Source organism: Nothobranchius furzeri, chromosome 1 (assembly GCF_043380555.1).
Source record: "Nothobranchius furzeri strain GRZ-AD chromosome 1, NfurGRZ-RIMD1, whole genome shotgun sequence".
NCBI classification, from domain to species: Eukaryota; Metazoa; Chordata; class Actinopteri; order Cyprinodontiformes; family Nothobranchiidae; genus Nothobranchius; species Nothobranchius furzeri.
In genome coordinates, this window is record NC_091741.1 from 109,332,339 (window position 1) to 109,437,895 (window position 105,557).

The following is a 105,557-nucleotide window of genomic DNA, read 5'->3' on the forward strand; positions in this document are numbered from 1 at the left end:
GCCCAGAAACGGAGATTCTAGCCGCTCAGTAATGTGTTCACGACTTAAAGAGGAAGTTTTCCTACTAACTTCCAGACAGAGCCGATATAACTCCAGCGAGCAGCGACACGCTCAAACCAGCACGGCTCTGTGGCTGCTGACGTTGTGTTTCCTCCCGGACACACAACAACGTGGTCAAGCTGCTCAGACATGTTCATCAGCACAAAACTATGTGAGCACCTGTTGTCATCTAATGTTGTCATTATTATGATGAAGATGAACAAAACAACAGGAGTCTCCTCCTCAGCTCAGATCAACCCCATGATGCAGGTATCTGGCTGGAACAGGTGAGCATCACAGTAAACCAGTGGAGCAAACTGAGCTTTAAATATGTTGGTTTTCTGCTCTTTTTCTGCTCCAAAACATGAAAGTTAACAGGTGAGATGTTGCATTTTCATTTAAGATAAAATGATATTTTTATTTTGTTGTTGGCCCGTGAGAAAAGATTTAACCTACAGTAAACAGGAAGTGGAAAGGCTGCAGATAGATGAATAGAATAGAAAATCCCTTTATTGTTCCTCAGTGGGGAAAGCTAGACGTCACAGCAGCGATGACACTTATTACAGGAGAAAAAAGGAGAATTAAAATAAGAAAAATGAATAAACAAGAAAACAAATCCTGAATAGATTTTAAAAATGCTGATTATACCACAAGTAATGAATACCACTGATGTGTTTTATTTGTAACTGACTTGCTCGTGTGTCATTTGGTTATTCCACATTCAGTGTTAATGCAGAAATATGTTTGTTTCCAAATTTAAATGTTCAAAATTGCATACATGTTGATAAAGAAAACGTGCAAATTTACCGTCACTTTTTCAAAAAATATTAAGTTTGGCCCTCGACTCCGTCCCAGAGTTTCATTTCGCCCCCTTGTGAGTTTGAGTTTGACACCCCTGATCTACAGGCTGGCTTGGCAGGCTAGTGTTGGACCTATGTTTGCAGAAAATCGTGAATTGAACCGAAATTGCAATTCCTGCTAGAAAAATTGCTATTGAATCTTTTCCTAAAATCATTCAGCTCTACTCCACGCTACAATTATTTCCTGCTGCCATCAGATACTCTCTCAGGTTATCGTTTAAGTAACGACTGAGTCCAAGATGGCAGACCCAGTGGGCGTCTCACGGCTAACAGCAGAACTTGCTAAGCTCTCTGGTGTGGTGGACCACAGACAGACCTGCATTGAAGTGGTAGACCTCTCAGAAGTGGTACCACTGAGCCGCCAGTCCTGAAAGGCAGCGCCAAGGAGAATTAGGGGGCATCGTGCCCGGTGTTTCCTCACCACCATCCCTTGTCCAGACACTTCCTCAGAATCAACTGCCTTTTGCATGACACCCTATCAAGGGCTCTGTGGTCCTGGGTACAGGAGAGGTTTATAACTTCGTGGACCATGAGCTGGCGACTCAACTGTAACCATTCCCCATCAAGGAACCGACTCCACCCATCACCATATTTATTGGGAACTATCAACAACTATCCAATACCTCATCATAGTTGCTCTGGCCATGTCTCTCACTTTGGACAGCCCCTGGTTTCAGCTCCACAATCCACAAGTCTCATGGGTTACTGGACTGGAAATGAACACCTGTTCAACTTTTCCTTAATGTAATTATGTAATCAACCAATCACATGGCAGTTGCTTCAATGCATTTAGAGGTGTGGTCTTGGTCAAGACGATCTCCTGAACTCCAAACTGAATGTCAGAATGGGAAAGAAAGGTCATTTAAGCAAGTTTGAGCGTGACATGGTTGTTGGTGCCAGACGGGTCTGAGTTTCTCACAATCTGCTCAGTTACTGGGATTTTTACCCACAACCATTTCTTGGGTTTACAAAGAATGGTGCGAAAAGTGAAAAACATCCAGTATGCTGCAGTCCTGCGGTCAAAAATGCCTTGTTGATGCTAGAGGTCAGAAGAGAATGGGCCAACTGATTCAAGCTGACAGAAGAGCAACTTTGACTGAAATAACCACTCGTTACAACCGAGGAATGCAGCAAAGCATTTGTGAAGCCACAACACACAACCTTGAGGTGGATGGACTACAACAGCAGAAGACCCCACAGAGTACCACTTATCTCCACTACAAATAGGAAAAAGAGGCTAAAATTTGCACCAGCTCACCAAAACTGGACAGTTGAAGACTGGAAAAATGTTGCCTGGTCTGATGACTCTCGATTTCTGTTGAGACACTCAAATGGTAGTCAGAATATGGCGTTGACAGAATGAGAACATGGATAAAAAATAAGCTTTGACAAACTAGAACTGCTTCTTTCTCAGCATTAATTGAGGAGAATAAGCATAATCCTAACTTTCTTTTCAGTACAGTTGCTAAACTACACAGAATCATAGCTCTGAGCCATCTATTCCTTTAGCCCTCAGCAGCAATGACTTCATGGGATTTTTTACAAGTAAAATTAATTCTATTAGAAACAAAATCTTTAGCATCCTCCCTAATGCGATTTCTTCTTCCTCAGTAAGTGAGGCAGCATTAGAGGTGACTGTAGAACCTCATCTGTGCTTGAACCGTTTTGATCCAGTTGAGCTTTCAGAGTTATCAAAAATATTAGCTTCATCTAAACCTTCAACTTGCATTTTAGATCCAATCCCAACCAAATTATTTAAAGAAGCATTTCCTTTGGTTACTGCCCCCATTCTAAATATAATCAATCTATCCTTAGTAAATGGATGTGTACCACAGGATTTTAAGGTTGCTGTAATCAAACCTTCACTTAAGAAGCCTTCTCTAGATCCAGATGACCCAATGAATTATAGACCAATATCTAACCTTCCATTTTTATCCAAAGTCCTGGAGAAAATAGTGGCCATCCAAGTATGTGAACATTTAAACACTAATGCTCTGTTTGAGGAATTTCAGTCTGGTTTTAGAGAGTATCACAGCACTGAAACTGCATTAGTGAGAGTTACAAATGATATTCTTATGGCCTCAGATAAGAATCTTGTGTCTGTTCTAGTCTTGTTAGATCTCAGTGCTGCCTTTGACACAGTTGATCACAATGTTCTTTTAGAAAGACTTGAACATGTTGTAGGGATCAAAGGAACAGCGCTAGGCTGGTTTAAATCCTACCTGTCTGACAGATTTCATTTTGTAAACGTACATGACAAATCATCTTCATACTCCAGGGTTTCGTGTGGAGTACCACAGGGTTCAGTGCTTGGACAAATTCTTTTTACTATGTATATGCTCCCAATTGGTAAAATCATTAGACAGCATGGGATAAACTTCCACTGTTATGCTGACGATACTCAGTTGTATTTATCCATTAACCCTGATGAACCTAATCAGTTAGGTAGATTACAGGCTTGTCTTGAGGACATAAAAAAATTGGATGACTCTAAACTTTTTGCTTTTAAATCAAGACAAGACGGAAGTTCTCATCTTTGGACCAGAAATCCAGAAAAGGAAATTGCTTAGTCAATCACCTGACCTGAATGGCATTAAATTAGTCTCCGAGAACAAAGTAAGGAACCTTGGTGTTTTTTTGACCAGGACATGTCATTCAAATCCCAGGTTAAACAGGTTTGTAGGATTTCCTTTTTCCACCTTCGCAATATTGCTAAGATTAGAAGCATACTTTCCAGGAGTGATGCTGAAAAACTAGTTCATGCATTTATTACATCAAGACTGGATTACTGTAATTCATTACTCTCAGGAAGTCCACAGAATGTAGTTAAAAGTCTTCAGCTTGTCCAAAATGCTGCAGCTAGAGTTCTGATGAGAATTAAAAAGAGAGATCATATCTCTCCTGTCTTAGCTTCCCTACATTGGCTACCTGTTAAATTCAGAATAGATTTTAAGATCCTCCTTCTCACATATAAAACTCTTAATAATCAAGCTCCATCACACATTAGGAATCTGATTGTTCCATACGTTCCTAACCGAGCACTTCGCTCTCATACTGCAGGTCTTTTGGTGGTTCCCAGAATATCTAAAATTAGGATGGGAGGCAGATCTTTTAGTTATCAGGCTCCTCTCCTGTGGAACCAGCTCCCAGCTTTAGTCCGTGAGGCAGACACCTTGTCTACTTTTAAGACTGGGTTTAAAACATTTTTATTTGATAGGGCCTATGGTTAAAATCTTATGTTAGCCTAGATCTGGACAAGTGGGGGAGTAGAGGGAGGTGGAGTGTACAGTCGGTAAAGACGGCTCTCCCTTGCCCTGCCTCCAACATGCCTCCATCTAAATAGTATAGATTATCCTGAGTTATCTCTGTAGTTATGCTGCTATAGGCTTAGACTGCTGGAGGATACACTGACCACTTTTCACACTCTACTACTTTCTTCTACAATCTGCTCTTTAACTGTATTATTTTCTGCAATTACAGCTGTTAACTTTATTTTCTCTCTAAGTGTTTTTCTCCCCAGAAGAAGCTACAACGATGTTCTGCTGAGCTGTGGTGGCCTCATGGAGGGGGCCATCGACTAGCACACTGCTAGTCTCCCTCTCCTGATAACTTTTTGCTTTCCTTGATGTTGGATGTGCTACTACTAGTTTACCCGTTTAATTATAGATTCACTAGGATAAATACAATAAAGTTTATCTCTCACCAAATAGAATATTTACTAAGAAATCACAATATAACTATAGACACATTACTTTGTCTTGTGTGTGTGTGTGTGTGTGTGTGTGTGTGTGTGTGTGTGTGTGTGTGTGTGTGTGTGTGTGTGTGTGTGTGTGTGTGTGTGTGTGTGTGTGTGTGTGTGTGTGTGTGTGTGTCTGCTCTGTCTTCTCGATCCCCAGTGAGTCGTGGAGGATGGCTGCTTATACTGAGCCAGGATTCTCTGGAGGTTTCTTCCTGTTAAAAGGAAGTTTTCCTCTCCACTGTCACTTTATGCTTGCTTAGTATGAGGATTGCTGTATATTCACTGACACTAGTCAGTGACTTGATGCAATTTGCTGGGTTCCTTATATAGGAAACATTATTTCTGATTGGCTTAATGAACTGATCTGAATTGGAATGTTTATAATGTGAAGTGCCTTGAGATGACTCTTGTCGTGATTTGGCGCTATATAAATAAAATTGAATTCAATAAAATTGAATTGAACTGAATTGAATTGATTCCATCTTGTCTTGTTACCACTGTGCAGGCTGCTGGTGGTGGTGTAATGGTGTGGGGGATGTTTTCCTGGCACACTTTAGGCCCCTTAGTGCCAATTGGGCATGGTTTAAATACCACGTGCTACCTGAGCATTGTTTCTGACCATGTCCATCCCTTCATGACCACCCTGTACCCATCCTCTAATGGCTACTTCCAGCAGGATAATGCACCATGTCATAACACTCCAATCAGTTCAAACTGATTTCTTGAACATGACAATGAGTTCGCTGTACTACAACGGCCCCCACAGTCACCAGATCTCAACCCGATAGAGCATCTTTGGGATGTGGTGGAACAGGAGCTTCGTGCCCTGGATGTGCATCCCACAATTGTCCATCAACTGCAAGATGCTATCCTGTCAATATGGGCCAACATTTCTAAAGAATGCTTTCAGCACCTTGTTGAATCAACGCCACATAGAATTAAGGCAGTTCTGAAGGTGAGAGGGAGTCAAACACCGTATTAGAATGGTGTTCCTAATAATCCTTTAGGTGAGTGTATAGCTGACGTCACCACGCAAGGGCTGGACAAAGAAAAACAAAACAAATCATAAGGTCATAAAATCCTTCAAATCAGGAAAATAAAGTCATGAAATTACTAAATGATCATAAATATCATGAAACAAATGAAAGATGGTTATAAATTTGAGTTAAAAATAAGAAAAAAAAGTATTTAGGTAAAGGCAGCTTTAAATAAAAGGGTCTTTAGCATCCAGACTGTTAATGCTACGTAAAGATAAAGGAAGAGCATTCCAAAGTCAGGATGCAACAGTCTGGTAGAAGCGATCACCTCGACTTTTATATCTGCTCTTTGGAACTTCTAGAAGGTTCTGGTGTGTGGACCTGAGGGCTCGGGTTGGAGCATAAGGCTTTAAAAGTTCAGTAATATAGGGAGGAGCTTGACCATGTAGAGCTCTGAAAGTTATAGTCAGGATTCTAAAATGAACTCTAAAGTTAACGGGTAACCAGTGCAGAGACATTAGAATAGGAGTGATGTGTATTCCTCTGTTTGCTCCAGTTAGGAGCCTCGCTGCAGAGTTCTGGACCAACTGAAGGAGGTCAAGGGCTTTTTGTTAAAACATGTGAAGAGTGTGTTACAGTAATCTAGACGGGAGGAGATAAAGGCATGGAGAACCATTTCAAGTTCATGTGTTGACACCAACCTTCGCAGTTTGGAGATATTTCTTTAGTGATAAAAACAGTTTTGTTTCCTCAAGTTTGACTTGACGGCAGAAGCTAAATGACCAAGTTGTTAACTACTCAGCATGTTCTCAGAGCAAACACTTTTTAGAGTTTAACTGAAGGAAGTTCTTGCTAGCTAGTTGGGTCTGACCTTTGGCACGTCACAATACTCATATTGTTCCAGGTACACTACTCGGCCAAAAACGGCTCTGCGCAGCGTGGTTCGAGTCAGCCCATTTGATTGTAGCTTTGTTCCCATGCCAGCTCCATGACAGAAAGTGGGTGGGCCCCTCATAGGGGAGGGGGGAGGAGGGGGGTGACGCGGAAAATGCGGGAGTGGGGTGGGGGTGCACGGTTTTTACTGGAGAACTAGTCTGGTTACTCACAAGCAGAGAGGCACATGAGGAGCGGCACTAGTCAGCTCAAAAATAACCAATCACCTTTCTCAGTGGCCTGGTGGTAGAGTGTCCGCCCTGAGACTGGGAGATCAGGGTTTGATTCCTGGTCGGGTCATACCAAAGACTTAAAAAAATGGGACCCAATGCCTCCCTGCTTGACACTCAGCATTAAGGGGTTGGATTGGGGGGTTAAACCACCAAATAGTTCCCGAGCGCGGCTTGCAGCTCACCGCTCCCCCAGGGGATGGGTCAAATGCGAAGAATAAATTTCGCACACACACCTGTGTGTGTGACAACTAATGGGGCTTTAACTTTTTAACTTTAACAATCAGAAAAAAGGTGGAAATGCCGACTGTACTACTTAACGCAGTCGTTTTTTTAGCTGTAGTCAAAAATTGCGTCTTTCTTTAGAAGAAAGGATTTTAGCACTTCTACCTGTTGTGGTTTTAAAGACACGTTCAAGTCATTTAGAACAGAGGGAAGAACTTTGCTTCAGATGCCATCTTTGTTTTTTATTAGAAACTCAGCGTTCCGGTGTGTGCGCGTATACGCTGCTCAATGCTGATTGGCTCAGTTAAAATTCTCAGGGGGTGGCGTTATTTGAATAAGTGAGTTCCTTATGAGAAGCATGGGGCTGCCTGGTCGGGCAGCCCCATGCCCGACCAGGCATTTCGTTGAATGGCTTTTTGTCAGACTCTGAACCAGGAAATGGCTGCAGGCTGTGAAACAGAAAGCAAAAAACTCTGGCGCAACCAGTTACCCCTCCCCCTAGCCAATCAGTGGCCAGAATCACGATGCCAGCCCGACTCAGCCTTGCCAGGTACCTCAACGGAGCGTGGACTAAAATAGGGGAGAAAGTAGAGGGATAATACCAAACCGTGCCCTTGGGAACTGTGGTCAGGCTGAGCTGCATCGATCTGAGTTGCTCTGAGTATTGTTCCTAGAAAACCACCTCTACAGGTAACTAGTTATCCTACCTTCCACTCCATGAAACACGTGTTAATACTCAGAAGTCATCATATGGCTCTTCAAGTTATCTGAATTGTGCTATGATGCATTGATTTTCAATGGGCATATAAGCAGCTAACCCAGTGTTTGTCAAATATTTCAAAATTACCGTTTTACAAAACATTATTGTCGTTATTTCCTTTAACACAAAGTTTGTATTGGTGGGGCGTGTGGTGGTGCTGTGGTATGTCTTAAGCTTTTGTTATTAAAAGTGTTGTTCACTGAAAAAAAACTTTTGTAATTAGGAATGCTCCGATCAGGTATTTCGCCGCCGATCACCGATACCGATCACGTGGATTGGCCATAAACTTTCTATGAAGTTATGATGAGTGCTACAGGCTACATGATCTGGGAATAGAGGAACTGTAACATCACCTTAAATGGCCTGTATTCATTTAGACAGAAAATATTTGTATTTTTTAACCCTCCCACTGTCCTAATGGATGGGACCCCATGAGGAAAGTTGACCATTGAGCTGGGCTGATGGTTTATCCCTTGAGGTCCACGTGGCAGGGGTGAGGAGTGAGCACCACCTCACCCCTGCCACCTGGACCTCAAGGGATAAACCATCAATCCTGCTCAATGGTCAACTTTCCTGGCGGGGTCACCCATGAAGACAGTGGGAGGGTTAAAGAGTGAAAAACAGACTTGCAGCACATTTAGTGTGTCTGTTTTTGACCACAAGGTCTAAGCCTCCTGCTCACAACCCAAGGTTTAGAGCTGAAGACGTCTCTTGGATGAGAGGTAACGACCAGAAAAGTCCAGATGTTTTCATCTTAAGATGGTCATGTACAGGATGACTGAGAATCTACACCTGCATGCTGACGCACAAAGCTTCACAATGATTCAAGAGGAAAACTGAAACATTTAAATGTTGCTGCTATCAATAACAGATTTAAAACATCACAGATCTAAACACTCTAAATTATGCAAGAAAGCAAAAAAACTAAATCTAACAACTTTGTGTGTTTTGAGATTTATTATCATTAACATTATTATTAATGTTAGTTTTATTGTAACAGCTTTAAGAGGTAACACTACGAGAGTACTGTTGTGTGTTAGAGTTTTATTTTGAAGGGCAGTTCAGTGGGTTGTTTCCGGTTCTGGTCTGCTAGGAACGCCGCTCTGTTTTGAACTGTTCTGTGGATAAATGGTGACGTTGTAAAGCTTGGTTTATGCTTGACGCATTCACTTTCCGCGCGGTGATGCGGCTCGCGGATGGAACGCGCTTCACAACTCACAGCGTTTATGGTTGGTGCGGCTCGTCTCTGCGGTGAGCCAATATTCTCCCAAACTGTAGGGGGCAGCATGGAGCTCTACGGCATGCATCCAACACTACACCACAGTAGAAGTAAACATTACTGTTTACAACATGGCATTTCAGCATTTTTAACAGCGTCCTCGTCTTTTCTGACAGTGCGAGCTATTTCCCTCCAAGAATTATTAACAACATGTTGATCACGGTGATCTCTGAGAGCTGAATCATACAAATGTCTGTATTTACGAACCTCTGCCATACTAGTTCTTGCCGGTCCGCCATGTTTTTCCGCGTCTGACCGTCCGCGTGGTTAGAAAATTTCCGAGGTGCGCGTTGCGGAAATTCTGGGCCGTGCGGAGGCGCGGTGGAGGGGCGTGGTTGTTAAAATGACGCAACTTTTCCGCGTGGAGCCATGCGGACCTCGCGGACGCGTCAAGCATAAACCAACCTTAAGGCGTGGGTTATTGCCGACGGTAGTCTGAATAAAAGACCCTAAACAAGTAACCCCAAATAGTCTGAGTCGTCCCGTTAATAGTGTTATTTATTTATTTATGACTCGTAGCGGATGCTAGCAGGTTGAACGCGGTGTCGTCCACCACAGAAAGGCATCCTGCATGATGACTTTTGCAGGTTAGTTGGTCTGGTTTCTGATGGTCACGCTCGTGCAGATGAATGTTGGTCAGTGTAGCTGCGTCTGACTGTTGACTGCTCCAACTGTCTTTTTTTATTTCTGCCGGTTAGTAACAAAAACGCTCCTCTCTCCAAGCAGAGTTTGTTCTTTCATAGTCCTGTTAAATCTGCTGTGTTGACACATTTTAACGAGCGTGTTTACGTCACTCTCAGGCGAAGTAAAATGAACACTTTTGCCGCTGCACGCATGCGGGTGAGGGAGACGGGATGCTGCAGCAAAACACAGGGTCTCTGGCAGCTGCAGTGACGTGTGATCGATTGGTATGATTGGCAGTAAAAGGATTAGGTAGATCGGAAATCGGCCGACTTTGATGAATCGGAACATCCCTATTTGTAATTATTATTTCTGATTCTTCTAATGGGTCACTCTGAGTGTTTCATGCAGGTTGAACATGAAACTACAGATGGGCCATTTTTATGGACACACCTTAATAAAACGGGAATGGTTGGTGATATTAGCGTCCTGTTTGTGGCACATTAATATATGTGAGGGGCAAACTTTTCAAGATGGCTGGTGACCATGGTGGCCATTTTGAAGTTGGCCATCTTGGATCCAACTTTTGTTTTTTCAATAGGAAGAGGGTCATGTGACACATCAAACTTATTGAGAATTTCACAAGAAAAACAATGGTGTGCTTGGTTTGAACGTAACTTTATTCTTTCATGAGTTATTTATAAGTTTCTCTTTGTTCACACCCTGTAGTACACCTATCTCCTGCATTTGCTTCTGATAGAAAACAAATGGTGAAACTCTAGGATTAGAAAATCCTGACAGATCTACGTCACACTGTCACTAACATTCATGGACTCACCCATCTTGACTCACGACGGGGAAGGCCGTTGTTGGTTTAGCGTCCAGGAAACAGCAGAGAACGTCTCGGCTTGTAGAAGCTACATAGGCAGCCCCCCTCCTGGACCGGACCTTTAAAAACAAGGAGACTGCCCTACTGCAAGCCCCAATTACTCCAAAAGCACCCCCCACCCTCATCCCACCCACTCCCCAGACCAGCCCTCAACGTCATGGGATGTTGATCGAAATCAGCAAGATGAAAGCTTCTTCATTCTTTTACCGCATCCTGAAGATTGTCTAAGTTCTAGGATTCAACATTAAAGATCTTCTGACACATTTATTTTGTCATTCGGAGGTGGGTTTCTCAGAGGGAAGAGGATCATGAATGATCCAATTTCACATCAAACCACACTGACTCCCAGGGAGAGAACAGTTTAGAAACAACACAGACTCAAAAGCAGCCAACGAAGCAGGCAGAATGTTCAGGAAGGCTGTGCTGGAGGTCCTCAACATTCTAGTCCAACTCCTTCCTCCTGTTTAGCCCCCGTTTAACGCATTTAGGTGAGAACTGAGAAAGACGTGCACACGCTAAGCAAAGAGAGAGAGATTTGTTCATTTTTACAGAAGTCTCCTCGGTGAGAGTTCAAGTTACGGGTCTGTCTTCTCTGTGGAGAGACAACTTTTCATCAGACTGCTCAGGAAAGCCAGTGTCATTTCAGCGTCTCTGACTGTTGGAGCTGCTGTGTGCATGAGTGTCATCGCCTCAATCTCCATGGCAATGATGCCCCATTCAGCTAGGCACCTGCTGGGATAAGAGGTGGTGGAGGGGGAGGGACGAGATTCACTAAGCGAGTCAAATCAGGAGGGAAAAAACATCCCAAGGGCTCCTGCGTCCTCACCAGGTGTTGGTGTATTGAAAAGAATAAGACTTCCGAAGATCATTCAGCTCCATTTACCTTTTGGAAACACCTGTGGTGCAGCAGATGTCTCCATGGCAACTCATTTCAGACAGACACAGGGTTGTGCATCTGTTACTGCCAAGTAAACATTCAGCTAAAGAGGCACAAACGAAGCACAAACAAGACGGGTTGCTTCTGCTCGAGTCCAGAAGACGTCCCGGCTGTCCACCAGCTGTCCAGCAGGTGGACACCAGAAGGCGCAGATGAAAAGACCAGAAGCACAGCGCTGGCTGCTTTTGCTGCTGGTCCAGATACTTATCCAATGGTAGGTTTAGGGTTAGATGTTTATAGTAGGAGATGGTACAGTCCGACTGAAACAGTGTTTGTGTCATTAGCTGCATGGCTGCATAGTCGAGTGACTTTTAATCAAAAAGGTTGCTGGTTTGAATCCCAGCTGCAGCCTGTCTGTCTTTGTGGAGTTAGCATGTTCTCTCTAACCATTCATGGTCCATTCATCAACCCCAGGGTTGACCCATGACATCATCAAGGGTCAGAGCTCTGCGTGAAAATCATGGAACACAGACAAGTTCATGTTCAACAGCTCATCATTACAGCGGCTGACTCAGAAACCCTTTCAGAGGTTTAGAGGTATTCCTCACTAAATGTTCCTCATATCATCAGGAACGGGGGGTGGGGGGGTGGCGGGGGGGGGTACGTGACTGACAACCAAGAGGCAACAAACGCGTTTCTGTGTCTTCTATTGACCCGATGGGTTAGGGCCTGCAGAGTGTGAAAGAGGCGGAGAGGTTAAGACTTCAGCTACAACTCTTTGCAGCGTGCACACACACACACACACACACACACACACACACACACACACACACACACACACACACACACACACACATACAAACAGGCGCGCACACCTACATAAACACAAAACTATCTCATGTACTCTCGTGTTATCCCTCACCTTTATGTTTCTGTTTTTCTCTCCTGCCTCTCTTATCTGGATGAAGCCCCCCCCCCCCCCCCCCCCCCCCGTATTCCTGGCCCCGCCTTTATCTGGATGCCGCTACGTGCATCAGGGCAGACAGCATCCCCATGTCAGGCCAATGATGAATTAGAATACTAAAATACTAGATGAAGCAGGCACTCAAATCATCTGGTGTGTGTGTGTGTGTGTGCGTGCGTGCAGGCGTGTGTGTGTGATAGTGATAAAGAGAGGGAGAGAGAATGAGTGTGCACTTCAGTGTATGTAAATTTTGTGTGCAGTAATGGAACAATAAACCTGTATTTCTCCCGATCTCTCTCTCTCTCACACACACACACACACACACACACACACACACACACACACACACACACACACACACACACACACACACACACACACACACACACACACACACACACTTTCCTGCTATTCCCCTCTCCCCCCGGAGGTTTTCCTCTCGTGTCTCTGAGTTGATTTAACGCTTGACTACTCTGCTTGTTTTTTTTCAACGCCTTCTTGTAAATCATCAATCCCCCCCCCCCCCATCTGATCGCTGTCCACCCCGTTTGTGTCCCTGCCACCGGGTCTCATCTCTGACAACAGGCAGCTGAGGTAACAATTAAGAGGAACAACAAAATCTGCTAAAAGGTCATGGCCCCTGTGGCCGTTCCTCCCCCGCTGATCTCAATTAACCCCCACCGCTGAGTTGTAGGGGGTGAGGGTCGACCAGACCGGAGCGATGAGTCTGAGGTCATCCTGAAGAACACAAAAGAAGAGGCTGTGCAATCTTTGAGCAAAGCATCGACATCCACCTCTGGAATAATTCAGGAAGCCAAGTCTGACTCCGGCGATCGAAGAGCTTTTATCTGGGCTGATAAAGATCCATCGGGCCTGAGCAGCTGGCTGGAGACACGTCCACCAACCGTTTCTGAAGAGAGACGTGGCCTTCTGGCTGCTGGCAGGAAGCAGGGCCGAGCGTTTACACACCACCATGTTCAGGAGGACGCGATGTTTTCTTTGGAAGCAGAACAGTGCAGTAACGGTCACTGTTGGGTATTTTTATAATTGTACCTTTTTGAGGCCTAAAAGATGCCCATTTTGTGTTAATAACGCTTCATGAATCTCTGTTTTTGCCAACTGTTGCTGTTCATGAAAGGTTGAGCAAGGATGTTGATTGTGGGTTTCCAACTGAAAACTGTACCTCTGTAACCTGAGAAGGCCCCGCCTTCTCCCCCATCCTTTGCTGAATAAAGCCCCTGGGAAACTGAGGAGACTTGGGAGTGACGGGGGAAAAGTCTCGGAGGAGGTTTTTCCCTGCGTTAACTCTCCATTATTTGGGGGACTCAGGGTAAAATGTCTTCCTTGTTGTCATGTGTGTTGATTTTAGGTTTCAGGGTTATTACCCCACATTTAATGACCTAACATCTTGGTGGAGGATGCAGGCATGCAGAGATGGTGAGCTGAAGGCTTTCCCCAGGAACAGAGGGGGGCTGGTTAGCTCCATGGACGGGGTTTCTGCGCCCAGCTCTCGCATGACGATTCATGGACATTACGAATAATCAATCTACTCTCTCTCTCTGTGTCGTCCTTTAAGTTAATATGGGATAAATCTAAAATTACCTATCAGTCACCAGACATTCAAACTCAAACCAAGACACAGCCTGAACCTGAGATCCAATCTGGACCAACCGCAGCAGAAGCAAAAGACTTGTCTCTGCAGGTCGGTCTAGCCACGCTCCGCTGTAGCGTCATGAGATCTACCACTGGACCAGTTTCGGGTCAGGGCAATCACAGCGCTCTTTGGCTGTTAGATGTGCTTAGCACCAGAGCTGTGATGTGACAGCTTGCCGGGCTGCCGAATCTGAAATAATGAAGAGAACAGAAACAGGAAGAAAAAACCGACACTTATGACACGGCTCAGCAGAACACAAGATGAACGATGAACCCGCTCCAGTCCAGCAACTGTTCCCAGAGACTCAGACACCTGCAACTCTCACACCTTCACGGATGTGTCATCCTAAACACACGAGGCTAACCGCGCTGCTGCATGGCGAGGAAAAGACACAGAGGAAGTGACGCAGGACTCACTACGTCAGACGGACAGGAGGAACTCTTCATTGCACTGGTAAAAGACTCTGCTGGTAAAAGACGTGCACTCTAACTCTGCGAGGTTTCTGACTAAAATCATCTAAACATTTGAATTTTTTCTGAAACAGTCAGCAAAGTGGAGGGGAGGCCTTTATGAGCTCCTGGTCCATCTCAGTTTGTTTGCAGGGTGTGCTCCAGCTGTAGAAGCCTCTAGCGGTGGTGTGTGTGTGTGTGTGTGTGTGTGTGTGCGTGTGTGTGTGTGTGTGCGTGTGTGTGTGTGTGTGTGTGTGTGTGTGTGTGTGTGCGCGCGTGTGTGTGTGTGTGTGTGTGTGCGCGCGTGTGTGCGTGTGTGTGCGTGTGTGCGCGTACAGCTGCATCAGAGTACAGAGAAAGGGAGGTTCAAGAACCCATCACCTCTCTTTCCCTTTCTGCCCTCATCCTTTCATCCCATTCAGGTGTTTCTGCTCTGTGGCTACACCACCTCCTCCTCCACTTGCTCTCTATCTCCTCACCACATTTATCCTCTTCTCTTTTTTTCTTTCCCTTTTTGTGCATTCTTCCAGTTCCTTTACTTTTCTCCAGTCTCTTTCACCCACGGCGTATTTTTGTGAGCGTTTCCTGTTTAACTTCTTACACTTTACTCCGTCTCTTCCTGACCATCTAATCCACCCTGATATAGTCACTATCACTTCCCTCCAACCTGTTGTTGCTAGTTTCCTTTGCTTACCTTACTTTTCTTCTTCTTTTCTTCAGCCTTTTGTATCTTTTTCCTGATTATCGTTAGTATTTTCCTATTTTCCTGTCTTGGGTTCCTCTTTGTCTTTTTACACCTTCCTGTTTGTCCCTTCCCTTGCTTCCTTCTCACCTCACCTTTCTTACCTGCTAACTTTCCTCCATGCTTTGCCTCCGTCTCTCTCTCTCTCTCTGCTCTGTCACTGGCACCAGTAGGATGGAAGTTAATTTCACATGTTCCTCAGGAATCGGAAAAGAACAAGGAAAAAAGTTAGCGTCGGCAAAAGATTTATAAAACACAGAAAATCAAGAGGCTGCGATTCTCTGCTGTTTGTGCTCTGGGGTCTGTTCTCGCTGTAGTGCACTGTTTCTAAACCCGCACGACACACACACACACACACACACACACACACACACACACACACACACACACACACACACACACACACACACACACACACACACACACACACACACACACACACACATACCCACAGGAGCTGTCAAATGATAAAGAGATGCTGTCAGGGACTGATTATCAGCCTCCAAACTAAAAACAAGTGAAACATCAAAAGCACAAAGACCACACGGGAACTCGGCCAGGTTTCGTTCTTTTCTTCCCTTCTCCTTCATTCGCCTCTCGCTCTCTTTGTTTTTGCTTCTGTCAGTGTCAGGAGTAGCATGTTTCTTTTTGCCTGCTGGGGAGCAATTTGATTTGTTCTGCCATTTTACTTTGGAGCTCGTATTTGTTTCTGGTGTATTGTTTTTATTATGACGGCTTTATTCATATTGGTGCCTGTAGCAGCACGGATCCCGGTTCTGCATCACCTGGGAGTGCGACGCGGACAGTGAGAGAGCAATAAAGCCAGATAGTGCTCAACTGACTCATAGCATCATGCAGCATGTGTGCAAATGTGTGTGTGCATGCATGTGTGTGAGGACAGGTGAAACACATCTAGGCGGATATGTAAGGTTTAACGGGTTTGTTGTTTCCGGACCATCTGGCTCGTCTGAGGCATGGGACTGTGCTCTTTAGCTGTTGGAAGTTGGCTTTAATCATATTCAGCAAGACTTAGTTTGCCAGGAGTTGTTCTTTCAACACTTAGCCATAACATTATGACCGCTTCATGATGCAAAAACAGCTCTGACCTGTGAGAAATAAACACAGTATCAGGGTGTCCCAGAGTGTCTGCCTGCAGGACACATCCTGGTCCTGATGAGGGAGTGGCATGTAGGGCGTTTGCCTTACATCCCGTTACATTTGGTTCTTTTCTGAGCCCACACGTGGTCCAGCTGGGAGCTGATTTAGTTCATCCACATAAATGTTGACACAAGGATTACATCAACGTCCACTATCACCTCTGTCAGTGCGCCCCAGGGCAGCTGTGGCTACATCGTAGCTCATCCCCACCAGTGTGTGAATGTGTGTGTGAATGGATGACTGATACACTGTAGTGTAAAGCGCTTTGGAGTCCTTACTCTGAGAGGCGCTATACAAGTGCAGATCATTTATCATTATCATAATCGTTTATAGGCACAAAAGCGGTCATTACGATGTGGCCGACCGCTGTTTTTGTTTGAAATAGTTTGGTAACACTCTTATAGTTTTCCTTGGATGCTAAACTCGTCAGCTTCAAGTAGCCAAACCTCTTGGGCCTTTTCTTGATATTTTTAATTTCAGTTTAATAAGTTACAGTTTTGTAGCACGACTTATCAAGCCAGCGATACAATACTGAAAAAAGCTAGTTAAGTGGTTACCATCACTGAATCTCCTTGCATAAAAACCCAAAAGACATTCTAAATAAACAAGAAATCATAAATAAAAGTAAGAAACATCATGCTATGTCTTTTTTGCTACCAATGAAATGTCCAATTTCTGTCTCAGATCTTTGCAGCAATTTAGCTCTTGGATTGCTAATACGTTAGCAAGACATAGCTTTAGTACATTAGCATTAGTGGATTGATTTATAAAAGGGAGGTTAACAAAAATGTCCACCAACACCCAAGCAGTCCGCAGACACGTTTGAGTGGATGTCTAGTACTGGAGACACTTTACACAAATAGAGACCTGCAGCAACAGAAGCTGCTGTCATGATGCTAGGTAGCATTGTTGCTTCATCACACTGGTAACGGTTTTGGATTTTATCATAATATTTTGTATTGTGTGAGCCTCTGATTGCTCCGTCATCAGAGCCTTTTGTGAATCTGTGTTTTAGTTTTACTTCTAAGCTACGTAAAGTGAACTCATGACAGCGGCTAGTGTTAGCCAGTAGCACTAAGACAGGTGGTGTTGCATGAAACACATGTTCAGGTGAGATGTGTGTGTGTGGACTGGTTGAGGTTAGCATGAGAACAACAACACTTCACTGATGCTACAGTCAGATCCAAGACGACAGAAATCAGAGGATGGCAAAAATATGTAGTCCATTAACAATCAGTCCACGGTTGCTGGCAGAGCCATTCCATGTAAGTGATAACATACAGTAGTCATGTGACGTTCACGAACAAATCAAATCTTTTGAACGGGTTTTCAAAGTGAATGAGTCGAGTCCCTGTAGAGAGCCGTTCATGTTAACAAACCTCTCCGGAAGTCGGTCAAACTCACCCGCTCAAACCCCACCCACTGCTGTGACGGACGTAGGAGGAACCATAGATATGTATACAAACACGTGTTTATATACATATCTATGGGAGGAACGCTAACCAGCCCCGTGCGCCCTCACAGACACCGCAAGAAGACGTTGCTCTTGATACCCCCATCCCCCCACTCCCACCCCCAACCCCACCCGCTCTCTTGGCTTCAGTTCATTCAACGGAGCCAGTCTTTTGAACGACTCTTTGAGGTAAACGACCGACTAATGAGCGGCTCCCATGAAAAAGCCATAAATCCCATCACTAACATACAGCGTGTGTGTGTGTGTGTGTGTGTGTGTGTGTGTGTGTGTGTGTGTGTGTGTGTGTGTGTGTGTGTGTGTGTGTGTGTGTGTTCTGCATGTACTGGTCTACACCCAGCTGAGAGCAGAAGTCAGGAGCAGAAGAAGCAACAGTACGGGTTTTTTAGAGTTGGCGGTGAGGGACTTGGCCCCCCCGTTCCCAGAGGAACCCAGGTTGGAGATGGTGGACTTTCCCAGATATGGCTGGATGACATCAAACTGGTCGTGTTTGTCCTCCTCTGCTTCAGCTGTTTCTGTCTGTTCCTCCTCTTCCTCACTTTCCACCTGTCAAGGAGAGGACACAGAGTTGAAGCTGCTGGGAGCATTGCCTGATATTTGGAGATCTTGCCCTGGATTGGTTAACAACAGCACAACTCTACCACTGACTCGGTTTGCTCTGATGTTTTATCTCCACAGACAACACAATCCAGGAGGACTTCTGTCGTGAGGTGAAGTTGCTAATGCTAATGGTTAGGTTAAACTAGCCGATACGTCTGCTACTGATTACCGGACGGTAAACCGGTAAACAGCCTTCCCCATCATGAGTCAAGATGGGTGAGTCCATGAATGTGGAAAGGATTTTCTAATCCTTCCTAATCCATCTATTTTCTATCAGAAGCTAATGCATGAGATAGGTGTAGGAGACTATTTTCACGTTCAGCCTCAGAAAAACCGAGACCAACTTTAATTAGAAAAAATTTTAAAAAGGTTTTTTCATTCAACCACGCCTTTAAAGCTTCTAATGGTCTTGCTCCTTCTGATATCTTGCATATCCTTCATTTTCACACTAAACCCAGAACACAACCCGATGCTTTCTGCTGTTCTCATGACATAATGCCTGGGTGCTAATGGTGAACACTGGGTCAGGGGCAAACATGCCAACTCAACATAGAAGGGCTTCAGCCAGGATTTGAACCAGCAACCATCTTGCTGCAAGGCAATAGTGCTACCCACTGCATCACCATGCAACAGTTGATAAATAAATGATTTTGTTGGGAGTCATGTGGGGAAGCTGGCACTAACCCAGACGTCTGCCTGGCAGGCGTCTCGTCCCACGGATCCAGATTGGGTTTAGGAGTCAAAGACTCTTTCTACCTCTTTCTACGACAAAGCCGTTTGTCGTCGGGCTGACTCAGAACCTTTTCTGAGTGCCTCTGCTCACCATGCACCTGTTTGTCTCACATGGTAGGGTTACCCTAACAAAGTATCCACAACAGTAAACTTGTTTTTAATCATTTTGATGTGATTCTGCAGGACCTAATTCTATGTTTTCAACTCTCTAGAGCAAAAACCAGAGAACTTCCTGCTGAGGATATGGGCGTGGCTCCGTTAAACGTGGTTTTATCTCACGGGCAGTTGGGCTTTTATTAATGCCTCAACGCCTTGAAAAGTTTTCTTTGCTGCAGCGATTAAACGTGTTGTTTTTGATCAACGTTTTGATGGTTATGAGTCAGTGTAGTGTTTGTGCTTGTTGTTAGTGATGAGAGCGACCGGCTGTTTATTTCTCATTGACATGCAAAAACATCTGGAGGAGCCGAAGGCACATGCTAGGTGTGCAGATTGTTGTGCTGCTAATTATATACCTGTCTGACATTGTCATGGAAATACCGCCTCCAAGCGTGGTTTGCTTTATGCCAGGATTGTTTGTTTGCGCTATTTCACTCATATTAACTTTTTATTCTCTCCTCTGACAGTTTGTAAGAGTTTTGGCTTCGGGGTGCAGGATCATGGTGTAGTTCCTCCTAAACTCCAGAAGCTTTAGATTCTGTGGTCTGAACTTCAGAAGACTGGCTATAAAAACCGTAAAGAAACAGCTGTTTTGTGTGTTTCTAAGTCTATATTTATGGATTTAGTTTGCATATTTGATTAAGAGTTACAGCCTTAATCTGTCTTTGAGCTTCTGCTTTCAATTTTTGAAGATCTTTAAGCCACCCCCCTACCACATTCTGTATATATTGCATCAAAACACTTTGTAGAAAGATTAACTTTTACAACTGAAAGAAGCCTCGGCACCTTTAACAGACCTGTTTATAACTGAAGCAGACAGAAAGCTTTCCGAAGGGAAACATTTCACACTCACGGGGGGAAAATCAATTTAGGGAAACAAGCAAAAGCTCCTGGAAGAGACAAAACCAGTAGCTGAGTGACAGACAGGTGAGGAGATGAATTGTAGGCAAGTCCTCATGAAGGAAGGAAGGAAGGAAGGAAGGAAGGAAGGAAGGAAGGAAGGGAAGGAAGGAAGGAAGGAAGGAAGGAAGGAAGGAAGGAAGGAAGGAAGGAAGGAAGGAAGAGCTTTAGGGGAAGATGAAGAAACTGGTGGGAAACATATGGACATGAATAAATTTGTACTAATGAATTCCTTCCATGCAACACTTGGTCTAATCTGTTCTCTGGGAGAGAGACATAGTCAGACAGAGAGAGAGAGAGAATTAGACAAATCAGAGGGGAGTTGGAATCCCCTTTTGTTTGCAAGCCCAGATTTTTCTGGGGTCTGGCCCGGGATCCAGCTGCCAGAAGCGGGACTGGGTTTTATAGCTGAAGTAAGAAAAAGGGCCAGTGTTTGTGTCCACATCACTTCCTGAATGCCTACACACTCAGATACCTTTTAAGGCTCAGGTCTCATCTGTCTGCTGGAGACTGGCTGTAATTGCTGAACAACCAGAAACTCAAACCACCAACAGCTGAGGTGTGATGGAGGAGAAGAAAAACTCACATCGTTGCTGAGTTCGTGCACATGATTCCTGATGAGAGGCTTGTCTTCCTGAACCAGGGGAGAAGGTCTGGGACCTGGTGGTTGGGTTGGATCTGAGGGTAGAGAGCCAGAACCTCCCATCCAGGTGATAGAATTACCTGCATGGAGACACAGCTCACACGTCTAAGCCTGGGTGGTAAAGTGGCATGAGAATACCATTTTTTTACAGTTGGACACAGTGCTTTGAGCCTCTATATAGCTTATGAAACTTTGTTGCTGCTCACAACTGTCCCAGAATCCCTCAGAAGTGGCCTACATCAAATCCATACATTAGAAGTTAGTGTCCTTTGAAGTGATTGTCTCACTGCTTGTGAAGTGGGGATGCGTTGAGAAAGTTAGCGTCAGACGTGACTGTTCTGAGGGTTGTGGGGGCGGTGGCTTGCTGACGAACAAACAAATGTCCCAGTAGGCCTTGAACGTGAGCGCTTCATCAGTCTTCTTTGTTTTCCTCCATCCACAAGGACGTTATCTTCTCAGGGTTAGCAGTAGTTCGACCTAGCATTAGCAACTCAGGCTTGTGTTAGCAGTAGTTTGGCCTAGCTGTTCTGCGGTTAGCATTACCGTGACCAGTGTTAGGAAAGTAACTTTAAAAAAGTAATTAGTTATAGTTACTAATAATTTTGTCAAAAAAGTCACTCAGTTACTAACTGAGTTACGAGATTATAAAAGTAACTAATTACCAGGAAAAGTAACTACTTAGTTACTTTTTTCATTAAAGAATGCAAGAAAAATGGGTTAATTAAACAGAAATGAATGTAATTTTTTACAGTATTTTAATTTTTCCAGCTTCACATAATTGTGTGTATTAGTAGCATTTCTGTTGCTGCTAATCTAGTAACGGTTAAGTAAATAAATAAAATCCTTTAAAATGACACTAGAAGAGGCACAAGCCTGATGGAGGACTTACATTTACTAACTTGGGACAGACCCAACCACAGAAGAGCTGAAGCTGGGTGGTAAACACACACAGGTAGTTCTAGTAACACCTGAGCTCCATGACGTCTGAGACTGATGCATCAGTGTTACAGCGGGACTAAAGACATGATCAGAAACAGGTTACAGCTGGATGATCTAGGAAGGTAGAAGATCAGGACGTCTGAGCGGTGAACAGGTGAGTGGACCTTCGGGACGTCCCGCTGTCACGCTAAGAAGGGCATGGCTGCAGATCCACACCTGCAGCCGTAGACTATTCATCACGTCTTCCTCGTTCTTCATGGCCGTGATGCTCTTGGATGAAAACATCTGCCTCTTTAGCTCCTGATCAGCTGATGACAGCTTCAACACACCGCGCTGCTTAACGCACGCATTTCATTATCAGTAACAGAAATGACGTTTTGTTAAAAAGAAGACGGTAATTAATTAGTTTCCTTGTTACTGAAAGAAATATATTTTTTTTATTAACGTGGTTATTTTAAACGGCGTTATTCCCATCACTGCTCTGTTGGGTCTACAGCAGGCAGCAACTGAGACGGTGAGGGTCTCCGCCCACCCGGCCAATCATCATCGTGTTTGTAAGTGCGTTACCGACACCTCTCGCTCCCTGGCTGCAGCTGAAGTGTGGCGGTCAGAAAGCCTCTCACTGTTGCTCAACATTCGACAAGCACATAGTAACGGACAACCTTCCGTCCCCAGTAACGGTAACGGCGTTGCAACAGTGGGAAAAGTAATTCATTAGATTATTCCATTACCCAAGAAAAGAACGTCGTTAGTAACGCCGTTATATTTAAACGGCGTTACTCCCGTCACTGACTGTGACCAGTGTTTATATCTTCCTGATGCTGAAGTGGGTTGGGACATGCAGCTGTAAGGAGGTGTGGCCTAAACCAACTTTTCTTAGAATGTACATTTTCTCCATTTTCCTTTAAAGATGGCTGATTTAAATAAAAAGCAGCTCAGACACGTCTACATTTGACCAGCCAAGCTGCCTTTATTCAGCTACAAGGACTATGTGACTTTACATTCTACTGCCCCTTTAAACACCAGCGTGTCCTGTTCTAGTGCTATCCTACTGGTGCCAGTGGTCCGTGTGGTAATTACTATGTCTGTAAGGTGCTGGCTGAGGGTGAAGCATGACTAAAGGTTAGTTTTAAGGTCAGGTGTGTGTGTGAACCACTATGGCTGACAGGTTTATTGTTAGTCTTAATAGGTCTTCATGTTTTATGGGACACTTTGACACATCGATCCAGGTTTCAGCGTTCGGACAGTGCAGTATTGACAGCTGTGGTGAATGAGTGACAGCTGGAAAACACCCCGTTTCTACTCTGATCTTTGACCCTATTGTCTCTGTGAGTTACTTTAATGTGACCCATGGGGTTTCAAATGTAAATTTACTTGTCAAGTAACAAGACTGCGCCTAAGTGGAACACTCTTCTTGGGTTAGGGTTATTCCAGCTATCGAGGGCGATGTGAGTGGACAGTCTCGTCTGAGGTGGGGAGTTTGGGAGTACCGGTGCAGACTTACGCAGGCAGACGTTGTGTGTGAAAAGATGCTGAAGTCTCAGACACTCCTGCCACTGGTTGCCGCTGCCTTCACAGTTGCACCACAACGACACGTCAGCAGAGCTGTTGCTGACGTAGTTGGGCGTCATCATGGTACCTGCAGGTAAAAGGGGTCAAAGGGCTTAGGCAGAGGAAGAAAGTAACTATAGCTACTTAGTCCTAGCTTTGTCATTGAGTTGGATGATCTAGAAGTTTGAAACTCTGGCTAAGGACCATTAACAAATACAGGAACTCTTGCTTACCAACATCAATATGAGGTCACTACATGCTAACAGTGTAAAATACAAATTTGGACATATTTGGTCATTCAAGGTATTCCATAAAAAACATTGGCTTGAAGATAATCTGCAAAACTTTTGTTGGAAACCTAACCTGACCCGCTGACTCAGATTTTCCCTTCCTTTGCATTAAGATCCCTAACATCAGAGAATGTTGAACAGTAAGGAAAACACAATGTCTACACCGACGTAACCCAGACGTCCCTGTGTCGGCTGCTGTTTCCTTCCCTCCCACCTTAGGGCCGTGTACCTATGAGTCCGGCGTAGGCTCGGAGACAAAGGCCCGTTGAGTCTTTCAAACATCCGCTGGCCTTGTGATGAGATGGGTAGCAGTTACTGAGAAAATCAGCCAGTCTGGATCTGGAAACAACAACACATCAGGTGAACTCCTTATTACCACTGTTGTCAGTCTGGATCTGCGCTCCTGGCTGTTGCACCGCTCATGTTGGCAGGCTCTGATTGTTTATCTTTATTGTATTTGTTATATGCTGGAATCATCTGGGCTCCAGAGAAACATTCAGGAGGAAATCAATGCTTAAAAAGTCCCAACATTCACACGTGCAGCGCATTTCTTCACCGTGTGTTTATCCTCATTCACTCACAGGCCAATGGAAATGTTTCTTTGCTGCATTACACATACAAGAACAAAAGAAAGTGAGTTCTTCTCCCTTGTTTTCTGGTTCTAGAACACTTATCTAGAACAAACTAGACCCATCAAACACGACTTTATTACAACCCTGTCCCTGGAGCCAGGTAATAAATCAGCACTGTCTGTCCTCGTGGCATCTTGGTTAAAGTACATAAGAGTTCACCTCACAGGTACCTTGGCTTCACTTTGCCACTCACGTCTGGCAAACAATTTGGGATTTTTGGCTGTTTGACGCAAGGTAGAATTCCTGAGCATACCCTGCTGGATCTGCTCACGCCTGTCTACATGCACACTGAAGAGAATCTGAGAAGCAAGGTGAAATGATACCGTTCAGCTTCTGTTTTACCTGCACAGGTCATCTCGGCGGCAAAAGCTCTGCTGGTGGAGGCAGTTTGGCTGCTGACCCTCCGCATCCTGGTAGGAGCAGGACGGAACGATGGTTTTTCTCCGCCTCTCTCCACACAGAGTGTTGGAGCAGGGGCAGAACAGAACACCCAGGCTGTACTCTTCAGGTACCCGCTCCAGAAAGCGCTTTAGAGCCCGGTGGCACTTGTACTGGTTACATCGGCTGGTCCCAGGGAGTGGCTTGGTGCAGGCCAGGACATACTCAGAGCGCAGAGAGCCACACTTCTCGTAAAGGCCGCAATCCTGCGCTGCCTTCAGGCACTGGTTCTCACCATCCGGTTGCATGAAGGACGAAGCTAGAGGAGAGGATGTGGAGAGACGGGGACCAGGTAGGATAAAGTTGTACACAACCATCTCTGTAGAGCTGAAGGTGTAGCATCAGGTAAAGGCATCAAAGTACCAAAGATGGCCATAATCTGAACTGAAAAGCATCTAAAAACTAACTCACTAAATCTCCAACAGCACACTTCACAACATCTAAAAATAGATCGTGACATAACGTCACAATGCAGTCCAGCGGGCCAGTTCTGATATATTTTTGATATTTATCTCACGGGTCACATAAAAATGCTCTGCGGGCCTTGTGTCTGACACATGTGACATAGATTATACTTGACCCTTAACCCTTTGGGTCCTAGGCCATCTTCTGAGAAATCTGCTTGAAAATGACACGGCCACACTTCAGTCACTTTAGTGAGTGTATTTCTGTAGCCACCAGTAATTAGTTCTTCCCCAGTTGCTGATTACTTAGTCAAAAAAGTAACTCAGTTACTTACTGAGTTACAAGAGTTTACAGGCAGAGTCTGGGCGCATTTCAACATAAAAAGCCCAATCCTCTCTGGACTGATATTTTGAGAGAGGGATGACCGAAGACAAAAGTCCACCAATCCAAGGCAACGAGACGTTTGTAAGGAATGAGATGATCAGAGATAGGATCTGGCGCCAGTCCATGCAAAGCTTTGAAAGTGAGAACTGTTCTCTTTTGAACTCTAAACTTAACAAGGAGCTCCTGGCATCTACTACCACTCCTAAAGATCGAGCCAACGGGGGAATTTTACACCATTTGTAGAAATTAAAAGTCTTTCTTGCCCATTCAAGCAAAGAGACAGTTGCATCATTCTAAACTTAAATGAAGTTTCATTAAGAGGGGAATCCATTTTTATTTAATTCTTTAATGAAAAAAAAAAGTAATAAAATATTTGTTTTTCTTGGTAGTTAGGTGGAATGACCTTCCCCTATAGGTGAGACAGTCCGCTTCACTTCCGCTTTCTGGGTCTCGTCTGAAGACCCGTTTTTAAATCTAGCTTTAAGAGGATGTTAGCCTGCTACCTTAGGTATCTTAGCGCCTGCTTTTATTGATGTAGTGGTTGGACTTCTGGGTTTGAGTTTATTTCTTACACTTGTGGTCTATTTATTTCTGTTTTTTGTATTTTATCAATGCCGTCTTTGAAGAGCATCACTTGCCTTTCTCTCACTGTTTTATCCCTGTCTTGTATTTTATCATGTATTCATTTTTATAGTACATTGATTTCTTTTGGCAGCGCTCACTGTATGTCAGCTGCCATGCTGTTTTATAAGTGCTTCATAAATAAACGTGACTTGACTAGTTTCACAGATTGGACGTCAGAGGGGACATCTCCATCCGTTATCCGCGACAACATCGAACAGCTGGAAAAGAAATGGGCCAAGCTAAAAACCGACAAAGCTAAGCGGTGGCAGTGTTTATGTGGAGAAGCGGCTTTCTACAGCGTGCAGCAGATAAAGCGATGCACATATATTTGTTCCATACATTTTGCCAAAGGGAAAGGTCCTTTGTCCGAGACTGAAGAGTCAATACTTGCAACGCCCTTAGAAGTGGAGTTATCCAGGAGGCAGCGAAGGGGTCCAGCTAAACGTCTCGGCCAAACAGCATCCAAGCGTGGTCGAAAAAGGCTTTTGACCAGAGGTGAGTGATGTGTGAAAGCTAATGACACAAATAATTACCTAAGAGTAAAAAGTACTTCAAAAAATGTTACTTGAGTACTGGGAGTAATGGGTAACCAAGCATAAAAGTTAGAATTTGGTTTCTGTTGATGTCCAAACACTCTCTTTGTGTTTTTTAATTGGTGAATGTGGTTTGGTTGTTGAGCACCCAGCAGCACCAGTGTGCCTCACGCTCATCTCTTTAGTGAGTTTGTTTAATTCAAGTAGGAATAAGATCTGAATCTGTGGAAAAGATCAACCAGTTGCTCTCCTAACAGGATGAGTACTTTTGTTCTTTGGGAATACAAACTTGATCAGTTAGTGGATAGAAACGTTCTTTAAGGTAATGAAGTGAACCTTACCTGCCACCAGGGAAGCCATACGAGTGTCTACTAATGAGTCATCATACGGAGAAACTTCCAGCTCATCTTTCCCTGTGGAAAAGGTCAATTCAACCATTGGTGAAAAGTTAAATAGCTGTTTAGTGTCTACATGTTGTGGCTTGTTGGTGTTCAGGTAAGCTGGAGGAACAAATCCTTTAATTCAACCAATCGAAGGCAACAAAAACGACTAAACTGGCGAAGTGGGAAGATCTGACAAATGGAAAGTAAACAAGGGAACTTGAACTCTGCGACATTGTAATTATGAAGCAATAACAGGTGAGCTGATAAGTGACGGGAGGCAGGTGAGCAGGTACTCAGAGAGAGGAAGGAAGGGAGGAGAAATTTAACCAAATCAGCAGATCATGACACGACACAGCAGAGTGGGTTACAAATGGTAGAACAAGTAGTTTACAACAGATATTTAAGTGAGTGGAGAAACATGACAGGATAGACTGATGTCCTTCAGCTCCTTTCTCTCGCTAGTTGCACTCCTGGAGCTCTTTCCTTTTATCGAAGTCTATCGGAGGTAATAATAACAATGAATATGTTGTTTGTTGTGGAACCTGTCTAAAGATCATTCAGTCCATGGAATCTGTTTTAAAAACAAAATCAATTATAATTCTGAAATGAAGAATCCTCAGCTCATCAAGACATAGATCAGGGGAGTCAAACTCAAACTCACACGGGGCTGAAATGAAACTCTGGGACAGAGTCGCGGGCCAAACTTAATATATTTTGAAAAAGTGACGGCAAATTTGCACATTTTCTTTATCAACATATATGCAACTTTGAACATTTTAATTTGGAAACAAACATATTTCTGCATTAACACTGAATGTGGAATAACCAAATTACACACGAGCAAGTCAGTTTTAAAGAGCAAGTCACCCCTACAAGTAACTTACTTCACTCCCACTTCATGTTTGAAAAATGCAACAAATGCTGCTGCTTGGCAGACCGAGAGGGCGGAGCCGCTAACAAATACACACACACACAGGCTCACAATGGCATTATGACATCATAATGTATCAGATGACATCATAGCATACCTCTTAGCCAATAGCGGTGGCAGATTTAAATTCAAATACAGTGCACAATTTTTCTCTGACGACGGCGCAACACTGACAGTTTCAGACAGAATATTTGAATTTTAACCAAGATGCACTGAACTGCCAAATTATTGACTACACGTGTCTGTAGCATGATGAGACACTCCTTTAAAGTTTATCAGCAAAAAAAAAAATGTGATTTGGGGGTGACTTGCTCTTTAAATAAAACACATCAGTGGTATTCATTACTTGTGGTATAATCAGCATTTTTAAATCTATTCAGGATTTATGTTTTCTTGTTTATTCATTTTTCTTATTTTTTATTCTCCTTTTATTCTCCTGTAATACGTGTCATCACTGCTGTGACGTCTAGCTTTCCCCACTGAGGAACAATAAAGGGATTTTCTATTCTATTCATCTATCTGCAGCCTTTCCACTTCCTGTTTACTGCAGGTTAAATCTTTTCTCACGGGCCAACAACAAAATAAAAATATCATTTTATCTTAAATGAAAATGCAACATCTCACCTGTTAACTTTCATGTTTTGGAGCAGAAAAAGAGCATAAAACCAACATATTTAAAGCTCAGTTTGCTCCACTGGTTTACTGTGATGCTCACCTGTTCCAGCCAGATACCTGCATCATGGGGTTGATCTGAGCTGAGGAGGAGACTCCTGTTGTTTTGTTCATCTTCATCATAATAATGACAACATTAGATGACAACAGGTGCTCACATAGGTTTGTGCTGATGAACATGTCTGAGCAGCTTGACCACGTTGTTGTGTGTCGGGGAGGAAAAATAAAAACTACAGCAGCCACAGAGTCATGCTGGTTTGAGCGTGTCGCTGCTCGCTGGAGTTATATCAGCTCTGTCCGGAAGTTAGTTGGAAAACTTTCTCCTTTCAGTCGTGAACACATTACTGAGCGGTTAAAATCTCAGTTTCTGGGCTTCAACGCCGGCAAATAGCTGAGTAAACTCGGCGCTGAGTGAGAGGAGTGCTTAGTTTGTCCGAGACAGCAGAGCTGCAGACACCGGCAGCAGACACTGGAAATAACACAAAGAAGGGGGCGCTTCGGCTCAGCGCTAACGCCGCAAAGCATCATGGGAGTTGTAGTCCATGTAACAGTAACATTGCACCCACTCCTGGATCTCCTGAACACACGTTACAAGGCGCGTGGAGAACGAGCTTTTGGCAGGACCAGAACTATGGAATGACCTTCCCCTATAGGTGAGACAGTCCGCTTCACTTCCGCTTTCTGCCCAGTGACTGGGCCAGTAACTGGGAAAGGAGTGTGTAGTCATGTAACAGTAAGTTATTGTTTCTGAGTTCTTAAACAGTTATTACCATGTACCTTATGTTCAATTATAGATTTTATTTTATTAATGATTCCCAGTAAATACTGCTTCACACAATAATTCCACTTTTTTTTAGAATTATACACTTTAATTGCACAATAAAACACTTTAACTCACTATGTAATTACCATGTAAGTACTTAGTAATTAGGGGACTGTAAAATGAAGCGTTACTGTAACCTTTTTTTTTGGTGTGTTATTTTATTGTTGATGTTGGACTGCTAAATGGTGCTTTTTGACTTTTGATTCTGTGAAAGACGCCACGTAAATAAAGTCTGAGTCCTTTTGAGTTGAGAGGGGTACAGCACCGTTCAGAGGTAATATTTTCCAGACTGGTAACGATTTACACATAAAACACTAAATATTCAATTCAATTCAATTCAAGTTTATTTATATAGTGCCAAATCACAAGAGTCGTCTCAAGGCACTTCACATAATAAACATTCCAATTCACAGTTCATTAAGCCAATCAGAAATAATGTTTCCTATATAAGGAACCCAGCAAATTGCATCAAGTCACTGACTAGTGTCAGTGACTATACAGCAATCCTCATACTAAGCAAGCATGCAGCGACAGTGGAGAGGAAAACTCCCTTTTAACAGGAAGAAACCTCCAGAGAATCCTGGCTCAGTATAAGCAGCCATCCTCCACGACTCACTGCTCAAAAACGAGTCTCAACTTTTTGGTCTCATAAAAGTAAAAGCAATTGTGCTTTCGACTATTCAGGAGTACAGTTTCAAGTACTTTCAGAGGTGTTTATTGAAGTATTTTTTAACCAGATTTCAATCACCACTGAGAACCGTATGTACTATAGCTGCAGCCAAGTGGAAGGAGCCTGTAGGAAGCAGTTTAGAAGACTACAGAAGAGTTTTAGCCGGTAACAACGAGTATCTTAAAGACATTCACACCTTTACATAAACTTAAATCAACAGTCACTCACTTGTAAGACTAGCATACATCTCTCAAAAGGGAAACGTCAAAGTCTACGTGATCTACTGTTGGAGGCAGGTCTGCTTTATTCCAAATGTAAAGTCCATTAGCAAAGGTCTGATAACTTGGTGGACAAGCCATTTGGTGCAGCAAATTATTAAAGCACAATCTAAAGACTAAATTCATTCAGCAACTGAATGGCAGATGAAGTGTTTGTGTATGTAAATCCCATTCCAGGCTATTTATTTATGGTAATGAAACGCCAGAGCAGCCTAGCAGCACAGAGAACTAAAGAGTGTGTAATTACACTAATGCTCCACTGACTAATAGGCCACAGGGGAAGTCTGCCGGCTAGCGTTAGCTCACTTACTAATGCACAACACAAAAACACTCCACATATTCCTCTGCAACAATGTGTGTGTGTGTTTGTTTCTCTGCGAGTGTTTTTAAAAGGCTTCACTTGAATAGGAGACCCGTTTGTTCAAAGTGAAGACAATGTAATAATTAGAGGAATGTGTGAACCAGAGACGATGAAGAGTGTTGTTTTGGTGACCTTGAATATAAAGTTGTCTGTTGTCACCTCCGGGTCGTGCTCCAGCACACCGATAAGGAGCAGACCCAGCGGGGGTCAGAGCGCTGCTTTGGCCCCATGCAGGAGCTACTTCACACAAACAGAGATCCATGCTTGCTGCTGCTAAACAGGGTGTGGCTAAATGTATTGGAGGGTGAGATGAAACAAACTCCATTGTGATGTCTGATTTGTGGACATGAGCAAACAAAACAGGATATTTCTTCATTTTCTGAGTTGTTGCTCTTCACAATGCGGCTGAATTACCACTGCGGCTCCTGTGTGAGAGGTCCGCACTAATCAGTTACAGGTGACAATAAGCACGATGTTTGTAGTAGCAACACATCAAAACCCGGTAACAATCAAATATGACGACGTGAACGCAGGGAGGAAATGATAGCATTAGCCCCACTTCAGCTAACACCTTTACATTACAGAAAATGTTAGAGCACATTTTTTAGAAGTGTGACGGTACTAGAGGTTCTGGTTGAAAACTCAGACAGAGTCAAAGAGCGATGGTTCCAGTATGTACAGGTGGACATATATCCACACATATTCAATCTTGATTTTTCTAAGTACTGATTTACTGTAGAGGCCAAAATCACTTTCTGTATCACTATTTCTATTTCAACAGAGGGTTTTTCAACAGGATGCAAAGGAAAGACCCCTTGAATACATCTACATGGATGAAGCTGGGTTTAATCTCACCAAAAGGAGAAGAAGAGGCCATAATGTGATTGGCCATCAGGCAACTGTTGGTGTTCCTGGGCAACGTGGTGGCAATGTCACATCAGCTGTCATCAGCAATCACGGTGTTGTCCACCATCATGTCAGCCTAGGGCCCTGAGATGCTCTCTTAGGGCAGCAGGATGAGCATCCCATCTATGTTGTTGTTTGAGACAATGTGAGATTTCACAGAGCCCTCCAGATTAGAGAATGGTTCAATGAGAACCAATGTTTTATCATTGTTTGCCTTCCACCACACGCCCCTTTCCAAAACCCCACTGAGGAATTATTCTCCTCATGGCGGTGGACGCCAGCCTTACACCAGGGGAAGTCTCCTGCAAGCCATGGAACTTGCCTGTGGTGACATAGGTGTGGAGGCATGCCAAGCCCGGATACAGCACGCCAGGGTTTTCTCCCCCGTTGCCTGGTCCTGTGATGTGGATGAAGTCCTGTGGCCTGACCCAGCATAGAGACATGATGCTGTGGCTGAGTAATGCACTTACGTAGTATTTGTATGTTTTTGTACTTCTTTTGTACATGGCCTTACTGTACACAAGTGGCAAACGCATAAGATTTCTGTTTGTTTTTACAAGTGCTACACGTGAATGCTCGAGATTCCCGTTTAGTCTTCTTGTACAAGTGTTGAATGACTGTTTTATTTTTGTTTTGTAACATTCCTTTTGCTTACAGCGAACAATAAACAATCATTTTTGACTCGGGCCACGATTTGACAACAAGGTTCAGTTTTGAGCACAGATTGAACCGTTTTGAGTTTGAAAACTGGGTTTTGTGTTCACAGTGTAGAGAAAAGGAGAGCACCTACCAAGGAATGCATCTTGGCAATTGAGAAAAACCGTAAAGGATTTCCGATGACCAGACAGCGTATGCCTGGCTGACAGACTTAGGCTGTCAGTTTGTGATACACGTATGTCAATCTGACAACGTATGGTGGACATAACACAGACCTGCCCGATCAGTGTTGACTGCAAGGAAGAGACTGGAAGCAAACGGCTGTGAAATTTTACCGACTCACCGGCCGTGGCGTGCGTTACAAGTTAAACAGATGTTTACAGCACCCGGCAGTCGAGGATTACAGATGGTTTTGTGGTTTTATTTTGACAAAAGTTTGCTTGTTTTGCTAATTTTTCTTCACGGTTGTCTTCATCTTTAAGGTTATTTATATTAGAAAGTGTGTATTACACTGACCCCTGAAGTCCAAATGACTTCCAGAATTGTTAAAGGGTTTTGACCAGCAGTTATGTCGTACCCTTACCAACCCTTAATGATATACATCAGCTTTTTAAGGTGGCAGGTTATTCTATCCACAGATTAAAGCAAAGCAAATAAAAATAAAACAAGCCATTATTTGTTCTAATACACCTGCTGCAGTCTGTCAAGTGAAACATCATTCTACATTGTCACACAGCATTATGACTGACTGACCTGGCAGAAGACGAACCCTCCAATAAATATGCAGGCACCGCTCCTCCTTACGGAAGCCTCGTTGGCACTTGCAGGCCAGAAGTGAGGGATGTTTAGCCAACAGGGCATCTTGTCTCTCCAGGCACTCAGACGCCACTTGCTCGTCCAGAGGGGCGATTGCTGCATCGGCTGCACACAGCTCAAGACCGTGGTACAGCGCCTCGCACTGTGGGTCAGTGGCGCACATACGGTGGGCTTCAACACAATCAGTAACAGGTGAGGGGAAGGAAAATATCTCCACTTGGGATGGTAGCACACCTGAGAAAAGACAAGAGACATAGAAGACTTACAAAAGTTCTGTTTAGATGCACGAGTGTGAGATGGATGATAGTGAGATCTCCTGAGAGCTGTGTGCTATCCAGCATGGCTACCTTCATCTGAATGAAACTCAACTACACGCCATGAAAAGCCAACTCAGGTGTGTTTAAAACAATCGCTGTTTTAGCTGTGCCAAACTGGAGGAAGGAACATTGGAGAACCAGCAACTTCATCTGGACGAGCATTACGAGTGGATCGTTACAGGGAAGCTGACTAAAGCAGAGCCATCTAACTCCAAGCAAACCCGCTCTGAATGATCCTCCAATGCAGAAATCAAACCGGAACTACGATGACATCCTGGACAGCGTCTACCAGAAGTTATCCAGTCTTGCACCAGACTCACCTTGGTGGAAGTTCTATGCAAAGAGTTCCAGTTGCTGCGGGAATCTCTGTAATTCAACCAGGAACAGGTAGCCTAGCTAGCCTCAGAGAACCAGAACTTCCAGGAGTCGAACAAATCTCACAGGAGGAATGTCCATCCATCCATTCTCTTTCACTTATCTGGGGTCGGCTCGCAGGAGCAGCAGCCTGAGGAGGGAGGCCCAGACTTCCCTCTCCCCAACCACTTGGACCATTTTCTCCGGGGGAATCTCAAGGCGTTCCCTGACCAGTTGAGAGACATAGTCTCTCCCTCCAGCATGTCCTGAATGTCCCTTTTGCTCTCATCCTGACATGCCTGGGAAATCTCACCAGGGAGGTGTCCAGGAGACCCGCTAACCAGATGCCCGAGCCACCTCTCGTTCAACGGGGTACACCCAACATACAGGCACCAAGAAGGGGGCAACTAGTATGCCCTCCCCTTCTCAGCGCCTCTCAGTGGTGGCAACTCCAGAGTGATAGAAAATCCAACCCTTCCGGAGCCCCAGCCATGCATCAAAGTGAGTCCGACTATACAGTGGTTACAGAAAGTATTCAGACCTCCATCAGTTTTTCAGTCTTTGTTAACTTGCAGCCATTTGCTAAATAAATACAATTATTTATTTCCTCATTAATGTACACACACCACCCCATAATGACAGAAAAACAGAATTTTGAAATGTATGCAGATTTATTAAAGAAGAAAAACTGAAGTTTCACATGGTAAGGTGGCCAGGTGGCCATCTACAATATGTATTTTTATTTTTGTTGCAGAGAATCTTGGACATGGATGGAGCTGCTCAGCCTCTTGAATTTATGTACATTGATGAGGCTGGATTCAACCTTAGCAAAAGTAGACGACGAGGACGTAATATACTTGGCCAAAGGGCGATTGTGCACGTCCCGGGGCAGCGTGGAGGAAATATGACATTGTGTCCCAGCATAAGTCTCCGAGGGCTACTGCACCATCATTCCAAACTGGGTCCATATAATGCACAACACATGATCACATTTCTAGATGCACTTCAGGATGCAGTTGTACAGGACAGACCGGAGCAGCCCAGGGTTGTTGTTGTCTGGGATTATGTCAGTTTCCATCGGGCTGCTATCGTCCGGGAATAATTCACCAACCACTAGGTTGGGCATCGTTTGATTTTGAATGATTCCGATTCTGATTCCAATTCCTGGTTTCGATTCCGGTTCCTATCGATTCCCCATTCTGATTCTTTCAAGACATTCCGTGTTTTAAATGAGCCAGCTAACCACAGGTCCTACTTGAGGAAATAATCTTAACTTCAACATGAATTTTAATTCTATGAACAACAACATCACCTTCATTTAGACAAAAACACGTTTTGGAGAACAAAAGAAAAAGACTTGCAGCACAATCAGTGTGTTTGTTTCTGACCACAACCAAAGTCTGGAAGAAGCCTCTGGGATGAGAGGCTAAATGTCTCCAACATATCCAGAAACCTGCAGCTGTTTTCAGCTGAAACTCTCAGGATGATCATGTCCAGGATGACTGAGAACTATACCTCCATGCTGCAGCAGCATTCAGTCAGAACAGGAAGTGAAACTTAAACGTAGCTGCTGTCAGTAACAATCTAACAGATTTAAACATTAAAACTCAACAGAAGTAGTTCAAAAAGCAAATAAAAATGTTATTTATTATTATTATTATTATTATAATTATTAATTGTGGCAGAAGCTGGTGTGGTCCACCACAGAGAAGCTGCTCTAGCATGATGACTTTAATTATTCTACAGGTTATTGTTCAGCCTTCTGACGCTCACGTGTCTGACTGCTGACGCTCCATGTGTGTTTTTATTTTTGCAGTGAGACAAACTCACCTCACACCGTCCAGAGTTTCTATTAAATCCACCGTGTTGACGTATTTTAACAAGTTTCCTCTACGCTGTAGGAGTTAAAGTTTACGTTATGGAGTAAAAGTTCGGCAGACGCGTTTGTTTAGATTTGGCCGCTGCACGCCGGGTGGGGGTGGGGTCTCTTGCTGCACACAGACAGCTGCTGTGATCAGCTCTGAAAAGAGCTGATCACTATTTGCAGATCACGTTTATTTTTCACGGAGCTCAGCCGCGGATTCCTCTTCCGTCAGCATTCTAGGAATCGAAAAAAAAACTTAGAACGATTACGGAGAAAACTAACAGTTGGAACCAGTTCCAATCGATGCTCGATTTGGAGTTGTGTATTTGACCCCTTACTCGCCATTTCTCAACCCTATAGAGGAGTTTTTTTTCCGCCTGGAGATGGCACATTTATTACCGCCAGCCAAGGGCGTCAGTTTGTTTTCAGAATTGCTGGGGACAATAACCATGCACTTGAGTGGGGTTTAAAAATTGCTGGGGACAATAAAGTAGGCTAGCACAGGGGTCGGCAATCCGCGGCTCTGGAGCCGCATGCGGCTCTTCCATCCATCTGATGCGGCTCTCTGTGCTTGTAAAATAATGAATGCATATTTAAATAAAATGCTTTATATTTTACTGCATTAATTTTACACCTGTATGCCAATTCTAAATGTAAAGATTGTCTGCGTAAACCTGAACAGGCCCAACCCGGTCTTACTGTGAGACCGGGTTGACGCGTCACGCTTGTGTGTAATCATATGCGCTTCCTGAGCTGAAGACAATGTGAGATTCTGGGATTCTCCTCAGACAGGCTCATGGATGTGTCGCCACATTGGAGACAGGAACAAGCACTATTCAGCCAAAGTTTCATAATCAGGGAACATTTTCTAAGTGACAAGTCTCTCTGAGAGACAGGGTTTGGAAAACACTCACTTCAGTGGGAGGAATCTTCCCGCATGCGCTCTGGTTCTCTGGGTGGCTCTGGGGTTAATCAAGTTTAATTGTTTCTCTTTGCAACAATCTTCACAGGAAGGCAAAACAGTTAAATGGCAGGTTACAGATATTTCCATTTGACTGTTTAGTTTGACAGATGAACTCAAGGATGTTGCTTGGTTTGAAAGAATTACCCCGATGCACACTGATGCGCATGGAGGAGCTGACATTTTAATCGTTAACGCACATCGCGGAGGTAAAATATTCCCATCAGAACATCAGAGCTTTATACTGGACACTGTGTTCAGCGCGGCTCGGAGCGCCCACGGTGGACAGTGAGCTGAAGATCTGGGGTTCGCAGCGCAGTGCAGAACCACGGCGCATGCGATAAGATTTCCTCCCACTGAAACAGTCTGGAAACCCGGTCTCTCTGAGGGATGTGTCACTTGGAAAAATGTTCTTTTTATGAAATTATGAAACTTTGGCTGAACAGCGCTTGTTCCCGTCTCTAATATGGAGACGCATGACGCGTAGAGACATTTGATCACGCACAAAGTTTATGTGGAGCAGAAGCGGCCGGGCCACGGCAGGTGAAATGTTCCTAGCCTACATGAAGTGAAACTGTTTAATTGTAACATTAATGTGTTACTGGACACGCTGGTCTGGTTGGTTAGACCAGTGTTTGAAGTGGAAAACACACACACACACACACACACACACACACACACACCAATTAAAATAATGCTGATAGCGTGGACTAGAAGACAGGTGATGGTTTACGTATTTAAATGATGATCAGGCTGCTGTAAAATGTAATCTCCATCCACATCCAGACAGAATTATCCTCTATTCTTTCTCTATTTGCTCTGCTCTTGTCTGGGATGACGTAGCTGACGGTGCGCGCGGCGTGCCTAACTAGCGGCTGATGCACATTTTACGCATTTGGAGAGATGGGCTGGATGCTTCGCTTTTACTGGAAGATGGTCCACTTAACGCACGGGTGTAGACTAAAAATTAATGACAAATGAATGAAAATTAAATTGGGAGTTTTTACTTCATATTTTATAAATAAAAAGGACGGGGGAACATATTTATGACATCTTTTTAAACTAAATTTTCTAGCGCGACCTGCCTGCTTCACTTAAGTCACTGCTTATTAAGGTCCGTCCAAAATTACCGTGGGAAACGGGTAATGATGGCTTTTTGATGGGAATAGGTTGCCGACCCCTGGTATAAGATCTGAGCTGGTAAAACAAAAATCCTCATCAGCAGGCGTTTTTGAAAGTGGGGGGGACACAGCTGCCAATCACAAATTTTGCCGGGGACATGTCCCCGGCGTCCCCGGTTAAAATGACGCCTATGCCGCCAGCCACATGCTCGCATGCCTCTTCTGCAGGCAACGGGACAGGCCTGCGGAGACACTGAGGTAAGCTCTATCCATGGCTGGATACGGCACACAAGGGGATATTTCCCCCGGTGCTTAGCAAGAGAAGACATTGCTTTGATGATGAAGAGATCCTGTGGCCAGACCCCAACAGACAGCAGGATCCATAAGGCCACTCGCACAATAGTTTTTTTCTATGTTTACCGTAGTTTATTGTTTGTTTTTATTTTAAATGTTTTTTGTTTTTGCTTTAATTTAATTTACTGTATTGTAAACAATTGTAATGTACAGTATTTAGTATTTGTGGGTGTTGTGGAAACGAGCCTTCTGTGGAACTGAATAAAAACAACGGAAACAAAAGCTTGCAGTGTTTTATATAAAGTGGACTAGTGTGTTGCTGCTGATTTGAAAGTTTATTCATATGATGCAGGTGGGTATAATTTTGTCATTAGAGTGTCATTTTGACAAAGGATTGTTAGGTTTTGATAGCAGAGTTTCAATTCTATGGCGCAGTATGGGGGCCAAAATTAAGACTACTGCCCAGCAGCAGGAGGCTATGTAAATTCCGAAGCAAACTACTGATCTGATTAATGATTAGCTGGCGCCGGTAACTGGGAGGCTGGCGCTGCTTACTGAGGAATAGCACCTTTACCAGCATTACTAATAGATACGCTAGGGACTAGCAGCCCTCGGCTGGTCATTGACTGGTTCACACACTCTCGCTGCTGTCTATTAGCATGGATAGGCTAACGTTAGCCTGGACGGGCTGGTGTTAGCATTGGAGAAGCTTGCCATTAGCGTGCCTAGGCTGGCCACTAGATGGATTTCCTACCTCCTCGATGGACCATTAGCATGGATAGGCTGGCGTTAGCATCGGAGAGGCTAGCCATTAGCGTGCCTAGGCATGCCACTAGCTGGATTTCCTACGCCCTTGATGGACCTTAAGCATGGATAGGCTGGCATTAGCATAGGAGAGGCTAGCCATTAGCATGTCTCGGAGAGTCACTAGTCAGCTAGTGGCCAGCCTAGGCACGCTAATGGCTAGCCTCTCCGATGCTAATGTCAGCCTATCCATGCTAATGGTCCGTCAAGGGGGTAGGAAATCCAGCTAGTGGCCAGCCTAGGCACGCTAATGGCTAACCTCTCCAATGCTAACACCAGCCCGTCCAGGCTAACGCTAGCCTATCCATGCTAATAGACTGCAGAGGGAGTGTGTGAACCAGTCAATGACCAGCCGAGGGCTGCTAGTCCCTAGCTTATCTATTAGTAACGCCGGTAAAAGTGCCATTTCTCAGTAAGCAGCGCCAGCCTCTCAGTTACCGGCACCAGCTTATCATTAATCAGGTCGGTAGTTTGCTTCAGAATTTATATAGCCTCCTGCTGCTGGGCAGTAGTCTTAATTTTGGCCCCCATACCGCACCATACAATTCGACATATTTCCCAGCGTTGTGTCTTATTGTCTTGTGTGTAGAGTTTCATTATGATGACCCAAGTTTTGCTAAATGTGTTCAAGCAATGGGCAAAAACTGTATTATTAACAATAATGTTTAACACTATGTGTTTTCTTCATCAGGAACATATTTGCATTTTGAGGTTTTACTTCTGATTGATAGAATTTCTACTGAATTGAGCCCAAAAGTTTCTCTGCTGTCCAACAGGTTCGTTTCTACAGGATTGTGTCTTCTATCAGTCACAGTGAAGATATGTGAAGAGATATGGACAGGGGGCGGTTGTAGAAGTAGTTAGCGGGTAGCAAAAATGCCATATGTGGAGGAGAAATTGAGAAATGAAAAGAGAGATGGAAGAGAGAGAGAGAGGTATCGCAGGAGAGATGAAGAGAAATAGAAGCAGAGACAGAGAGTAAGAGGACCAATACAAACCTTGATGGGTTGGACGCACGCACAGTATGAAGCAAACGCAGCATGCACCACATAAAACGAGGTTTGTAGAATCACAACAAAAAGTGAACATATTGACACACAAACACACACACACACACACACAGTTGTGAAAGAACAACGCAGAGACACAACTACCCTGAGAAAGACCCTTTTATGTGCGTGTCCTGCTGGGAGGGAGACTGGGAGGCACAGAACCCGTCATTATTACTAGAACACAATACTACAAAACCACAGGGAGGGGTGGAGGGGGCAAAGCAATCTGTCCAAGACACACACACACACACACACACACACACACACACCTTAGTGTCAGAAGAAAGCGGCTGAGGGAGCATAAACAGCTTAACATTCAGTGCTGGATCAGTAGACAGTATGTAAATAGAATACTGAGTGTGCTGATGAAAGACTAACACACACATAAAACATTGTAGGTTGAACAAACAGCCTTTGTGCAGCACCGCATTCTGACACCCAAACACAACTCTGCTGTGGCTCACTCTGGACAAATTGAACTGACGGCCCAGCACAGCCAGACCCAGACCTTGAGCTGCTCTCTGGCCAGAGGCCGCCCCGCCCCCTGGCAGCTTCATCCTCACACTTCTACATGACATTCACCCATGTCCATCTGTCTTCGAGACAACACAGCAACGATGTCCATGTAACACACCTAATACACACACACAGCTGACTTTGGGACATTTCCCCAGCCCTTACTTAACCAGACCAATCAGGTTTCAAGCATTCACCGAGTTCACTGAGTTGTTTTTCATATTTTAGCAGTAAATGACAAATGTGTGCCAGTAAAAGGACCTGTACAGATCTAGATAGCACATGATCAGCTGGGTTGTTACATAAATCCAATTGGTCCCACATGTAATGATGATGAGTCAATGGGTAACCTTTCCACAACTTCTCCTCTTTAAGCCCCTGGTGTTCCAATCACTAGCATGTATAGAAATGGAAAAATTCCTCCTGTTAGAATACAATGCTTCTGCCACAACATCATGGGCTCTATTTTGTTCAGCGTAAGGTTACATGTGATGTGAGTTCCGCGTTATTCAATAAAGGCAGGGGCCTCCCCTTTTGCTGAGCTGAGCGGGCATTGGGGCAGTGTGGTTTCCAGAAAGCGCCAAGCATGACTCCTGTGGTTTTGTATAGCTAACGGATAACACAAGATCAGCATGACCGATACCCAGACCAGAGACGGTGGTTTGACTCCCGTGATAGGTAGGCAACCTGAAGCTGTGATGTCAACACCTCCTCATACATTCTCCTGCAATGCCCTGATCCTGTAGAAGCATGGCATTTTACTGTGATTGCCTCTGTGTTTCTGTGAAATCACAGAAGAAGAGCATGTTCGGGTCAAACAGCCTGCTTCTCCAGTACCTTCCAGAGGCATAGCAATGCATGATGACGTCATGCGCGTTCACTCGCAGGCATAGCCCGTAGCTTTGCAATCTGTAGCTTAGCGGCAGAGCGAGAGGCAGCGTTGCCAACTCAGCGACTTTGTTACTGTTCCTAGCACCTAGAGACAAACCTAGCAACATTTCTGAGGACCTTTTGCTTCTTTCTGCAGAACTTTCTTGAAAATATTCCCTGTAGATTAGCAACAAAGAAATAATTTGCGCTCTGAACTGTTCTTCTTCGTCTTTTGGAATCGTAATATGTCCAAGGAAGGTCCCGTCTTTCTCGCCTCGGATTAGCGCTAAATTCATATTTTATTTCCTAAATTCCCCAATACAGCTTTCTGTTGGTGGCGGTGGTAGAACAGTCTGCACTTAGCTAGGGAAGATGGTTTGCTGCTAAATGAAATAACCAATCGTAGTAGAGCCCTTCTATAGGCAAGAAAGACGTACATCCTACGATAGGGAGCCTAAGTCACGCCCATCTACTTCCGGACCACAGGTCCCCGGAAGAACGAAAAAATGAATGCAAGTCAGCAGTATTTTCTAATCCGCTTGTTTTGTGCCATGGATTTCACATATGATGTCCGTGAATTTTAAAGACACATTTGGATACCAAGAACACGCTTCTTTTCGAACAGGGGGGAACACTATATTAGGTTTTGTGTGAAAATAAGTCCAGGACTACAAATACGCTTCCCGAAAATAATGTCATCGAACCAGACACAGAGAAAACTGAGGGAAAACAGCTGTGAGTTCAGCAAACTTCCCACAGGAGGAAAGAACCCCCATAAATCCAGTCATGTGGTAAGTAGCAGCTAAGCTACGGGAGAGGAGATTATGTGGTGACATCATATTTGCAACGTGCCGATTTCTGGTGCTAATTACGAACATTTACAACTTAATAAATCTCAAAGTACGTGACTGGCGTGGTGGAGACCCCCATCATTACATTTCATTTAAACAGCAGTACAACATGTGTGATCCAGGGTGTAAGGCAAAGCGGATTAGAAAATAATGTTTTTAGCGCAGTTGACTTGCATTCATTTTTTCGTTCTTCCGGAGATCCGTGGTGCGGAAGTAGACTTAGGCTCCCTATTCCAAATGCCACTTCTGGGAGCAACGAAAGAGAATGAGACTCTGCGCATGTGCAGGAGGACTGACCGATCATTAAACTTTGTCGGCCAGGCACAATTGCAGAGCTGGAGGCTGCAGATTTACTTGTCTAGCGTGTCTACATCAGAGTACATTATTTGTCTAATTTATTAGATTTGTGTAGAACAGTCTAAACCTGTACATTGCACCGGTACAGGACTGACTCATCTGTTGTTTTCATTCAGGAGTGTGCACGTACAGCATGCGCACCTCATGCTCGAGCTTGCTAATGAAGCTGCAGTTACACGTTTGGCCTGAGGGGCCAGTCATGAGCATTAATATTTCAAACTCCTTAACGTCGCGGGACAAATAATAATAATAATGCATTGAACTTATATAGCGCTTTTCAAGACCCCCAAAGACGCTTTCACACACTCTCACATTCACACACTGCTAGTGATGGTAAGCTACTTGTAGCCACAGCTGCCCTGGGGAGGTCTGACAGAGGCGAGGCTGCCATTTGGCGCCGTCGGCCCCTCTGACCACCACTAACACAGGCAAGTTGGGTGAAGTGTCTTGCCCAAGGACACAACAGCAGGATACCCCTGGCGGGAGCTGGAATCAAACCCATGACCCTCCGATCATAAGGCAACCCGCTCTACCACCTGAGCTACTGCTGCCCCAAATGTTGCCCTAAAACTAACATGTGGACATTTTCACATTATGGGGACATTTTGTTGGTCCACACGGTGCAAAACACCCTAATGCTTGGTTTTAAAGGTGTGATGTGAATTAATTCTCAGTTTGGGTTAGGCATAGTAGTCACTTAAATGAATGGAAGTCAATGTAGGGTCCACACAAGTATAGAAAAACAAGTATGGTGTGTCTGTGTGCACGTGCGTGCGTGTGTGTGTGTGTGTGTGTGTGTGTGTGTGTGTGTGTGTGTGTGTGTGTGTGTGTGTGTGTGTGTGTGTGTGTGTGTGTGTGTGTGTGTGTGTGTGACAGGTTGACAGATGGCAGTGAGAGTGACAAAAAAGTGAGTGTGATGTAAACAAACACAGAAGAGGAGAAAGAGAAAAAGTTGGATAAACCCAATCCCGACTCCGCCTACATCCAACAATGCAAACAGTTTGCGTCACATGACTGCCAAACACAAATGATTCCATTAGACCCACAGAGGGATTTCCTGTACAAGCCAATATAACGATGGGCTGGTATGACTTTGTTCTTTAATTCTGTAAAGACCAGTAGGAATACAAGAGTGTAAACAGAAAAAACGCTTGATAGTTCTGCGTTGAGAAGATGGTCGCCTGATGGAGACATTTTGTTTTCTTTACTTCAGACCACAGTGGGCTCAAACGTGGAGCAGTTATTTCAATAGTTACCACCCAGAGCTCACTCCCGCTTCACAGAAACCTACACCTGTTCAGCTTGTGTCAGCAAAAAGGAGTCCAGCCTGAAGTCACACCTAGGGCTCCTCCAGAGAACTAGCTCTCTCTTCTCATTGAGCCACAGCAACCAGCTGTCACCGGGTCCTGATCTGGACTGGTTTACTAATAATGAGCTGGCTGGAGTGCATTTGGTGACCAGGGGTGGCCCTTCGTCATCATAGACTTGGTCATAAACTTTCCACCTCATTATAAAGTGTAGTTTAAAGCTGAATTTACAGCATATCCACCTTGGTTTTACAGTGATCCCTCGTTTATCGCGGTAGATGCGTTCCAGACCTGGCCGCGATAGGTGAAAATCCGCGAAGTAGGGGCACCATATTTACAGTACAGTACCGTAATGTAAGTTGCAGTGGGCCGCACGGACCGAATATCTTGCCCTCCAGACAGAACCTGAAAGCACCACCAGTAGGCAACGACTTATAAAACGATACACTTTATTACATGATCAACAATAAGACACAATAACATCTTAGGTGTGTTCTTGCTGTGTCTTTGTAAATCCATGCTTTCGTTCTTTTTTAAACACAGAAACAGTTTTCAAAACTGTTTCTGTGTTTAAAAAAGAACGAAAGCATGGATTTACAAAGACACAGCAAGAACACACCTAAGATGTTCAAAGAGAAATACGGACAACAAGGAACGAAGGACTTCCGCCGTTTGGAACGATTACACCAGAAAAGCGCACGTCTAAGAAACCACCTTCGCTTCTGTTTAAGATGCCGGGACGAAAACATCACACCCACAAGCCTACAGCTGAAAACATCGATCCGGACCAAGACAGCACAAAATATAATAGAAAGAGCACAGAGAGCACTGCTCAAGGAGAGGATAAGGAACGTCATAACCAAACAGAGGCGTGTGGAGGACGAACTGGAAAGAGGACACCTGGACTTGAAAAGGAATTACAAACTTGATAAACAAATGGAGGAACTAATTAAAGGACACATGATGGAAAAACAGGAACAAGAGTTCATAAAAGTGAAAGAAAGACACATAAAGAAGTTAAACAGACTCATAAACAAGAAAAAGAGGGGAGAAATACAAAGCAACTCCACACCAAACTCATGGGTGTGTAACATTTCACAATACAAACTAACAGAAGCAGAGGAGAGCATATTAAAGAAAGGTTTAAACTTTGCAGTCACACCAAAAGAAATACCATATGATGAATTTATTGTAGCAACAGAACTAGCATGTCAACAGATCACAGATGAGGGAAAGAAAGCAGAACTCAGAAATAACATAGTTGGGATATTAAAAAACAGCCAAATTCAACACAGCAATATTACAAAAGAAGAACAATCAGCCATGACAGCTTTATCCAAAAATGAACAGATAATTATTCTACCGGCAGATAAAGGAAGAACCACAGTAGTTATGGACAGAGAAAAATATAAACAACAGATGAAACAGATGCTAGAAGACAAAAATACATATGAAATACTTAAAAAAGATCCAACAGAAAACATTAAGAAAAACATAAAAAATTACTGAAGCCACTGCACGAAAAAGGCAAAATAACAGAAAAAATGTACAAACACTGGATTCCTACAGCAAACATAACACCAAGAATATATGGAACACCAAAAATACATAAACAAAACACCCCACTTAGACCAATAGTTGACAGCATAGGTACACCAACGTACAACATGGCAAAAGATATCAGCAGAATCATCAGCCCGTTATTAGGAAATACAGACCAACACTGCAAAAATAGCATAGAATTGGCAAAAGAACTAAAGGAAATTACAATAGAAGACAACGACATACTCATCTCACATGACGTCACATCTCTGTTCACAAAAACACCAACCCAAAAAACCATAGACATAGTAGTTAACAGAATCAGACAAGACAAAACTTTACACAAAAGGACAAACCTCACAGCAGATGACATAGCACAACTGATAGGACTGGTAGCTAACTCCACTTACTTCACATACGACAACACAATATACAAACAACTGGAAGGCTTCGCCATGGGTAACCCATTATCAGCCACCCTGTGCGAGTTTTTCATGGAAGACCTGGAACAAAAAGCCATAGCCACCGCCCCCCCAAACTGCAAAATAAAACTATGGAAACGCTACGTAGACAACATACTGGAAATCATACCAAAAGGTCAAACAGAAACACTAACACAACACTTAAACAATATTGACGACACGGGCAACATAAAATTCACTTATGAGTTAGAAACAGAAGGCAGCATAGCATTTATGGACATGAAAATCACCAGGCAGACCGACGGGACCCTAAACATAAACACATACAGGAAACCAACACACACAGACCAATATTTATTATGGACATCAGAACACCCCACCATACACAAAATGTCAGTAATCAGAACATTATATCACCGAGCAAACATAATAACAGAAGAGAGAGACCGTAAACAAGAGGACAAACACATACAACACGCTTTAAAGACCTGCAGATACCCGACATGGGCAATAAACTATGAAAAACAACAAACAAAAACAGAAAGCAAAGAACAACCCAAAAAAAGAACCAGAAACCCAGAAAGACAAGAACCAAGACCAGTGATAACCCTACCATACATCAGAGGCATAACGGAAAAAATAAGAGCAACAATGAAAAAACACAACATAAACACACCAACAAAGCCATACACAACAGTTAGAAACAGATTAGTACACCCAAAAGACAAAATATCAGCTGGACAAAAATGTGGAGTCATCTACGAAATCCCATGCAAAATATGCAATAAAACATACATAGGAGAAACCGGACGCCAACTCAATACACGGACAATAGAACATAGAAAGGAGTGCGAGAAAGAGGCAAATCGTAAACACACAAGAGCAGCAAAAGAAGAAGCAGAAAGTACAATAAAAAAGTCAGCCGTAACAGATCATTGCTTAAGAGAAAACCATATAATGGACTGGGACAGCACACGGATCATAACCACTGAACAACAAAAATACAAAAGATGGATCAAGGAAGCAATAGAGATAAGGAGACGTGGATGTGGGACCATGAACAGGGACGACGGAGTTTACACGCTGGACCACGCATGGGACTGCATCGTCGGAGAGGGGAGAGCGGGCAGTAGAGGGCGACAACGTCCTCTGCTGCCCGCAGATAAACGGAGAAGGAAGTGACGCGCCACCATCAGCGTCAGCCTGAAGAAGCCGGCAGCCGTCGGCGAAACCGTAGCTACAAACAGGTAAACAAAACTGTTTCTGTGTTTAAAAAAGAACGAAAGCATGGAGACACAATAACAAAACACTATGGCCCAAGCCCTCTCTCATAAAACCAGCTATCCAGCATGAGTCACACAAGCAGCGGTACTTAGCTGTCTCAGATGCGGTGACCCCCCTCCCCGGGGTCTGAGCTTCCAACGCCGTCCAACGCCCCGGGGTGCAGCTTCCGAGGACGGCGGTAAGTCCACAACATGAGTCCAACTGCCTGAGTCCGTAGCGGCAGATATCGGCGTGGTCTCGGCATCCACTATGCCCAGCCCTCGCTGCCTAAAGAAGGCAACCAGCCTTCCCTCCTAGCACTGGAACACAGCATACCTGTTTAACTGTCTTCGTCGCCGGCAGCCCTAACCGACTGCGAACGACCCCACCCCCCAAAGTCCGATGCCACAATGACAGGTCGACCACGCGCACATCTCAGTAGACCTGTCACCCTTTTATCCTCCTTGGCCTCGTTATCCATAACGAGGACCAGCTGTTGTCCAATCACCACACCCTCAGAGCCCGGCAGCTTCCGTCTTCTGTCATCACAGTACTTTATTGAATTATCGTTTTTACTTGGTTTTTATAGTTTTATTACAAAAAGTGCATTTTATGATGAAATTGATTAGAAAAAAAGTAATTTCTTGATATTTCGCATAGAAAAATACCGCGAATCGGTGAAAAATACCACGAATCTGCGAATTTCCCTTGAATAAGGCTCCAAAGAAAAAATCCGCGAAGTCGTGAATCCGCGATAAACGAACCGCGAAGTAGCGAGGGATCACTGTATCCGTCTTCTGAGACCGAAGTGGAAAAAGATTCAAAGTTAGATTTAAGTAGTGATACAGAAACAATTAAACTGTTGACAAACTGAGCTGAGCTGCACATTCAGGACTGGAGAGTCCAGGTTATACAACAGACTAATGACTTTTTTCATTTTATGTCAAAATTAAAATCACTGATATAATTTTCCCTTCTGATTCTTTTCAGTATAACTGGTGCCAAGGATGTCTTCGGCCTTTTGAGTGGGCTTCTCTACCTAACAAATGGTCAACAAATATTCTGTAGGCCAGTTTCTTTGTTTTGATAATGAGGAAATAGTTTTGTTTTACTGTATCAAAAAAACCTGGAACACACTTTCAAACACAAAGCCTGCGGCCTTTTGGTATTTATAACCATTTGATGTTTAAGGAACATGTTTCTAAGTTCCTCCGATGTCTGTGGTTCTAAAACCCTCTGAAAGCCAGATAGAGACGATCTACCACAGATATCATAGTTGGACCAGAACCACAAATCTGGTATTAGAACGCCATCACTTCTTTAAAAACTGCAGCGTGAACAAAGGCAGAGAGGAGGCCGCTTTCTACTACAGAACAATATTCTGCTTGTGAGAGAGAAGAGCATCTAGAGCATTTAAGAGTCTAAAATAAAATTTAAACTAAACATCTTCTGTTATGCTATCATTATTAAAATGTTATTAATACAATATTTATTTAATTTAAATTCCGCTTCAAGTCCTCTAACATGAGAAAACACCAAAAGTTAACACGCCTTAACTCAGGGGTCTGCAACCAGCGGCTTTGGAGCCACAGGTGGCTCATTGGATGGACTGTCTGGAGGACGTGAGCCGTGTTTGGGTCAGCCTACCTTAAACAGAGTTAGTGGAGAACTGTTTCCCCTCCTGAGATGCTGCATGGTGGACATGAATGACTTCGAACACATACGAAAATCATTTTCTTCTGCCTGACCGAATTCCTCCAATACTCAAGTTTTTACCACACGATCATACGAGCCTTATTCCACTTGTACTGCCTCTACACATCCTCTGACCCCAGCGTCCCACGAAGTCCTTATAGGACTCATTGTTCAGCGTAACAGCATCTCTAACAGCTGGTGTCCACCGGCGGGTTTGAGGGTTACCACCGCGACAGCCACCAACTTGTGGCCACAGCTGTGGTCAGCTGCCTCAACAATGGAGGCACTTAACATGGTCTACTCTGGTCCCCCCGCTTCCTTTGGGACGTGTTCAAAGCTGTGCCAGAGGTGGGAGTTGAAGCTCCTTCTGACTTGAGCCTCCACCAAAATCTCCTGACTATTACGACAGATTTTGGACTTTGACCAACATCCTCCCCAACAATATGTGCCAACTCACTACCAGGTAGGGGTCAGTTAATAGCTCCGCCCCTCTCTCCACCCGAGTGTCCAAACGTGTGGCCTCATATCATCGTAAAGCACAATGAGAACAATCTAAATGGACAGAACAAGATCTGACACAGAAGGGCTTAAACTTCTTCCGGCTCTTGGAGAGTACAGACGCTTTTTTCCCCTCTCCCTCCCTTCTCTTCCCAAGGCTCTCTGTCCGGTCTGCCTGTACACTGCGCTCTCTGCATTTTTTCTGGAAACTGGAAATTATTAAACATGGATCTGGTCAGTTGGTCTTTCAACGCGATTGACAAAATCTTGAGAACGGGAGAAGGGGCTCCCGGATGCCCCTCTGGAGCCAGCTGGGTATATCATCACTACCAGTGTGTGAATGGATGAATGATACACTGTAGTGTAAAGCGCTTTGGAGTCCTTACTCTGAGAGGTTCTATACAAGTGCGGGTCATTTATCATATCATGGACTCCTGGAAACAGTGGAACATGATCTGCCTGTCTCAACTGTCTGTAGAGGATTCTGAAGATGTCTGGATATTCGTCGTTTTGGTGTCGGGGTTCCTGCTGTTTGGCCTGAGCGGTTACCTGGCATACCGGAGAAATAATGAGCTTTCGGGGAATATTGGCCTAATCCCGGAGCTCAGGGATGAAATGCACCATGCTGTAAACTCACAGACTCATATAATTGTCGAGATGAGTCGTAAGCTCGGAACTTTGGCTGAGATTCAGGCTCTGGCCCAGAAGGTTGATTCGATCAAGGAGAGTTGACAGATCAGCACGGATTGGAATAGTTTGATAACGCCATTAATGGACCTGGAGGGGTTGAAGACCAGCAGAACTCTAAGGCAGAGAGGAAATTATCTCTGTCTGTACCCAAAACCAGTCTTGCTATCTGAATCTGGTGCCCTTGGAGCCTGTGAGGCTGAAGTGTAAACTCCCCTCAGAAGAAATGTGGAATGCTGCTGTTGCTATGGAAACGCTTTCTCCCTATCCCAGCCTGGGCGGGACTGTGACCGGTGAAGGCCGTGGAACCGTCACTAGGAGTCAATGTGCTCTCTAACCCAATAATCTCCTTCCCCTGTCCAAATGGAGGTGATGAGCGCTGCTCTGCGGCTGCGCACTCTGAAGTGAGGAGAGTCCCAGAACTCTCCATCCCCACCTAGTGGAGACTCATGTTGTGTATCGTCTGATGTCTGAGTGCATATTTGTCTGAGGTGTTTTTTTGCATAGCAAATCAATCCTCTCTGTCGGGGGTAACTCTGAAGTGCCTTTTTTCCCCTCCCCCTGACTCTATCCTCATATAAACCCTCTTGATCTATAATGGTAGCGTGACTCGTGTTGCGAATGACCACAGCCATCCAATTCATGCCATGTGTCTATGTATGTATGTCTGATCTCGGAATCGTGTGTACTGACACAATTGAATTTCCCTAGGGATTAATAAAGTATTTTTGAATTTGAATTTGAATTGAATTGTAAATATGCAAGAAACAACAGGAACAGGTGTGCTGGTACAAATCAGGGACAGGTGTAAGAGAATGGATACCCTAAGATCCAACCTGTTTGTTCCACATCTTTTAAGATTAGTACTAGAGGTTTGTGACTAGTCAAAACTAGTCTTGAACCTCTCCTCCTGACCCAGGACTCTGCCTGTTGCACACCACTCAGTGACATTCTAGGTCTCATCATTTGTGCCCTAAAGATAACCATAGAAAATAACATATTGTACTTTTTTATTCTAATTAATGAAATTCTGTGTTGTGCATAATGAGAAGCCTGTGGCGAACAAAAAATGATATTATAATTAATTAGACTGTTTCTTTGGTACAACTCAAATTTTATATTCTGGAAAATGTTGTTTTCACCCAAAGCGTAGCCTAAAAAATGCTGTTATCGTAAGACTCACACCTGTTGTAAAATAAAGACAAAGTGTTTTTGTTTATTTTATCACTATAGAGCCAATAAAGCCTGTAGGAAATTATGGGATCATCTGCAGTGAAAATGGGCTCCAGCTTCCACAATCCCTGGATTTTTGATAGTGAGCCAGGCCTGTGAGCGGCGTTCACTAGCGGGAGGCCTCAACAACAGAACCTAGAGCTGCAGGTATTTTATTTGTTTAAACGGCTACACGATGAGCTGTTTAATTCTAAATGTAAATGATTGACTCTGAATTTCAATGATTTAAGATTTAGAACTTACAGCTGTGAGTTCCTTTGCCTCTGATCTTTTCCTCTCGGATGCTAGGAATTCTGGGGGTACCAAGACGCAGAAGTGTGACCAAGTCACTGCTTTGCAAGTCACAAGTAAGTCACAAGTCTTTCCGGTCAAGTCTCGAGCCAAGTCCAAGTCAAAGAAGACCAAGTCCAAGTCGAGTCCAAAGTCAATGATGTGGAAGTCCAAGTCCTTAACTTTGAATTTTCAAGTCATAATCAAGTTATCTGTCCAACTTCAATTTAATGACAATGAAAATAAATAAATTCCAGAAATCAAACTTCTTAAAGCTTCATTTATTTGCTCAAATAAGCAGGAAGTGCAACTGTACAAGATCAAACCCAGAACGAAGCATGATTTATGATTTTTGTCCAGGTCGTGCCAACTTTGTGCTAAAATATCAAATATGCTCAAGTCATCATCAAGTCAACAGATGCAAGTCGATTCAAGTCGCAAGTCATTGGCGTTCAAGTCCGAGTCAAGTCGTAAGTCTTTGCAGATTTTATCAAGTCAAGTCAGAAGTCTTTAAAATAATGACTCAAGTCTGACTCGATTCCAAGTCGTGTGACTCGAGTCCACACCTCGGCCAATATGCTCAAAGTCCTCCTAAATCAGAACTTCAAGCACAAACCCGGTCACTTGGACCATCTAGTGGCTGATACCTAAAACAGGCCAACTTGGAGATTCACAGCTATATGTATACGGATGGAGAGACAGCCTCCACGTTGGAGGGGAAACAAAACATTTAAGGGAAAATCTGAAAAGAACAAAGGAAAAGCTAAACGATTTAAGAATACATCAAACAGAAAAAAGGCACACAAGCTCACAGATTTAGATCTCAACGGTGAGGCTTCAGAAACATCTTTGTTTAAATTGTAGACATTTCAGGCTAAAATCGTTGAAGATGCAATAAATCTTTTCTGACTCATCATGTCAGATGGAGAGCTGCACCAGGATAAGGGAACTATTCCATGTTTCCATGTGGCCGATCACATTTCAAAACTAACAAGTAAAAAACTGTTTCTCAGTGAACTTGGTCTTTAAAAAGAATCACAAGTAGGGACATTTTGACATTTCTAACATCCGACTCCTCATCTTAGCTGTGATGAAGAGCTCACCTGCCTTCAGACTCATTCAGCATCAAAGAAGCGTTTCACAGGATAGCAGCCACTCTAAGTACATACGTGTTCTTCATGAGAACACACAAGGCCAGTGTGCAGCTGACAGCCAGCAGTCTGATGAGGCTAAACGAATTCTGAAACACAGCTCATCCCTCCAGCTTTACTTAACCACAGTTTCATCATTTTCATGTTTATGTTTTCGTGCTTTCCACTTTTCTAAAAAAGCAAACTTGTTATTCTCCACATAGGAGCCGGTGGAGATGGTTCGAGCTTCTGGATGAGGTGCTTTCTGGGGGATATGTTTGGGGAGGCTGTTGTTGGTTTAGCGTCCAGTAAACATCAGAGAATGTCTCAGCTAGTAGAAGCTAACCATTAGCATTAGCAACCCCACCACTCAGCAGAACTCCTCCAGGCTTGTGTTATTTGTGGAGATAAAATATCAACATTGCAGACCAAGCAGAGTCAGTAAGAGTCGTGTTGCTGTTGGCCAATCAGAGGAGAGATGTCCAAATATCAGGAAATAAGACTCCTGACACCTGAAGCTACTTTCTCCTCTGGCTAAAGTCTCCATACTGAAACAGGCGCGTCAGAGCTTTTTTTCCCCACAGTACGACTTACAAGGCCTTCATTTCTACTGGAAACCGCTGCTAATGTATTAACAATATGAGTGATGGACCTCTTATTGACTTATTATAAAGAAATGGAATGTGGAAAAAAGCAAGTTGAGCTTGATCAGCGTCTGACATCAGTTCATATTAAACACAAATATTTGATCTGTTTTAAATTGTGTTTCAGTCATAAAGTTCATGGGTGGAAAATTGTACATTTAAATAAGCTGATAAGGCAAAATCTCAGTAATTGAAACATAGTTGATGAAACAATGATGCAGGGACTCCTAAGTGGGAAAAGATCTGTCCTAATGTTAGCAAAATGAAGCGCTGACATGGGTTTTAGAACGATAAAAGGTCATCTAAATGAATAAATGTAGGAATCACAGTCTTGTGTTTAATTATTTGCTCTAATTATTTCTCCTTTAGTAAAGTGAGTGACTCTGCAGTTTCCAGCTCTCGTGTATGAGAGAACTATGCTATCCCTAACCCTCAGTTTCACACAGAAGTGGGTGAGTGATGCTGACTAGAGGCTGGCGATGCCTCAGGCTGCTACTGAACTCCTAAGGATGGACTTTGGCTCCACTATCTGTGCTTCCTTGGTAAGAGCATACGATGCAAGCCTGAAACTGGAGTCCTGCTAACAGAGCCGAAAGTGAAAAGCACCAAGATGACCCAGACATGAGATGAAGCACAGAAGTCTGTGTAGTGTGAAACATACTGCATGTTACAGCAATCCAGTCTGAATCACAAAACCTCTGCAGTCTCATTTCCTTCACTTCCTTGTTTCTAAAAACTCAAGCTAATTGAGGGGCAGCAATTAGTGTAATTATAACCAAAGACAAATGTAATGGATAGAGATACGATGGCTGCACAGCTCTTGTTTATCTCTGTGGTGTTGCTGTGTAATGAAGGGGGAGGAAGTGAAGTGGAATGATGGTCTCAGACCAACCAACAGAACAAAAGTTACAGGTGTACACTCTCAGGAGGGTTTGGAGGTGGTTTCATCTCAGACTGACGGGTCTGGATCGACACAACCAGCTCAAGGATCACCTATGAGGAAGAACACCCCTAACACTGAAGTGAAAGATGAAGAACAGACGCTTGGTGAAAGACAGCTAGTGTTGAAAAGGGTTAGTGCTAGCTTTTTTATTTATAAGTTTGACTCTTCATGGCTATCCCTGTGGTCTGCAGACCTGCTGCATCACTCCTTGCACTTACTGACAATATTTTTTTTTTTAACGATTTCACCTGAGCACTTTGAATGCACTAATACATTAACTCCAGATAGGAGCAAGCTTTTGGTCTTTCAACAGCTCTTAGTTTTATTTGTTTATTTAAGGGGGATCAGTGTGTTATAGTGAGTAGACTAGTTCAGTCTAGTACGTGATTTTACTCACTCATCTGCCTCCTTCAGTGATAATAAATAGTAGAATACTAAATGTACTCGTTCTGTCGGAACCGGAGGCCCAGCTCTGCATTGTACAGACATCATGGACAGTAGACCTTCCAATATAAAGTTCTGCGAGTAACTTTGCAAAAACACTGATAAACTCTGGCTTATCATTTACAACTGACTGAGTCCTTACTGTAGGAGGTTTTAGAAACATCTGGTGATAACCTGAACAGCAACAACATCCAATCCCTTGGATGGAGGAGTTATCATGTCTGGAAAAATCATGTGTGTTGACTATCCAGGGTCCAGAGCAGTTGTAGGATTACACAATTCTCTGAGGCTTCTCCAACAATAATCTCACAAACATCCATTACCCACAATGTCTGCTCACTGTGGTCTCAATTAAGCAAATAAAAAATCAGTTTGGAAACAGTACATTCAAAAGATTCATACAATTAACAGTTATTTTTCAGAACAGCAACAAGTACAAAACTGAAAAACAAAACCTATTAAACATAAGACTACTCTCAGTTGGTGATAAATGACCACGAGGTTGAATTACTTTGTCTAACAGAAACATGGCTACACCATGAGGATCATGCTTGGTTTACACTTTACAGAGACAATCCCTTCTGTCTAAAAGATTGTGTTGGCTGAACAGATACAGAAGCGGGTCTATTTTACATAAGGTTTGTCGATTTGCTTGTTATGTCATTTATCCATCTTCTGTGATGCCCTTTTCCTGGGAAGCATCCTGGGGAGCTAGTGTCCATCTTCATCTGGGGACATGGGACACTCTGGGCAGGTCTGCAGCCCATCACAGGGACACCAAATGCTTAGCTCTAGACCAGTTTTTAATTATGGCTCACCCTCGACAACCAACCTCGACATTATCAAACAGGTGGATTTGTAGCCAGACTGGGCTGTGTAAAGTGTGTTTAGGGGGGTTTCTTCTTTAATTTAACACCACCTTGTGATCCAAATCAACCAACCTCTAGTGAATGGACCCATGGCTCAGGCTTTAAAGTTTGTCAGATTTAAATCTTTACAGTAGAAACCTGATCTTCATCCAAGAGCTCTAGCGAACTACAGACCAGGGTCCTCATTCATCAAACTTTCATGGAAATATTCCCACAATCCTTCCTAGGAACCAAATGTAGAATGTTCGTACGAATGGCCAAAATCCTGATTTATGAAACATGTGGTGGTCAGTCGTACACGTGTTCTTCCACAATTGACTGTTGATAAATCCCACTGGTGCGTACCCTGGTGCCTGTTCACAGTCATTTACATAAAGAAACGCCCTCAATTAACCATATTTATTCACATCACATGCTCAGCTCATGAGGTGAATCCCTGCGTTCCTCCTGTAAAAAACATTAAAAAACTTTATTGACAGTGAGATCGAGGCACTGGCTGCCAAAGTGAGGAGAAACCAACAAGTTGCAGGGATTGTAAACACAGTGTGGACAGAGGAGAGGTTCATGTCGGGAATAAAGAAAAACATGGTTCAACATAAAATTGAATGTTAAAAACGTAGCATAATGGACTGACTGTTCCATTCTTTTTTCATTTAGAGTTTACATTTAAGGAGTTGTATGCATGTTCTGGTTGGAGTTAGTTTTAGTCTTGTTTGGAAATCTTTGTTGTCTCAGTTTGGTTACCTTGACAACAAGTGTATGCTCGGGGAGCAAAGGAGGTTCTGGTGGTTCTCGTAGTTGTCTATAATAGAAAATGAACTGGAATCAGATTTGTGTGATACCAAGTCACAGCATAGCTCCTAAAGGATCTCCTTCAGGAATCAGATCAGTGCACGCATGAAGGACGTGTTCTTTCCAGAGTGCACACTCTGCCAAATCCTCCAATATCACCAGACCAGCCATGCTACTACAATATCAAATCGTCACTGGTCACTTGTGTCTTTTATAGTTTCTAACACTTGATCTGCAATAACGCTGTCTCTCCACAGACATAATTATTTATTAGGTAAAATAATTTGTAGATGAGACTTTCAGTATTGCAGTTCCCCCGTTCCACCACTAGATGCATGGTGTGGGCTTTACTGATTTGTAGGAGCATTTACACGCACAAGTACAAAATGATGAATACCATACAATTCATAATTTAGTTCCTACATGCAACATACACACAGATCTGTGTGTAAGTATGGTTGATAAATGAGGCCTGAGACCTACTCAACCCTGGTCCTGATTCTCTGATAGATTCTTCTTATCAGTAGGTCTCCGAGTTCTTTAGAATCCTGTAAATCCTCCACAGATTGAGTTAGTACAGGAAACACAAAGCAGTTTCACATCTGGGCCAGCACGGACCGAGCTGTGTGGCGTCGATCCGAGTTCTGCACCGGTAGGGTTCGTTCACACACACTTCTGAGGAACGGGAACATCTCTGAGTACATGGGCAGGGGAAAAGACGCGTGGAAAAGTCTGTGGTGTCTGGTTAGTAGTTCTCTCTCTCTCTCTCTCTCTCTCTCTCTCTCTCTCTCTCTCTCTCTCTCTCTCTCTCTCTCCCTCTCTCTCTCTCTCTCTCTCTCTCTCTCTCTCTCTCTCTCTCTGTGTGTGTGTGTGTGTGTGTGTGTGTGTGTGCTCCTCACAGCAGTGAGAAAGAGAGACAGAGAGCTGCTGCAGCTTCAGTCAGGGGCGATGTTTACTTCTCAGTATCCAGAATGATGAATGAATCACGCGTGTGATTCTATCTGCCAATCGGAGGCTCCCCCTAATCATTAGGGACTGGCCAATCAAATGGTAGTGGGTGTGTTGGACCAGTTCAGCCCCTAGCAGACCACCTTGGTAAGTGGGCTGAAAAACCGACTGCTTGAGCACAGAAAAATACAAGGCCGCCTAGATGTGAACACTTTAAACCAGCAGTACTCAACAGGTGCTTTCACTTTTCACCTCAGACCAGCCGACCTCAGATCTAGATACACGCAACAAATGATTACTGCTCTTCTAGGTTTTACAGCTACCAGTCTCCTCGAGACCACGGTTCTAGACTATAAGATGAAACTCTACTCAGCTTCCTGCTTGCACTCATTCTTCACAGTTTACCCACCTGCCTGAGTCTGCTGATTGGTTGGCTGTTAAGCATCAGTGGAGAACCCTGGAAACCACCTTGAGAGGGTAAATTTACCTAATGTTGTTTAGCTGGTTGTCCTGAACCTCCCCGCCCCATCCTCTCTGAAGACAATCAAACCGTCTTTAGTCCCATCAGGCCACGGACCACTACACTCTGGTTGTGTTTCAGCTCTACTATTTGTTCCTTCAGTGTATTGCTCTGATGCCTTTCACTATTTTTGTGCTTTAAAGTAAATATGATCATTTTGAAAGGAATACGAACACACCTACTAAACAGATCACAGGTCCGATAGATGGACAGAACAGAAACCATCAGCTGGGTCCTTTCAAAAGGATTATTGATTCTCTTCTGTGATTTAAGAGCAGGGTTCACACCGTGACTGCACTTTGTTTATTTATCAGCTCACAGAAACACAGAATATCTCCTTGTTCTTCACCAGTGATCAGCATCGATGGCGTATGGATCCGTAAAACCATGAGATGACTTCATGGCCCCGCAGAGGGGACGGGACCTTCCTGCTTTGGTCTCAGCTGTGTTTAATTTGATACCAACTTTTGCTTTTTTCTTGCATTATCTTCTGTTTGTTTTATTCTCTGGTTTCATCCACCACACTGTCCTCTATCATGCTGTAGATGTTGTAGCGTACCACATGGCCAAGTATTTCATCCAAAATGACCAGAAGTTAACTTTTAACTTACAGATCACTCTGACACCGAGGTGCCGATATGAAGTCCATGAACTTGAGCCAATATTCTTGTCTTATCCTGCGTACATCACGAGTCCTCAAGGCTGCAAGACGCAGGACTTCTTATCTATCATCTTTGCATAAGGCTCGTCTTCCCTGGCTCATAAATGACTTTAGAATTTCATATGTGCTAAATAATCATATTTTGTGGACAATATGTTTAAATCCAAAGTGTTTTAATAATGTGTTCAATAATCTACATTAACTAAGAACATAAGTTAATATTAAATCAAATATTCAAAGACCAATCAGATTGATAATTCATATTTATATGGAATATCACATTTTAATGATCATTTACTAAGTGTAGCTACATCCATGACGTTACAGTGTTAATGAGTAACGAGTCATTATTTGGAGGCTTCAGCTGACTGAAACATCCCCGTGAACCGAGCTGCCAGCGGTGGACAACAGTTACGCCCCAGAGGACTTATGCCAGTAAGGTTCCTCTGTGAGGAAATCTAACATGCAGCTCTAGGTCTAGCCACAGATCTGAGGTATCTCTGTCACATCTGTCATGATAATAGCAGATGGTCACAAGGTCAAGCCTTGGCTGACCTTATATCAGCCCACACTTTCACTACAGTAGGCAGACGTACCTTCAGGGATGGCTGACTCGGGGCTGAAGGAATGGAAACACACACACACCATCTGCTTTCACTGTGTTAGAGTTCGAAATCCTGGTTATCAACAACCACACAGGAGACCCCTTTGAGGAAAAATGCAGTGCACGTGCGCGCACACACACACACACACACACACACACCTGACCGGATGAAACCAGGTGGATGAGGTCCACATAAGTTGTTCATTTCTCATTAAATCCAACAGAAGAAGGAAGATGGATTTCCTTGTTCCTTTCACCAAGTTCATTCATCTTCTTCAGCTCTAATCCTGCACGCCCCCACCACACCCAGACACATCACACCCGGGATGATTGTAACGCTTTCTGAATCCAAGCAGCTTTTTATTTTCAGGCCTCATTGTTCTTAATAGATGTCACCATTGGTAACAGAAACCAGTGGAGATGAGACATCCTTCCTCTGTTTCACTCTGCTTACTGTAATGACCCTCGACGTTCAGAGCACTCCCCAACACCACCACAATGTCACGTTGCGAGCCAGGAGGAGGTTAGGACCTAAGATGCAGAAAATCCAGAACGACACAAGGCAGGTAGAAAAAACGTAAAATCCTTTATTTAAGGAATAAATGTCCACAAAACCAAAAAGCATCCAAAGCACAAAAACCTAGAGACCAAGAGAAACCTAATACCTAAAGACCTAGAAGCATAAATCCTAGAGACCAAGAGGGGGGAACGTGACCAACGCTGACACAACATCAATGGACCGACAGCATACTGAGACGCAGACAGGGTTATATACACAGGGGCTGGGTGATTAAGGGAATTGGACACAGGTGAGACTAATAACAGAGAGGAGGAGCAGAGCGGAGCAGGGGAGGAAACCAGACCTAACTGGGGAAGGAAGCAAAAATGAACCAAAGGAGATACTGACTAAATAATCCAAACATGACGGAAACCTAATGATTAGTGGGGTGACTAAGGGAAATGTGAGGGAGACCTAGAGAAAACCTGGAGGGTGCGGGGGACCACAGGGATACAGAAACCTAAGGGGAACACCTAAGGAGAAAACCTGGAGTGGGCTGGGGAACACAAGGAGGCACATAAGGGGAGCCTAGAGAGGGATGGAGAACACAATGGGACACATGAGGGGGATGCAACTACCTCCCAGCTTTGGAATCAGCAGTAAAGGGCGTGTAAAACAGCCTCTACTTCATGGCACATTGAGGTGTGTGTGTGTGTGTGTGTGTGTGTGTGTGTGTGTGTGTGTGTGTGTGTGTGTGTGTGTGTGTGTGTGTGTGTGTGTGTGTGTGTGTGTGTGTGTGTGCGTGCACGCGATCAGGCTTTTATCAGCGATGACATCTGGACCTGACTGAACTCATTTCTGTAGAAAGTAGACCAAGTGTAGATCAGGGTCTCCAAGGTTACCACAGACTACCTGGAGGATTTAAGACATCCCCAATGGTAACGATGAAGGTCTCCAGCTTCACAGAAGAACAAATCAAACGTGTGGAGCTGAGGAAGCAACATCCTCAGTAGTCCATGGCTCCAAACACACACACACACGTCTTGGCACAGTGGGGGATACAATCTAAAAAGTAAAAGTCTACATTACATAAAGAGATATTTACTACAAATGTGTCACTATTGCTAAACTGTGTGTGCCTATGCAATCTAAATGATTGACTCATCATTGTCACCAGCTGTCTCTTATTAAATGGTGAATTTCTTCCACCAGACTAACTGATATCACTCTTACAGAGCTGGGAATAGCATCCCTGAACTTAAGCTAAACAACCAATCGTGTGTGGTAGCTAGGGATAACTGGGAATTTTTGGGCCAATCCGCATCACTGAGCTTATTATCTCCCGGGTGCTGCCTGATAGCATCCCCTTTGCAAGAAACAGCTAGCTAGCCTGCTAGACGCTGCTGGATCTACACACACACACACACACACACACACACACACACACACACACACACACACACACACACACACACACCAGCTGCAGAGGTGTAAATAAGTTCTTATAACGTTTGAATGTCTGGTGGAGCTGGGTATTGCGTTTTGACCAGATGATGAAGCCCCAAAGGCAGCTGGAGAATGAAAACACAAGACGGAAGACAAACTACGGTCAAAATGAAATATGAATATGGACGAAAATCAACATTATGCACTGCAGTTGCTCTTAAAGGCTCACACAGCGTCTTGTATATGTACAGTATTTGAATATTACTGTCATCTCATTTATCTGCAAATTTCATGTTTGACTTTATCTGAAAAACTGTTAATTGGAGACGGGGAATAAATGTTTGGTTCAGAATTGACGTTATTTTCCAACTGTTCATTTTAATACTTGTTGAGGACTAAGAATTCTTTCACCAGCCGCCACTGAGGAGGAGGAGCAAATGCACTTTTGTATTTTGAGCAGAAAATGAATAAAACTGTAGTTTGGTATTAAGCATCAGCTGTGTTTGTTAGATCAGTTGCCTGAGTCTCAAATAGAAAACAAAGACAATTAGGAGAAGACAGAAGAGGAGTGACAACACCTTAAAGTTGAGACATTTCAGGTCTAAAGCGGTATCCATCCACACGTTTCTCTTGAGCAGCGTCACTTTTAAAGTATCCATTTCATTCTAGAGACCTCCCATAGGCAGCCTGCTCTGAATGAGCCGTGTCAGGCCTTCTCCGACTCCTAAAAATACACACAAACATGCACACCTGTCTGTGCACCGATAAGACGTCAAACGTCGCAGCTCCAAATGTGTTTGCTCACCGGCGCCGGTTGACTGCACTTCCTCATTGAACGACTTGAACAATTTATTCTGACGCACTGCTGAAAATCCAAGGGGGGGTTTAGATTGAGATTGGGAAAAAAATCAAAATTAGGCCCAACCTAAAAGCCTTGAGAGGGGGCTCCAGAGGCAGACAGACATGGAGATATATGAGCTTGTCACTCAGTGTTACAGCAGCCCTACATGCTGGACAATCATTATCACGATTAATGAACACAGAGGGGGGAGCTGCACCATCAGTTCTGCTACAGATAAAAGCTGCCTGGACCTCCAGCGCTGCAGCAACTAGGTCACGCTAAAACCATAAGTACAATAAAATTGTTATTTTTGCTCTTTCATTCTATCATTGCTAATATTACTGAGTCCAGAGCCCCAAGCTGAACAGATGAAGCACGCCTAGGTCAGCTGCTGGGTCACACGGGGGCTGTCTGATAAATAAGTCGCACTAGGAGTGTGCTGAGAGTGGACGTTGATCTATTATTATTTTTGTTGTTTACCAGTTAATGTTCATTGTCTCTGACACATTATCAAACTCAAACAGACAAACATCACATCAAAGAGCTAAATAAAATATTTTAATTTCCTCTGACCATCCACGGCTCGAGTTCACCCACAAACAGCTAGTTTTGGCTCATCCACCACTCACATCACACCACGTTGATCCGTTCTAACAGAACCCGGCATAAATCATAAAGTAATAAAAAAAAACACATGAAAAATCTAAAATTTAAAAAACCCTGTTAGGAGCCTTCATGTTTCAGTGTCTGTTTCATTAAAAGTCATTTTATCAGAACACAGTAAATATACAAAGTAGGTGTGTGTGTGTGTGTGTGTGTGTGTGTGTGTGTGTGTGTGTGTGTGTGTGTGTGTGTGTGTGTGTGTGTGTGTGTGTGTGTGTGTGTGTGTGTGTGTGTGTTGATGTGGGTGGGGGATTGCTTCTGTGTTCCTCTTATATAAATAATAAAAAATACAATATAAATACTAATATTAATAATAAGATTTTTATAATAACAAATTTAACAATAAAAATAAAAGTATTATTATTACTAACAATAATAATAATAATAATAATAATAGTAGTAAAGGTATTCAAAAAGCACTGATTATAAATGACTACTGACTGAGGCAACCCTGCAGTGTTTAAAATAATAAAAAACTGTTAAAATCATCATTACATAATAAAGTATTGTTATATTGTTTTATTCATTCATGTATCCATGTAGCAGTTATTACTTTATTGCTTATGAGAATTATTTTACCGTGTGTGTGTGTGTGTGTGTGTGTGTGTGTGCGCGCGCGCGCGCGCGCGTAGCAGTAGTTCCCAGCTAAAGGGCGCCGCCTGGCGGCCGCCCGGACCCGCTCCACCATCCCGCTCCGACCTAAGCGGGCTGTGAGAAGTTGCGTCCACCAGAATCTCCGGTCCAGCAAGCAGCGCCTCAGACGGAACCGGTTTAATAATGTTACCGGAAACAGGTGTTAAAGTCTGTTTCTGACTTCCTCTCTCCTCACCTGAGTAAAGCAGCGGGACGCGTTACCTGAACAGAAAAGCAGCAGCACAATCCCGATGGGAAGCATGATTCCTTGACCGGGACTCCCAGCTGGAGGTCAGGATGCAGAAATGTGAGACTTGGTCCCGCAGCTCCGCTGTGCGCCCCGCAGAAAGAGGCGCAGACGCTCCTACATTCACCGCTGCGTCTCGGTCTGCTCTGTCCGCCGTTCACTCTCCGCCTGCGGTGATGAGCTCCGCTCAGTTCTCCACCTCCCGGCTGGAAGGAGACTCTGAGGAGCACGTCGGAGTCGTGCACTCTGGAGAGCGTGTGCGTGCTGCTTGTACCCAAAGCTATAGCTCCAGTCTCACGCCGTCACCGCCAGCAGCTCTGCGCTCCGACCGTTACCACGACCTGGCTCCTCAGGAGACCAGAGCCCACTCATCCTGCGACCATGATGCTGCGAGGGCTGGGAGGACTGGACTTATTAACTGGTGACATCCTCCTCATCCCACCCCACCCCCAGCACGGACTGATCAGCCTCACCTTGTGGAGCAGTCAGTGAAACCAGTCGCTCAGGTCAGCAGTGCTCCTGCATGTCAGACAACAGGATCAACTTTTGTCTCAGTGAATGAGACAAATTCTCTCTCTCTCTCTTTCTCACACACACACACACACACACACACACACACACACCAGCGTCAACTCTGGAGGAGTTGAATTTAGCTCCATTCAGATAACACGTGGTTCCACTCAGAAATAAAACTTAGACATCAGCCAGTACGTTTTCAGTGGTAATATTTTTCAAATGTGACAGACAAATGTGGGTTAATTAAATAAACTCTGTGTATGGAGGTTTGGACCCAATAACAGAACCCCAGGAACGGCAGAAAAACCCCAGTTGTTGTGAAAATTAATAATCTTTTATTTTGGAGGTGCGGAAAAATCCAAAAGGGGTTTAGAAACACAGGAAGTTGACTCAGGAACAGAAGTCACTAGAAACCTCACATGAAATCAAAACTAGGAGCACGGGACGTCTCAACAAAACGCTGACAGGACAATCACAACAGATCAACAGACACTGAGAGACAAGACTGGGGTGTTTCTCAATGTCAAGCCTTGCTTGCGAGGACACTGTCCTTTCTTAGTCAAAGAAAACGGTTAAATGGAACAGACTTACATCAAGTGACCGCGGCTTCTGCGCCAGTCACGTGACACGGGAGGTAATGTTATTCAGGGGCGGCGTTAGGCCCGGCTACTTGGGCTCAAGCCCCGAATGTTTTATGAAAAGCCCCGGATCTAAAATGCGGAAGTAACATGCAGTACCAAAGTCCAACAGAGAGGGAGCAGCTGGCAGTAGTTTGTATACAGCCTGCCTGAGCCTCCACCACTGAAGAAGAAGCCCTTCAGCAGCCTCTTCTACACTCTCTGCCTGAAACGCATGAGTGAAGATGGACATAAGGACGTTTTTTAGACCAAAAGTACAACCACAGAACCCCAGCTTTGATGAGACTAGTGTTGACTCAGGTTTGTGAGTCTTATTTGAAAATATTTGTTGTGCTGCTGGTTTGCCTAAAGTTAGCTTATCAGTAAGTTGATGGAGAAAGAAAGGGAATATTCACTATCATCTCACACTAAACACTAACAGGAACAATACTCTGCCCTGAATATGCTTAATATGTAGCTTCAGATTAAAAATTATGTGGTACAAGACATATATATATATGATGTTGACTAGTGCGTGTCACGTGTGTGTGTGTGTGTGTGTGTGTGTGTGTGTGTGTGTGTGTGTGTGTGTGTGCGCACGTGAGGCCGCGGGCGCATGTGTGTATTAAGCCCCGGATCTTTGTCAGTCCTAAATCCGCCCCGGTTATGTTATACGTATAAGTTTCAATATAAATATATAACGAGCCTTTTACTTTTAAATTGTGTATATATTTGTTAAATTAAATATATAAGTGAGTTACTACCTGCTAGCCACCAAATCTGCAATTACTAAGCAACTAGCCAACCATAGATGACTGCTTGGGATATTAAAAAAAAACATTTCAGATATCAGCCTGATAGCCACAATTACTTGACTTACATTTAAACTTGAAATTTGCCCCCGAAGTTGCTGCTGGCTTCTGATTCGCCATTCTTTTGAAAAGACTGCGGTGTATTCTGGGAAATTTTTGACCAAGGCTAGGCTACAAGACACGGCTAACAGACGGAGAACACACGTCTCGGTAGAACATAAACATTAGAACGCTCCTTGGCGGTTCCTGAAGGCGTATCTCCTAGGCAACCGGAGCGGGACCAAGACATCAAGGCAAGGCTCATTGGCATTGAGAAACATCCAGGGTTTTGTACACAGAGGGGAGTGATCATGGAAACAGGGGGCATGTGTAATCAATTAAAGGCTGAATATGGAACATGGACAGTCTGGCGACATCTAGTGTTTAGAGGTGGTAGCTGCAACAACAGAAAACATTTTCCAGCCGCCGGGGCGTTGGTTCACTGCTGGCACGTTAAGTGACCAGCCAGCACCATGTCCTGTGACAAATTGTACAGGGTAAGGACTAATTTCTAATAATGCGTTTATTTTACAGCAGTATTTACCGTTAGAACATCATGTGGGCTCAAAATCAGCTGCTTGACTTGTCAAGTCCGCCATTTTACACAGTCCCAGCCTCACTTTGTCTAGCGGACTTTTTAGCCCAACAGAGCCCTCTAGTGGCTGGTAGATGTAAACATTAACCCAGTGTCGTACTCAACAAAATTAAAATTAGAATATTTATTTTCTTAAATATAGCTTTTAAAGAAAAAACTGTACATTCATTCTGCCCACCTCTAAACGCCCCATGGAAGTATTATTGTTATATAGCTTTTTTTAAGTGTTCCATATTCCACATTTAACAAAGTGGGGAGGATACACAATAAATCAGAGAAGGAGAACAAATAAACATAAAACCAACAACATACAGAGACCTTAGGACGAAACTAGACGTTTAAGTGAAGTAAATTATTCTAAGAATGACTGAAAGTAAATAAACTTATAAACTAAAGAACAAGAACCAATGAGCTTAATAAACTGGAGGACACTAAAATGATCCTAGATGAAAATTAATTACATAGAATTAAGATGAAACTAGGAGGGGAAATAGAAACTGTAAGAAGTTGGTTGGAATTATCTTTCCAAATGTTCTCCTTTCTGCTCCCTGTGAAGGCAGAGTCATCTTCTTGTTCGGCGCAGTGTTGCTGTAGCTGTTGTAGATTTAGTCGCTGGAGTCTGCTAGTGTGGAGGTGTGTATATAAGGCTAATGACGCTAACATGATAGGTAGTGTTAGTTGATTAGTTACCTGCAGTATTAACAGGAGAGGACGTGTGTTAAAATACACTAGTCTGGAGCGGGTCAAAGCAAGTCATTAACGTTAAGATATCGTGTATTTTGTGCCCAAAGGCTTTTGTATTTTCGTAATGCTTCCTCTGCTTTGCAATTATAGCAAGTTACCCTGTTGTCATGCTTTCTTGTAAAATGTAACCAAACTTTTGAGCATTTGTGCCGCTTAGATGCCGTGTTACCTGCTTCCGTAAGCAACGCAACGTGCGCAGTCACGTCACTCGCGACCACTAGAATTGATAAGGGGAATCGTTTGCAAAAGTGGTGAAAAATTCCTAGAAATTGAAGCAATGGGAAAGCATTGAAAGTTCTAGTCAGGATTCTAAAATGAACTCCAAAGTTAACGGGTAACCAGTGCAGAGACACCAGAATAGGAGTGATGTGTGCTCTTCTGTTTGCTCCAGTTAGAAGCCTCGCTGCAGAGTTCTGGACCAACTGAAGGAGGTCAAGGGCTTTGTTGTGAAAACATGTGAAGAGTGTGTTACAGTAATCTAGACGGGAGGAGATAAAGTCATGGAGAACCCTTTCAGGTTCATGTTTTGACACCAACCATCACAGTGTGGAGATATTTCTTAAGTGATAAAAACACTTTTCAGAGTTTAACTGATAGAAGTTATTTTCTAGCCAGCTAGTTGGAGTCTGACCTTTTACACCGTCACAATAATCATATTTTTCCAGGAACACTACTCAGTCCTTTCAGACCAATGTTTTTGAGTGGCCTTCAACAGACACTGAGTGGTCAAAAACAACACCCAAATCCCTTAAGTTTGACTTGACGGCAGAAGATAAATGACCAAGTTTTTGACTAATCAGAGGAACCATGCTCTCAGGGGTAATAAACAGGCATTCAGTCTTTTTAGAGTTAAACTGAAGGAAGTTGTCTTCTAGCCAGCTGGTGATAGCTGATAAACACTCAGTAATTCAGACAGTTTATAGAAAAAGAGCAGTACAGCTGAGTATCATCTGCATACAGCTGATAAGAGACATTATGAAAATAATCAGTTTTCTGTCCAAGAGGGTGTATGTACAGTAGAAACAACAGTGGACCCAGAACAGAGCCTTGGGGTACCCCGCACAGATCGGTAGAATCTGACATGAGTTGGTGTATACAGACACTGTAACTTCGGTTAGAAAGCTACGATCTAAACCAGTCTAGAACAGTTCCAGAGATCCCCACCGAGTCACCAAGTCTGTTAATTAAGGTTAACAAACGTCGTGACTCTCCAATCTGTTTTTATTTTCTGCAGTGAAGAATGACACACTCGTAAAAAGAAAATGTGTCTCTTCTATGTTTTCACTGAACTGTTGGGACAGCTTACCAATCCTCTACAAGAGCATTTACTGTCATTTTAAACGAAAAACTAAAGAAAAGAAAAGTCTGACTTAGAAACCCAAACAAGCCACAAGTGGCTGTTCCAGCAGCTATAGACAAAGTTTCTAGGCATGTCTGCTTCATACCGGCACAGTTAAGAGACCATTACCACGCAGCAATTTATGACACCCGTTTTTATGTTGTATGGCAGCTTTGTCACAACCAATCAAAACCTTGACCTGAAGGTTGCAAACAGCAGGAAAGTTCAAAGCATTTATTCTCCACAAATATCCAGCTGTCTCACAAGCTTACCAAGGCAAGCCGGTGATTGTAATTACTGCAGTGTGCCTGCTGTTCCTAGGATATTTTATGACTTTAAACCATGAACTGGATGAAGGCTCTTTTGTCTACAAATAACACCAAAGTACTACAATAACTGATGGTCTCTGGTGTGTGCAGTAGGTTTTACTCATGCAAAGAAAAAGTTGACTACTTTTTCTAATTTAATCACACAACTGGAGGGAAGATTTGATGCATTATGTCAAACAACAAAGTCTAAAAATGCTTTGATACTTTCTGACTTGGACTACTACACTAACCCTACACTTGTAATGAATTTAGATATACATTGATGATGAAGTGGAATGAATTTACCCCTTGAGCACAGTCCAGTACCAATTATTAAAGCCTGGTGTGTGTTTAATAAGTGCATTAAGAACAAGAATAATGTATTTGTCCCTCAGTGGGGAAATTGCATTATTGCTACAGCTGAAGGACAGAGGATAGCAGCAGTAGCACACAAATATATCACACAAGAATATAATTGTAAATTAAGATAAGATAAATAGTGCACATAATCACAATAGTAGTAGTACTATTGTTGGTGGTGATATTTGTAGTGGAATGCTCCAGATGTGTGTATTCCGCATTAGTAATGACCATTATAGAGTCTAACAGCAGCAGGAAGGAAAGACCTGAAGTATCTCTCCTTCACACAGTGAGGATGGATCAGCCTGTCACTGAAGCTGCTCGCCAGCAGACAGGGCATCATCCTGCAAGAGGTGTCCAGGATGGATCCACCTCTTGTACAGAGTCCAGAGGACAGCCCAGGACAGAGGTGGACTTCTTTATGAGCCTGTCCAGCTTCTTCCTCTCTCTGTCTGTGATGCTGCTGTTTTAACAAACCACACCGTACAGGATTGCCGATGCCTGTACCAAACCTTCACCAGTTGCTGATTGGTGAAGGTTTTTAGAGAAATGTGAGAGAATGACTCTATTATGTATTTTCTTTTTTAAATCTCCATAATACATCTACAGCTACACTAAGTTAGAATGCCTATCAGAGGCATGAAAAAATGTTTAAGCTAATTTGTTTTCCAAATGTGCGTAACTAATGTTTGCATTGCATTTAAAGGAAATTCTACATTTGCACATGTTCTGTCGCCAACCACAGGTGAAGCGGTGGAACCCAAACTCTCATTTACAGACAAAGTAGTCCTTTACATCGGACCTTTTGAGGTGCAGGCCAGGATTACTAGTTGAAAGTACTCCTATGGCTGATGGCTGGATGTTTTTGATGAGTGAGTTATCTGATCCAAATCATTTTTCGTCGTGTCAAGTTTGCCTGATTTGAGCACGTTTATGAACGTGTTCACAGGTCTGCTTTTTACTGAAAGTCAGCGGATGGGGGGGGGGGGGGGGGTAAATATAGAATATAGAAGCACATGAATTTACTATCAATGTGTCCATCTTGCTGATTGTTTGTATCAACATGCCGACGACAGCGTAGGAAAATCCAGTTTTAGACATTTTAGGGTTCGGCAGGATGGTGCAAAGGCCCCAGTGTGGTTCGAGGAGAAGAATAAATCCTATAATGGAGAATCAAGTTTAGGCATATTTAATTTTTCAGTAGCACAGCTAATGCTGTAATCTCCTTTTGCCATGTAATGTTAATTGATTATGAGCAAAACATATGAAAGCTGCTCTTGATGAACATAACATCTATGATAGCTTACAGTCAGGTTTTCGTAGAGCTCATTCTACTGAAACAGCTCTTCTTAGGGTCTCTAATGACCTTCTGACTCACAGTGATGCAGGGGACTGTTCTGTTCTGGTTCTGCTGGACCTGACTGCAGCCTTTGACACTGTTGACCATCACCTGCTACTGGAGAGACTGAGAGACTGGGTAGGCCTATCAGGAACTGCTCTGGAGTGGTTCTCCTCTTATCTTTGGGGTTGTAGCATCTTCCTTTTATCATCTAAGATGCTGTGCTAAGGTTGTCTAGACGTGATCTGGAAACAGCTGTGCATTAATTCATGCCTGGACTACTGTAACTAATCGGATTGAGTCGGAGTGTCATAGCTCATCAGCAGCTTGTCCAGAATGCTGCCCGGAGATTTCTGGAGGGCAGGCGGTAGTTTGAACATGCTACATTGGCTACCGGTCTCTTTTAGGATTCATTTTAAAGTTCTTTTATTGGCTTTTAAAGCTCTTAATAGTTTGGCTCCAGCATATTTGGCAGACATGCTGCAGTTGTATGTTTCCTCTCAGGCACTCTGTTCAGGAGACCCGTCCTTGCTCGTGGTCCACAGGTCACGAATGGAGATGCGGGGTGACAGAGCTTCTTCAGTGGCAGCTCCAGAACTCTGGAATGAGCTTCCATTACGAACACGATAATCCTCTTCTGTTTCCGTTTTTAAGTCCAAGCTGAAGACCCATTATTAGAAATGGTTTTTAGCTCTGTGGGGTGATTAATAGTGCTGCTGTTTTATTTCCATTCGAAGGCGTTATCTGCTTGTGTAGTTTTATTGATTTTATGGTAGATTTGATGTGTTTTTGCCCGAGATGGGGAATTGTGGCATCAACAAGTCACCTCCATTAGGGCTGCAACAAACGATTATTTGGATAATCGATGAATCGGATGGGGTCTCGACACGATTAATCGATTAATCGGATTACATGGGGAAATTTTTAAAAACTGCTAGGGAAACGTTATTTCTCTCCTTCCTTCACTTTATTTAACACAACATTATTAGAAAACAGTTCAATAGCAGAAAAACAACATGCCATCACCTAAATTGTCTTATAAGGTGTATAGACAGAGACCCTAAGCTACATCTATCTGTGACCTAAAATGCTTGGTCCAAGTTAAACAGCTTAAGGGCAATTCTCATCTGTTTTGTTTGATCTCATCTGTTGACATTTATTTTAAATGTAATTAAACATAGGCTGTGAATTAATCAAAATTGATCACTATTTCCAAAAATGACTGAAAAAATACCAAATAAAACAAAAGTAAATGAATGCCATCCTCCTTGCGATGATGCCCTGGGCAACTGCCATAAAGTCACATCAAGAAATGCTGCTGATCATTCCAATGATCCCAAATAGACTCACATTAGGCCACATGAAAGCAACTGAACCCAAAAATATATTAACCAGTATATAACTGCACTCTCACACAACACGCCTGCAGCAACAGTTAGGACTCCTCCCTCCCTTTTAAAAGCGTTTTTGCTTCTGAGGACATTGTGGTTGTAAAACCACACGCTAGTAGTCTGGCCCCGGTGTGATCAACCAGTTTCTGCGGGAATGTGACCGCGGAACCAGGGCCAGATTAACACTTTGTTGTACCCTGGGCAACAATATTCAAGGGCTCCATCATCACGACCCAAGGATCACCATAATATGGTCACATACAGAATATTTTACTGTAATATGCAGTAAATATACTCAATACTTGAATGCCTGACAACACGTAACCCGCCCAGAGTAACCTTTGACCCACCTCGTGTGGACTGACCAATGAGGAGAGAGTCTTAACTTGAGGCCCTCTCTTCATTGGTCAGTCTGCATGAGACTGACTCTCAACTGACGTTCAAAGTCATAGGCAGCGAAGCGTCTCTGTGCAGCGCAAAAGCCCGGGTGGACAGTTTGTTTAATGTAGGGTGACCATATTTCCATTTCCAAACAAGAGGACAGGGGATCTGTGCCTATGACGTCACACTATGGCAACGCCACACAAACCATGTTGGGACCCATTTTTTGTAAGAACTAAATTAATATCAGATTCTGCCAATTAAAGGGCTCTAAAACAATTCATATGTAAATATTTTGCATATTTAATGCAAAATCTCATTTTTCAGCTTTAGTGCTGCAACAAGGTTTTATTAATAATAAATTATTATACCTTTTGTTTTACTACAGCATCGGTAAGCTTCCTGTGCACAGATTATTAAGGATGCTTGTTTCAGCTGTGAGATTAGACGATAGGATCAATGAAAAAATAAGTTGTCACACACTGGAAACTTTCAGAGAATCCACAAATAGTGGCTTTCAAATGGTTTTGTTACTTTTTGCAAGTTTAGAAAAGCAGCAGATGAGACAGCGTGTCTGATAATTTAGTTTTTCATCTGATAATATTAGAACATGTCAGTAATGTCTGAGGGGCTTTTATAAACACTGTATAACTAACACTACTGGAGAGGGCATGAATTACACAGAGGCTTCTGGGGAGCCCAGTTATGTGTGTGTGTGGGGGGCATTTTGCCTTGGCCCCCAAAATGTCTTGAAACGGCCCTGGGTGTGTGACTGAGTTTTGAAGGTGATCTGAATTGTATCAGACGTATAAATATTACATGTGTATAACTTATTGTTTTTTACTGGTAAAAATGTGTAGTGGAGATAAATCTAACTACATTTTACTTTTCAACACTTTGTTTTGTTTTCTTGTTTTTATTTAACTATTTTCCTGTCTTGTCTGTCTCTCATCTTCCTGCATCTCCTCTTAATTCTCCAGAAAATCTGTTGCCTGGATTCTTACCTTTTCACCTCATCGGTTACTTTTGAGCAGATCAAAGGGATCTCCTGACCGAAAAGCTCAGAGCGCGTTTTCGATGCTGCGTGAGGTGACATCACCGCAGCACAGGTGATGAGCTCCGCAGTAGCAAGCTTCAGGCACAAATAAGACAGAAAGTAGAGAACATGTGCGGACATGAACGATCGTGTGCTAATTATAGTTTTTTGGTTGCGCCACTTTGAGAATGGACGTGCGCTGGAAGCAGCTGCCTGGATCGCTGCGCAACAATGCGGAACCGGTTCGCAGCAGCGCAAGTCTGCCGGCTCTCCCTCGCGCTGATCTGCCGGCTCTCCCTCGCGCTGATCTGCGGCTCTCCCTCGCGCTGATCTGCGGCTCTCCCTCGCGCTGATCTGACTTGCTCTGGTCTGCGCGCAACGGCGGGCGGGAAGGGGGGGCGCTTTTTGGAAGATTTGTGCGACACAACGAATCGATGACGCAATTCGTTGCCAACGCTTTTAGTAATCGATTTTCATCGAATTTATCGATTCGTTGTTGCAGCCCTAACCTCCATGCTGTGTTTTCCTTCAGTTCAGCAACTAAATCAGGTGATTTCTATCAGCACAGTGAGCGAACCCGGTTCAGTTGCTGAGCAGAACAAAGTCGCAGCATGGAGTGGACTTGTTGATGCCACAAGTCCCGTCTCAGGTTTTTGCTAGTGTCTGTGACGCTCTGTGGTGGCATGTTTTTGCCTGTAAAGTGCTATATAAATAAAGTTTGAGTCAAGATGCGAATCAGCAACCCCCGACAGTGGCTAACTGCTGTGTCCGGTGGAACAGCCATGATTCTGGTTGGATACGCTGAACGCAGCTGAAGCTGGAACCAAAATGGACGAGCCTTGCAGAGGAGCAGAGCTCAAAGCCCTTGTGCTCACAGTTTAGTCCAAAAAAAAAATACAGAAAATGATTACAAGTGTCTGAGGCAGCCCCTATAAATGAGGATCACTGACACGTTAGACCCATTCACACCAAACACGGAACGGATGAGGTCCGTCCAGCATTCACACCGGTTACGCTGCTAATCCAGATCCAGAGCTCTGGAAGGTTTTTGCATGGAGTCTAAAACCTGTGCTGCCATGTTTTTGTCGGCTTACGCTTTATTGTTATTGACAGAGATAACGGCTCATCGTTTATAGTTGGAAAAGTTATTTTTCAGGTATATCTTTAAGCCTTTTTGTCAAATTTCTAATCATTTGAAGCTTTTGTGGGAGTAGATTTCTGCGGAGGTTCTGAACACGAGCCGCAATCGATGTGAGCGGCGTTCCGTCTGGAAGCCGTACGGAAACCCGACTGCCTCCGTTCCACATTCGGTGTGAGCGAGGCTTCACGATACAATTCCATTAAAACTAGACGTCTGGGTGAAAGATTAAAAAGTATTAGGATTTTAAAGACGCACCTTGGTATCAAAACAGCGGTCATTCTCGACTGGGGGGGGGTTACTTTTAGGTTTAGGGTGAAGTCATGTAGAGGAGTCCAACTGCTCGTCTCACCAAATTTATGTCATCAGACCAGACGAGGAGAAGAACAATGGCTGTGAGTTTAGCGAACTTCAGAAGGAACATTAAACATGGAAAAAACACCATTAATCATGTGGAAAGTAGCAGCTACGCTGTGGGAGAAGAGATGCTGCTGTGACGTCATAAATGCAACGTCTGATTTGTAGTCATTTATGAATTTTTACGAGCTAAAAAATCTGAAATTACGACAGACGTAGATGACACAGCGTCACCTTTCATTTAAACTGAAGTACAACATGCATGCGATTCACTGCTGCCACTAGAACCGGAACCATTGATGTGGCACTGGGTTTTAGACACTGTGAGGAGTAGACCACAACCTGTAGATGGAAAACATCACCAGAACATAGGGCATGATGGCTGGTGCGTCTGTGGAGAAGGTTGCAGAAATAAGATGGAGCCGAGCCCAGGAGTGCCTAAACATACGAGGTTTATTTACGGTCGTTTAGTTGGGTATTTAGTGATGGATGGACAGAAGAACAAACAGGTAGATGTATTTTAATTATTTGTTATCAGGATGAATAAATAGAGAAAACTCAAACCCAAACTGGAGCACACCGAGTTCTGAGGCTCATCACACACCTGTAGCTACTGTAGCTCTGGTCCTTGGTGAGTGCCTGCTCTTTGCTGCTGTAAGTCATCAACATCCTGAATGACTGTGTTTGTTTTCTGTTTGGGGGGGGGGGCATGAACAGCGTGAGCAAACATGTCCTTTTGAGTCAGAGCTAATATTGACCTTGCAGCACTCGGCAACACGCAGCAGGTCAGATTAAGCACAAAGAGCCAGTGACACCTTATCATCTGGCTGAATTAGCCTCCGTCTGTCAGGTGCATCACCCTCACATCACGGGGGGGTGGGGGTGGGGGGGGGGACATCAGGGGACATCATCATTTATGCTGGTGCTGAACGTGTATGCACCTTTCAAAGGATGTTCTCTTTTCCGATTTTTCTCTAAACCTCGTTAGTAAATAACAGAAAAAGTTTTGGTTTTTATTTTCCTTGCTTGAAGGCGTGAAACACAAAAAACATTTTAATGATTATTTCTGATTGTAACGAGCCACTCTGAGTGTTTAATGCAGGCTGAACATGAGAATAGTCTCCTACACCTATCGCCTGCATTAGCTTCTGATAGAAAATAGACGGTGAAAATCTAGGATTAGAACATCCTGACAGATCTACGTCACACTGTCACTAACATTCATGGACTCACCCATCTTGACTCACGACGGGGAAGGCTGTTGTTGGTTTAGCATCCAGGAAACAGGAAGTAGAACCTAACTGTTAGCATTAGCAACTCCACCACACAGCAGAACTCCTCCAGGCTTGTGTCATTTGTGGAGGTCAGTGGCGGAGCTTGATATGTGCAACATGTGCGGCCGAACAGGGCGGCAGTCTGGAGGGGGCGGCATTTAATTTCCTTTTTTTCTTTTTTTCCTTTTTTTTTCTTCCATCAACCGATACATCAACAAAACATAGAAATCACATGTTCTTCATAATAATAATAGTGATGAGTGATGATAATAATAATATTTCTGTAATAAAAGCACAACAAAGTCATTGTTTGTGTTTATATTGGGATTTTATTGCGCCCCCTTGTGTCCGCCGCGCCTCTGTAGTGCGCTCTATAGCGCCCTTCATCAGGTGGGGGGCGGAGGGATCTCGAGAGTGATGATGGAGGGATACAGGTACCGTTTCACATATCACCACTCACAAACATAATGGAGAAGAAGCGGTCCAAGCCATCTGGTGCCCAATTTCGGAAAAAAAGAAAAGAAGAGGAGGAGAAACGAGGAAAAGATGCAGGTATGCATCTCTTTATTATTTAGTTGGTATTTTTCCTGCCTGTCCCCCAAATTATTGATTAACTAACCTCTCTAATCTGTACGTTTTGCATGGTGCTATGATGATCCCTTCAAATGTCTTTTGCTAGCTTCTTATGTTGCATGTATCAGAACTACTTCCAACCGCTAGCTTTTTCTTTGTCAAATGAGCTTTTATGAAAAGCCAAGAGTGGGAAAACCGAAAGGCTGATAACCAAACGCTATCAAATTAAAATGAGTCTTTGAGAATTTTGCTGAAATACATTGACGGCGGGCGGCAGGTCTCGCGCCGGCGCCATTCGCCTTTCTTTTTGGACTCGGGAAATGAGCTACGTATTATTTATCCCACAAAAAAAGGAGCGGCAGCTGGCCGCTGGAGGTGCCCTGCTAGTAAGATCCCGTTTAAACTGTAAACTGCCATAAAATAAAAACTATAATAGCTAGAGCGGTCTTTTTTTAGCTGAAAGTTGAGACTGTCTCGCCTTTCAGCACTGTACAAGTCGATGATGTCATCGTGTTGCGTTAAGTGTACTGCACAGCACACCGCGGCTATGTTAACTCACAGTGACCTTGAAGCAGCGTGGGAGAGTTGAAGAATTTAACCAGTTAAAATGGATTCATGGATATTTAATCAATAGTTGTGGCTCCTCTGGTCATTTAGTTCTTTGTCTGCCGGAGACATTTGCTGAATAAGGAAATAAAAACTTAAAATGACAAAAAAAAATTAGGGAAAAACACTTGTTTTGTATTTTATCAATTATTAATGATTAATAGATTGTTGGTGTTTTAACTTTTGGCAAAGGAAAACACACAATTTCCAGGCAGCCCCAGTCTGGAGAAGTGATGGTGACATCAGCCGTTAAAAATAAATAATACTCTGAGGTTTTTATGAATAATTTGTACTTTTACTTGAGTATTTCTCTAACACCAGTACTTTTACTTGTAAATGAGTAATATTTTAGCAATGTAACAGTACTTGTACTTGAGTACAGATTTTCAGAATTATTTCCACCACTGCTGAAAACTGTAAATGCTCATTGTAACATGTTAATTGAAATGCTGAAGCAACAGACGTGACATGAAGATTGTATTGTTTGTTTTATGCAACATCAGGAGCCCTACACAGATATTTTGGGATGACATCAGCTGCCACTGAGGAACAGCCATCTACCTCCACTGCTCATACCAGTAGGCCAGTATTTGAACTTGAGGAGGGACAGTCTGCTGGCACCACATCTCCCCAGGAAGATACTGTAGGTGGGTTTTGCACATGTGTGTGTGTGTCCAGCAAACATTTAGCTATAGACATTTAAATAGTATTTTCACAGAATATGGGAATTGTTCCATATAGCAATGTGGTGAGTTATGCTTCCATTTTCTGTCAATAGAGAGACCTACCAGTATATGTGAACTTGATGAGGGACAGCCAGCTGCCACGTCTCCCCAACAAGATATGTCAGGTAAGTTTTGCACAAGTGTGTGTGTGTGTGTGTGTGTCCTGCAAACATTAGAGAAATTTGAATGTCACATATTGTATTTTAATAGAATATGTGAAATGGTCCACATAGCAATGTGTTGAGTTACGCTTCTGTTTTCTGTCAATAGAGAAGCCTGAACGATCAACCAATGAGTCCCATTGAAGGTGATGATGAGCCTCTTTCTTCAGACCCAGCCAAGTGGCCATCACCAATTACCGACAGCATACGCACAAAGCTAGTTCGAGGAGGACCTACCAAGGTGCCAACTACTTTCATATTTCCCAGGAATGAAGGCGATGGCAGGTGTTGTCATCATCACTAATTCAGTAGAACTTTGACAAGTGGTGAGAAGGTGGCCAGGAGCTGGATGTTGTATTCAGTTAGCAAACGTTGTTATATATAATATACTCCACGCAATTTGAAACAAAGTTGTAGGTGTAATTTTTTTTCTTGTGTGTGTGTGTGTTTGTGTGTGTGTGTGTGTGTGTGTGTGTGTGTGTGTGTGTGTGTGTGTGTGTGTGTAACCAGTTTGCCCCGCTGGTTGATAATGGAAACTGCGCTGATCCTGCTGCTGTTTAGTAGACCAATTCCTTTCTAAATGATTAAGTAAATAACTGTTTGTGGTCGTGTACAATGCTGTTGTATATTTACCTCTGTATGTATTTTTAATTTAACATATTTGTTTGAATTCACATTTATTAAATCCATCTTTTGATGTAAAAACTGCATTTAAAATTATGGAAATGCTATATTTCTCCGCAGGTGTGTGTGTGTGTGTGTGTGTGTGTGTGGGGGGGGGGGGGGTCACGGGGGATCTCGCACAGGGCGCCATTTAGGCCAGCTCTGCCTCTGGTGGAGGTAAAACATCAACGTTGCAGAGCAAACAGAGTCAGTGGTAGAGTCTTGTTGCTGTTAGCCAATCAGAGGAGAGATGTCAACATATCAGGAAATAAGACTCCACATCCTGTCGTCTGAAGCTCTCCTCTGATCTGGTAATTTGCTAGTTCCTGAAACTTGTGCACCGGGGCTTTTTTTCCCCAGCGTAGGACTTACACCCGGAACACACTAGCTGTGTGTGAAGCGCCGCAAAGCGGATCGCTCACGAAATTCGTGTGCTGTCCGCTCCTCGTCTGTCCACATCAGGCGAGAATTTTCAATGAGCGCTTCCGCTCACACCTACTGTTTACCACCCCACCCCACCCCCATGCCCTTGCTGTGTGTGTGTGTGTGTGTTGTGTGACAGGGTGAGTACTCCCTCTTCTCCACAACATCTTTGTAAGACCGTCATTCCAGGAGAGGGCACTCACCAGCTGTGGGGCATTACCGATCAGCGGCAGCTGCAGATCCTCTAATCAACCGCAGCAGAGCTCTATTTAAGAGGAGAGGGAACCACTTCACATCGCTGGATGATTAACTACTCACGGTAGAATCTTGCCACTCAGTACTAGGTTTTACTTGGTCTCTGCTCAGACATTTGTGCTGTCACAGTTTTTGGATTTATCTGTTTTTTTTGTGCTTGGATTTTTTGGTGTTTGGACTCGTCTGTTTCATCTTCAGGATACTTGGAATCGCTGAACCACAGATGGATGTACCTACCTAGAAGTCACCATAACCCGCCTGGATTACACACTCAAGGTTCACCTCTCCTCCAGCTTCACTTGCCCTCTGCCGCCATCATCTGGCTCCCTCTCCTGGACGTACCCCGTCACACCGTTTGCCCTCCCTGCTGGCTTTGGACTCTTGCCGACTACTTCACACTTGGATATCTCCAGGACACTTTTAGTTAGGGTTAATAAATCATTGTTTGAACTTTCTGCCTTTGTCCTGTGATGGTTCTTCATGTCGTGGGTTAAACACCTTCCCAGGAACATGACAGAATCATCCAGCCAAAACGCTAACCCCACGGAATCATCACTCACCGATTTCAGTTCTAGGTTAACTCAGCAGGAACAGGCCCTGCCGGTCTTATTGGAACACCTCCAGATTGTTAACCAACGATCTCAACAGCTGGAGGCCATGATCCGTCAACTTCAACAGGGCTTGACCCAGCTCCAGGCTCAGGACCCCTCTCAGGAGAGAGCCACCACCTCCCAAGGAAACCTCGCCGTTCCTGAGCTCAATACTGAAGGGGCCGCGGCTGCGGAACCCGCCTATTACCACACCGCCCCTGCGCCTCCTGCTCAGACGTACAGTGGAGAGTTCGAGGAGTGCCACAGTTTTCTCCTCCAGTGTCAGTTGGCGTTTGCACGGTCTCCTGGAGCCTTCCACACTGATGTAAGTCGCATTTCTTATATTGTTGGACTGCTACGAGGAAAAGCATTAAGGTGGGCAGAAGCTAAGAGCCACAACCCTGCCTTTTTGGCAGGCCCCTTGGACGTTTTCCTGGCCGAATTTAAGTTGACTTTTGGCTCTGACATATCCCCTATGGACATAAGCAGGAGGCTGTGGACGCTGTCACAGGGGCAGAGGACGGTGGCAGAGATGACCCTGGATTTTCGTACCCTGGCGGCTCGATCCGCCTGGAACGAGGAGGCCCTCATCGCCGCCTTTACGGAGGCTCTTAACAGCCGCATCAGGAACCAGCTCGCCATGTGCCCGGAACCTCAGTCCCTGGAGGGGCTGATCAAGCTGGCCATCTCCCTCGACAAGAGGCACCGGGAGCTTCACGTGCCCACACCCACACCGGCAACTGGGTCAGTAAGTCATTCCTCGGAGAGTCTTCCCCCGGAGGTACCCATGCAATTAGGAAAGACCAAACTCGGCAAGGAGGAACGTGAACATCGCATGAGGTCAGGTCTTTGCATGTACTGTGGGGGGTCTGGGCATTTTGCCAAAGCCTGCCCGGTTCTGGTAAAAGGGGCGTGCCCACCGGTAATGTCGGGACTACTGGTGGGCAATCAGAACTCTAAGGGGTCCCGCAGTGTGTTACCTTGTATGTTGTATGCTAATGCTAAACAGTTTCCGGTTGATGCTTTGTTGGATTCAGGTTGTGAACAATCTTTGATTGACACAGAACGAGTACGTCAGTGGGGAATTCCCACGACCCGGCTCTCCACTCCACTCGCGGTGGCGGCTCTGGATGGACGCAGCTTAACCACCATCACGCATCGGACTGTCCCGGTAAAACTCAGGGTGTCGGGAAATCATGTGGAGGAAATAGAGTTTTTTGTTTTTCCCTCCCTACAGACTGCAGTAGTGCTCGGTCACCCTTGGCTCCTCCGCCACAATCCCCAGGTGAACTGGGAGACGGGAAGAGTGGAGGGGTGGAGCCCGAGATGCTCCCAGTCCTGCCTCAGAGCAGCCCCTCCTAACATCAGCGCTTTTAGACCACCATCAGCCGAGAAGATTGATCTGTCTAATGTACCCCAGGAGTATCACGACCTCGCACAGGTATTTAGTAAGGACAGAGCTACTTCTCTTCCTCCACACAGGCCTTTTGACTGTAGCATAGAGCTGCTTCATGGGGCTCCTCTTCCCAGCAGTCGTCTGTACCACCTCTCCAGACCTGAGCAGGAGAGCATGGAGACCTACATACAGGAATCCCTGGCCGCTGGACTCATTCGACCCTCTTCCTCTCCCCTGGGCGCGGGGTTTTTCTTCGTCCCAAAGAAGGAAGGTACCCTCAGACCTTGCATAGACTATAGAGGACTAAACCAGATCACTGTAAAGAATAAATACCCGTTGCCTCTACTCAGCTCGACCTTCGAACCTGTGCAGAACGCACGGGTGTTTAGCCGTCTGGATCTTAGGAACGCGTACCACCTGGTGCGCATCAGGCAAGGGGATGAGTGGAAGACGGCTTTTAAGACTCCTATTGGACATTATGAGTATTTGGTTATGCCTTTTGGGTTGACTAACGCCCCTGCTGTATTCCAGGCACTTGTGAACTCTGTGTTGGGCGATTTCCTGAATAAGTTTGTAACAGTTTATTTAGACGACATTTTGATTTTTTTCAGAGGACTCTGCACAGCATGTGAAACATGTTAGAGCGGTTCTCCAGCGGTTGTTGGAGAATCGCTTATATGTCAAAGCAGAGAAGTGTTTGTTTCATGTCCCACAGGTCAAGTTCCTCGGGTTCATCGTGGAACACGGGAGGCTCAGAGCGGATCCGGAGAAGGTCCGCGGGGTCACGGAGTGGCCCACCCCCTCATCCAGGAAACAGCTGCAGCGCTTCCTGGGATTTGCGAACTTTTACCGGCGCTTCATTAAGGGATTCAGCCAGGTAGCCGCACCGCTAACTAACTTAACGTCTGTGAAACGCCCATTTGTCTGGTCCCCAGAAGCCGAGGCTGCTTTCCAGGAACTTAAGAGGCGCTTCACCGCCGCTCCAGTCCTCCACAGACCCGATCCCCAGAGGCAGTTCGTGCTAGAGGTGGATGCATCTGAGACCGGGGTGGGGGCGGTCCTCTCACAGGTAGCGCCCGAGGACAATAAACTGCACCCGTGTGCCTTTTTCTCCAGGCGGCTGTCCCCGACGGAAAGCCGTTACGACGTGGGAGACCGGGAGCTGCTCGCGGTGAAACTCGCCATCGAGGAATGGAGGCATTGGCTGGAAGGAGCGGAACAGCCGTTCCTAATATGGACAGACCACAAGAACTTAATCTATCTGAAAGAAGCCAAACGTCTTAACCCCCGCCAATACAGGTGGTCGTTGTTTTTCTCACGCTTTAATTTTCAGATTTCTTATCGCCCTGGATCAAAGAACACTAAACCCGATGCCTTATCCAGACTGTATGCACCAGACCAAGAACCCGAGCCCGAACCCATCCTTCCTTCGTCGTGTGTGGTAGGTGGGATCACTTGGGAGATCCGGGACAAGGTTTTGGAGGCACTCAAAACCGAGCCCGGACCAGGGGGACCCCCAGGGAGGCTATTTGTTCCTCAGGCGCTTAGGGGGCAGGTTATACATTGGGCACACACAGGAAGGTTTTCCATTCATCCAGGTGTGGGACGCACTATAGCTCTGATACGACGGACCTTCTGGTGGCCCTCCATGTATATAGACATTAAGAACTATATTTCAGCTTGTCATGTGTGCGCTCAGCAAAAGGGAGACCACCGAGCCCCAGCTGGGCTCCTCTGTCCCCTTCCTAATCCGTCACGTCCCTGGTCGCATATAGCGCTTGATTTTGTTGTAGATCTTCCAGAATCTCAGGGCTTCACATGTATCATGTCTGTGGTCGACAGGTTTTCTAAAGCATGTCATTTGGTGCCTCTTAAAGGCCTTCCCTCCTCCACTGTTACTGCCAAACTCCTTGTGAAGCATGTTTTTAGGCTGCATGGTATTCCCACGGAGATTCTGTCTGACCGGGGTCCCCAATTCGTGGCTCGGGTCTGGAAGGAGTTCGCAGAAGCTCTGGGCGCCAAGGTCGCCCTCACCTCCGGCCACCATCCTCAGACTAATGGGCAGTGTGAGCGGTTAAACCAAGAGCTGGGCGCCATGCTGCGTTGTGTCTGTTCCTCCCAGCCCAACACCAGGAGCACACATTTAGCATGGATCGAGTATGCTCACAACTGCCATGTATCCACCTCCACCGGTCAGTCACCATTTGAGGCGTCTCTGGGTTACCAACCCTCACTGTTTCCACAGCAGTCCTCGGCTTCAGTCTCCATCCCACAGTTTCTCAGGGGGGCCAGACGGGCATGGGCCTCTACCCGGGCGGCTTTGGAGTGCACTGCCGCCAGGAACAAGCAGCTGGCAGACCGACACCGGCGCCCCGCCCCGCTGTACTCTCCTGGTCAGAATGTTTGGCTGTCTTCCCGGGACATCCCGCTAAAGGCCTCCTCTAGGAAGCTCACTCCTAGGTTCATCGGCCCCTTCAGGGTCCTGGACACGCCTACTCCCACCACGGTTCGGCTGGACCTCCCCAGGAATATGAAGGTACACCCTGTATTTCACATTTCCTTGGTTAAACCCGTTGGTTCCAGTCCTCTTTGCCCTGCTCCTGCGCCTCCGCCGCCGGCCCGGCTCTACAAGGGGGGACTGGTCTACTCAGTCCGGCGGATCCTCGACTCCCGACCCCGTGGTCGTGGGGTCCAGTACCTGGTCGACTGGGAGGGGTACGGCCCAGAGGAACGCTCCTGGGTCCCGCGCTCCTTCATCGTGGACCATTCCCTCATTCGGGACTACGAGGAGTCGGTTGCTAGGACGCCAGGTGGCGTCCGTTGAGGGGGGGGCATTGTTGTGTGACGGGTGAGTACTCCCTCTTCTCCACAACATCTTTGTAAGACTGTCATTCCAGGAGAGGGCACTCACCAGCTGTGGGGCATTACCGATCAGCGGCAGCTGCAGATCCTCTAATCAACCGCAGCAGAGCTCTATTTAAGAGGAGAGGGAACCACTTCACATCGCTGGATGATTAACTACTCACGGTAGAATCTTGCCACTCAGTACTAGGTTTTACTTGGTCTCTGCTCAGACATTTGTGCTGTCACAGTTTTTGGATTTATCTGTTTTTTTTTGTGCTTGGATTTTTTGGTGTTTGGACTCAAGTCTGTTTCATCTTCAGGATACTTGGAATCGCTGAACCACAGATGGATGTACCTACCTAGAAGTCACCATAACCCGCCTGGATTACACACTCAAGGTTCACCTCTCCTCCAGCTTCACTTGCCCTCTGCCGCCATCATCTGGCTCCCTCTCCTGGACGTACCCCGTCACACCGTTTGCCCTCCCTGCTGGCTTTGGACTCTTGCCGACTACTTCACACTTGGATATCTCCAGGACACTTTTAGTTAGGGTTAATAAATCATTGTTTGAACTTTCTGCCTTTGTCCTGTGATGGTTCTTCATGTCGTGGGTTAAACACCTTCCCAGGAACTTGTGTGTGTGTGTGTGTGTGTGTGTGTGTGTGTGTGTGTGTAACCAGTTTGCCCCGCTGGTTGATAATGGAAACTGCGCTGATCCTGCTGCTGTTTAGTAGACCAATTCCTTTCTAAATGATTAAGTAAATAACTGTTTGTGGTCGTGTACAATGCTGTTGTATATTTACCTCTGTATGTATTTTTAATTTAACATATTTGTTTGAATTCACATTTATTAAATCCATCTTTTGATGTAAAAACTGCATTTAAAATTATGGAAATGCTATATTTCTCCGCAGGAGTGTGTGTGTGTGTGTGTGCGCGCGTCTGTGTGCGTGCGTGCGTGTGTGTGCGTGCGTGCATGTGTACGTGCGTGTGTGCGCGCATGTGTGTGTGTGTTCATTTTCATTTCTAGTCTGTTAAGACAAAAATGATCACATTTGTCAATCGCGGTATTGTATTTAGAAAATGTTCTTTCATTTTGCTAAATTTACCAGCCTGCCTCTTCTGCTTTGGTTTGACTTCCTGCCAGAATTGACACGGCTCACGAAAAGATAGAGCTCACGCCGAAACGACCGCTGCACGGCGCGAGCCTTCATGGCGCTCGGCAGCTGATGTGACCGAGAGCGTCGGTTAACAAGGGCGCCGATTAGAAGTGCTCGTCGTCTTCCGCGTCTGGTGTGTCCCGGGCATTCATCCCTACTATAGACCGCTGCAGATGTGTTAAATGAGTGTGCCATACCTTTAAAGACCTTTTTAATCTCAAAAGCTTTTCCAACATCTTTATTTATTTAATGACTGCACGTTTTTAGTTGTTTCTTACTCTGTAGCAACTTGAGCTTTGCCTGACATGTAAAGTGTTTACAAATAAAATTAATTATTCTTGTAATCTTGAACACCATGGTGAACCAATGAGATCTAGTCTGTTAGGGAGGAGACATTTCTACAAACCTGTAGCAGATCATCATAATCCTCTTGGGATCTTTTAAGGTCTACGAGTTGCAAGTGAACATTTACAGTAAAATTGGGCAACAGGCCGTGAAAGAGCCTCTCTGTCCACACTAAAGACACGACCTCACCCGTCCCTGTAATCCTGTGAGTGAGACGGAGCATCAGCAAGAACCCCAGAGGGAGGTGTGTGGAGAGTGTGGGCCTCGCTGAGTGTGTGTGTGTGTGTGAGGGGGGGCACTTGCTTCGCCCTAATTTTTCCAAGAGATGATTATCGATCCTAGCTGGGTAAGAAGATGAGCTCATCCAGGACTAAACTCAGGCTAAACAAATATTAACACAAAGACGTTGTCATTTCTGTCATTATAACCAAAGAATTGGGGTATGTTGGTAGAGATGTCCGTCACTGTGTCTGATAAAACCCCAGGGACCATTGCAAGAGACTCCCATGAACCAATGTTTAGAGAAACATAATAGAAACTCCTTTTTAAAGGTCTTTTTTTACACAAACAAATTATTTTGGCGTTTAGATTCATTTTTGTGAGAAAATTTTATTTTTTTGCCAAACGAGTGACTTCAGCTGAGGGAGTCCTGTTAGCTTAATCCAGAAAAAAACATGGACTCTAATGCGGCTCTGACACAGAGGAAACTTTAAATCTTTATAATTCTACTCATGATGGACCACAACCATAAAGTTCTGAGTTTGCTGCTCGGACCAGAGAGCAGAACCAGAGGGAGAAACCTTCGGCCAAAGCAGAGAGCGTCATGAGTGGCAATATGGTGTAAACCCACCCTGAAGTGTGTGTACATGCTGCCCCCTAGCGCCAGGAAACTACACACTGCCATTTTCATGTCAGTGTGTGGATAAAGAGGATAAGCCACGCCCCCCTCTCAACCAACCAACCACAGTTAAGCCTTAACAAGCTCATACATTGTGTTTGACCTGTTACATCTGCTTCTAATTCAGTCTTTTGTTGAGTTAAGTCAACTTTTCACTTTGGGACTGATTTCAGAATGAGAGCACTCAGGGTGGGGCTTTTTGACACCCAGACTCTGTTGACGTTGAACAGCTGTTCAGTGACTCAGGCTGATCTAGAGGTCTTTAGTGTTGCTGAGACGGTTGAACTGAAGATTCTTCTCCTGTCCTTCAACACTTATAACATGAAGAATGGAGACTGAGATCTTCAGACAGCACGGGCTTTTTCATTAGGTGTCACACTCAGTGTAGCATCCTGGACAGTCTACAGCGAAGGATCCAGAATGCAAGCGTGGGAGTATTTATCTCAAACCTTACATTAAAAACACGCTTTCTGAGACGCCATGGACAGCAGAAAGTCACTCAGTGCTGCAGCGGTTCCTGCTTTTCCAGTTTTGATCTTGAGTAATCCAACAGCAATATGCTATTGGTCGGGTCACTGTGCCCAGCGACACAACACTTACCGTTGAGTATTTGACAGGAAACACCTGGTTCTGTTCTACACACCAGATAAAACTTTCTAGGAAGTGTTTATCACAACAAGGGTCGTAAAACAAGATTTGGCGCATATACAATTCTAGGAAGTCAAAAACGGGACACATCCTGGCCTCTACAAACTTGCTACAGCCTCTCGTGTGTTTGAGCGGACTGAGGAGCCAGAAGTGATGGAGAGTGACAGCCGACAGATTGCTGCAGCTGGGAGCTCACCCTCAGGTGACACATGGGAGAAAGATCACCATCGCTGATGTTTAGGCGGGGGTGGTAGAGCGCACAACTGTGAGTGTGTGTGTGTGTGTGTGTGTGGTGGAGGGAAGGCAGTGAATGAGCATGCAGAGTAACACACACACACACCCAGAGTGTGTCAGACTAGGCCTTGCAGCCTAGGGACATGTATCTGCTGTCACTAAGCAGCTGACACTCCTCAGCGACAGACTAACAGATTTTCCAAACTAACTTGACTCTGAGGACACGAGACGCGCAGAAAACTTTCAAATCTTGCCAGCAGACAAGGAACACCAGAGTTACCCATAAAACAACGGCGTCTCTGTTGACAGACGCTCGGCAGCAAGTGGTTGAGTTTGTAACTGGTTACTCGAACAGATGTAGAACAGGTTTGTCTTAAGATCAACCCGGTATTTATACCAATGTTTGTTATTAGAGTAAACTACGTACCATTTGCAATTCTGGACCTGGACTCCCCGGGAACCTACGCTAGGATCATGTTTGTGGACTTCAGCTCTGCGTTCAACACCATCCTCCCTGCTCTGCTCCAGGACAAGCTCTCCATGCTCAATGTACTCAACTCCACCTGACGGACCGAAGGCAGTGCGTGCGGCTGGGGAAGAATGCTTCCACCGCTAAGACTATTAGCACAGGATCTCCACAGGGCTGTGTACTTTCTCCTCTGCTCTTCTCCCTGTACACAAACTGCTGCACCTCGAGCCATGACTCCGTTAAACTGATCAAGTTTGCGGACGACACAACCCTCATCGGGCTCATCTCTGACGGTGATGAGTCCGCCTACAGGAGGGAGGTGGAACGGCTGGTGTACTGGTGCAGCAGCAACAACCTGGAGCTCAATGCTCAGAAGACAGTGAAGATGATTGTGGACTTCAGGAAAGTCACAGACCCATCTCTCCCCCTCGTCCTGACGGACACCCCCGTCACCACTGTGGACTCCTTCCGCTTCCTCGGAACCACCATCACACATGACCTTAGGTGGGAGCCATCCATCAGCTCCCTGATCAAAAAGGCCCAGCAGAGGATGTACTTTCTGCGGCAGTTGAAAAAGGCCAAGCTGCTGACCCAGATGATGGAGCAGTTTTACACGGCCATCATTGAGTCCATCCTCACCTCCTCCATCGCTGTGTGGTACGCTGGAGCCACAGTGAGGGACAAACATAGACTGCAGTGCATTGTGCGCTCCGCTGAGAAGGTGATTGGCTGCAGCCTTCCATCTCTCCAGGACCTGTACATCTCCAGAACTCGGGGGCGTGCAGGTCGGATAGCAGCTGACCCTTCGCACCCCAGTCACAGACTTTTTGAGCCGCTTCCCTCAGGCAGGAGGTTACGGTCCATCCAGACCAGAACCTCCCGCCATAAGAACAGCTTCTTTCCATCTGCCGTTAGACTTGTGAATAGCTTATAAACACACAACCATGCTGGTCTTCTGTACTCGACACAACGTCACGTAATACCTGCCATTTTTTATAGCTGAAAGTTTTATTCTAGTTTTTTTGTTATTATATTTTATTCTATTTTATTCTATTTTTAATCTTATTATTCATGTTATATGTAGCACATTAGTACCAAAGCAAGTTCCTAGTTTGTGAATTGTTTGTTCACTGACAATGGCAATGAACCTATTCTGATTCTGGTCACAGGACGATAGTGGCTGGGTGGCCTTTCACCCTGCAAAGGGTCATTTTAGCACATACTGGCTCAAGAAAATCTGGAGGATTTTTTAGATTGGTCGGGTTGGTTCAGGTAGGGTGGTTTGTGTTCGTCTGGGTTGGATCTGACGATCACTTCAGCTGACTTAGCGGATGTGGCTTGCAGGTGGGAGGTGTTAGAGCACCTCACCATGGGTAGTGATCGTTTGCCGGTTCTGAGCGGATTTGGTAGGAAGTTGGTGGAGGCTCCAGGTAGTCAGTTTATGGGGGGCCCGCTGGTCCTTGTGTGCGCAACAGTTGGAGGATGCGGTGTGCCAGCTGCTGGGGGATGGGGGGTGGACGAATGGTATTCAGCCATTTCTGGGTGTTACGTCACCAACAGGAGGTGTTAAAATGTGGAGGAGGGGGACATACGAAATGTGACAGTGGATTTAAAATGGGTTTAATTGTCATTAAAAGGTTCTAAAAACAAGAGATAAAACAGATGGAGAGCATTATTAAAATAATAATGCTGTGCTAGTTTTCTTAGGTTTTTTATTGAAAAGGTGGCATTGTTGCATTCTGCACTGTCAAGAGCAAATGTGCAAACGTCCTAATTTCCTTTGGATAGACATTTAGTCTTTTCAGCCAGTCTTCTTTGATGACTTAGTTAAGTTGGTGGACGTAATTAAACCGAGTGGATCTCCTGAAGACATCATACCACCACGGCTGTTTAAGGAAGTCTTTCATGGAATAGCACCATTAATATTGAAAGTTATTAATAGCAGTTTGGCCTCTGGCTATGTCCCAATTGACTTTAAAAAGACAGTTATTAACTCACTGTTAAAGAGATCGGGGTTAGATGTTGTGCGGCCTTGAAATTACCGGCCGATTGCAAAGCTCCCTTTTCTGAGTAAAATTCTGGAAAAATGTGTCTATACTCAGTTAATGGATTTCCTAGATGAGTCTAACATTAAGGAAACTTTTCAGTCTGGCTTTAAAGCTTTTCATAGTACGGAAACAGCACTGATAAAGGTATTAAATGACATTATGTTGGAAACTGATAGGGGAAATCCTGTGCTACTTGTTTTGTTGGACCTTACAGCTGTGTTTGAAACTGTGGACCACGAAGTGTTGCTCCATCGTTTGGAGTATAATGTAGGAATCTCTGGTCTGGCCTTAGACTGGTTCAGATCTTATTTGATAGGGCCTATGGTTAAAATCTGATGTTAGCCTAAATCTGGACAAGTGGGGGAGTACAGGGAGGTGGAGTGTACAGTCAGTAAAGACGGCTCTCCCTTGCCCTGACTCCAATATGCCTCCATCTAAATAGGATAGATTATCCAGAGTTATCTCTGTAGTCATACTGCTATAAGCTTAGACTGCTGGAGGATACACTGACCACTTTTCACACTCTACTACTTTCTTCTACAATCTGCTCTTTAACTGTACTATTTTCTGCAATTTCAGCTGTTAACTTTATTTTTTCTCTAAGTGTTTTTCTCCCCAGAAGAAGCTACAACGACGTTCTGCTGAGCTGTGGTGGCCTCATGGAGGGGGCCATCGACTAGCACACTGCTGCTAACCACTAAAATATTATCTCTCTCCTGATAATAACTTTTTGCTTTCCTTGACGTTTGATGTGCTACTACTAGTTTATCCGTTTAATTATGGATTCACTAGGATAAATATAATAAAGTTTATCTTTCACCAAGTAGAATATTTACTAAGAAATGACAATGTAACTATAGACACATTACTTGTCTGTGTGTGTGTGTGTGTGTGCGTGCGTGCGTGTGCGTGCGTGCGTGCCTGCCTGCCTGCTCTGTCTTCTCGATCCCCAGTGAGTCGTGGAGGATGGCAGCTTATTCTGAGCCGGGATCCTCTGGAGGTTTCTTCCTGTTAAAAGGGAGTTTTCCTCTCCACTGTCGCTTTATGCATGCTTAGTATGAGGATTGCTGTATAGTCACTGGGTTTGACTTGATGCAATTTGCTGGGTTCCTTATATAGGAAACATTATTTCTGATTGGCTTAATGAACTGACCTGAATTGGAATGTTTACTATGTGAAGTGCCTTGAGACGACTCTTGTCGTGATTTGGCGCTATATAAATAAACTTGAATTGAACTGAATTGAATTGAATTTGAATGATAGGACTGTAAGTGTAAGGATGGGTGGATTCAGTTCTGGATTTGCACGCCTGCGGTGGGGGGGGGGGGGGGGGTCCCACAGGGTTCAATATTATGACCACTGTTGTTTTGCATTTACATTTTGCCACTGGGGGACATCATGAGGAAGTACGGAATTCGATTTCACATGTATGCTGACGATTGCCAACTTTACTTACCTTTGGATTACAGAAACGACTGTCTCATTATTACCTTAATGCACTGTCTAACTGAAGTTAAGTCATGGTTGACGGACAATTTTTTATGTCTGAATGAAAGCAAGACTGAGGCAGTGCTGTTTGGGTTACATCGTGATTTAGAGCGATCAAAACTGGATTGTAGGGATATGAATGCCTACCTACGTTCTTCGGCAGTCAACTTAGGAGTGACATTAGACAACGCTTTCACCTTTGACGCACATGTGGGTGCGGTTGGATCGTCCTCTTTTAAACACTTGCGACGTCTGGCCAAAGTGAAGTCATTTTTAATTAGAAACGACCTCGAGACTGTTGTGCATGCGTTTATCACCTCTCGTTTAGACTACTTTAACTCTGTCTTAATTGGGGTGAGAGAGAGTACAGTAGCTCATCTGCAGCTTGTGCAAAGTACCGCGGCAAGATTCCTAGAAGGGAAAAGGAAATATGATCACGTGGCACCCATCCTGGCAGATCTGCACTGGTTACCGGTCATTTTTAGAGTGTGTTTTAAAATTCTTTTATTGGTTTTTAAAGCATTGAATGGGATGGCACCTGAATATTTATCTGACTTGCTACAGCCATATATACCTAGTCGTTCGCTCCGCTTAGAGAGTCACCATATGCTTCTAGTCCCCGCAACTAGGCTCAAAACAAGAGGAGACAGGGCATTTTCGGTAGCAGGCCCAAAATTATGGAATGATCTTCCATTATCTGTGCGACTCTCCACGTCAGTAGAGGTTTTTAAGAAGGCGCTGAAGACCCATTATTACAATCTGGCTTTTAAATCTGTGTGTTAACTGATGTTGTTTTGTATTTTGCTGTATTTTTTTTATTTGGTTTCCTATATATTCTTTGTTTTTATCTTTTCTAGTTTAGTTTTGTTCAGCACCTTGGTGACATAATATATGTCTGTAAAGTGCTTTTATAAATAAAGGTGATGATGAAGATGCCAAACAAAACCAAGACTAAAAGGGCATTTAACATTTAAAGGACGATTTATCAACATTTAAACCCCTGGTTAAAACATTGTTAAGAGTTTTCCTGGACTAGAAGGAGTTTTAAAACATCTCTAAGTTGGCTTGGGCTTGGTGACCAGGTGTGGCCGCGTCCTGAATGTAATGAGGTGTCTTGCCGGGTCAGACTGGGGAGCGGACAAGGCCACATTGATGATGGTTTACAAGGGGGTGATCAGGTCTGCCTTAGATTATGGGAGTTTCCTGTACGGTTCGGCGGCACCTACGACTCTGAAGCAGCTGGATGTGTTGCAGGCGGTGGCTCTGAGGGTGTGTACTGGGATCTGTTGAGCTGGCATTGGGAGTTCGAGGGGTCGAACAGAAGAGGTGGAGGTGGTTTCCCGGATCGTCTGAGGGGGCGGGCAGAGGAGACACACCTTCTCAAGTGGCCTGTGAGTTCCCACTTGGTTTAGACTGAGGTTCCGCCCTGGATATTGCCTGAACCTGAGGTTGATTTGTTTTTCTTGGGTCGGTGAGCTGGGGGGGGGCAGTGGTTTTTTGGGTTTTCTAGGGACAGTTTGGGGTTCTTATTTGCAGTTGTTTACGGATGGCTCGAGGGACCCGGAGAGCAGCAGGGTGGGGGAGGGGTTGGTGGTTACGAGTCTGGGTTACAGCTGAGGTCGCCGGCTGCGGGATGGCTGTTCAGTGTTCACAGCTGAGCTTGTGGCAATTATGTGTGCTTTGCATTGGGTGGGGGAGCATGCTCCTCCTCAGTCCGTTGTCAGAATGTTCGGTGTTTTGGGTGTTTTGGAGATGACGGTGTTCTAGGGGTGTAACGGTACGCTAATATTCAGTTCGGTTCAGTGTTTTAAAGAGTTCGGTTCGATTGATTTTCGGTATATTATTATATTATTTATTTAATATCTAAAGTGGCTACTATAGTGAGCAGAACCAGGTGTCATCACAGGCTGCTGATCTAGCATGATGTCTTAATTATTTCACAGGGTTTTTTTGCGCAGTTTGACTGTTGATGCTCCATGTTTTTATTTCTGCAGCGAGCCTTAAAAACTCACCGCACACCGCCCAGAGTTTCTTCTTTAAAACTCATATTAAATAACGAGCTTCCTCCACGCCGTATTTTTGTTGTAGGATGAAAACTTTACATCAGTTGAAAATTCAGCAGACATGTTTGCTTACATTTTTGCCGCTGCATGCCGGCAGAGTGAGTGAAGGCGGGAGGGGCGAGGCGACGCTCCGTTCAGCGTCTCTACAGGCTTCAGCAGCAGCGACAGCCAGCTGATTTGATCCACTCTAAAAGGCGCTGATCAGAATTTGCAGATCACATTTTTTAAACAGAGATCAGGCGCGTGCATCCATCATGCGTCACTCAATACAGCATCCATGCAGAAACTCGCCTAGGAATTTTTATACGCTGCTCTTAAATCACGCTAATAAAAATTATTTTTTTGTGGAAAATGGACCGAAACGGTACGCAACTGGACCGAACCGAACAGGCCGAACCAAAACTGTTTAACACTCCCCGTAAACCGTTACACCCCTACTGTGTTCAGTCTGCAGACACTACTGGAGGTGGAGGAGTGGTGCAAGGTGGGGGTGCTGTTGCGTTTTCTGCGGGCGTTTGGGTCTATGATGGGCTGTAACTGGGTTTGAACACATACGTACTGCATTGATGTTATGTCCCAGTCTGCCTCTGAAGGAGCTGTCCATGGTCTCCACAGTGGAATACAGTGAGTGGGAGGGATTTCTAAGATGGGGTCATCTTCATCATGAGAAGCTGGAGAAAAGCATCCTTCTTTCACACACCTCCTCAACTGAATCCAGTGGGCAGCTCAGAACCGAGCTAGCTTTGCTAACTAACTTGTGACATTCCTGAGGCCTCTCCATGCACCACAAGCATTGTTTAGCCCTAGCTGTTTCTCTAGCTTCTTCCTGTAGCTGTCTCTAGTCCGTCTGATCTTATATTTAAGCTCCTTTTCTGCTCCTCTTTGTCTCCAGACATGAAAGATTTTTTCTTATTATTCAACAGGGATTTCAGTTCAGGGGTCAGCCAGATTTTATTTTTCGAGAAACACTTCACTCTTCGTGTTGGGATGGCATTTTCTACACAGAAATTCACATAATCAGTGACACAGTGACTGTCAAGGCCATCACCATGAGCTCTGCAGAGTGTCTCCCAGTCTGTGGTTTTGGCATCGACATATAAATATTGGACAATGGGTTTGCATAGGCTCCAATAACACGTTTTTGAAGAAAAATGGGAGGTGGCCACCACCGCCATTTTGACCGTGTCACAGCTTCCGTCAAGCCCAGACAATTCCACAAAAGGGAAGAGAGGTGGAGCTGAGGGTGGGGCTGTAAGGCTGGGATCAACTGATGACACCTGGTCGAACTAGCTACAAGCTAACCTGAAGCTGACCCAAAGCTAACGCGGAGGTGGGAGCTAAGCTAACGGAGGTAGCAACCTAGCTACAACCGGAGTTAACTGTGCACAACACCAGAGCTTCTGAGTCAGAGATTCGCCGGGCTGACCGCTGGGTAAAACCGGGTGGAATACAGAGGTATCCCGAAAGCTGCTGAAAGCCGGCAGCCGCACAGCAGACAAGTGCCGCTGCGATCTGAGATGTGCAGAGCTGCCGCTGGGGAGAACCGGGCGGAAAGGTTTCCATCCAGAGCTCCACAAGCCATCAGCCCGCGCATCAGACAGAAGCCGCGATCAAACAGAGATACGCCAAGCTGCGGGGAGGGGAGAACGGGTGGAAAACATTGGTTTCCCGAGAGCTCCACATGCCGATAGTCGGAACCCAGCGCCACCAACATGTTATATTTCAACCCATTTTCTAAAGTGCAGCATTATGTTAAATGCACTGGGTTTTACCCTATTACATTTAAATTTCTTGGTTAAACAGTACATGTTAAAATCTAAACTCAGCTCGGCAGTGACCTAAAATACATAAATATAATTTTACTTACCGTAAAAAACGAAGTGGAGACTCCTTGGACGCTCTATTAGTGCAATTAATGCCACAGCAAGTCATTTTGTCCAACAATTGCACCAATAATATCCAAAACAGAATTCACAAGCACAGAGACTCAAAATCCCGAAACAGTTTCCAAGCCAGACCGATATGTAGCTAGGTTTGGGACAATATTCAGTGTAACTTGTACCAAGTTTTGTAACTTGGAACATGTTTCATGACACATAACTTTTGATTCGTAACTTTAGTTTTCTAACTTGTAATTCTCAATTTGTACTTGTATTTCTTGTTTTGTAACAGGAAATTTTCATTTTGTACATGTATTTTTTATTTTGTAAAATCAAACTTTTATTTTGTACATTTACTACTCATTTTGTAACATCAAACATTCATTCAGAAACATGAAACTTTCGGTTTTTACCTAGCAGACTTCCAAAATAAAAAAATCAATGTACAAGTTTGAAATCAAAACTCTCAAAACACACATTTCATTCTACAGGTACAAACCTCAAATCTACAGTGTTACGGATCTTTTTGTCTCGATTCTAGCGTCAGTGGGAGGAACTTGGGTGGAAACAATGAGAGCACGAGTCTTAGCTACCAATCACATTTCTCGAATTCCTGTCCAACCATAGACCGAGGCTCTACTGAGGCCTTTCCACGGAGCTAGCTCTGCGGTCACGTGGGTCTGATGCTCATTAATTATACAGAATTTTAGGCTTTTAATACACTTAAACAGAAGAGTGAGAAAAAAATTCACCCCCCTCAGAGTTGTCATGAGTGTAAACTAGATCATTTAAACCAAAAACATGTTTTGGTACCAGGCTGTAAACATGTTTATTTCTGCTGTGAAATTGGTATTTTTAACATGGGAGTCAATGAGGATTTGCTCGCTTCTGACACCAGCCCCCAGTGGATGAGGGTGGAACTGCAATTTTTGTCACTTCCGCGTTGGACTCAATTTTTCACCTGCATTGTGGGGGGCTTGGGTTTGGAAACAGTCCCTTAGCCTTTCTGTTGCTCCCTCAGTTCACACTTCACAATTTTTTTCTGAGGAGGCTCCCTAGTCACCCTGGGTGTGTGAAACAACAGTTTATATATAAACCAACAGTGAGTTTGGGTTAAGGTTAGGAACCTCGCCTCGATGTCTTGGTCCTGCCTCAGTTGCCAAGGCTATTCGTCATGAGGAACCGCCAAGGAGTGTTGCAATATTCATGTTCTACCAGCGTCTGTTCTCCGGTCGGTTGTTAGCCGTTTAGCTAGCTGAACAATGACACACGGGAGGTGTCTTGTAGCCTGGCCTTTGTCAAAAATTTCCCAGAATACACAGCGGTATTTTCAGGGTACTTTGGGGGCAAATTTCAAGTTTAAATGTAAGTCAACTAATTGTAGCTATCGGGCAGATTATTTTTATTTCCAAAGAAGTTATCTATGGTTGGTTAGTTGCTTAGTAGCTGCAGCTTACATATTTTATTTAACCAATACATACACAATTAAGAAAAAGGCTAGTTCTACATTTATATTGAAACATATGTGTAAAAAATAAAACGTCGCCTCAATTGTCACGTAGGTGATGTGACTGCCGTGGTCACCCTTACGAAAAAGAAGTATACTTTAAGTATATAATTTCAAGTATACTTAAGTGTACAGGAGTTTATTTGCATACTTGTTCTTAGTTTACTTAGAAGTATACTCCTTGGGACTAAATTTGGCCACTAAAAGTATACTTGAAGTATACTGCAAGTATACTTCAAAGTAATAATTTAAGTTTATTTGTAGTGTACTTCTGATATAATTGAGTATACTTTTCTCTTTGAAAGTATACTTAAAGTAACCTCACAAGTGTACTTGGGAGTGTACTTCAGATATAATTGAGTATATTTTTCTCCTTGAAAGTATACTTATAAGTTTACTTGTAGTGTACTTCTGATATAATTGAGTATACTTTTCTCCTTGGAAGTGTACTTAAAAGTAACAATATAAGTTTACTTGTAGTGTACTCCTGATATAGTTGAGTATACTTTCCTCCTTGAAAGTATACTTATAAGTTTACTTGTAGTGTACTTCTGATATAATTGAGTGTACTTTTCTCTTTGAAAGTATACTTAAAGTAACCTCACAACTGTACTTGAGTGTACTTCAGATATAATTGAGTATACTTTTCTCCTTGAAAGTATACTTATAAGTTTACTTGTAGTGTACTTCTGATATAATTGAGTATACTTTTCTCCTTGGGAGTATACTTAAAAGTTTACTTGTAGTGTACTTCTGATATAATCGAGTATACTTTTCTCCTTGGAAGTATACTTAAAAGTAACAATATAAGTTTACTTGTAGTGTACTCCTGATATAGTTGAGTATACTTTTCTCATTGAAAGTATACTTAAAAGTAAAAGTATAAGTTTACTTCTAATAAAATTGAGTAAACTTTTGCCCTTGAAAGTATACTTAAAAATAAACTTTAAGTAACATTATAAGTTTACTTGTAGTGTACTTCTGAAATAATTGAGTATACTTTTCTCTTTGAATGTATACTTAAAATTATACTTAAAGTAATAATATATGTTTACTTGTAGTGTACTTCTTATATAATTGAGTATACTTACAGTTTTGAAAGTATACTTTACAGTAAACTTGACGTAATATTCTTTTAGTACATTTAAGTATCTCTATTTTTTCTATAAACACATACTGCAAGTAACATTTAACATCTGCTATTTGCTTACTACCAATACATTTAATTTCCACTATTTACTGATACTTCGTCTTTATGCAGAGAAAAAAAGTAAAATAAAATAGCTAAGTCATGTTGTTTAAATTTATTAAACAGAGAGAATTAGAACAGAACAAAAACAGACCTGTTTACCAGGATTAATCAAAGATGAGAACGCAAACTGTTCTGAACATGACGTGTTAATTCTGTCCATTTTGAAAGACTTTTTAAAAATGCCTTTAAAAAAATCAGTCCATTTTATGGATCCACTTGCTTGGTTGTTGATGCCTTTTTGAAGTTTTCGTTGTTGCATTTCTTTCGTGTTATTTTTCTTACATCTTGAACGCGCAGAGATGGAAACTTCAACTGAGCATGCCCTGTGAACACACAAAGCAAAAAAATGAACACTTGAACTGTTAGGTGAACTCTGACACCACAAAATCTTTACAGTTCGTACACTGTAAACCCGAATAAGTAGGCAGAACTCAAAAACTGTAAGGCATTCAGTTGCCTCATATTTTCTGAGTTTATAAACTCAGATATTTGAGTATATCAGACCATAAATAAACTTAAATATTTGGAGTTTATATTAAATATATTTTCAAATTATGATCAAATTAAAGTTACCGATTAAGCCAACTCAAACAGAAAATAAAACAAAATTTGAAAGAAACAATTACAAACGCACACTTTTGAAAACTGGACAACAGCAGTGTGTAGTCTTTCTTTGAGTAGGTGGTTTAAAGCAACATCAGGATGCACATCGATTCAACATTAACAAAATATGAATTACACTAACCACTATCAAGTAAGTCAGTGAGTACTTTATGCCATTTGGCATAAAACCAGTTGAGTATTGAATCGGATTAGCCTATGGGCTAATCCGATTCAATTATTCACGCTAAACTAAAGCCACAAATGGAGTTGCCAGACTCAGAACGGCTGGACAAACAGAGAAAAGGTAAAACTCAACTGTTCCTCCCACTGTCTTTATGGGTGACCCCGCGAGGAAAGTTGACCATTGAGCAGGGTTGATGGTTTATCCCTTGAGGTCCACGTGGCAGGGGTGAGGTGGTGCTCACTCCTCACCCCTGCCACGTGGACCCAAGGGATGAACCATCAACCCTGCTCAATGGTCAACTTTCCTCGCGGGGTCCTACCCATTAGGACAGTGGGAGGGTTAACTCAAGGAGAAGTGGAAAATGAACATATTTGCCCAAATGGTGGTGTGTTACTTTAACATCAACAATTAAAGAGCAGACAAATAGTAAATTACATTGTGGATGTGGACAATGCTCTAACAGAGTGAGCCATCTGAATCCACCACTCTTTCAGATTTTGAGTTACACATGTAACATCAGGTCATTTTTGGCTCTGCAGCTTGGGTGATAGTTTAGACTCATCAAGACCAAGTAAGATTTTCTGCGTGAACTCAAATGTGTTGGTCAGTCCCTTCGGATAATCTAGATGTAAGGCATAGATGAGGCCGAACATTACCAGGAAGGCATCAGGAAGGCTGGAGAGGTCGACAATCACATCACCCTCTAGGATAACAGATTCTCACTGGGTCGTACGTAACCGGACTCTCGGCATCATCGGTGATGGTTGTCAGGAGGACAACTGCTGCATCCCTGAGGTCCGGCTCATTGGTATCATCCTTACAAAAATGAAAGGGAGATCATACACTAATCACATCTGAACTGAAACTCTGACTGTGGACATTTTTATTTCAGTAGATTGTCATGTAAATAACAATAAATGCAGTCTGATAGACTCCTGTTTAGGGCTGGGCAACATGTCAAAGATTTATCGTTATCCAAGTTCTTGTCTCTCATCCAGATAATTTTTCCCATGTCAATAAATTTGATAATAAAAAAATGAAAAGATGTGTAAGTTGGCCACATTTATGTCCCTTTAAGAAGCTGTAGCACCTTGAGTCATGTAAAAATTTTAGTCAATGTAATACATGAGACAGCCCCATCTAGTGGGCAAATATTGTTGCTACGCATTCCTGTAGTTATCGTCTACTTATCGTTATCGAGGTGAGATCTTCAATATATCGTGATATTGATTTTAGGCCATATCGCCCAGCCCTACTCCCGTTCATTCTGTTGCTTTGTGCTCTCATTTACGAATAAAGTGAGATGGCTTCAGTGTGTGCCAGTGTTACGCTAATGAAAGCTGCTTGAATTCTTTGCAGTGATTGTTGATTTTTCTCAGTGCCTTAAAGCCTGCCACACATGAGGGTCATCTGCTGAGCAAACGGTCTCGAATGACCGCTTGCTCAGCAGATACCTCGCCATGTGCGCCTGATTTTCACAGAGTTTTCCGCCTCACGAGACGCTGAGGTGAATATCTGACCAGTTAAGATATTTTCCGCCTCACAGGGGTAAAAACTCGCCGTGTGCGCATTACCGAGCTGCTGGTTGAGCTGAAATATTCTAGTGGCCAACCAAAGCATGTTCTCCGCTCACATGACCCCAAGATGGCAGCCCCCCGTCTGCATGTCAGAAAAGAAACAACACAGAGACAGAGCTGGAAACGGAGGAAATGCCTATCCTTTTTTGTTGATGAAACGTCGCCGCCACCGGCATTTCAAGGTTGGGAAAATATGGTTACAGTAGCTGGAAAGATGGACCAGGCAAGGAGTTTATGCCAATTTACTCCAAGAGATGCACCTGGAAGACCCAGAATCCTTCCGAAAGGGTAATGGAAACAGTGGGCCCATCGATCCACAAGGTATCGTTTTGTTTATTTTTCAGACACGCAGACAGGGTAAGGGGCTGCATCTGAATACATCTTGGGGTCATGTGAGCGGAGAAAGTGCTTTGACTGGCCACTAGAATATTTCAGCTCAGCCAGCAGCTCAGTAGTGCACACATGGTGAGTTTTTACCCCTGTGAGGCGCAAAATATCTAACTGGTCAGATATTCACCTCAGCGTTTCGTGAGGCAGAAAACTCAGTGAAAATCAGGCGCACATGGCGAGCAATCTGCTGAGCAAACAGTCATTCGAGGCCGTTTGCTCAGCTGATTGCTCTCGTGTGTGGCAGGCTTAAACATCTTGCCAAAGGTTTGTAGTTGAAACAATGGCACATTTTCCAAAATGTTCATGTGCGTTGTCCTTGTGGTGTCTTTATGCATAAATAAATAGAATGATTTGTTCAAATTTACAATACTGGGACTTACCACACATGTCCTCAAAAACCCAGAGGTTTCCTCACGTAGATAGACAGGAAGGGCATGGAGAACAGTGGTACGCCTTGTGTGGACATCATGTAATTCCTAAGAAGATTATTAACGCATTCACTGCCAGCCGTTTCCTGGTCGCTAACGGCCTTCGCTGCCAGCGTTTCTCACCGTTTTTACTGTTTTTTTTTAAGAGTCAGAACGTTCCGTGCTAGCATGATGTCGATGCCAAAACAACCAAAACAAAGAGGAGACTCACCTCTTACATCAGGAAGAATCCGCGTGTTTCGAGCTTTATCCGTTCTTTCATAATCCGTTGTCGAATTGTGATCGGCAGACGCTTTTCCAGTTCGCTTCTCACTTTTTTTACAGGAACGACCCAAAACGATCTCCAAACACATGGATGTTCTGCTTCCTGATCATGTGACATGTGACGTATGCGGATGAAGATCGGCTTCAGGGCTGAGATGTTTGTTCTCTCAGCGCGGGGGCTCGTTCTGATGCTCAAACAGTAAAAAAAAATGCAAATGACGACTTTAGTCGTCATTGGCAGTGAATGAGTTAAGAGTGTAAATACTGTCAAGTTTACTAATCAAACTTAATGCCAAACTGCTGTGACCAATTTTCCAAGACAGTGATATCTGCATCTAAATCCAATGATAAACTGCTGAATTCAAAAGTTAATTTGAAGTGTTTAACATTACATAATACGGAGGGGTATTAGGGCCACTGAAGAAGAAAAAATTCTTAAAATAAATAAAGTCAGAACTCTGACATTTATCTCAGTATTCAATTGTTTCCTTCAGTGGCCCTAATACTGCCTTATTGCCTAAGAGTATTAGAGTAACTGAAGAAAAAGAAAAGAATTGAGAAAAAAAGTCAGATAATTTCAAAATTCTGGGATTAAAGTCAGAATTCTGACTTTTTTCATGAACCTAAAACCAAACAAACAAAAAACTATTTAGGAATTTTTTTTGTTAAAAAAAATCAAAACAAACGAACAAAAAAAAAGCCTGAATTTTAAGATTTAAGTCAGAATTCTATCCCCCCTCATAATCTTCCCCAATTTCCCTTTTTTTTGTTTTAGGTACCAGTCAGAACTCTGAGATTAAACTCAGATTTATGACTCATTTTCTCAGAATTCTACATTTTTTTCCATCAGTGGCTCTAATACTCATAGCATAAAGGCATTACCTGTAAATTGTATATTCACCAGTTTTAAAAGACAAATCTGTATTAGGGCTGTCGCGGTAACCGCAAGAAGAAAATATCGCGATATTAAGAAACCCACCGCGCTGCAGGACGTGCCACCGCCATTACCGCACTTGATTAAATCTCGCGACAGCGCATGCTGAGAGGTAAAGTCCGTGCTGATCGAGGAGATAGTACACATGGAAGATGGAGGGAGCGGTGTCAGTGCGTCAGCTGCAGCCCAGCCAGAGACCTTGGAGCAGGCAGTGCTGCCACCAGCGGCAAAGAAAAAAACGCTTGGAGACCTGCTGAAGTCACGGACAAGCACGTCATCTGTAACCGTCCCGAAGAGAGTTAGAGCCGAGCTGGAGCTCACTTGCTACCTGCAGGAGGAACCCATTGACCCTAATGAAAACCCTCTGACATGGTGGCGCAACAAACATGGGAGATTTCTATTGCTCTCCAAAGTCGCACGTAAGTACGTGTGTATTTGCGCAACAAGCGCACCATCCGAGAGGGTTTTTAGTGTCGCTGGAAATGTTGTCACCCCTCTCAGATCCTCTCTCAAACCGCATAAGGTTAACATGCTGGTTTTCCTTGCGCATAACAAGGACATGACCGAGTTATGTTATTCTTGTGTGTGAAAGTGAAATGACAGTGCCTAGGACATCTCATTTTGTATACTTTATTTTAAACTACAAAACAAAACGGGCACTTTTTTATTTCTGTTAGATGTTGCAGCCAAATTTGCATTTCAAAGTTAAACCTCCTGAATGTTGTTTTTAAGTTCAGTCAGAAAATGCCGTAACTGCCCTTCGATCTGCATTCAATAAAGTGTTAAAAATGGCCATGTATTTTTTCTAACATTTTTTAAATATGTAAGCACAATGTTTCAAAGGAAATATTGACATGAGTTTAGTAATCAACAAACAAATTTGCTAAGTACATAAATAAAAACGGGGTGCAATAATATCGCATACCGCAATATTGAGCTGCCCTGACTCACCGCAGGGGGAATTCCTCAACCGCGACAGCCCTAATCTGTATACATATATACATACATACATATATAGTCATGTTATTTAGGATGTGCCATCAAAAATGCAGATTGTGAGAATTACTCACCAGTGGTCTCACTTGTATGAACCTCTTGGGGGTCAACAGCAGCATGCCATCAATCTTGTGTGCAGAGAGTGGGGTTGGATCAGTGAAGTCTGACTGCAGATTCATAGACAGGCTTCCCGATGTGGCTGACAGCTCATAGGAATGCACATCTACACCAGGAAGCATAATCAGTACAGAGATAGCAAACATTGTGAATCACAAGGTAGGTCTGTGTTAGTCTGCAAAATTTAGGCAGTCCTCCACTATATATGAAGCTAAATCATCTAAATTATATATATATATATATATATGTGTGTGTGTGTGTGTGTGTGTGTGAGGAGATTCAAGTGTAATTTGACTTATCCACACAAAGCTAAAAACATAACATTTAAAGAAAAGAATCTGGAGTAACAGTGTACAGTAAGGACAAAATTACAACACTAAAATACTGTGAAATTAATAGAAACAGCGTTCTGCATTCAAGATATGTGCAACTGAGCACTATTTAATTTGATGATAAAAACATTAACAAAATTTGTATGTCTATGCGTGTATTAAATAAAACTTTTCACAAAAACTGACAAACTCCCGCGAGCTAACTGAACTTACCGTTTTTTTTTTTTTTTTTTGTCCTCAGAACATCACCTTTTAAAAAAACTATGGAGGGGACAAAAATGGAGGGAAGGAGGGAACATAGCATCGATATCAGCACCGCTTCGTCTCTTGCAGTCACAATCCTCTTCTACGGTTAAAAAACCAGGCTGCTTGCAAAGCTATCGCACGGGTGCTACGGGGAAATAGTTTACAACACAGACTGATTTTTTCATCGCTGTACAAGAGACCACTGCTCATTTACTTTTAATAAGTGGACGTTTAAGTTTGACTTGGTGGCGCTGAGCTCCCGCTTTTATTTTTTTCTCAGAAGTCACGTTTAAAAAACTACAATGGAGGGGACAAAAATGGAGGGAATAAGTCTCTAGAAGTCTAATAAAAAAGTATCTAAAGTAATGCTAACCTTTAATAATGAGATAGTGCTGCTCATTTAATTTAATAAACGGACTTTAGTCGCACACAAAGTTAATAACACAGCTAACTCATGCAATGACTTAGCATATTAGCTTGCTACGTGGCCAACATTACTCACCATGTCCGTCTTAAAAACATTTACAACATTTAAGCAACTTTTATGGTGGCTACTTACATTTAGCTCAGTGGTGCAGAACGAGTGACTGTCAAGTGCAGATGCAGAACAGAAGCGCGACCTCCGACGGTTAATGCACCTCCGACCCTCGCTCTTCTTCTCCATCTGCTGAGAAGCTTCGCCTTCGAGAGCTGACTGAGCAAATGCTACAAAATAAAAGCACTTCCTGTGCGTGTAATTTCACAATAATTCGTAATTTCATGCTTAATATGTTATTTAGGACAGACAGAGTAGTTATTTCAAAATAAGGCAAAGTTTCAAGCAAGGATAAACTTAATATGGAGGAAGTGATTATGTTAAACAGAAAGGACATGTCAAAAAGGACTGATTTCAAAACATATAAAGCTTTACAACAGGATTTGATTGTTAAGAATATAGATATTAAAGAAAAATGGGAACTGGAAGTGAACATAATGATAACAGATGAGGAATGGGAGGAAACACTTGAAGCAGGCCATTAACTAATAGTCCGTCTTGGAGGGAATTTGAATGGAAGGTGAAGATGCATGCTTTAAAACTCCACTTATCATGTCTAAATAGTAATGTTCCAAATTTATGTTGGAGAAAATGCGGGCTAGTGGGAGACTTTTCACATATACTTTTGGACTGCCCTAAATTCATACCATTCTGGGAAGGTGTTAGGGAGAAATTGAAAGAACCTTGAAGGTGAAATTACAATTTAAGTTAAAATGGTTTGTACTGGGAATGCTGTACCAAAAATCACACACACATAATGGAGACATACGTAATCAGAATTCTGCTTATGACTGCCAAGAAGTGTATTGCAGTTTTATGGCTGGACACAGAACCCCCAAGGGTGGCACAGTGGAGAGACAGAGTTAGACAGGTCTACAAAATGGAACAAATTAATGCAAGACTATGACTGGGACTAGTGAAATTTGTAAAATTTGGGAACCAATAAAACAAATGTTAGAAAGATAGTACTCTCATGTGAAAATTATTATTATTAATTTTTATTTTTTATTTATTTATGTATTTTTGTCTTTTGGGTGAGTTATTTAGCTAGATCAAAGTAAAATGTAGAATGTAGTAGAGAGCAGATAAGATGAATACAGAGAAAGCTTGTCAGAACTATATGT

At 43.8% G+C, this 105,557-nt stretch overlaps 2 protein-coding genes across 2 annotated transcripts; one reads left to right on the forward strand and one right to left on the reverse strand.

Moving 5' to 3' along the window:
- Window positions 1-17,981: 17,981 nt before the first annotated feature.
- On the reverse strand, window positions 17,982-63,502 carry LOC107387210 (GDNF family receptor alpha-4). Its single transcript, XM_015962082.3, has 8 exons — window positions 63,329-63,502; window positions 33,129-33,425; window positions 27,036-27,107; window positions 24,653-25,007; window positions 23,908-24,017; window positions 23,342-23,476; window positions 20,842-20,978; window positions 17,982-18,413 (listed from the first exon to the last, which is right to left on the reverse strand). Exons 1-8 carry the CDS (start codon window positions 63,366-63,368, stop codon window positions 18,198-18,200), a joined length of 1,362 nt encoding a protein of 453 aa, XP_015817568.3. The 5' UTR covers window positions 63,369-63,502; the 3' UTR covers window positions 17,982-18,197.
- A 19,910-nt stretch (window positions 63,503-83,412) lies between these two features.
- LOC139072230 (chromobox protein homolog 7-like) lies at window positions 83,413-84,412 on the forward strand. The gene is made up of 2 exons (XM_070555749.1): window positions 83,413-84,018; window positions 84,156-84,412. The coding sequence occupies exon 1, from the start codon at window positions 83,522-83,524 to the stop codon at window positions 83,813-83,815; it is 294 nt and encodes a 97-aa protein (XP_070411850.1). The 5' UTR covers window positions 83,413-83,521; the 3' UTR covers window positions 83,816-84,018; window positions 84,156-84,412.
- Window positions 84,413-105,557: the final 21,145 nt, after the last annotated feature.

Excerpts from the sequence above, each read along its gene's own strand:
- LOC107387210 (XM_015962082.3), bottom strand. The coding sequence starts at position 63,368 with ATGCTTCCCATCGGGATTGTGCTGCTGCTTTTCTGTTCAG. Across the intron at positions 33,426-63,328 it reads GCTGCTGCTTTTCTGTTCAG|GTGTGCTACCATCCCAAGTG; the intron begins GTAACGCGTCCC and ends GTCTTTTCTCAG. Across the intron at positions 25,008-27,035 it reads TATGGCTTCCCTGGTGGCAG|CTTCGTCCTTCATGCAACCG; the intron begins GTAAGGTTCACT and ends CCTCTCCTCTAG.
- LOC139072230 (XM_070555749.1), top strand. The coding sequence starts at position 83,522 with ATGAAGGTACACCCTGTATTTCACATTTCCTTGGTTAAACCCGTTGGT.